The sequence below is a fragment of the Nomascus leucogenys genome, chromosome X (genome assembly GCF_006542625.1).
Source record: "Nomascus leucogenys isolate Asia chromosome X, Asia_NLE_v1, whole genome shotgun sequence".
NCBI lineage: Eukaryota > Metazoa > Chordata > Mammalia > Primates > Hylobatidae > Nomascus > Nomascus leucogenys.
In genome coordinates, this window is record NC_044406.1 from 15944400 (window position 1) to 16088578 (window position 144179).

General features: G+C 43.2%; 1 long non-coding RNA gene across 1 annotated transcript; it reads left to right on the plus strand.

The window, feature by feature from the left end:
• The first annotated feature begins 38360 nt into the window (after window positions 1–38360).
• Window positions 38361–97679, plus strand: LOC105738510. The gene is made up of 2 exons (XR_001114323.2): window positions 38361–38684; window positions 96450–97679. It is a non-coding gene; the product is annotated as an uncharacterized LOC105738510 (long non-coding RNA).
• The last annotated feature ends 46500 nt before the right edge of the window (window positions 97680–144179 follow it).

A 144179-nucleotide genomic window follows, 5' to 3' on the forward strand; every position in this document is an offset into this window, starting at 1 on the left:
GATGGAGTTGTTTTTTTTCTTGTAAATTTGTTTAAGTTCTTTGTAGATTCTGGATATTAGCCCTTTGTCAGATCGATAGATTACCAAAATGTTCTCCCATTCTGTATGTTGCCTGTTCACTCTGATGATAGTTTCTTTTGCTGTGCAGAAGCTCTTTAGTTTAATTCGATTCCATTTGTCAATTTTGGCTTTTGTTGCCATTGGTTTTGATGTTTTAGTCATGAAGTCTTTGCCCATGCCTATGTCCTGAATGGTATTGCCTAGGTTTTCTTCTAGGGTTTTTATGGTTTTAGGGCTTATGTTTAAGTCTTTAATCCATCTTGAGTTAATTTTTGTATAAGGTGTAAGAAAGGGGTTCAGTTTCAGTTTTCTGCATATGGCTAGCCAGTTTTCCCAACACCAATTGCTAAATAGAGAATCCTTTCCCCATTGCTGGTTTTTGTCAGGTTTGTCAAAGATCAGATAGTTGTAAATGTGTGGCATTATTTCTGAGGCCTCTGTTCTGTTCCATTGGTCTATATATCTGTTTTGGTACCAGTAGCACGCTGTTTTGATTACCGTAGCCTTGTAGTATAGTTTGAAGTCAGGTAGCATGATGCCTCCAGCTTTGTTCTTTTTCTTAGGATTGTCTTGACTATACGGGCTCTTTTTTGGTTGCATATGAAATTTAAAGTCGTTTTTTCTAATTCTGTGAAGAAAGTCAATGGTAGCTTCATGGGGATAGCATTGAATCCATAAATTACTTTGGGCAGTATGGCCATTTTCATGGTATTTATTCTTCCTGTCCATGAGCATGGAATGTTTTTCCATTTGTTTGTGTCCTCTCTTATTTCCTTGAGCAGTGGTTTGTAGTTCTCCTTGAAGAGGTCCTTCGCATCCCTTGTAAGTTGGATTCCTAGGTATTTTATTCTCTTTGTAGCAATGGTGAATGGGAGTTCACTCATGATTTGGCTCTCAGTTTGTCTGTTATTGGTGTATAGGAATGCTTGTGATTTTTGCACATTGATTTTGTATCCTGAGACCTTGCTGAAGTTGCTTATCTACTTAAGGAGATTTTGGGTTAAGACGATGGGATTTTCTAAATGTACAATCATATCATCTGCAAACAGAGACAATTTCACTTCCTCTCTTCCTATTTGAATATCCTTTATTGCTTCTCGTGCCTGATTGCCCTGGCCAGAACTTCCAATACTATGTTGAATAGGAGTGGTGAGAGAGGGCATCCTTGTCTTGGGCTGGTTTTCAAAGGGAATGCTTCCAGCTTTTGCCTATTCAGTATGATGTTGGCTGTGGGTTTGTCATAAATAGCTTTTATTATTTTGAGATACGTTCCATCAACATTATTGAGAGTTTTTAGCATGAAGGGGTGTTGAATTTTGTTGAAGGCCTTGTCTGCATCTATTGAGATAATCATGTGGTTTTTGTCATTGGTTCTGTTTTTGTGATGGATTACGTTTATTGATTTGGGTATGTTGAACCAGCCTTGCATCCCAGGGATGAAGCTAACTTGATCATGGTGGATAAGCTTTTTGATGTGCTGCTGGATTCGGTTCGCCAGTATTTTATTGAGGATTTTCGCATCGATGTTCATCAGGGATATCGGCCTGAAATTCTCCTTTTTTGTTGTGTCTCTGCCAGGTTTTGGTATCAGGATGATGCTGGCCTCATAAAATGAGTTAGGGAGGAGTCCCTATTTTTCTGTTGTTTGGAATAGTTTCAGAAGGAATGGTACCAGCTCCTCTTTGTACCTCTAGTAGAATTTGGCTGTGAATCCATCTGGTCCTGGGCTTTTTTTTTTGGTTGGTAGGCTATTAATTACTGCCTCAATTTCAGAACTTGTTATTGGTCTATTCAGGGATTCGACTTCTTCCTGGTTTAGTCTTGGGAGGGTGTATGTGTCCAGGAATTTATCCATTTCTTCTAGATTTTCTAGTTTGTTTGCATAGAAGTGTTTATAGTATTCTCTGATGGTCATTTGTATTTTTGTGGGATCAGTGGTGATATCCCCTTTATCATTTTTTATTGTGTCTATTTGATTCTTCTCTCTTTTCTTCTTTATTAGTTTGGCTTACAGTCTATCTATTTTGTTGATCTTTTTTAAAAAAACAGCTCTTGGATTCACTGATTTTTTTGAAAGGTTTTTCATGCCTCTATCTCCTTCAGTTCTGCTCTGATCTTCATTATTTCTTGCCTTCTGCTAGCTTTTGAATGTGTTTGCTCTTGCTTCTCTAGTTCCTTTAATTGTGATGTTAGGATGTCGATTTTAGATCTTTCCTCCTTTCTCCTGTGTACATTTAGTGCTATAAATTTCCCTCTAAACACTGCTTTAGCTGTGTCCTACAGATTCTGGTACATTGTGTCTTTGTTCTCATTAGTTTCAAAGAACATCTTTATTTCTGCCTTAATTTCGTTATTTACCCATTAGTCATTCAGGAGCAGGTTGTTCTGTTTCTATGTAGTTGTGCAGTTTTGAGTGACTTTCTTAATCCTGAGTTCTAATTTGATTGCACTGTGGTCTGAGAGACTCTTTGTTATGATTTCCATTCTTTTGCATTTGCTGAGGAGTGTTTTACTTCCAATTATGTGGTCAATTTTAGAATAAGTGAAATGTGGTGCTGAGAAGAATGTATATTCTGTTGATTTGGGGTGGAGAGTTCTGTAGATGTCTATGAGGTCTGCTTGGTCCAGAGCTGAGCTCAAGTCCTGAATATCCTTGTTAATTTTCTGTCTCGTTGATCTGTCTAATATTGACGGTGGGGTGTTAAAGTCTCCCACTATTATTGTGTGGGAGTCTAAGTCTCTTTGTAGGTCTTCCTATTGGTGATGGAGTAACAGGTTCTGTTCATACTATTGTGGTTTGTTGCCTATGATCATAACTAAAAGGAATGCTACATTTCAGTTAGAGATGACTAAAAATAAAATTTTAAATTTCTCTCCAAGTTTCTGGACCCCTTAAATTCTAGCTTAAGGTCCCCTGATATAGGATGAAGCTACATGGTGACTTGTAAGTTCTTGGAGGGCAGATATTATGTTCCAACCACTTACATACTTGAATTCTGTTTTTTATTGTGGAAAATGTCAAATATATAATAAATGGAACAATATGATGAACCTTTCCTAGGTACCTATGAACCAGCTTCAACTATTACGAACTCACAGCCAATATTGTTTCACCTATACGTTTACCCACTTCCCTTCCTATATTGTTTTGAATTCAGTCCTAGACACTGGATCGTTTCATCCCATACTTCGACTTATACATAGCAGGTGGGCCATTACGTATTTGTGGATTGCTGATGGCTTGATTTAGAAATGCCATTAGAGGTGCTTGCTTCCAGTGATCATGGGTCAGTGTCCCTGAAGTGTGGACTGGGGTCAGAGAAACCCCTCCCTGTCCTCAGTCATGGTCTATTCCATGCTTCCCAGCACATACCTGATGCTGCGTTATTTATTTATTCATTTCCACATCTATTTTCAGTCTTTTTCCACTGCAGTGTAAACTTCACGAAGGAAAAGGCTTTGTCTGCTTGTCCACTGCATCGCCAGTCCCCCAGCACAGTGCCTGGCATATAGTAGGTGCTTAGTAAACTCAGTACATTTCGAATGAGTGGATGGCTAGGCCCCCTGAATTGAAAGTGAATGAGGAAAGGGAAGTTATGGAGATGTATGCTATTTCTACTCAAAAGTAGGGTCCCTGTACCACAGCATCAGTATCTTCTGGAAGCTTGTTAGAAATGCAGAATCTCAGGCCCCACGCCCGATCTACTGAGTCAGAATCTGCATTTAAACAAGATTTTTAGGTGATTCTGTGGTTACGTAACAGTTTCAGGAGCGCTGCTTTGCCACCTTAACCTGCAAAGGAGAGAATGACAACCAGGAAGAACTTTCCATTGATTTCCAAGATGTTACCAACCAGGAGGGCAGGGCAGGGCAAAGGAATGCACTCATTGGTGAGTTAGGGATCCTAGTTTTGAAGTTTGGTTCTCTGGGCCTCTGTTTCCTCATCTGAAAGGTGGGTGAATAAGACATTGCTCCAAGGGTTATGGGAAGATTAAATGAGGCAATGGCTCTGGTGTGAAGTACAGAGCAGGTCCTGGATGACTTTTTTTTTTTTTTTAACAGAATTTCACTCTATCACCCAGGCTGGAGTGCAGTGGTGCAATCTCAGCTCACTGCAGCCTCTGCCTCTTGGGTTCAAGCGATTCTCCAGCCTCAGTCTCCCCAGTAGTTGGGATTACAGGTGCACACCACCACACTCAGCTAATGTTTGTATTTTTGGTAGAGACGGTATTTTACCATGTTGGCCAGGCTAGTTTCAAATTCCTGAGATCAAGTGATCCATCTGCCTTGGCCTCCCAAAGTGCTGGGATTACAGGAATGAGCCACCGTGCCCGGCCCTGGATGACTCTTGAACTAATTCCACATGGCTGTCTTTCCAAAATATGAAGGAATGACATTTGTTCATTTTTCAAATGCCATTTGATGTTTTTGACTTCTGACTCCAAACTTGTCTGGGAATCTACCCCCTTCTGTTTAATCATAACTGTGGAGAGTACTTGGAAAAAGTGTGAAGTACGAGGCTCACCTTTGGTGCTCCCAGCCATTAACTTCTGCACCCTTTCTCCTTTTCTGGGATATCCTTCTCCTTATGGGGCATCACAGATCCTCTTCCATAAGATCCTGCTCCCAGGCAAAACAGCCAAGATCACAGTCACATAGCATTTCATTCCCTGAGAACTGGGGGCCCTTGATGGTAGAATAAAATTGTTTTCCTTGATGTAGGTATCAGAGGGCTAGTGGGGGAATTTTTAAAAAACCCAAAATGTTTTGCATGTGCATGCCATTGAGGAAGGGACTTCCCAGCCATTGAAATATTATAACATCCCATGGATAAGTGCCTGCTTTGGCCTTGGGTGTTAAGAGTTCTGATGGTCACAATCACTTCTTTGTGTTGGAGCCATGGACCAACAAGGTTGGGTCAGTTCAGCTCAAGAACAGTTGGACAGATTGAGGCACTTCTTACTTCTAAACTCACATTTGGCTGTTCTAATCTGGAGGTATTCAAAACAACTGGCTGAGGCAGGGAAGCGGAACTGAAGCTTTTTAATGCTTACAGGGAATATTGATAGCCCAGGTGAATGCTCCTCACCCCTTGCCTCCAAACACTCCCCAGCCTTGCCTCACACATCCATTACATGATACTCTGTGTTTACCCGGGGCTTGTCCCAACAGAACTTAGTAATCCTACTTCTATCTTGGCCTGGCTGTGTATTTACATGGTAAACATTTCTACAAAAGACAGGGAAATATTCACTTCAAAATACCCTATAAAAATTGCCCTTTAGAGATGAGTGGATAGGAAAAAGCAAACATTTTATATTTATAAAATGAATCATTTTTATAAAAATGTTACTTTTAGACCAAAAACTTAATAATAATAATATTGTTGGTAGCACAGTAATACTTGTATAGATCTGTTTCGCATTGTAGAGATATATAGATGTATTCTTTCATATACATAATTTCATCTAAGCTTCTCAGAATCCAGTAAGGTAGACACCATTATCTCTAGTTTTAAAAATGAGAAAACAGGGGCTTAGGAAGGTTGTATGAATGTCCAGTATCATGCTCCTAGGCAGCCTGAAGGTAAGGATATGAGGCTAGGTCTTCTCAGTCAAAACTAAATGCCTATTGGCATATTTCAGCCAAGAGTACCTTAGAAGCCAGTTGTAAACCCATTGGCACACAGCTGTCTCAAAGTATCTGTACCACTGAGTGTTTAACCAGGAAAATGAAACTACTGCAGATATTTCACACAGAGGGAATTTAATATAAGGAATTGGCTCCACTGATGATGGAAGAGCTGAGAAGTCACACGGAGAATGGTGAGGTAACCTGGAGTTTAGCAATGGTAGTAACCTGCTACCTCTCTCAAGCTGGAGGGACACAGGGAAGGGGCCAAGCTACCAGAACCTAAGGGCTGGTGGCACTCAGGCAAGGCTGGAACAATGGTAAGCCAGCCTGGAGGGAGTGGAAACCCCAGAGGATACATGGCCATGGTCTCTAAGAGTGAAGGGAGGAAACACCCTACCTTTTCCCTTCCTCCTGCCCTCCAACCTCCTCTGGGTGCCTCCTGTTGGCTGAGCCCAGCTAGAAGCCAGTAGACCTGGGATATGCAGCCCGCAGGGGTAAGCAAAGCAGTAGAAGGTGAGGAATGTATCTAGGGGAACAGGCCCAGGGCAGCACAGAATCTTTTATTCCTAGGTATGGGTGCACTCCTGGAACTAGGTTTGTGCCATTGAATTTTCCTCCTCCAAGGACCCCTGATTTAGCCTGTTTCTTTGGTGACACCCATCTCCTAGTTGCCCCCCCACCCACCTCAAACAGGCTTGACAGCAATCCGTTTTTGACCACTTTCCAGGATAAAAAAGGAAAAGCTCAGAAGTTTGTAAAGGTGAGAGAAAGTGGTTTAGATTTGTCCAGTTATGCGTTTGAGACCCAGATAGAAACTCCTGTTGATTTTGGGACACAAAGACCAAAGCTCCAGTCATTCAACAAAGGACTGTGTCAGTGAATATCTTGGCAAGCAGATGTCAAAAAGAGCACTGCCAAATGTCCTGCCAGGAGAACTGGTTTGGCAACAAGCTGATAGACCCAAAGGACTAGAATACACCACCCGTTCTTCTTCTAGATACTACGTAATCAGCTCTGATTAAAATAATAATTTCAACCTTTGTTATTTTGCAAAACCCTCTCCCAATTTGCTGGATTTTGCAGGACTGTTGTCTTCCTCTATCCACTGCCCTCCCTCCACTCCCAGGATCCTGCTTTCCATAGATATTTCTCTGTTAAAAGTAAGTTTGTTTGCAGGACTTTTTTTTGCTGTCGTTCATTCCACAACCCTCTATGTAGATAATTGGAGACATCTGATGCCCTTAAACTAAAATGGGAAAACCCTGGCAGAAGAAAAATTGTGTCTGTGGTTCATAGCAGTTTTGCAAACTTTTACCAATGAAAAAAGAAACTCATGGTTATTTGGGTTCATGACTGGGATGAGATAAAAGGGAAACCCTACACCTCATTCAGGGTTGGGTGCACAATAGGTTCTCATAAAAGAAATGCTCGCTGAATGGATGGGAACATGCAAAATGTACAGTACCCTGTTCATTCCCTTTGACAGGTGCCTTTTTGTTTTAAATACACACGGCAGCATTTGATAGCATGCAACTAATGCCTTGGAGTTTTTCTGGGGACTTAATAAAGCCCAAATAGTAAAAGGTCTTCAAGGTTGTGTTTGGTTTCTTTTAAGGAGTTGCTACCTCTGTCCTCTGTACTGTTGAGTTTATGATGAATTTGAGGTTTATGTATATGTTGAGTCACTTTATCTGCTTGATCACTTTTATATTCTGTAGCTTTAAATATTTATTATGCAAGCTTTCAGAGAATGACATAACAGTCATGTATCAACCATTCAGTTCTACCAAAGCTAACATTTCTCCCATGCCTGCTTTGTGTTTAAAGAAATAAAATGTTAGTTAGAATTGAAAGCCCCTGCTTTCCCATCCTAATCTAATTCTGTCCTTTCCCCAGTGTTAACTTTTATTCTGACTTTTGTATTTCTTCACCTCGATATGTTTTAATATTATTACTATGTATGTATATATTCAATAATAGTATTAACATGTTTTTAAATTTTGCAGAGCTCATATAATGTATGTGTCATTCTGTAACTTGCTTTATGATTTAAACATATCGATACACATGGTGTACTGTATTCACCTTTAACTGCCCTGAGGAATGCTATTAAATGAATACAGTACAATTTATTTATGCATGCTCCTATTGATGGGTATTTAGGTTACTTCCAATTTCTTGCTCCTGCAAACAGTGCTGCCATAAATAATTATGTCAAATGTCCTTATGGCACATGGGGGAAAAGGTCTCTAGGGCAGTGGATCTCAATCTTTTGTACACATAAGAATTGCCTAGGGATCTTTGAAAAGTTCCACTGCCAGGTTGCACCCGGACCAATTAAATCCGAATCACTAAGGTGAAGCCCAGGCACCTGTATGTTTTTAAAGCTCCCCAGATGATTCCAATGTGCTACCAGCATTGACAGCCATTGCTTTAGGTCATATAACTAGAAATGAAGTTTCTGGGCCAAAAAGTTTGTTCCTCTTCAGCTTTCTCGATATTATCAAATTATTCTCCAATGTGGTCTTTCCAATGGAAATGCCACCAGCAGGCTATGAGATCTCCTGTGCCTGTGGCATTATCTCACCTAAACTTGATGGATCTTGTCCCTGCGGGGATCTCAAAGGGATCTGTCGAGAGATATCCCTTTGATGGCCTCCCACACCTGCCTCTATCTGATTCATCCCCTGGTAAAAATTTTGCCTCGCTCAAAAGTCATGGAGTAGGAACCGTTCTCACAAAGTGAGATGCCATTGAGGCATCCAGCACCACATGATTTTGCAATTCAGGGTGTTGCAGTCAAGAGGTTGTTGCCATTCATTCTTGTTTGTATAGTCTAACATTCATTTCACGGCATGATGTGGTGCTTATATGTGATGTCTAGGTTTGGGGGTAGAAAATGATACAAGCCTTGTTGCTATGATGTTGCTATACCTTCCATTTAGCCACAGGTCCAATATGATAGTGCCCTGAGCATCTGGAAAAACAAGATGCTCAACCCAAACTCATACTTCCATGATGGTTAGATCAGAGTTATTGTGGAGAAACATCAAAGAGATCCTAGCCTTGACCTTAATCAAGCTATAGCTGTGTAGAAATAAATATCTTCTAGCCATGATATCCTCTCTCTTTGGACATTCTGGACACTTGAGTGAGGTTTTTTAAGCTGCTCACATGCTGAAAACTTATGTTAAACCCTCTCCCTGTATTGGTGCAGATTTAGAAAATTTCATGGATAAAAATTGATGGGGTTATAATTGTTATCCAACTTTGAATTTAACAACCTTAAACATAATACAGTAAACTTCCCTCATAGTGTGCAAGTAAAATGCCATGCCATGAGGTCAATGAAAAATTGGGCAAGTCTTCATAGCTACCTGGCCAGGAGTTCCTGAAGTCTGACTATGTGATCAAAATCTGTTCTAGCACTGGCTGCAGTTTCTGGTGGCAGTGGACCTCTCTGGCTTAAATATTCATGGGGATGATTCTGGGTCCTATGGTTGGCTAGGATACTCCAGGAATCTCCTGGGGGAGTTGGCACTCTTTCATTGGCCTATTTGGGGAGATTGGGTCAGAAGAATACTGGGGATTCAGGGACTTACTGTCTTCCTCCCTGCATCACTTGCTGACACAGGGTTGCCTGCCATTTCCCAGTCCAGCCTCACCTTCCCCTACACAATTCTTCTATCCACTTTCCCCTAAATAGAACTTTATTTTGGCCCTTTTTGAAAGCACAACACACCACTAACTGCATTAAATCCAGAATCTTGCTATCATGGGGTGCCTTATTGCAGGGTTTTACTCTTGAACTTATCTTTGCTTCCAACTCTGTGTCTTGGATTGGGTTCCCTAGAGACAGAACCCGACACAGGGATTCTAGTGCATGTGATTTATTGGGAGAGAGTTCTCGGGGGAAACCTGTAGGAGTATGAAGGAAGCTGAATGGGGCACAGGACACTGCTGAGCTGGAATGTGGTCTCAGATGGAGCCTAGCTTTGCTTTTATCTGCAGGGAGAGAGCTTTTGTCATGGGAAAGGAGTGACTTACCTTCCAGGCAAGGTGGCTCTCATCAGCCAAGGAGAACTCTCCTGAGAAGTGAGTAGTTGTGAGACACTAGCAGCCACCACTCACAGTATCTGGAGAATAGCTACACAGGCCTGGTAAAGGGGATCTGGATGGGGCACCCTGTCCTGGGTGCAGGGCTCTGAAAGGAGATGGGCTTCATGTGGATAGTCAAATAACAAACATGACATCCATGGGTATGGAGTGCTATAAAATGACTATGTTTAATAATGCATCTTTCTTCTGGCTACAGGTCTGAGTATATTTTGCTGTTTTAATCTTAATCCTGGAATTGAGTCTGGGACTTCCTCCGTGCCTGTAAACCACTTTGATTTTATGTTGAGAAGCATTCTGAGGCACATGTGTGAACTGATAACCAGGATAAGTGGCATGATGAAATTAATCCCCTAGTAGATGGGAAAGGAAGGCCAGTACCTTTCCCAGTCTGGGCTTCTAGAGATGATTCACAAGCTGGGGCTTTAAGGCATGGAGAGCAAACAGCAGACACAGGAGTGTTGGATGCAATTGCTTCCTTAAGCCATAAAGCTGGAGAACCCAGATGATTGAAGTGAATGTTTGTTAGGCTGAGGTCAGGTTTGATTTTGCTGGGAGTCTTCCTTGATTCTGATTGTGTCTTATCATTTGTTCGTCTTCTGAAGGTTGTCGAGGAGGAGGGAAGGATTCATAGAGATGCCCTGGCTGTGATCCCATTGTTGCCGGTTGTAATGTCTGGCCACGTTTCCTCCTGGGGTGTCTGATTAGAACTTCCACTCTGATCAAGCAGCAGGAGCAATCAATAGCTAGGTCTGTGCATCCTTTTCTATGTGAAGCTAGGGAAAGGACTTTATGAGCTTCAAGCGGTGCCTTGATGGAAGACTTTACGCCTCTGCACATACTGTCAGATGCTCCCTCAGAAGAGAATGACAAGGGTTCAAGGTAGCATGGAATAGGGACAAGTGTGTGGGGCTTTTGCGTTAGGCAGACTGGGGTTTGAATCTTGATTCCAGTGCTTATCAGCTGTGCGAGCTTTCTTAGTTGAGTCCCTTACCTGCTCCCAGACTCAATTGTTTCACCTGAAATTGGGGATAATAGTACCTGTTTTAAAGGGTTATTTGAGAGATTAAGTGAAATAGTGTTGTATAAATTGCCTGTCATGTTGTAAATACTCAATAAGTGACATCTATTATTAGAGCTTTCTTTAAAAGTTGTGCTGCATTTCTGATTTATGGGGAGGTCAGAATAGACAGAGCTAATAGCCCTTCTTGAGGAGATCAAGAAAGGGATCAGGCCAGGCAGGGTGGCTCACAGCTGTAATCCCAGCACTTTAGGAGATTGAGGAGGGAGGATTTCCTGAGCCCAGGAGTTTGAGACCAGCCTGGACAACATGGCAAAACCCTGTCTCTAGAAAAAAAATCAGCCAGGTGTGGTGGTGCCTGCCTGTGGGCTCAGGCTGAGATGGGAGGATCACTTGAGCATGGGAGGTTGAGGCTGCAGTGAGCTGTCATTGTACCACTGCACTCTAGCCTGGGTGACAGAGCAAGACCCTATCCCAAGAAGAAAAAAAAAGTGGGGGGATTAGGATATTTAGAAGGACTTACCTCCTTGAGACCATAGCCAAGGTGGAAATAAGAGAAGGTCAAGATGTGTGGGTGGGGCCCGCACAGTGGCTCACACCTGTAGTCTCAACACTTTGGGAGGCAGAGGCAGGAGGATTGCTTGAGCCCAGGAGTTTGAGACCAGCCTGAGCAACATGGGGGAAACCCCATCTTTATAAAAATTAGCCAGGCATAGTGGTGGGCGCCTATATTCTCAACTATTCAGGAGGCTGAAATGGGAGGAACGCTTGAGTCTGGGAGGTCAAGGCTTCAGTGAGCCATGATTACACCCATTGCACTCCAGCCTGGGCAACAGAGCAAGACCCTGTCTCAAAAACAAACAAACAAACAAAAAGATGTGTGGGCTGGGTAACAACAAGTCTTGAATGTTCCAGGACAGTGATGATTTCAGATATTCCCTTTCAGTGAGAAACCAAGTATATAGATTTGGGGTTCATAGAAAACATGATCACTATCCTTGTGAGAAAATGGAGCTCTAGGCCAACTTACTTGGGAATATTAAGAGTCTTTGGCACATCTTCAAAGAAAAGTTTCCCCATGGGGTTACTTCTGACGTTTATGCTTCCAGTTTCAATTGTTTGTTGGAGAGTCCATTGAACTCAGTTAATTCTTTTTATTTACCTCAATGTTCGATATGACAAGCCAACATTTTAAGCACTATTCTAAATTGCAGCTTGTGTACACTCGGGAAAAAAGGGCCTATTCGTCTCCTCGGGTCTCCTCCATTTTTTTTCTTCCTGCATTGGTTAATGCTCCCTTCTCCTTGTTGGATATTTGGAAGTTTCCTTCCAAAGCTTGGGAGGGGCTAGTTTCACAGGAAGGTCACGTGAACACGATCTCTTGGGCAGTTCATTGACTCTGCCCAGCTTTAATCTCTGCAGTTGGAGCAGGATAGTGAAGGGCAGTGGACAGACACTGCCCTCTCCCTCTCCATTTATTCTCCTCCTTCCATGCCCCTTTTCTGCCTGGAACCTTCTCCATGCTCTAGTTAACAAATGTGCATTTCAGCATTCAGGCTGAAACTCAACTGCCAGCAAAAGGCAACTAATGCCATTTGACTTAAGAACAATCTGCATTTAAGAAGTCAGGGTTAGGCCGGGCGCGGTGGCTCACGCCTGTAATCCCAGCACTTTGGGAGGCCGAGGTGGGCGGATCACGAGGTTAGGAGATCGAAACCATCCATCCTGGCTAACACGGTGAAACCCCGTCTCTACTAAAAATACAAAAAATTAGCCGGGCGAGGTGGCGGGCGCCTGTAGTCCCAGCTACTCGGGAGGCTGAGGCAGGAGAATGGCGTGAACCCCGGGGGGCGGAGCCTGCAGTTAGCCGAGATGGCGCCACTGTACTCCAGCCTGGGTGAAAGAGCGAGACTCCTTCTCAAAAAAAAAAAAAAAAAAAAAGAAGTCAGGGTTTTCTAGTCTGCCCGATGCTTCTGCTTTAGAACAAATTAAAGAGGGGGACCTGAGCCCATCTTTATATCCCAGCTTTATCCATTTACCTGTCAGAAACACACCCTGTTTTCCTTTGAGTTTCTATACATCCCACTTTTAACTCTTCCCTCTCTTGTGCCTCCAGTATCCTGAGTCTGCAGTTCCCACCTCCATAGCCCCCAATGCACACTGTGAACATCCTCTTTAAAAATGACCTAATCTTTCTAGAACCTTAAGGCTGGCGAAGAAAAAAATATCCGTGCATCCCTTGCCTTCCTGGCCCTTATAAATTTTAAAATGACACAACATGTGTTTCTAGAAGGGAAAGTGTTATTTGAATTCTTGGGTTTTGCCCTGGCAATGATGGGCCTGTTAACCTCCCATTAACACTGGCTTTTTGATGATGGCCAAACCATTATCCTTTTCATTTCACTTTTTTTAAATTACTGCTTGATTACAGTGAAAGTGTTGTATAAAAATGGTAATGTTGGAGTGACGATACCCCACTTTAGGACCTCAAGATCCCAGTGACTTTATTTTGCTTAAAGAAACATTTATATGGTACTTACTATGTGTCAGGTCGTGTCCTGTGTGCTTTACAGCTACAAACCCACTTAATCCGTATCGCAATCCTATGTGATATAGACTACTGCTATCTTCATTTTACAGATGAGGAAATAGAGGCCCAGAGAGGTCAGGTAACTTACTCAAGGTCCTGTAAAATGCTGGGGTTTGAACCTACTCATTCTGGCTCCAGAGTCCCAGCTCAGAACCACTAGCACTGTTTTCTCTCTGTTGAGGATTATCTGGGACACCATTTCTTTATTTGTACAATGAAGGAGTTGAAATGTATAACTTCTGAATTCATTCCAGGACTAATATCATGGGGGACAGCGATAATTTCAGGGTGTTTTGTAGGCCATAACACCTGGCTTTTATCATTTTTGTCCTGATCCATGTGTTGAAATAATTATTTTGGGTACAATATTCTGTGCATAACTCTTAAGTCCAATGCCCAGCCATTCTGTGATCTCAACATTGAGGAGGAGAAACAACCCTTGAATGAATTGACTTCCCAAAGCACATTCCAGGACCCACCAATGCAGTGCCACGTTTGAAAGAAAGGGTTCCCCAGACAGGAAGTCTGGGAAACACTGCATATCACATCTCACCCTTTTGAGGAATCATAGTACACTGAACATGTTGGAAGAACCTAGTTGTTCTGCAATTGGGAAACCAATTCAACTTTGATTATTCAAGTGTTTACCGTCCTTGTCTTACAAGGAAATCTACTCTTTGAGCAGCATTTTGTTAGCATCCCCTACAACCAGGCTTCTGAAAGACACTAGGGGCACACTGGCTGACACATTTTTATAAGTGGTTTCTACAGCTTTGAATCTGCAGAGATGTGAAAGTTTTACTCTTTTGTGCTGGTACCCATCTGTGTATATATAGCTGTATAAATATTAGGAACAACAGGAGTCTTCTGTAAAAAGATTACATATCTACCACCTCTTGAGATTCTCAGCTAACAAGATATGTATACTTCTCCCGCAGCCATCCTTATGGTGAAAATATTCACTTAAATACAAACTGTACATGTAAAGATGTGAAATTGACCCTCAAGCTGTCTCTCCCTTCACAGTTCCATGCCAGCTAGAGAATGTGGTCAAACGTTGACTTTCTCTCACCCTCTTCTTACATCATCTTTTCTTCCCATATATTCTTGGGCTTTTTCTGTATTTATTTCCTTTGGCTTTCCATTTCTATTTTCCCCTTCTTCCTCTACCTTTCATAATTCCCAAAGACAAGGATGTTCAGGAGAGAGAGGACTGGCAGCTAACAGAGCAATGTCCCTAAACACTGGGGCTGGGTCACCACATGTGGCAATGCAGTGTTTCCATTTGCTGATTTATTATTTTTACAATGCCCACTTGCAAAAAGGGTTTCTTTACTCCACTTGCTAGTTTTCTTTCATGGTGTGTAATTTTGAATTAAAAAATTAAAATACATGTACACTGTTAAAAATAAAACCTAACTCTAAAGAAAGGAATAAAATAAAATGAAATGTGAAAGTCTTCCTCTCCCCTGAGTTCTAGTCTTCTCTCCAAAGATAAACACTGCTAACAGGTTCATGTGTATCATTTCAGAAAGGTTTTATTCAACTACCTATGTGTGTGTGTGAATATATATGTATATATATAATGTAAATCAATCTATCTCATACTACACACAATGTTCATTATCTTGTTTTTTAGTTGCCTTAATAACAAACCTTAGACATCTTTCTAGTTCTAAATTAGCTACTCATTTTTTTCATCAGATGCAGAATATTTAAAACTTTATAATATATTGAACCAGTACCCAATGACAGATGTAGGTTTTTCCATTTTCTGTTATCAACATTGCTGCATTGTGTATTCTTTTACATATAATTTGGCTTACTTTTGCAGCTATGTCCGGGAGTAAATTCCATACAGTGGAATTGCCAGTTCAAAGGGTGATATGTTTTCTAACTGGAGAAAAGTTTGCCAAATTGCCCTCCAATTAGGTTGCACCATTTGTGTTTTTTACCCTGTGTGTATGAGAACCTTCTTCCTTCCAACCTGCAACAACCTTAGGTATTACCAAGCTTTTAACTTTTGCTCATCCGAAATAGCTGATACAAGTTATATTTACTGATTTAAAATGACGACTGTCATTTTTATTGTGATTTACTTTATAGAATACAGATTACACCTTCTTATTTAATCTGCATAATGAATAGTGACATCGGGATCAGTGTTGTTTTTTTTTTCCATATGAGGAAGCAGAGGCTCAAAGAGGGAAAGTGACTTGCCTGAGCCAAGCAGTGAGAGAACAGATAATCAAAACCAGGTTTCCTGACTCAAGATTGATTGATTGACTGATTTTTCTAAATTGCACTGTCTCCAGCAGGGGTGAGGGTGAAAATATTGTGTGGATATGTGTGTGTGCATGTGCCTGTATATGCATGTGTGTGCATCTGTAATGGGGAGCCGGGGCCTGAGGAGGGAAGATGACTGAATGTAGGATCTTTTCCCTTCTTCTCCCCACTAGTCCCCCTTAATACCCTGAAAAAGAATCACATTTGAGCATCAGGTGCTTTCTTCAACATGATCAGATTTAATTCTCACACCCAGCATCATTCTTCCTCATCTGACTCTCGGCCAAATCCTCACTTTGTGGATCCCACAGAAATAGAACCGAGGAATATGGAAATAAGAGGCCATGTGTGAAATTTAAGTTAGAGCCAAGTCAGAACTTTGTCACCTCACATTTCTAAAGCACTCAGTCCTAGAATCAGCACCCACAGGCTGCCTTTCTTTTCTCGTATTCACACACACCCCACTTAAAGTCAGGTGCACTTGGCTGGGTGCAGTGGCTTACGTCTGTAATCCCAGCACTTTGGGATACCAAGGTGGGCAAATCACCTGAGGTCAGAAGTTTAAGACCAGCCTGACCAACATGGCAAAATCTCATCTCTACTAAAAAATACGAAAATTAGCCAGGTGTGGTGGTGGGCTCCTGTAATCCCAGCTACTCGGGAGGCTGAGGCAGGGAGAATTGCTTGAACCTGGGAGGTGGAGGTTGCAGTGAGCTGAGGTGACACCACTGCACTCCAGCCTGGGCGATAGAGTGAGACTCTGTAATAAATAAATAAATAAATAAAATAAATAAATTAATTAATTCAGGTGCACTTGTCCTGATGGTACTGAGAGACTTCAGGGACTTAGAATCTTTGCCTTTCTCCTTGTGACTGCTGGTAATTCCTTGAGAGAGAGGGTAACTACAGAAATGTCCGCCTTTTAAATTCTCAACAAGATAGTGGATTGGCCTCTAGCATCTATTCTCACATCCTTCCAGCATATCTTCCTGTAATGTGCTAGAGAGGCTGGAAAGCTTGAAATGATGTTTTGCAGACTCCCTTGCAGCTAGGTTCCAGTTGGGAAGTAGATTTTGTTAAGTAGATGTAGCTTAATCCACTGGGGGATTTTTCAGGTTCACTGGCTTCTAGGGCATAAATCTGTGACATATCTTCCCCCTGCCACATTTAAGGCTGGGGAAAAAAACACCAGTCAGATTAGATGACTAATCTTGCTAAAATGGAGTATAGTTTGAAGTGTCTACTTTTCAGATTCCTTACTACCTTTTGTAGTTGACAGATTTTTTCCAGTCTGCATCTGGGTTGTATTACAATCCCAATGGCCAGTCTTATTAGGCTTCTTGCTAAAGCAAACAATCTCTAAGTAGCCAACAAACAAAAACAGGACAAAGGTTTCTACTCTTCCTTTGTAAAAGGTGACATCTTCAGATGCCATATATTATGGGCTTCATAAATGTGTACATAGTTCATGGATCATTAACAATAATGAAATGAGTGGAGAGATAATGTTATTGATGTTTTGACATCTGGGGTATTTCTGTGGTGAGATATTTTCTGTTGTAACTTGGGTGCTCCTGTGAACTTGTCTGTCACACCTTTCCCGCCCTTCACTTGTGCTGGAGTTTTGCTTTGAGATGGAAAAACACAAATACCTAAAAAAACATACCTCACCCCACTGTAATGAAGATCAAAGTGAAAAAATGAAGAATGGCAAGACATCCCAGGTGTGTTTTTAAATTCCCAGAAAATTTTGCCTCTGGGGATTCTCCGTGCTTCTTGCCAGAAAAGGTTTTCCTTTTTAGAACGTAAGGCACTGTTGCTTATTTTTCAGTTACAAATGGGGATTTTTAATAAAGACCTGGCCTCCTCTCACCATTGTTTACCCGAGGTGTCTGATCACTTTCTTTATTGGCATATTGCCCAAGACATAAACAAAGCTGCTAAAGAGTTTTGGATGCATTAGGTGAGCAAAAGGTGTGTGTTCCTCTGTCTCTAGAGCACAAATTCGATTAGCCCTTTTTATTAGGAGTCAAGAATGACATTCAGTCTTAACCTAGCTCATCTCTCACACTGTGGCTTTGGTGTTTCATCTTCTTTCTCTGAAAGATGGGGGCAAGCATGATAAAGGACAGCATTTCTTGGGTGTTTACTCTGCCAGGCATAGTGCTAAGTGTTTTGCATATGCTATCTCATTTAATCCTCATAGTAAGCCTGAGGTTGTTATTGTTATTATTATTATTTTGGAATTGTATATTTTTTCATTGAGGCAAAATTTGCATAACAAAATTAACCATTCTGGAAGTGAACAATTCAGTGGCATCTAGTACATTCACAATGGTACAACCATTGTGATGAACTGTGGTACAACCATCACCTCTAGTTCTAAAACATTGTCATCACCCCAAAAGGAAATCCCATATCTGATAAACAGTCACCCCACCATTCCCATTTCCCCCCAGCCCCTTCCCACCACCAATCTACTTTCTGTCTCTATGGATTTGCCTATTCCAGACATTTCATATAACTGGAATCATACAATATTCATTCTTTTGTGACCAGCTTCTTTCAGTTAGCATAATGTTTTCTAGGTTCATTCACATTACAGCAGGTATTAGTATTTCATTCCTTTTTATGGCAGAATAACATTCCAGTGTATGGATATACCACCTTTTGTTTATCTTTTTCGTTGTTGTTTGTTTGTTTGTTTTTGAGATTGGGTCTCACTGTCACCGAAACTGGAGTGCAGTGGTACAATCTCGGCTCACTGCAACCTCCACCTCCCAGGCTGAAGCGATTCTCCTGCCTCAGCCTCCCGAGTAGCTGGGATTACAGGCATGCGCCACTACTGCCCGGCTAATTTTTGTGTTTTTATTAGACGGGATTTTACCACGTTGGCCAGGCTAGACTTGAACTCCTGACCTCAAATTATCCACCTGCCTCGGCCTCCCAAAGTGCTGGGATTACAGGAGTGAGCCACCGTGCCTGGCTCACCTTTTGTTTATCTATTCATCTGTTTATGTACTTTTGGGCTCCTTCTACCTTTTGGCTATTGTGAATAGTGCCATGTGAACATTTGTGTGTGTATTTGCTTGAGTACTAGTTTTCATTTCTTTTGGGCATATACAAGGAAAGTCAGCATGTGGAAGTGTGGGTACAGAGAAGGTAAGTATGCTAGTAAGGGTTGGAGATAGGATTCAAACCCAGAGCCTTCATGTAACCACCATGTGGTGCTGCTTCCTATAATACAGCACTGTCCCTGGAATCCCTCTTAGGGAACTAGCTTATAACAAAGTCTCTTTAGCATTTGGTAATGAAAGTCCCGCAGGCATGATGGGGTTCAGGTAGAATCCCTTTAAAGTATTCACTGCTCTCCAGCAAATGGTGTTGTTGGGAGGCATTCTTCTTTATTCTTGAACTTCAGGTAATAGTTAGAAGTTGTATGTATGTATGTATGTATGTATTTATGAGACAGAGTCTTACTCTGTTGCCCAGGCTGGAGTGCAGTGGTGCGCTCTTGGCCCACTGCAACCTCCGCCTCCCAGGTTCAAGTGATTCTCGTGTCTCAGCCTCCAGAGTAGCTGGGACTACAGGCACCCGCCATTATGCCCGGCTATTTTTTGTATTTTTAGTAAAGACGAGGTTTCTCCATGTTGGCCAGGCTGGTCTCAAACTCCTTACCTCAGGTGATCCACCTGCCTTGGCCCCCCAAAGTGCTGGGATTACAGGCGTGAGCCACCACACCTGGCCCAGTAGTTAGAAGTAATTTTAATCTCTATGGCATGTTACTCTTAAAAAATATTTTTACATAGGGTTTTCATTTGGCCATTATAACAACCATCTGAGGTAGCCAGCTTTATAACTTGCATCTCCATTTTACAAATGAAGAAACTGGGACTCAGAGAGGTCAAGGAACTTGCTCAAGGTCACACAGCTTAAAGGTAGACAATCCAGGGCCTATACTGGGTCTTCTATGGCCTTGGTGCCTCTCCACTTAGCAATCAGAAATGGTTAGAAAACAGGCACATGCAAACTGCCTTCTTTACATCAAAAGCTAGTTGTAATAAAGGGGTGAAGTTTTACAGCTATCATGCCATAATAATGGTAACAACAGCAGCCACAATAGTAGCAGCAGACAATTCCAGCGTCTCTACATTGTGCTTATGCAGCAAATATAATCCAGCACACAGTGACTTTCTACTAACATTTTCTAATCAGTGCACGTTAGTATGTGGAATAAGCATCATAAAAGCTCTCAATCCTGAAATGTGTACCCTTGTCTCCTAGGGTCTACCTTGAGGTTTATCCCCGACAGTTGTTCATCCTTGGTGACCTTATCATTGACTACAACTAGAAACTGTTATTTTATTTCTCTTTTTCAGTATCTCCTTCTATTTCCCACTATCTCGGATAGTATGAACCATCTCCTGTTTTGTAGTTAAGCACCCTGGAAGTGAAACATCAAGTGAGCAGAAAGAGCTAGGCACAGAATTCTGGGTGCCTTTCTAGAACTTTCCAAATTGCCTTGCTTTCCCTCGGAGGGCTGAGCCCACCACACTTCTCCCTGAGTATTGGTCATGGGCCTTTACACAGGCTCCCAGTCTAGGTCTCATTCCACCTCATGAATTTACTGGTCTGCAGATGCCTACCTCCTGCTTTCTTGTTGGAATATTTGTTCCTAAGATGTCATGTGAAGATTATTTCAATGTGAACCACTACTAGTGAACAATGGGGAAAGCATTGCTTCCCAGGATGGCCAATACATACCCATGCCCAAGGTTAGCACTGTTCCTATAGCAGCAGCTGAGCTGGTACTTAAGTGGTGAGGTTATAAATCGAGTGGTGAGGCTGTTTAGATTTTCCCGAAGTAGCCTGGGTGGCTGGTTTCTCCATTTCCCTTTATCCATGAGGGATGGTTCTGTCTTTCTGATTCAGACATTGTTACATGTAAAAATAAACTCCAGCCTTATTACTCTGACATTTTATATCTGGACATTTTTTGATGTGGGCATAAGGCTTCAGTGGCCTATTTAACTGAAGACATAGACTTATTTACTCATCAATTCTAAAGCAATATTCTCCATCATTCAGTTTCATAGATGAGGGCTTTATTCATTTGACCAGCCTCAGAAATGAGCCATATTTGGGGTTAAGGAAAAATAAGGAATTGAGGCTGATGCACAAGAGATTGTCCCTGGTTGTAGATGGACTGGCTGGCTGCAGAATTCCAGTTCTGTGTTCAGCCATGGGTGGTGAGGTGGGATTGCCTTGGCCTTAAGCTCTAGGAGATTAAATGTGCAGCAATTTCCTGAAGCCGAGTTATCTCTAGGAAGAGAGAAGCTATTCTGGGGCCTTAAGTCACCTTACTTGTGGGTGGGCAGGATGTGACCTTGGCTGGGAGGCCCTCATGTCTGCCCCCTCGAGCTCTCTATAAGCCACTTACTGCCGTTGAAGATTAAGGGAAGAGACAAATGACCATAGCCTGCCTGCCACCTCCTTGTTTTCTGATAGTGGGTGCAGTTGGGGGCTAGAGGGTCTGAGCACCACTGTAGGTCTCTCCATAGTGATTTCTGGGCACTCTTCTGCCCTGTCACATAGTATAGGAACTTCTCCTGAGGCCAGTCAGAATCTGGCAGAACTAGTGTATTATTTGTTTGGCATTGTTTCCCAGGCTTGCCAGATAAGACAGTCACCTTTGGAGGCTGGCAGTGGGATGGGGAGAGGTTTGTTCATGATAAAAAAGCTTCTTAGGCCCTTCCTCTAGATAATTTGATTCAATAGATGTAGGGTAGGTCCCAGGAATCTGTATTTTAACAAACCTTGTGTTATTCCTAGTGCCGGGCAAGCTTGGAAAACACTGGCTTACAGGAAGAGGTTTTGAAATGTGCAATCCCATCTCTTGTCTTCTTTTCTTCTGCAGTATTTTTCCCTTTTCTGCCTTGGTGGCAGATGCTCATGAGAAGATGACTCACATCCCTTGGATCTTACCACTTCAGTGTGTTCCAGTGGGATTTCCATCTATTTACATCTCATTGCCTTCCTGGGGACTCAGGAAGGAGGGATCCATGAGGGATGGTTCTGTCCTTCTTATTCAGACATTCAGGCTGGAATTACCCCCAGGAGCAGCCCTCAACCAGGACCCAAGAGGAGTTGGTGTATAAATACCCCAGCTCCATCGCCTCTCAGCTGGGATAAATCTGAGCCATGTCCTGCACCATTTCCCAGAATTTCCCAGTGGGATTAAACTCTAGTCATGCACAGTAATAATATGCTTGACAATGCACTCTTTATAGGCTGCCTTTCCTTCCTGTCTCACTTACTTGCTTCTATATTTCCTTATGAGCATTTCCTTGCCTCTCAAATAAACTACAGTCAGTTCTGCTATAACATGACAAATGAGTTTCTAGAAAATCACCATGCTATGCAAAATTATGCAATAAAAACCACAGGGCTTGTGGGATAAATGAGATTGGGGGCACAACACTTAAAAACGTAGTGATATATAAAAAATAAGATAGGAACCTAATAAAAATTGTAGTTTTACACATATTGTATGTTTTAAAAATGCATAAGTACAAAAATAGATATGGCACTTTACCTAGAAAAATCCCTGAAGGTGGCTTGTGGAAGTGGTCACTGGAAGAGTTGCAGCTTGTGACTTACCATGCAAGAGTGGAAGGAAGGTGGTCAGAAACCCAAAGGAAAATTTTAACACCAGATATGGATGGTTGTGGCTTCTAAGGTGAACTGAGGTAGCTGGTCGATGTTCAAGGTGTGTGTATGTGTGTGCATTTTGTAAATGCAGCTCAATTCAGCTGGGTGCACTTTTCTGTGTTCACCTACTATTTCTTTCAGACAAAATGGCACATAAGCAAATGTGAAATTTGCATGATGCCCAAGTCATTTCCTAATGTATCAGTCACATTGGAACAAATTTTTGTTTTTAAGACAAATGTTTAGAGCAGAATTTTCCATACTTGTACTAGTGTTCCTGTTGCAGGGCTTGCTTCTAAACCTAAGCTAAAATTACCTATCAATGACAGCTTGATGGTGGTTTTATTTTTTAAGTGGCCCTTTCTCCTGTTGAACAAGGCTGATAAGCAAAACACAAGCCCCTTCACACCCAAGTGAATTCAGTAGAGACTGTGGCTGGATGTAAGAAGTGACAACTTAAGCCAGAATGTCCCTGTTGGAGGCTCTGCACTCCAAGTTACCTGGTCTCACCTGCTCATTTTCTTGTAACTCACCTGGGGACTGCAACCCTGTTTTACAGGTCTTGAGAATCTTGGCTGCCTATTTACAGTTTCTTGGAACGGGCTTAAACCTAAAATCAAATGTCAGATTATTACGAGCTGAAGCAGAATTCTGTAAATGCTCGGTTTCTTCATTAGGGGAAAAAATTAACGTGGAACCTTGGTAGATATATTACTCACCTGCATTCAGTACTTCCCAGGAGGTAAAATTACAGTATGAGCTCAGTGCATTCTTAATTTCCCATGGCAGGTTACAAATGGGCTCTTTTCTATTCTACAACTTCTTTAATCTCAATACCTTATTTCTCCCACGTGTAGCTCTACACAATCAAGCAACTTATACACCACATGGCTCATTTGTCTAACTGGTTCTGCTTTGGTTTCAAGTTCATGCTTTCTATAACCTTGATTTTGACCTGGGTGTGCATGCAGGCTGCAAGTTCAATGTTTTTCAGAATGTGGACTTCAGATCAACCACATCAGAATCTCCCCCAGAGAGCTTGTTGCAAGCACAGCTTCTTGGGCTCCACCCTAGACCTCCTGAATCAAACTATTTTGAGAGTGGGGCTCAGGGATCTACATTGTTTTCTACAAGCTATTGGGTGATGCTTATGTGCGCTCAAGGTTGAGACTCACTGGTTTCGACCAGTGGGTCTCAGCTGGGGCCAATTGTGCTCCACAAGGGGACATTTGACAATGTCTGGAAATGTATTTGGTTGTCACATCTGGAGGGAGGTGCTACTGCCTAAGTAAGTAGAGGCCAGGTGTGATGGTTAATATTGAGTGTCAACTTGATTGAAGGATGCAAAATATTGTTCCTGGATGTGTGTATTAGTCTGTTTTCTGCTGCTGATAAAGACATACCCAAGACTGGGCAATTTACAAAAGAAAGAGGTTTAATGGATTTATAGTTCCACGTGGCTGGGGAGGCCTCACAATCATGGCAGAGGGCAAGGAGGAGCAAGTCATGTCTTATATCAGTGGTGACAGGCAAAGAGAGAGCTTGTGCAGGGAGCCTCCCCTTTATAAAACCATCAGATCTCATGAGACTTTTTCACTATCACGAGAACACCATGGGCAAGACCTGCCTTCATCATTCAATTACCTCCCACCAGGTCCCTCTTCCAACACATGGGAATTCAAGATAAGATTTAAGTGGAGACAAAGCCAAACCAAATCAGCATGTCTGTGAGGGTGTTACCAAAGGAGATGAACATTTGAGTAAGTAGACTGGGAGAGGCAGACCTATCCTTAATCCGGGGGGCACCATCTAATCAGCTGCCAGCGTGGCTAGAATAAAGCAGGCAGAAGAATGTGGAAGGACTTGACTTGCTGAGTCTTCTGGCCTTCATCTTTCTCCTGTGCTGGATGCGTCCTGCCCTCAAACATCATACTCCAAGCTCTTCAGCTTTTGGACTCTTTGACTTACACCAGTGGTTTGCCAGGGGCTCTCGGGCCTTTGGCCATAGACTGAAGGCTGTACTGTTGACTTTCCTACTTTTGAGGTTTTGGGATTGGACTGGCTTCCTTGCTCTTCAGCCTGCAGAAGGCCTATTGTAGGACTTCACCTTGTGATCATGTGAGTCAATTCTAATAAACTCCCCTTCATCTATACATATATCCTGTTCTGTCCCTTTAGAGAACCTTGACTAATAACACCAGGGATGCTGCTAAACTTCCTATAAGTGCACAGGACAGCCCCCAGGACATGTAAATGGTGCCACGGTTGAGACACCCTGGTTTCAACCCTGAGAGATTTCTCCAAGGTCTGCTGCACTTATAGGGCTCTTTCCTTTGTCATTATTTTCTTTGGTTTCTTTACAACCGGATGGCTTAGAAGCAACAAAGTTCTCTGGATAAGCAGAAATGTGTGTGGGGGCAGACTGGCAGCTTTATGTGGGTAGAACCAGGGTTGGCATGAGTGATCACTGACTCCTTGAAAGATGCCTTCCCCAGAATCCAAGAGTTGAACTATAAATCAGGTCAGCTTAGGTCATCCTAGAGATGAGGGGCCCTTGCAGAGTTGGAGCAAACCACAAATTTGGAGAAGCAGAATGGGCTTTTCTTTCAGTGTGTGTGGATTCTTTGTCAAACATACTCAGTTGTTATTACCTGACATGTACATGATACAGTGAAACCTGGCCCTATTCATCACCTAGGACAGTGCCTGTATGACCCTTACATGCTTCATGTGTTACTGACCTGTGCCTACTAAAAACTCTGCAAATATCTTCTAAATCATCAAAGAGGGGTTAGTGTGTTTAATACCATTTCAACATTGGGAGTATTCCATTGCGCCATGAATCTTTGAAAACTGGTAATTTATGTATATGATAAATGGTGATTCAACTGCCAGCTCTGAAATTCTGAGTCTGTATTATATACCAAGGAATATTTATCTGTTTTATAAGTCTATTATTCAGTGATAAGACTTGTCCACATTATGTACAAAGAAGGATGTTTCGACTGCTAACTAGTGAGATTTTACAAGTTCTTGTATATTATTGAAATGTTTTTGTATATGCTGTAGCTTGAATGTAGAACCTCTTTCATCTATAGCCAGTTGAAGTCTGGAAAACCTTTTAGGATCCTTTAAAATGACTAAAATGTTAGCAGGGTTTGGATAATTATAATGCTTAACATCTATTGAGCACTCACACCTGCCAGATGCTCTTCTAAGCACTGGACATTTATTTTGCTCATTCAATTCTCACAACAACCCTATGGGATAGAGGTATGATTATTACCATTTTACAGATGAGGTTAAATATGAAGGACACGCAGCTAGTAGGTGGCCAAACTACAATTGGAACTCAGTCAGTCTGGGTTCTTAACAAGAGTATTATTCTGCCTCAATTACTTCAAATGTAGTCAATAATTTGTCACATCTGACTTGAATCAAGTGAAATAATCATTAAGATGATTTTCCTGGTCCAGCATAGAAATGGGATGCAAGTCACATATAATTTTAAGTTTTCTAGGAGACAAACTGTTAAAAGATGTAAAAAAAAGAAAAAGTGAACTTAATAGTATATTTTATTAACCAACATATCTGAAGTACTATAATTTGAACATGTGATCACTATAAAACATTATTAGCATTTTACGTTTTTCTTTTGTAGTATGCCTTTGAAGTTCTGTATATATTTTACACTTACAGCACATCTCAATTCAGACCAGCCAAGTTTCAAATATCCCAAAGCCATATGTGACAACTGGCCACCATATTGGACAGTGCATCCTTAGCTGATACTTGGTGAGAAGCATTAGGCTTGGAGAACTGAGTTTGAATGATTTTTGAAAGGCAGGAAGATTGTTTTCCAATTCTGCTTATTTAGCTCAAGTCAGAGAGAGGCCTTACATGTTTTTCCATATTTTGACAGACTTCGGTGGCTACTTCTTTCCAGGGGCTGGCTTCTGCAAATGGACCCAAGCATTTATACCCTCATGTGCACACATGCCCCTCCTCTGCCAATAAATATCCTTGAAAGGGGATTTAACTTACAACACACACACACACACACACACACACACACACAGGAAGAAAACACTGACCATCTTTGTTACCAATGTGTTATTTTCATTGGATTGAGGAGTGTACAGGAGGGGAGAGATGTTTCATTTGTGCCTGTGTGATATCTTCCTATGTCTGCTTGACCTTTCAACCTCCACATACTGCCAACCTGGCCCCAGTGTAATTCAAATGGAACACACACACACGCGTGCACATACACATTTTAACCCAGGAATGGGAATATATGGATCTACAGCCTTAAAAGCAAAAGCTTGTTGCATGGCTAGCCCAGAACTCAAACGAAGCTCCCACACTTGTGTCATAATGGCATCAAGTTTGATGAAAGACATCAGCTCAACTCAGAAGCATATAGGGCTGCTTTAGAGCCTAGAAGAGCAAGTGCCTTTTGTGTATCTGTCTAGTGGAAGACATCTATCTCTGATTGCTGGATAAAATGCACAGAGGCGCCCCTTGAACACTCAGACCAACAGGAACATTAGCCATTGGTATTGTCATCTTTCTTTTAATTAAATTCATGGGAGCAAGTGGTTCTTCTAGAAAAACACAGTCATTGAGAAGCAACATACTGCAGTGAGAAGATCATGGATGAAAGGTTTTAGTCTTGGCTTTTGCCATTAACTAGCCATGTGACCTTCATCCCTCTAAGCCTTTGAGATAATAAAGGGACTTGGGATTAGATTTCAATCCAGGATGCACATTAGAGTCACTGAGGAGTTTGTTGTTAAATGTTGATGCCCAAATCCAATTCTAGACCAATTAAATCAGAACCTCTGGGGTTGTAGCCAGGTTGAGAATCACTGGATTAAATGATCTGTAATTTTCCTCTAAGTCTTCAATGCTATAGTGGATCACCTGTTACAGATAGTATAGCGTATTACCTACTTCCAAGCCTTTGGAAGGAAAGTGTCATTTGCATTGTGTGCCTCCTATTCCTTTTGAATCAGTCAGGGCCCTGGTTTCAGGGTGGGAAGTCAAGTTAGGCTGCCATCTGCCTCAAAATCTTCATTCCTAAGGAACTACTAGAATTGGGGAGAATGTTAGAGGGCTGAATGTGTTGTAAATGGGCCCTCACTCTTTTGGTGGAAAATTAGGGGACCAGAGAGAAAGAAGAGGAGGATTTAGGTGTCTAATTTCAAATGCTATTTGTTTGTAAGAGAGAGAAAATGCGTTTATTTTAATTCAATTTCAATTAGGCCCTTTCCAGTCTCAGAAATGATTTAAGGTATCAGGGGAGGAGAACTAACATTAGGTGTCTCCATTCCTCCCTCCTGAGAAGAGTTCCATAGAGAAGGAAATGCTCTGGTGTGTCTCATCCGTATTCCCTAGAGTATAGATGAAATCAGAGTATTTGAAGGGTGGGTGATTGTATCAGTCAGGACCAGCCCAGTAACAAATGACTCCCAAATCTCACCGGTTTACCACAGCAGATGTTTATTTCTTGCTCATGAAAAACATCTGATACAGGTCAGCTACAGCTCTCTCCTCTCTCTTTCACTCCAGGACTGGGGCTGATGGGATTGGTCTCTGCCTAGAACACTGCTGGCCCAAGTGGCAAATAAAAGAAGAGAAAATGGTGAATCACACACTTGATCTTAATGCTTATGCTCAGAAGTGACACAACCCTTCTGCTCACACTTAATTGGCCAAAGCAAGTCATGTGGCCAAGCCAACTCTGAGTTCAACAGAGCAAAGATGGGGATGTGTCAACCTTCTGCAAGGATAAGGATGAAAACAGTAATACAATCTACTACGGTAGCAAAAGATGCTGTAGTAAAGAGAGTCACAAACTCTCATCTACACAAAGAGTGACCGCATGGCCACAACCCAAGTTAGCTCATAGCTGTCGTGGCCTGCCTCTCCCCGCCCCTCCAGTTGATCTACCAGAGTTCACTTTTGCCCTGAACACACCAAGCAAGAGCCCTTGGGACATACTGTAACAGCAATTCCTGTCATACTGGCCTCTGCTGATCTTTGACCTTTCCAAAATCCTTCCATCTGCTGAAAGATGCTTGTTTGCTCTCCATGCAGATTTACTGATGACTTGAACAAAGATCTAGGATGGCCCCAGCATTTCCACCTGGCGGCAAGGAAGCATGGTGGCTGGGAACAATGGTTCTCAAATTTGGCTGCACACCAGAGTCACCTGGGGAGCTTGAAAAAATACTGATGACTAGGTCCTACTCTCTGAGATTCTGATTTAGTTGATCTTGAGTGCAGCTTGGGCTTGGATGATTCTAACGCAAATTCTGAGAACCTCTGGTTAAAAGCACCAGCTTCCCAGCCAGCTGAGACCTGGGTTCACAACTTGACTTTCCCATTTCTCAGCTGTGTTGCTTTTGTCCAAGTTACTGTATTTCTCTGTTGCTTGGTTTTCTCATCTGTCTCTATGTCATAGGCTTTTGTTGTGATAATTAGAGGAGGGTGAATAAAGCACTAAGTGTTGTGCTTAGGTCCTAGTAAGTGTTCAATATGTATAATAATTGTCATTACTGTCATCATGCTGCAGCTTCCTGTGCTGCACCAATGCCTCCTGGAAAAACCAGCTGTTCTACTAGATTGGCCGTTGAAGAAATGGTTGTAAAAGCCATACTGTGCTATTAAACATGATTACATTTAGCAATGGTCTAAGCAATGGGAATGAATGCAGCTTGTGGCTTTCCTTGACTTCTCAAGACCTCACAGCAGAAAAAATCCTCTGGACTTTCTGGAACCCTCAGCACTCATTCTTTCATCTCCAGCATGGAAGGCTTATTTTGGGGGAAGTGTTTATGATAAAACCAAAAAGTAAAAAAGAACGAAATGTAACGATTTTGAAATGTGTCCTTCCATTGTTTTGCAGCCCATTTTAGTTTCCAATATGAATGAGCAAGCTGTTGAGAAGTAAGGGGGACAGCCTGTTGCTGTCTTCCCAGGGCCTTACACAACAAGGAGGCTTGGGCCAGCTGGACTGAGACCCAGGAGCACTTGCACACGCACACCATTCCCCCGGATGTTCCGGAGTGTGTTTGGGTTTCACTTTGAAATAAAACACGAAACATGGGAAGTGCCAGGAAGGGGCAGGGTGGCTATCAGATTAAAAGAGCTCTAATACCACTTGCTTCTAGCTATAGTCGTATTTCTTTGTGGTTTAGGATAACCCACCAGGACCACCATCCTGAGGGACTTAGGGGAAGGAAGAGAGATGATCACTGGTGTACCTCCCATCATCATCATCATCATCATCATCATCATCATCATCATCATCCTCATTTCATTTAAAATAAGCATGTAGGGCTCTTCAGTCTTTTAATTCTGATTTAGCAAGTTATTTGCCTCTTAATCTTTCAATTCCCAACATAAGGCATTTCCCACTCCCCACCCCCAGCCCCATTTGTGCTTATGGAGTTTTTAATGATTTAATGAGCAAATGTCAAGACTTACATTTCTGTTTCCAGGAACTAGTTCTTGATCATTCCTAATTCTTTGCATATGACACACACATCAGAGTTAGTTCCATTTGACATTTGTGAATTTATGAGAAACCTGATCTTTGTGGACATTTAAAACTTGGCTGCACCCATTGAATCCACCCTAGGGAATAATTTTGCAAGGTTCCCTAAAGGATTAGGCGAGATAACCAATAACATGCTATTTCTGTAAATTCCAATTCTTGGGGGGCTTTGATGAGAAAGGCACTTTTTCATTTTTGTTTTCTTTCTCCTGCAAACATGGAAAATAGGAATGTCTCTGAATGATTAAGATCTAAGAGTGGATAATGAAAGCACAGACAATGATAGTCTTGCTGACTGCCAAGAAAGCAAGCTCTGTAGGGATTTGGGGCTGGCTCAGAGGATAGCATGGATTGCTCACATTCTATTTGGACAGAAAGTAGAATTGCTGGATCTGAAACATTTTACCCCTTTTAGGAATTGCTTCTCCAGTTGTGGACATCCAGCTGGGTTAACATGCTGTCTGAAGGGCATCATGCTTATTGTCATGTTAAGAGGGGTTGTAAGGGAAGAGAGGGAGAGACTGGAGAGAAGAAAATTAGCAATTTTTAAATGGAATTTCCCTAAGCATGATTGGAAAGCAGAAACACATTTCCATCCATTCTAAATATTGCCGTCATTATTTGGGTGAAATTGTGCAAGCATGAACCCTCTTTCTTAATTGCAAGTGTGATTTCAAGATGGAGAAGAGGCTGAAAGTAGAGGGTGTTTTCATTTATTTGAACCGGGATGCATACCCTGCCACCACGCTCTTTATTTACAGGTGTATTTTAGAGCCTGCTTTCTCAAAGTGGGATCCATGGAGCCAGCAGCATCGCATCGTCAGGGAGCTCATTAGAAACAAAGACCCTCAACCCCACCCCAGACCCACTGAGTCAGAATCTGCATTTCAGCCAGGGCCCAGGATGGCTGGCTCGCATGCACAGTACAGTCTAAGAAGCATTGCTCTTGAGAATTTTAAAGAGTTATAGATTCTTTCCTTGCTGCATTGACTCTCTGCAACCCAGTTACGTGAAGGAGCCCAATTTGGCCCTCTCTAAGGAGCACAAAGCTAGGGGCCTCACTGTGTGCTCAGAAATGTTATATCCATGGTGGGAATAGAAATGTTCTGTTCCAGAAAGTCTAGTTGGAGGGATGGCAGGGGCGGGATGGCAGGGGCAGGGTGGCAGATCTGTTTGAGATGCCTCTTCTTGTAATGTGTGACCGATGAGACCTTGCAGAGTTAAGCTGGGCCTCCTATTTCTCTATGCTTTTGCTACTGAGGAAAATCTCCAGTGAGGTCTACCTTTTTTCTCCTGCTCACTATTCCTTCCCTCTTTTTTTTTTTTTTTTTTTTTTTTTTTTTTTGAGACAGGGTCTCACTCTGTCAACCAGGCTGGAGTGCAGTGGCATGATCTTGGGTCACTGCAGCCTCGACCTCCCTGGGCTCAAGCGATCCTCTTACCTCAGCCTCCAGTATACCTGGGACCACAGGTGCACGCCACAATATGTGGCTAATTTTTTTGTCTTTAGTAGAGACAGGGTCTTACTGTCTTACCCAGGCTGGTCTCAAGTTCCTGGGATCAAGTGATCCTTCCACCTCAGCCTCCCAAACTGCTGGGATTACTGGCGTGAGCCACCATGCCTGGCCTATCCCACCCGCTATTGTCCTACAAATATCTATTACATCTAATGCATTATATGTTTCCAAAAGTGCTTCTTTGGGAGAGATGTCTGCTCAGTTTTTGCTAGCTTAATTTTCTTCTTTTAATCATTCATTCATTTTGCAAAGCCAAATGTATTTTTATTTGCTAGTGCTTCATTTTCATTATTAAGCTAGCTAAGGCCTGGTCACCAGAGCTGAAGCAAAGTGGAAAACTAAGAAACGGTCTTCATTTAGCCGAATGATGTTGGAAAATCAGGGTTTGGTTCCAATTCTCTGGATAATTCCCTGGTTGCTTCGTTTTGGTTTGGCAGAGGAAGCAGCCAGCATGCTCAGCCCTTAACTGGGTTTTGTCAAAGTCAAGATACCTTGCTCTCTGCTCCCCTGGGGGTTGTGGCATGAGGCCCAGGCTTGGAAGACAGAGACAGGTAGGTCCTGGGCCACAGCCATGTCCAGCTACAAGGGCCACTTGAGAGATGGTGTCCTCTGTTCTTTGTGGCATTTTAAGGTCGTGCTTTCTGATTCTCTGCTTTGTGCTGCCTCCGAGTCACCTGGAGCAAGCTCTTAGTGTGTGGAATCTGGCCTCGGAGGAATGCAGTGGCTCCTCCAGAGCAGCCCCACTGACATGTAGGATAAGGGGGCGGGAGGGAGAGCTGGAGAATATTTCAACCTTGGCTTTTTCCAGATGGTTTGGCCTGGTTGGTGCCGTAGCCTCTGAAGAACCTGTGTTGGGAGTGGGGCTCTGTGTCAGGCCCACAATTTCCCCCTGGGGGCAGCTCTGACACATTTGCTCAAATAGTAGCCAGAAGCCGCCCCCACTGCCCCATCTCCCCCATCCGGAAGCAGCCCAGGGCCTTCTGTGGTCCAGGTTTCAGGAGCTGCAGCCGCCTGGGTGTGGCTGCTCTTCTGAAGTTCCCGGTGCTGCCATCTGGAAAACCCGGACTGGATTTCAGTTCAGGCCTGGCTCAGAGCAAATGTGGGCTTGCCTGTAGCAGGGAAGCTTTCTTTGTGAGGTGTTGATTTAGAGACCCCGAATGTTAATTTGTGAAGTTGGTGATTGGCCTGTTAGGAGCCATCTTGTGACACTGCCCCTAAATCTTTCCTTGTTTTTCTTAAGATAATTCCTCTCCAAGTTACTATGTGAGCACCCAACAAGGCCACCTTCAGTAACTGCAGTTGGGAAACTGATGTGGCTCCGTCATGCAGTTCTAATTCATCTTCTTCCTGGTACCTGCTCTAGTTACATCAAGAAGTTAGGTTTGCACTGGTGTATGGTTCTATGTTGGAGGTCAGAGGTCGTCTCTGAGGTTACATTGTCCATCACTTGTTAGGAAAAAAAAATGGATAAGGAAGACTCTGAAGAAAAAACTTCTCGCATTGGTGACTGCCTTTTGAGGAGTTGTCCATGGTCAGCAAGGCAGTTCTGTGGCTAAGTATCATGAGTCTAGCATGTGTGCTCATGGAGTTGGAATATGGTGAGTAGGGATGCTAGTGGGGAAGTACAGAGTGCCTGATGGCTCTGCAGGGAGAGAACTAGGGCACCATCAGGCTGAGTCTTAGAGTCTGGCAGGACTCAGGCCTGACAGAATGCAGGAGTGCTGGAATGGAAACTGAGGTAGCAACACAGTCACATGATTGGGTGGACACAGCAGCAATTAGGAAACTCAGCAGCAGGTGCCACTTGAGAGGCAGAGACCCAGCCTTCCTGCCAGGGATGTCTTTCCAGGGCCCACCCCCCAGGCCTTGATCTCTGCTGCTGCCAAAAATGGCAGGGCTGACACAGCAGGATTGCTTATCTCTACTGAGCAGATGAGGAAACTGAGGCATAGAGCAGCCATGAGACTCATCCCAAGGTTCCTGACAGTCCAGAGGCAGAGCCAGTAGTGGGGGCAGTCTCCCCAGGTGAGCTGACCTCAATGGATCTCTACACAGAAGAGGGAAAACAGATAGGGCGGCATCCGATAAATACCCCAAAAGTTCATCTTAGAACCTGTGAGTCCCTGCTTGTGTTTCTTGGCTTCCCAGGTCCCCTCACACCTCAATAAAAGCCCAGTCTTGTCTTTCTCTCCCAACAGTGCCGGCAAAAGAAATAAGACCTCCAACCACCACGGTGAAAAACCTGCAGGAAGAAAATGTTCACAAAGAGTTGAACCATGGCCCGAAGTGGTTTTGGTTTTCTTTCAAGGCCTGCAGCATCCTGGAGTGCCGGGGGCCTGTGGTCACAAAAGCTTCATCTCAAAAGAAGCTAAGAGGGGGTCCATTCTGGGGAATACTCTGGACAGTGCTATGAAGGGTAGCTGGGAAGAGAGCTGGCTCTCTGCTGCATATTGACTACTCTGGGGTCCAATTTTGTCTTGCCCTTGCCCTTATCCACCGATAGCAAGCTCCACAATTGGTGATGTTTGCTTGTTTGTTTCACTTTTTATTTTGAAATAATTAAAACTTACAGGACAGGTGCAAGAATAGTGTAAAGAACTCCTGTATACCTTTATCTAGATTCACTAATTGTTCATATTTTGTTGCATTTATCCCTTCTCTTCCCCACACTAATTCAAGTTCATATATATGTAAATTTTTTTGCTGAACCATTTAGGAGTAGGCAGCTGTCATCAAACTCCCTTTACCCCTTGCATTTCCCAAGAATGAGAATATTCTCTTGTATATGTACAGCTATCAAATTTAGAAAATATAATATTTATTTCATACTTTTATGTAACCTGTGTCCCAATGATGCCCTTTATCACTATTTTCTTAAGGTTCACAATCTAGTCCTGGATCCCACATTGCATTTAGTTGTCCTGTCTCTTTTGTCTCCGTTAATCAAGAACAATTCATAAATCTTCCTTTGTCTTTAGTGGCCTTGACATTTTTGAAGAGTACCAGTCAGTTATTTTATAGAATGTTCCTTGATTTTGGTTTCTCTGATGTTTCTTCACATTTACATTTGGATTTAGGCATTTTTCAGTTGGAATGCTATATAGGCGATGTAAGTGATTTGTTCTCTGGAGACCATATCAGAAGGCACAGATGTCCATTTGGCCCTTGTTGGTGAGGTCACATTTGATTAGTTAAGCTGGTGTCTGTGTAGCTGTTCTTTTTCCTTTTGTAATGAATAAATATAATTTGTTGGAAGATATTTTGACATTATGTAAATATCCCATTCCTCATCGAACTCTCTCCACCTAGCTTTAGCATTCATTGAGGATTCTTGCCTGAATAATGATTTACTCTAATGGTTTCATCCATCATCCCTTCTATATTTGTTAGTCCAAAATAGTCTTTGATTGGATGGGAAGGCATACCGAGCCTGCCGATCTTAGTAGCTGAGCTCACAGGGAGGAAGGGCCTTGATTTCCTCCTTGGACCCTGACTGACAGCTCTTTTGAAGCAGTCCTGTTCTGTTGGGTGTGTGTTTTGACACATGTAGTAACTCATTTTGGAAATACTTATTGTTTACTAGATAACTTTCAAGTAAGTTTTTAAATACTTTACAAAAAAATGGTAGGATGTTGGTTGCATATGTTATCATTTATTTTTGTGGCATCTGCTGGAAAATTGCACCTGGTTCTTTTACACAGTGTTGATCAACAGAAACCTGATCATGATGATAGCAATAATAATATCTTCTCACCATCTGAACCCTGCTCCAGAGAAAGGGATGAAATTAGAGAGATTGTTTGAATTCTGAGAAGGATGGTTGGACTAAAAAGGAAAACCAGCTATTGGAAGCAGATGAATTAAGTAAAACATGAATTTCCAGGAATGTTTCAAAATACTTGTGTGGGAGTTCTTTTTGGAATGTTAAAGCAGTGAATGGCATTGCTTGGAATTTTGTTTTTTTCTTTATTGATTTTGGTTCAAAACGAATCCTTAATCAGTTTCTAGCCAGTTCATTTTTGTCTATTTTTTGCAGCAATTTACTGTTTTGTTTTCTTTTTTCTTTTTTTTTTTTTTTTTACAGTGGAAGGGGTTTTTATGGGAGAAACCTTTGATTATTGTTTTAGTGGGCCTAGAATATTAAGTTCTTGGTTTTGATTTTTGTCTTTTTAAATAGTTCCTTATAGCCCATAGTAAGAACAAAGGACTAATCGGGAATGTTTGGGAGGCTTCTCAGCTCTTATATGTTATATGTTGTTATAACACTGGTTGTTATAGTTGCCATTAAGGTTAATGTTTTCAGAACAGCAGCAAAAGCTATAAGTGGACATGAAGGAAAAGCAGCTGTTTTTCATAAAACTTACAGATGAACCAATGCTAGTTACTCCTGTGATGAGTGATCTAGAGCAGCCTTTCCCTAGTGTGTGTGTTCCTCGGAATGTGCGTGTGTATACACACAGAAGAGAGAAAAGGGAGAGTAAGTTCATGGTCAAATAAGTTTCAAAAACATTGCATATCGTAACTCCATATTGGAGAATCACAAGGTTAAAAGAGTATAGTTAATGCTTTGGATGTTATACCTTTGCTATAAAACAAACTACCCCAAAATGTAGTGGCGTTGAACAACAAACATATATCTTAGTCTGTGGCTGAGCTCAGTGGTTGTTCCAGTCTGGGCTAGGCCAGGCCAGGTGGTTGTAGCTGGGCTAGCGCATGTGTCCACAATCAGTGATAGGTCAGCTGAGGCCTAGCTGATCTAGATTGGCCTCATCTGGGATGTTCCCCCTGGCAGTGTCCTCTTATCGTCTAGCAGGCCAGCCTGGGCTTGTTCATATGGTGATCACGGAATTCTGAGCATGTGAGCAGAAGTGTGCAAGGCCTTTCGAGATCCAGGCTTGGAACTCAGACAGTGCCACTTCTGAATTGCATTGGCCAAAGCAAGTCACAGAACCAAACCCAGATTCAAGGGTTTGAGAAATAGACTCCACCTCTCGATGGGAGGGCTTACAAGGTCTCATTGCAAATGGATGGAGAGATACCGAAAGGGGAATGATTGCAGCCATTTTGACAATCTAGCACAGAGATCAACTAATACGTGACTGGCTATTATTTCTATGCACATTTCTGGGTTTGGGAGAATTTGTAGGGGAGGAGGAAAAGAGATACAGATCATTTATAATTGCAGAAAGTAAAAATAAGACTTCAGTTGGGATTTAATGAGCTAATCTATTTCAAGTGCTTTGAACCCGCATGTAGTAAGAGCTCTATAAATGTGGCTGTTATTATTATCATGAATGCATATGTCACTTGAGGTCCTCAACCTCACTTCGAAGTGAAGCAGGAAGATTCATTTGACAACAAAATGAACAAAACTTCAGATACTTGTGCAAAACGTATAATCAAGTGAAGGAATTTAAATAAAATACCCCCAGCAAAAACAGTCTGGAGCACAGAACAGACATTTTCCTCTGGGGGTTGAGGGTGGGAAGATGTGTCCAGTTTTGCCTTCTGTGACCAGTTCACCCTGTTAGGCTTGTTTCCGAGGTAAGGTCAGAGCTTGCCGGGTTCTTGCTGAACTGGAGTCTGTAATAAAGAGGGTACCCAGGTGTGAAGAGTTTTATGTTCTCAGGACTTGTTCTTTGTTTCTTTAGTTAGCCTTTATTACGTGCACTGGAGCCTTGGAGGGCTCTGCACTGGCTTTTGTTGCATGATAAAGGCGGCGCGTAGCTTTTCTTTGGCTGACTTGGGCTCCCAAGTGAAAAAGGCAGAGGGGGCCCTGCCAGCTTCCCTGGCTCTGCCCCTTCAGGGCATTTCGGGGAGCAGTCCAGTGACTGACGCCAAATGCCCTTGAGCACTGTGCCAGCCCCCTTGACTGGAAGCTGGGGAAGGAAACTTTCTCAGGCCCTCTCTCTCTTTGCTTCTATTTCCCCTTTCATTTTGTGGTCTGAGCAGCCCCCGCCCCTCCTTGCGTAAACCCCTCTGCAGTTAGCATCAACAAATCCCAAGTTGTTTGTATGTGTGTCTAAAAGAAAAATTCTCTGAGGATTAAAAGCAGACACAATAGAGGGAGTGCTCCCTTTTGCTTTAATCACTTCAGGCTCCTACGTGTTGACAGGAAGTTTTGTTAGTATCCAAGTTTAAGGAAAGGAGCATTCGGGGGTGGCATTTTTTTTTTTTTCCTGCGTTGAATTCTTAAAGTAAGTTTGATAAGGTATCTGGTAAACCACAAGCCGCTCCCTTTTTAAATAGGCTTCACTGCCCCCTTGGCCTGCCTATAAAATCACTGCTCCCTTCAAAGGGACCCATAATCATGCTGAGTCTGTGGGTTGCACGACTATACCCACTGGTCTTATCTGCAAGTTGAGTTTGATCATCCTGGCTGAAATCTGTGAGATGTTCCTTTATGTCTCCACATTCTTTTCTTCCCTTTCTGCTCCCAACCCCACCCCCAAATTAATTGGTGTCTGGTGACTTTCTCTGGCGCTTCCTCTTGTTTTCTGTGGCTTTTGTCTAGGGCAGTGGGGGATGGTGAGTCTTCCCTCACCCCCAGGGGACATGTGGCAATGTCTGGAGACATTTTTGGTTGCCACAACTGGAGAAAAGGGGCTTCTGGTGAGGAGAAGCTAGGGAATGCTGCCAAACCTCCTACAATGCACAGTGCAGCCCCCACAGCAGAGAATGATCCAGCCTCAAATGTCACCAGTGCCACCACAAGGAGCCCCTGATCTAGCAGGTTGCTTTCTGGTAGGGTGCTCCTGCTTCTGATATGGCTCCTCCCTCTCTCTTCTTCCTCAAGAGGACTGTTCTTGTGTCTAGTATTGGTTACATCACCCCTGCCCTTAAATAACTAAGCTCACAGAAGGAGAAAATTTTTCCTTAAGGATGCTACTGACTCTGGAATCCTTGAGTTACATGTGAATAACTGGGTCGTGCATGTCAGCATTAAGAAATAATCACAGAACTCCTGATTCTGGGTTGCTCTGGGTGGCAGCTGTGCTGGGTTTACCACTGGAGGAACTTCATGGCTGCTCATCTTTGACTCTTTTTCTGAGGAACCAGATCTCTCTGGGAGTTTTGACTAACTCACCCCTTCTTCAAACACGCTGTGTGGCTTCAGGATATGGCTGCTGGCTTTAAAAAAGAAGGAAAAATAAATTAAGACACCCACACTTCAAGACAACCCCTGTGAGTATATGTTATACTGGGAATGCCCCATTTCTCAAATATTTATAAATATATGGTCTCTTGGAATGTTCCAGGTCTGTCATTTGGGAAGGTTAGACAGCCCTGGGCCACCATCCTTTTTCATAAGCACAGGACACTTTCACAAATACCAGATTGACAGCTGGGTGATGCCAAGGGAATGGTGATGTGTTGCCCTGTGTATATCTGGGATGTGTCAGACATCCCTCCCTTCCTTCCTTTTCTTTGTTTTCCCTCCCTCCCTCCCTCCCTCCCTCCCTTCCTTCCTCCTTCCCTCCCTTCCTTCCTCCCTCCCTCCTTCCCTTCCTTCTTTCCTTTCTTTTTTCTTCCTCCCTCCTTCCCTTCCTCCCTCCTTCCCTTCTTCCCCTCCTTTCTTTCCAAGCACATCAGTGAGAATGTAGCACAGCTTGATTTTCTGAAGTCCGTCAACTACTGTGTACTGCTTGTCAAGAAGGGTGCTATATAAGCTGAAATGCTGCTCTAAATTTCACATTATCCCTTCCTGCTGCTCATTGAGTTATTTAATTAGAAGCTGCCATATTTTCTAGGGAAAACACTTTGAACAGAAGGCCTGATTTCACTGAGAATGGATGCCTTTATTATGTGTCAACGAGCTAAAAATTGCTAGTAAGATGTTAGTGTGTATATGTATATGAAATACAGAAAAGTGCACGTACATATATGAAGAGCAATCAAAAGAGAAATGCGAAGGGTTTGGAAAACGAAGAGGCGTCAGATCCAGTCGATGATTTGGTTCCTGCTCAGGAGTGTGTAAGCTTCAGTTGGCTCCAGTTTGGCTAACACTGCAATGCCTTTAGTGTCACTGAAGCCGACAAAGAAAGCTGACGCGTTGTTTTTCTAGGGGAAAAAGAAATGCTCTCCTTCCACATTCCCAGTGCAGACAATAGCAGAAAACAGAAATGAGACCGAACTGCCCAGAGTCCACACAGACTCCAGCTCAAAGTCTTTGAATTATGTATTCAATTCTTGCCACTTTGCACATTTTCCCTTAAAGAAAAGAAAAAAAAAATCAGTTCATAGTAGCTCTTAAAAAGCATGGAGGGGGCATTTAGGATTCAATTTATCCCAAGAGGCAGATTTTAAGTTTCATTCTTAGGAGGAGATTTCTTTCTTTTTTTTTTTTTGAGACAGAGTCTCGCTCTGTCGCCCAGGCTGGAGTGCAGTGGCGCAATCTCGGCTCATTGCAAGCTCCGCCTCCCGGGTTCACGCCATTCTCCTGCCTCAGCCTCTCCGAGTAGCTGGGACTACAGGCGCCCGCCATCACGCCCGGCTAATTTTTTGTATTTTTAGTAGAGACGGGGTTTCACCGTGGTCTCGATCTCCTGACCTCGTGATCCGCCCGCCTCGGCCTCCCAAAGTGCTGGGATTACAAGCGTGAGCCACTGCGCCCGGCCTCTTAGGAGGAGATTTCATGCTTAGGGTATGACAGTGTGGAGTTCATAGGAAGGGATGTCAGCTAAAACCAACTGCATCCTGTCTTTTGAGTTTGTTTTCCCTTTGGTGTCCCCTGTTGACATGTGCCTTTCACTTCGCTTGGAGACTCTCTAGATGTGCAGGCTGCTTCATGTCCTTTAGGCTCTTCTGTGGCAGCCAAGGGGATTTCCTTTTTTCTTCCCTCTATTTCTGGGCCACAGAGAGGAAAGAACAAAGATGCTTTCCCTGCACTGACTCCAAGTTGAAGCTAATCAAACTCCCCTCTGAAAGGGCTTAATCATTTTAAAATAGCTCGAGAATAACTTGAAAGTGACTTTCAGTGAACACGTCCAGCGATCTCTGGATTTAAATCCCCTCCTCTCCTCTCCCTCTCTAGCCAGGTCACTGGATGGGAATGGCTTATTTCTATCTGCTCGCTAGGTTTTTCAGCCCTGCCGAGAGAGACGCCAGTGCTGGGCTTTAATGTGGAGGAAATTCAGTTAAGGAGCATGACATTTCTCAGGTTTCTGGAGAGATGGATGTTTTGGCTTATGTTGAGTGCTACCGACCCCATTTGTCACCAGCAAGCAGGTGGATAGTCCCTTAACCTCTCAGAATGGGGTGAAGGGATGATTTGGACCCTTGCTACTCAAAGTGTGGTCCTTGGACTAGCAGTATCGTCTCCCCTGGGAGCTGGTTAGAGATGCAGAATCAGGGCTCCACTGCTGACCAACTGAATCTGAATTTGCTGTTTAACATGATCCCCAGGTGATTCAGACGCATATTAATGTTTCAGAAGCGCTGGTCCAGGGCAGTGGTTATCAAATTTGAGCATACATTGGAATTTGTTTCAACAATCCCATTAAAACACAGATTGCTCAGCCCTCCTTTCAGAGTTTTGAATCCATCAGGTTTGGATCAGGGCCAGAAAATCTGCATTTCTTCCTTTCTTTTTTCTTTTTTTTTTTTTTCAGACAAGGTCTCACACTGCCGCACAGGTTGGGGTACCGTGGCACAATCATAGTTCACTGCAGCCTCAAATTCCTAGGCTGGTCTTGAACTGCTGGCCTCAAGTGATTCTCCTGCCTCAACCTCCCAATTTCCGCCTGGAATTTCAGGCGGGAGCCACCCTGCCAGCCAAATCTGCATTTCAAACAGGTTCCCTGGTGATGCCCATGCTTCTGGTGAGGTGGAGGAGCACACATTGGGAATAGCTGCTCTCAAGGAACCCTGGCTCTTCTGGCAGCCTTTATTTCTCTCTCCATGGAAACCCTCACACCAGCCAGGCTACGCTTGCCCCCTGCCTCATGCTTTTAATTCCCTTCCCCTTCATCCCTTTGGAGGCCAGTACTTCCCCCTTATGAACCTCCCCCATTTCCTAGCTGTGAATCCAAACCCACACTTTCCTTTCCTGGCCACTCTGAGCTTTCCCATCCCCCTTCAGTGGCCCCCCAGTTCTTCCCCTGGTGCCCCAGCCTTCCCAGTTAGATTGCAAGCTCGAAGTGGGCCTCCCCCTCCCTCACTATCCCCCTAATCCATCACCAGGATCATTCATTTCACTGCCCAGTGTCTCTCAGATCCCTCTTCTGCCCTCTACCCTAACTACCACCCCTGTGGTCTAAGCCCCATCTTCTCCTGCAGCTGTCTTTGGAGGTCTCCTTGTAGCCTCTCTTGCATTTGTCCAGTCTCTTTTCTACTATCAAGTCCAAGTGACCTATTCAAAGTCTCCTGCACCATTACTCCCTCCCCCTCCTCTGCCACTGCTTCAGCTCTTTCTGTGACATCATTGGTCATAGCCTACAATCCTGAGCATGGCCCTGAAGGCCCCTAGGGTGGGCCCTGGCTATGCTTCTGTCTTTCTCTCTGCTGCCCTCCCCTGGCTTTGTGCTACAGCCATACTGGCGTATTTTCAGGCCCCCACAGGGCCTTTTGCACAAGCTGAGGTGCTTTCTCCAGCCCTACCTCACCTGCTTAGTGCCTCAGCATCCTGCCAATGGCCCCTCAAGCTTCCCCAGGGAGGCTTCCTCTGACCTTCCCCAGCAGTGAGATTCCTTTCTTGTTGACCCTCCTTCTTATCCTCATAGTGCTTTTTGCCCTATGCAGTTATATATCCAAAGTGTGACAATTGGATTAATGCATTAATGCATGTCTCTCCTGCTAGACTATAAGTTCCATGGAGTGAGGACCCATTCGTTTGTGTTGATTCTTGTCTCCCCAGGAGCTGGTATCTAGAATGCACCCAACAAATATTTGTTGGTGAGGCCAGTGGGATCCTTTGCAACTCCATGCAGTGGTTCACACCCCACATAGACTGTCCACTCCATATAGGGGGTATGTAGGAGCATGGGTCTCCTAAAATATGATACTGGAAAATGAAAACTTTTAAAAATTGTTTTAAATATATAAGAATTCAGCTCTGAATGTCTAGATAATTGGTAGCATGAATTGGCCCTCGAGGTCAGGAAGACTTTTTTGCTCTGGTTTTAATTAGTGCAAAGCGGAAGCCATTTCTATGTAAATGAATCAATCCATCGAGGCACACTTCTTCAGCCCTGATTATATGCCAGGCACTGGATCGGAGCCCCAGGAAACAAAGATGAATGATATAGTCCCTGCCCTTGAAGGGAGGAAAAGCAGATGGCTGATCCCTGGAGACCTTCCTAGCAGTAAAGAATTCAGTAACAGTATGGACGATGGCAGCAGAAGTGTGCCTGGAGTTTAGCATCAACCTCAGTGCTCCCCTCACTGTGCATTTGAAGGCTTCCTCCTTTACAAAGACAAGAGCAAATTCAGAGAGCCTGAGACGTCACCATGAGATATGGTCTATAGAATGTCTCCCAGGAAGGGATGAGATCTTGGTCCTTCAGTGAAAATGCCAACATTATTGGAAGAAAGCCTAGACCAAGGAAGGGGCTAGGGCTGGGGTTCTGGAGCAAACTAACTGCTAACCTGGGTTCAAACCCTGACCCAGCCACTTACTGCTGGGCAACTTGGGCCCTTTTCTTAACTTATCTGAGCCTTAGTTTCTCATCTATGAAACGGGTATAATAGCTTCTACCAGTGGAGCCATGGGGAGGAATAAATAAAATCCCGAGTGTGAGGCATTCAGCACAATGCCTGTAGTATAGACATGCTGAATCTATTGTTATGATGAGTATTAGCTCTGCAGAGCAGGGCCTACCAAAGACCTACATGGATTTTTCTATAATGAACAACAACCATCACCAGAAAAGGCCAGTAAGTTGCTGGCAAGTGTCTGCCCTGCCCACCACACAGGAGTGTGGGGGCAGCAAAGACATGGGAGAGGGCCAAAGCTCTTAGAGAAGTGAAAATCATTGGCATGGCTCTATATGGAATTGTCTCCAGTGTGTGAGTCTACGTGCTTAAGTCCTTTACAGATTTTTCGGCAACCTTTTTTTGTAAGGCTGCTCGTTGATTTTTATTTTTTTGAGTGAGACAGGGTTTTGCTCTGTCACCCAGGCTGGAGTGCAATGACACGATCATGGCTCACTGTAGCCTCGGCCTCCCAGGCTCAAGTGATCCTCTTGCCTCAGCCTCCCGAGTAGCTGGGACTACAGGCATGCACCACCACACCTGGCTAATTTTTGTATTTTTTATAGATACAGGGTCTCTGTATGTTACCCAGACTGGTCTTGAACTCCGGAGCTCAGGCAGTCCACCTGCCTCGGCTTCCCAAAGTGCTGGGATTACAGGTGTGAGCCACTGCACCTGGCCTTGTTGACTTTTAAAATTATGACTTTTAAAGCAATCAGGGAATAATCATTTTCAAGTACTGAGCACAAAGTGCTGACTCCTGCTAGGAAGATGGACGGGGCTGGGGTAATAGGCATGGCCTTGGGTCTTGGAGAATTGAGTTTGCTTCCTGACACAGCCCTTTGGGTCCCACGACCTTGGGCAGCCCCCACAGCTTCTCTAAGTCTTGCTTTCATGGCCTGCACTATGAGGTTAATAGTAATGCCTATTCTGAGGGCTGTTTTGAAGATTACAGGACATAAATACAGAAATGTCTAACACTATGTCCAATAAATTGTTGTTTCTCTTCTCTTGCCATTAATATGCACTTTTCTTGAGCAAAAGTCTTGTCAGCACTTAACAGAATTAATTACAAAACCTAATTAAGGGAGTCTATAAGTGTGATATTTTACTGTTTTCTCCCTTTTGTTGATGAGTTCTGTCACCTACTGAGAGGAAGAAAGGCTTCTTCAGACTGTTGCCTGAAAGGTCATTGTGTGTGTGTGTTGTGTGTGTGTGTGTGTGTGTACGCGCACATGCGTGTGCATGTGTGCATGCACACGTGTGTCTACTCTCACATTAACACACTTTGCCCAGGATGCATTCATGATGCCCTGGCAGCCAGTGGGTCTTTGGAAGGAATTCATAGGATTGAGACTATGAGTTGATTTCACAAGCAGAAAATTGTATATTTTGACGGGAGAACATTAGAGAATGCCTCCTGAAGAAGGTCACAAGGAGGCCAGTGTGGTTAGCGATGCCTGGAACATTGACTTTTGGGAAGTAATGCCGTGTTTTTCTTCCCCGAGGCCCATAGTTACCTTTGCTTAGGCAGCACACGCCCTCATGTTGGAGACCTCGGTGGCTCTTGGTGGATTTTTGTGTTGCTGTAGCTTTCCTGTTTTGAAAGTTAGGGACAAGAGCTCAGAAAGCAGCAACGTCTTCAAAGAGAGACATTAAAAGTATAGTTATGACTCTGATGACTCTAGTGGCCCCATAAATGGCAACTCCCCAGGGTCTATGGCTTCATGAGAGACCCTTGGCCAAATCCACTGTGGGGTTCCAAAATTTAATTGTATGGACTCTTCCAAACATAAAGGCAAGTTTATAAAAAATCATTTCCAACAATTTCCACAGGCCCTGGTTGTTTGATTCAGGAACTGAATAAGTGCCCAGATTCATGTTCAATGTTTGTCCTTGCTTTTCTAGCAGATGCTATTGGTGCCCACCTACAAGTGCTTGGCATCTGGTGTCCCAGTGCACACCTGGAGAGTGTCCTACTCCAAGTGTCTGCAGTTCTCTGCCTGAGGGCTTTGTGTCAGCCTTCGAGCAAGGCAGGCCCAGAGTGCCTGGGGATTAATGTTCCTGAACAGCCTTCAGTCAATGAAAGATGAGAGCTGGAGAATCAATACCCTAGCTTCCTCACTTCTCAGGTGGGCCAGCTCTGAGCTGTGTACTACAGTGACTCCCAGAGTCTCCAAACAAGATTGAACCTCAGTTGCCTGTGGCAGAAACCTGTTTCATAACCTACCTTTACAGCTTCCTTCCCTTCCCCGTCTCACTTACCCCCTCTCCCACTATGTTTCCTGAAAGCATCTCCCAAATATATCCCACCGTTTCCTCTGACCTTGGGCATTTCTTGAGATTTTGTCCCTCCTCTATAAAATGATGGTCACATGTTGCTTCCGCTGGGGTGTGATAGGTGGATCAGGTGGAACAATGATTTGTTGCATGGGATGAACTGAGCATTCCAGGTCATCTAGAATCTCTGTGCCTACTAGAAGCAGTAAGGGAGGCCCTCTCCTAGCCACAACCAAAAGCACCCCCGACACTGCCATATACCTGTAGGGGGCAGCACCGTCCCTAGTCAACCACTGCTAACAGATATTTCTCATCTGCTCTAGTTTTGACATTCTAAGGTGAGTTGATTGATCAAGAACCTCAGACTGGGATAGCGCCCACCATGGTATATTTCAGTCTGGGGAGTGGTGAGGAATGGCTGAATGGTAACTTTTTCTTTTAGAGACAGGGTCTTGCTCTGTCACCCAAGCTGAAATGCAGCAGTGTGATCACAGCTCACTGCAGCCTTGGACTCCTGGGCTCAAACAATCGTTTTGCCTCAGCCCCTCAAGTAGCTGGGACCACAGGCGCCCACCACCACGCCCAGCTATTTTTTAAAAAGCTTTTTGTAGATACGGGATCTTGCTACATTGCCCAGGCTGTTCTTGAACTCCTGGATTCAAGTGATCCTCCCATCTTGGCTTCCCAAAGTGCTGGGATTAACAGGTGTGCGCCACTGCACCCAGCTGGTAACTCTTGAATAGATTCTGTATTGTCAGAAATAACCATTGACTTGCCTCCTTCCTGAAATGTTGAAGAAGGAAACATTTAACTCATTCCCTCTGCTTCCCTAAACTCCTTGGCCAAGTTCCCCCTTCATTCACTTGACAGGTCTTCCCTGTGTCTGTAGCTGGTGATGAACTTTAAAAACTTGCAATCGGGCCGGGCGCGGTGGCTCACGCCTGTAATCCCAGCACTTTGGGAGGCCGAGGTGGGCAGATCACGAGGTCAGGAGATCGAGACCATCCTGGCTAACACAGTGAAACCCCATCTTTGCTAAAAATGCAAAAAATTAGCCGGGCGTGGTGGCAGGTGCCTGTAGTCCCAGCTACTTGGGAGGCTGAGGCAGGAGAATGGCGTGAACCCGGGAGGTGGAGCTTGCAGTGAGCCGAGATCGCGCCACTGCACTCCAGCCTGGGCAACAGAGCGAGACCCCGTCTCAAAAACAAAATAAAACAAAAAACAAACAAAAACAAAACAAAAACTTGCATTCGGACCTATGTGTGCTCCAAAAGCACTGGCTCTTTCTTAGAGCCAGCTCATCCCTGGGCAATAACATCTCCAGCTGTCTGTACCTAGTCAGAAATCCATGTGTAGATTATAGAGGGAAGGAGAAAGTACTGGAAGGTTTGCTCCATCTGAGTCAGAGTCAGATTTGTGATTTATTGATTTATTCCTGAACCATTTGTTGTTCTGCTAGTGGGGTGGTTTGGGATCGTCACCATTTTCCTTTCTGTTTCTTACAGAAAAGTTAGAGGAACCCAAAAAATTGCTTCTTTTTCTTTAAGAAAATCTTAAAGTATATTCCTGTGTGGGCAAGATAGGTCTGACTTATGCCACACACCTAGCCACTGTCTGACACGTAGGAAACCTTCCATAAATGTGTACTGTGTTGACTGATCAACAAGTTGTTCTTGTTCATTGCATGAAAGCTTTGGGAATGTTTCTTTGCAAAGCCTCTTTTTTCCATTCTAAGAAGGTATTTGAAGACCATGCTACCAGGATTTTATGGTGTATGGTGAGTTGAATTTTTCCAGGAAGGAAACTTTTGGGGAATTCTAATCTTGATTTTCCATAAAGTGATTGAACCGTGGAGATAAATTGAAATATGAGTCATGAAATGTGTTGAAATAGCAGCAAAGACTTGCCAGATGGAAAGCAAAGCAAAGACTCTTGTCATGTCCAAGCAAGACAAAGACCAACTTACAAAAAAAGGGTAAGTGGGGCATCTTCCTTCCATCTCTCCCATCTCAGGCACATATATGGCATCAAACTTGAAGTGAAGTTTCTGGTAGATGTTTTGCCTGTTCTGTTAGGTTTTGGAATCAGCAAAACTGACCAGCTAAGTTCGATCAAAGCACCATTAGGAGATGAGAGCTTTATCTTTAAATGTGATCCAAGCATAATGAACAATGAAATTCCTGTGATTCAAGGTTTAAACTGGGGCAAATCTACACCTAGAAGAAGACAGAATCTCTTTGGATGAGGAGGAGAAAGCAAAATTAATTGGAAGTAAATCATGTAGCTGAAAAATTTCCGGTAATATGCTTCCTGGCCTGCCCCAGGCAGAGATAAGGACAGTGTCCTGCCTGGTGCTACCCTGAGCTAACTTCTCAAAAATCAGACACTTTGGAGGTGAATTTCTGTAAAAGGACAAAGTTGAACTTCAAAATAGAAAAGTATCAGGTCCCCCCAAAATGGAGGTGGCCTGTTGGCTCAGCAGAGTGGCTAAGTCAAGTAGGAAATGTGGCGTCTGGCCTAGCAGTGACAGGAGACTATGTTGCTTTAGGGGTTAGACAAAGGTCAGCAAAGCCAAAGGGTTTAAAAGAGGCGGGCGTGGGGACTGTCCTGCTCAGCTTCCTGACCCGCCAGGCTGATGTCAGAGGGTTTATTCAGATTTGAGGGCTTTTGTTTGGGGGGATTGGAGTGATTCCTAAGAGACAATGCCCGACTGGAGGCTGGGGGCACGCGACGCCTGAATTGAATTTGGGCAGTTGCTGAGCAGATGGGGATCAGAGGGGAAAACAAAAGGGAAGCTGTTCCCAGCACATCCACAGGAAGGGAGAATTGCAGAGCCAGCCGCGGGCAGGAGGGCTTCCTGCTCAGCCTGGCTGTGGAGGCCTCCAGTGCCCCCATCTTGCGGAAGGCCAAGCATTCCCAGGGCTAGTGGGACTTTGGCCCTTTCGCAGAGAGGAGAGAGGGTGGAAGTGGAGGCAGGTCAGGAGCATGAACTTCTTGAGTTCAGATTTCAGGTTTGTGCATTTCCTCATCTGCAGGCTGGCAAGGTTCCTGGACTCATATGGTCTCACACCCTCATTTTCAGGTGCAGGAGCTGAGACCTGTAAAAGTGAACTTCCTTTCCTGGACTCTGTCAGTGTCTTAGGTTGGCTTTCTCTAAAAGCAGACATGACATGAGGAATGGAGCAAATGCTCTTTGCTTAGGGGAGTCCTGGAAGCAGTGGTTAGGGCCTGGAGAGGTAACACAGGGACGAGAAGGAAGCTGACATAGGTGCATTAAAAAGTAGGCTCCCGGCATGGGCAACTGGGGCTCTGTCCTGCTGGGGACCTCTGGGAAACTAAGCAGAACACACTTCAGAGTTTCCTGCCTGGGGGGTGAGGAAGCTGGGGTGTTCTTCATAATTCCTGCCGTTTGCTGATTGCTCCCAGAGATGTTGAGTCCCTGGCACTTCTGTGCTCCAGTGACCAGAGAAAGCCCTCAGGGAGAGGGTCATAGGTGTATGGAGCAGGAAGCCATGAACACGTGCAAAGTGGGAAGGGGCTTCACCAGATAGATTTCTGGTCATGCTCTTATCAATTTCCTTAGCTTGTGGGGAAGCCAACCTTTCTGAGGCCAGGAAAGCATTTCTCTGGGTGCTCAATATTGCACAGACGGATCAAAAATGCTTTTCTTTGCTCTTAAGTGGGGCATGCACTTCTCTTCTTCCTGGGAGCACGTTAGATGTCCAGGTTGGATGTACAGTGACTCTCCCTCTCTCCTGCTTCCCTGTCTAGCCACTGCCTTTGTCTTTCTGCCTCCCTTTCAGCCAGGCTTTTTGGCTTTCCATTTTATTTCCAGTAAAAGCCAGAGTCCCAAGCACCTACAGGAGTCTACAGGATGGGCACATGCCCTCTACCCACATGCCTCTCTGATGACACCTCTACAATTTTTCCTCTTTCTCACTGCATCCCCACCGCACTGCCCCCTTGTTGCTTCTCAAGCCTACCATATACGCAGGGTCTTCCTTCAAGGCCTTTGCCCTTGCTGTTCCCTCTGCCTGGAATGCTTTCCCCTGAAAGCATGGCTCTGGCTCTTTCCTCTTTAGGAGAGAGTCGTATCTTGCCTTATTGGTTAGTGAGGCCCTTCCCAACCACCCCATTTAAAACATCACACAACCACTCCCTTTCTCTGTCCTCCTTCCCTGCTTGATGGTTCTCCACAGTCCTTAATGCTCTGCAACATAGCATATAATTGGTTTATTTAACTTTACACCATGTATCGGCTTCTCTGCTTGACCTCTCTTGAATATAAGCTTCATGGGGTCAGAGACCTGTGTCTGGTTCACTGCTGTATCTCCAGTGCCTAGAATTGTGCCTGGCACATAGTAGATGCTAAACAAAATTATTGAATGAATGATCAGTGGCAATTAGACAATGTTTTCTCTTTTTCCTCCTTTCTCTAGCTCTCAGCACATGTCTGGGACCTTTCTGCCCTAAAATTGAAGCATTCCCAGGGAAGTTTCTCCTTGTGCAGTAGACAGAACAGAGGCTTTGGACCCTAGCAGACCTTGGTTGGAACCCCTAGGTTCAAAACCCAGCTCCTCCAAAATTCTAAACGTTACCAGCTCACCAATATCCAGCTCTCCCCTCCTTTGGGCACGTGGAATCTTATACTCCTCAGTGCTCTTTAATGGGGCGGGGTCACATGACTAGTTCTGGCCAGTGGGCTTTCAGTATAGAAGAGCAGGTGTGAGGTTTCTGTTTGCTCTTGTCACCTGCCTCAGCAAACCCTAAAGCCACATGTGGAGATGGTGGAGCCTTTGTCAGCCTGGATCCCTGAGTAATCATGTGGAACAGAGGCTTCTACTATCCTGCTTTGGACATGTGATGTGAACAAAAAGCAAACCTTTAATTTTGGAGTTATTTGTTACTACAGCATAACCTAGCCTATTCTAACCAATAGAATTAAGTACTAGTGGTGTTGCTGTGGGAAAGTCATTTCACTCTGAGCCCACACTTTCTCATTCAGTAATAATCTTTGTACCATAGGGCAGATGTTCAACGTGGTATGTTGAACACACTCATACTTTAACTTATGACTTCCACAGTAACCCCAGGGAGTTGTTGCTGAGGACTCCATCTCTCTTACAGATGCAATATCTCAGCCAGGTAGACATAGCATGATGCCTTTACAGTCAGAAAAGGAAGCAAATTCTGTGACATGGGACTATCGGGGGGTTTCTTGGTGCATTTGGGCCTTGACCTGGGTTCTTTAGAATGGCAAATTTTGCCACCAGGAAAAGGCAGAAGAGATTGTGAGTGATAAAAGCTAAAGGAGTCTGGGCCAGAAGAGCTACATATGAGTTCTGTGTCTATACAGCATGTGACTTTGTTATTTAAGAAAGTAGAATGTCAGGTTGAGGGAGAGAAAAACAGATCAGGCCAAAACTACTAGGCATCTGATTTGGGTGATGGAGAGACGGTGGGCAGAAGAGAACAGAAATGATGAAATCTGGGTCCTAGTTCTTGATAAACTGTCAACCCTCTGAAGAACTTTGGAAAATTAATTTCACTTATCTGAACTCTGGTTAGGGCAAAACACAAGTCATTTCCCAAGAGTCTTTAAATAATGAGCATCATCACAATTGTAAGGGCTCACACTTACTGAATGTTTATTGTGTGGGCTGGGCACGGTGGCTCATGCCTGTAATCCCTGCACTTTGGGAGGCCAAGATGGGTGGATCACTTGAGCCTAGGAGTTCAAGACCAGCCTGGGCAACATGGCGAGACCCCATCGCTACAAAAAATTAGCTGGGCATGATGGTGTGTGCCTGTAGTCTCAGCTACTTGGGAGGCTGAGGCGGGAGGATTGCTTGAATCTGACAGGCAGAGGTTTTGGTGAGCCAAGATTGCACCAGTATACTCCAACCTGGGTGATGGAGTCAGACCCTGTCTAAAAAAATAAATTAAAAAAAAAATGTTTATTATGTACTCCTTGCCTTGCCTTTAGTGGATTACTTGAATCAACTCATGTGACTTTCTCCACAATGCTATGTGATAGACACTGCCATTGTCCTCATTTCACAGATGAGGAAATCAAGGCACAAAGAGGTTAAGAGACTTGCCTGGAGTTAAGTAGTAGAGTTGAGATTCAAACTCAGGTGGTCTGACTTCAGAGCCAGGTTTGAATGTGACTGGTTCCTGCACAAGGCTTTTCTATGAGATGCGTAAAATGCTTTAGTGGACAGATCTTTCCATTTTTCCCTCTGGAGGGGGTTTAATTGGTATTTGTCTTCCCTCTTCCTCACAGGGTGATTGCAAAGGTGAACAACTTAGTAACATACTGGGAGTGGCAGTAGTGATACAGCCCACTCTGCAATGCAGGGTGTGTGATTAAACCTGTAAATTAAATGTTGATAATGATTTTTACTTTACAGATAATATTTATCATGTATTAATAAAATATGGAGTAAGATGCACGTAAGTAAAGAATGTAGTTACTCTGTCCAGACCCTCTGGAATTTTTTAAGGGTCTTTCCCCTACTTCAGCTTTGATGGGCTTTCAGCGGCCAGCCCTGCAGCTCCTCTTCCCAGAATTGTCTTTGGACTATTGGACCTGCATTGACCCCAAGATGAAAGAGCCCAGTGCATCTGAGTTTGCAAACACACACACACACACACACATACACACACTTTAGCCAAAGACTGATGGGTACAAGAGCCCAGCTGCCTTACCTCAAATTGAGACAACTTTGAGGGTGTAACTCACACTCTAGAGTTCCCTGTGCGACCTCAGTACAACTTTGCCGGAGACCTTTGCCTTGCTTAGCTCTTGCCCTTCTCTCTTGGGAGCATCTCTTATCCAATAGCTTGTAATCCTAATTTCCTTGGGAAAAAATGAGAAGAGAAAACATTGAAAAACAAACCAGTAGGGACATCTAAAGCTTCAAAAGAGGCGTGGCAAGGAGGGCTTGATCTTCTTGGTTTGACAAGTCATTGTTTGCTGATTGCTTGACATCCATTACAGAGCCAGGCCTGCCACCAGCCATCTCTGCCCCACCTCCCTGCCAACATCGTCCTGCAAGACGGCCAGGGCCTTTTGAAGCAGCCTGTGGAGAGCCTGCCAGGGTTCTGTGTACTTGCATGCCTGCTCCCCAGTTGCAGAGGAGCAGTTTTTACATTTCTGCCACTTGCCTGACCTGCTGCGGCAAAGCAGCCCACTGGGGAAACTTGGCATCACTGCCTGGCACTGGTGCTCATTCCTTCCTGGCATTGGCCCATGCCAGCAGGAACAAGGACAGTGCCAAGCATGCCACCATGGTTGTGCCAACCAGTTCCACTGCAGCAGTGGCCTGCGGATGCTTGAGCCTGCCTGGCTGTCATTACAACTAATGCCAAAGACACTGAAGGGGGTTGGCCATTTCCTTGCAATTTTCTTTCTCCAAGCAATTGTGGCTTGCTGGGTCAGCTTCAGAAGCATTTATTGTTCACATGCCTGAATCCAGAGAAGGTAAAGCTTCTACAAAGTGACACAAAGGGAACTTTTCCTTGTGGAAGTCCTGAATCCAGAGAGAGAGAGAGAGAAATGGGGGAGAAACAGACCACAGAGACAGAGAAAGTTGAGATGCGTAGTACTCAGACCTGGGTTCAAGCTCAAGATCCATGACTTCTAGGCTGGATAACCTTGGGCAAGTTATATGATCATTCTAAGCCCCAATTGTCTTGTCTACAAAATTGGTAGAATAATTATATCCAGCTTGTAGGATTTTTATGAGGAGTAAAGGAGATATAAGTAATAACACAGTATATAACACATAGTATTTATTCAATTAATGTTAGCTGTCACGATTACTTGTATATTATTAATAATGTCCTCATACGTGTTTTATCCTCTGGGGGAGGTGGTATAAACCAGTGCTTCTCAAACTTTAGTACCTAATAATCATCAGGAGAGTTGGTCAAAATGCAGATTTCTGAGCCCTGCCCCCAGAGATTCTGATTCTACAGGTCTGTATTTCTAACAAATTCCCGGGTGATACTGGTGATGTTGGTCCACGGGTCACACTTTGAGCGGCAGCATTGGTATAAGCCACAGGGCAGCATTATCCTTATCTGCAACAGATATTCTGATGCATTTGAGGGATGGATGCAATGCATTTCGTCTTAGTTCTTGCTTTACCTGCCTGCAACTCCTATTCCATTTGGCTGCAGAATGAGTGCTTAACATTGTCCTAAGCATTGATAAGATGAGAAGGTAGAAGCTAATGCCTAGAAAAACTAGCATAACTAGGAAATGCTTAGCTTGAAGGTTGATCCCATTGCTGAACCTGACGCTACTTAGAAGTCAGAACATATTCCAGTCACAGATAAGTGTGGGTTCCTCTTCCCAGGGAAGGCAGATGGAGCTGATGGAAGGAAAACATGCTCATTGTCTGCTTCTCTTGTACAGAGCTCATGCAGGGGGGAAAATAAGGGTGCTTCAGAAATACTCTGTAGGCAGTTCTTGTTTTTTTTTTTTTTTTTGTAGTTATGAGACATGAAATCAAAGACTGTTACTATCAAAATAAGAGGCTAGATGGCTCTCCATGTCCTGTCAGTTTCCCCTAACATCTTCCTGTGTCAGTGCTTTTCCATGCCCCCTCCTCTTTTTCCTTTTGATACCAGGAGCTACTTCACTCAAAAGTGCCTGGATTCTAGGAGTACCTTGGTTTGGGGCCCTTCAAGGCCAAAATGAAGATAAAGAGATGGAGCTGTGGGGCATATATAAATCGTGGTTTCTTTCTTATAATTTCTTTCCAAATTTTTCTAATTGCCCACAATTAGGAAGTGTCACTTTTATAGTCAGAAAACCTAGATACTATTTTCTTTCAATCAAGATTGATAAGTCTGTCCATAGCCTATAACAATAGCTAATACCTCTTAAGTGCTTTGTCTCAGCCATGCAGACACTATGCTAAGTATTCTCATGTATAATATCATTTAATTCTTGCTACAAATTAAATGAGATTAGAATCGTTGTCCCCATTTTATAGATAAACAAATGGAGACACAAAGAAATGAAGTGACTTGTTCAATGTTGTAGGGCTGGAAAGCGACAGAGATAGGATTTGAATCTGACACTTTGGACTCAATTTTTAACCATGATGCTTTGTGTATAATCACAACCATGTAAAAAATATAAGCCAGGCAAAAATTCAAGAAGGAAATGTATCAACATTTGACATTGATTTGTCTGGATGGTGCAATGGTACGACTATGGACTTTTTTCCTTCTGCTGATTTTCGGATTATTTTCTCAATGACCATATACTATTTTTCCAATAAGAATACTTTATTTATTTATTTATTTATTTATTTATTTATTTTTATTTGAGACAGAGTCTCTGTCTGTTGCCCAGGCGGGAGTGCAGTGGTGCGATCTCGGCTCCCTGCAACCTCAGCCTCCCGGGTTCAAGCGAATCTCCCTGCCTCAGCCTCCTGAGTAGCTGGGATTACAGGCACCCGCCACCATGCCTAGCTAATTTTTGTATTTTTAGTAGAGATGGAGTTTTGCCATGTTGGCCCGGCTGGTCTTGAACTCCTGACCTCAGGTGATCCACCTGCCTCAGCCTCCCAAAGTGCTGGGATTATAGGCATGAGCCACCACACCCAGACAATACTTTATTTATTAATTGGAAAAAATCACTTAGCTCAGTCTCTTTCCTCCAAGTTCAATGTCTAAAGTCATCCCGGGCAGATGATCTTTTGTTATTCTGTGAAGAGTCCCAGCGACACTAACTCCGCAGGAGCTAGTCAGTTTGGTTAATCATTCCATAGATTTACCTATGTGAGGCCCCAAAACTGGCTGACTCCATTTTCAGGATGGAAGGACTCCTTGTAATCATGTACTCTCCCTGCTGGGCAGGGACCTGCTGTCAGGAGGCTGTGCCCTTTGAGCTGTTCCTCCAGGTGTTGAAATGAGCTTGTGCTGATCATCCAAATTCCTGCTTAGCCACCTTCATACCCCAAAGCCTGCATTGAAGAGTGTGATGGCCAGGGCTAGAGATCAAACTTATGCCCTTGGCCTCTTTATTGATCTGGGGAGGCTAATTGCTGGAACAAGCAATTCCCAAATCTCAGCAGCTTAATACAATAGACATTTATTGTTTGCTCGGCTAATAGTCCCATTTCAACGTTTTCTGTTTCAACGTTTGGCAGGAGGTCCTCCACCTGGTCATTCGGAAACCAGGCTCTTCCACTCTAGAGTTTTCCGTTGGATCGTCTATACCTGGCCAGTCCACAGAGGAGTCTCACCAGTAGGAGATGTCTGTGGGCCAGATTTGGAGGTGGTATACATCACATTGGCCAGGACTCATTCACATGGGCACCCCTGACTGTAAGAGCAACTGGGAAATGTAGTCCAGCTCCTGCCTGGGGAGCACATAGCTGTCTCTGCCATGGGCCCATTCATTTGTTCCATAAATGTTTTTGGAGTGTCTGCTGTCCAGATACTCCATACATTGGTCAGTGTCCAGGCCCATGGACATTGTTTGTGTCCTGTTTGCTGTAGGAGTGAGGCATTTTGTCTCTTCTCTAGGTCAGAGCCAGATTTGGAAGGGTCCTATTCAAGTCCAAGCAGAGGTCACTGTGCCTGACTTCTAATCTTTTGGGGGAGTGCACAAGGTGCTGTTGCCCCTAAAAACACCATAGTTCCCATATCAGTTGGGATTCAGCCCAGGGAAGAGCAACATGCCAATTATTATAACAGAGAATTTAGCAGAAGGCATTGGTTAAACAGATCTAAGAGGATGGAAGAGGCAGAAAGTGTAGCAGAGATGGGAACTGCAGAAAGCAGTGAACACCCTTAAGACTGGGCTGACAAAGGGAAGGGATTAAGGTTATGAAAACTTTGGAGTTAATACCCTGCAGAGCTGAGACCCAGACACCTGAGGAGGAAGTGCTGCCTGGCTAGTGCTGGCGTCTCAGAGGGGGTACAGTGAGACTGGCTCAGGGACTGCCAAAAAAGGGGACTAGATTCTGGGGCCAATTGCCACTGCCTGAATGAAGGGCTATTATTAGGGAATGCTCATGGAAACAGGAGGAAAGGGAGGCACAAGCCCGTTCTTCTTCCTCCATCCTGCCAGTCTCTGTCTCATTCCCCTCCTGGCAGGGCCAAACAGGGTACAGCTGGCAAAACAGAAATGAGGTGTTCAGAGTCCCAGCCCTGGTATCACAGAGCAGAGTATAGAAAAAGTGGGTTTGAAACTGAGAGACAATAACTTAATAAATGGTGCAGGGGCTTTGTTTCAAGCTCACACAATTTATGTTTTGGCTGCATGGTGCAACCACAGTGGAGCTTCAAGGGGTCACTCACCCAGAGAAACCTCTGAGTGTGATCTATTCATTCATTCATTGGTTCACTGAGCACATAACTGAATGCCAGGCATGTGCTTGGTACTGGAGATAGAGCTATAAATAAGGCAGTTCTTGCCCACAAGGAGCTCACAGCACACCTGTACACACATGGCGCACACATGCACGTGCACACATATATGCACATGACGTAAATGAAACAAGGAATGGAGAAGCACTGAAAGATCTGGGATTAAAGACACAGGGCTTTTTTATTCTTGGCTGCTGCCACTGAAAGATTGTGTAGAAATGAGTTTAGCTTTTCTCATTGAAGAAAAATGAGGGGAGGAGAAGGTGGCATTTAACACGTCCTTGGCATGGCATGGAGATCATTGATTGTTCTGCTGCCTGGACTTGTTCTGCTGATCAGGGGTCAGATCAAGTGGAGGTTGACCTTGACTCAACAGAATGAGAAAAGTATGAAATAAATGACGGCGGTCAATGTACGCTGGCCTCTTGGAGGCCTCTGCTTTCCTCCCTGGGGTCCAGGAGGAGTCTGCTCCTTTTCTTTGCACCCTATAGGCATTTGCTGCAGGGTGCCCAGAGCGAAACTTTTTCTCACATTGGGAAGGCGGTACATTTTCCATGATTCTGTGTGAGTGGAGAAGAAGGGCCCTGCAGGTATGATTTTTTCCTTTAGTGTAACAAGTTTTCCACGTGGGTGTCCTCATTTGACATTAATTGAGCACCTGCTGTGTGCCAGTCACACCAGACAGGCTCTGTGGATTCAAAGCAGTGAGCAGTGTACACTGCTGAGCACATCCCCACCCCTCTGATCCAGGCAAGTCATGAGTCATCTGGATACCCCCTTTTTTCGTGTATTGAGCATCATGTTGCAGGGGAGTCCTGCCGTTAGTTATACGACTGAGGGAAGCCACATACTTTCCTTGAGCCTCTGTTTTCTCATCTGTAAAATCGGAAGTGAGATTAGGTGAGCTCAGGAGTCCAGCCAGTATTCATTGAGAGCCCACTCTGTGTCATACTCTGCGTGTCTCTAGGCTGTCATTACGGTGACCCATTTAACTTAGCATCTCCCATACAGTCCTGATTTTATATAGTTTGATTCCTTTCAATAAAGGGAAGTTCTAAATATATAACCAAATATGATTTAATGTTTTCTGTTTTCTTTAGACATTTTATCTGAGTTGGGAAAAATGAGGCTAAGTGTTAGAGATGGTGGCTGTGGGGAAGTAATGCAGGTGTTTCTGTTATCTCTTGCTGTAACTTAGTGACTTACAGCCACATACACTTATTCTTTCTCATGATCCTGTGGGTCAGCTGGGCAGACTGCCAGGTCTGAGCTGACTCAGCAGGGCTGGAAGGTCTAGGATGGCCTCACCTCCATGGCTGGTGTCTCAGCTGCGGCAGCTGCATTGTTGGGTCCTCTCTCCACGTGGTCTTGTGCCTTCCAGGAGGCTAGCCCGGGCTTGTTCACATGGTGGTGGAAGGGCCCCCAGAAGCAAGCAGGAGAGGACAAGCCTGGAGGCACAGGTGTTTCTTCATGTCTCTGCTTGAGTCAGACTTGCTATTTTCTCATGGACCAAAGCAAGTTGCAAGACCAAGCCAGAATCAGCATAGGTGGGGAGGACCCAAGGGCCATTCTGCACACAGTTTTTGCTGGATGTAAGAGATACCAGATACATTTTGGAGGCTTGTTTCCACATGGGGGCTGGGCTGGCTAGAGGGAGGCCAACTGTGAAGGTGTCAAGGACATGGAGCTTGATAAGAAAAATGGTGAGGCCATTAAGAGCCAGGAAACCAGAAGGAAGAATAGATTTGACGAATGAGTTTTTTTTTTTTCCCCACGCAGATTGGGGTGCAGATGGGTCTCACACCAGTGCTATCTAACAGACTGCTTGAAGTCATTCAGCACATTTTTCCTGGGCTCCATCTATGTGCCAGTTTTGTGGATCCCCAGGGAACAGAGGCTGGGGTGGGGGTAGTAACACAGTAGAATCATATGAGTTCTTGACATGGAGATGATGGGAGAAAAGATGAATTTACAGGAGAGATTCAAGACTGCTAGAAACTAGGGCCATGCATGTATGCACATGTAGCACACCCACCACCACACACACACACACACATATCCCTGCATGCACATACACATATAGACATGCATGTGCCCCTACACGTGTATGCTCTCTCACACACTTGAACACACATCCTCATGTGTACATGCTTGTACATGCCACACGTGTATATGTACCACATACATGCATGATCTTCCAAACAGCCTCAGAGGACTCACAGAAGCCCATCCTAGGGGATCTATGAATTGCAGAATAAAAGCCAGGCTGCAGAGAGAGGAAAGGGAAGAGGGCTGACAACAGGCCCCTGGGGGATGCCTGCCCCTCCTTGCTTTTAAGGTGAACGTTGAATCAAGACACCACCATGCTCTGCTCTGCATAATGCTTCCTGAAGTACAATTTTGTAACGTCATACTTGTCCCATTTTTTTTAAGAACGGGGTTGACACATGTCTGTTTAAATTAATTTTCCCGTCTCTATGGATGCATTTGGGGGAAACAAGTTTTCCTGCTTAAAAACAAAGAGGGTAGGGGTGGAGAGACTGGAAGAAAGGGAGGGGGAAACCTATTTAAAAAGGTTTCAAGATGAGTAGGCCCCTCATTAAAAAAAAGAAAAGAAAAGCTAGGCTGCACATTAGCATCAGAAAAACAGCCCTCTTTAGTGTTTGCCAGGGCCAGGGCCAGGTCCTTTAGTGGCTGTGAATAACAGGCCCTTCTGGAAACTGTGGAAGGCAACAAGCACTGTCCTTGCCTTGCTGCCTGAAGGGCTGAGTTTTTCCTTTAAGTACTACTTTGGTGCTAACTGCCCCCGTTGTTCCTGGATCTCTTCGTCCCAAACACTCAGCAAAAATGTGGCCTCATCCCACCCTCCACCCTCCCCACTACCATGAAAAAGAAAGACAAGCTGTCGGATGCCCCTCCCTGCAAGCCCAGGGCTTTCCTCCTGTTTCTGTTTAGAGGTTTTCAGCTGACAAGAGTGTCAGCTTCCATCCCAGCACTCAATGGCATTACAGCCAGCTTTTCACAGCAGCGGTGGGTGTGAGGATGCGCTGACCACAGAAAAGCTCGTTTCTGTTTAGCAGAAGCCTGAGGGCGCAGGGTGGCAGCTGCTGCTACAGTCTCTTACAGAAATGGGCACCATTTATTCTCCAAGAGGAAGCTCAGGATGATCTTCTCAGAGGTAGAAGGGCAGCTGATATCAGGACCAGAGAAAACAGCTGGGGGATGAGGGACGGGAGGGAGCAGGAAGAGGGATGGGGAGAAAAAGAATTGAGGAAGCCTTTAGCCCTGGAAAAGGAACAAATGTGTTTGAGTTGGGCCACATCTTTGGTCTGAATGGGGGGACTTGAACAGGCCCCTTGGGTCAAGAAGGGATGTCTTTTAGAGACCACGAGGGATTTGGAAGGAAGATTGAATTCATTATTACTAATGGGGAGCTCAAGTTCAAATGCAGGGCATTTAAACTGCTTGCTATAGGGTCATGATTTTTCTTAAGATGGTAAAAATAAATGTAAATAAACAGCTAAGGTGTTGATTTCTTGACACCCAAAGCCTTCAAAGACACAACTCTCACCATCTTGCTTATACATACAAGATGCACACACATGCGCACATGCACACACACAGCTGGCTGGCTTTGTGAGGCAGAAGGGAATTCATGTCACAGGGCAGTCTGAGCTTGTTCCTGACCACACACTTAGCTTTTCCTTTTTGAACATCTCAAACCTTCCTTGGACTTGGCATTGCCTCTCAAGACACATCCTGGGGAGACGAATGTTTTATTGTTTGGGTGCTTTCAAGATTCTAACTCACTAAAGATAAGGCTGGTGGATGCCTGGGTCAGCCTCTAGTGGCACTGTGGTGTTGCAGCAATGAGCAGTCAAAGGCAGGATATAGCCAAGGGTGCCTGGATTTTGCTATTGCTTAGCCATGGGGTGGCCATTGGACACCAATGTCAGGGGCTGGCCTGCTGGCCTGGGGCTGAGCCACACAGGTCTGGCTTGGAGTCACAGAAGTGGTCTAGTTGGATACCCATGGGGCTCCTCTCTTTGCTCCAGCCCCGCTAGGTACCCTGAATGTCTGGAGTTTAGGAGGGAGAGGACACCAAAGCCACTGTTGCCTGTCACCTGGATTACTGAGGCAGCCTCCTAATGGTCTTCCCACTTCCCCCTCTGCCCACCTCGAATCCATTTTGCATACAACTGCTAGGATAGTCGTTTTAAAAGAGGTCATGTCACGTCTCTCCACTGCTCAAAACCATTCAAAGGTTGCCAACTCACTCAGGGTACAAGCCAAAGTCCTGGCTTTGGAGTGGCCCACAAGACCCTATGTGATCTGGCCCAGTGTATCTGCTACCATTCACCCCGTCTGCACAGCTCTATGCAGCTGCACTGGCTTCCTGCTGGCCCTAGAACACACCAAGCCCATCCAACCCAGGGTTTTCTTTCTTGCTGTTCCTCTGCCTGGAACAGTCTTTCTCCAGATATCTATGTGGCTCCCTCCCTTATGTCCTTCAGAATTCACCTTTCCTGACTGCCCTGTTAAAAATTGTCACCTGCTAGGCTCTCTGAACCCCCCTACCTCACTTAATTTTTCTCCATAGCATGTATCGCCTTAACTATGTATTTTGTGTATGTGTTTTGTTTAGTATCCACCTCCCCCACTAGAGTGTAGGTTGCATGGGGGCAAAGGTTTTTGCCTTATTTAACACTGTACCTGTGGGTCCTAGAACGGTAGGAGCTCAATAAATGTTCCTACAAAGAATGAATGGATCTGGATCAGAGAATGTCTTTCTGGATGACACCCAAATCATCACTCAAGTCCTGGCACTTCAACTGAGGTGCGGAAGCCAAATTCTTTTTCAGCCTTGAAGACTAGAGTAAGCGGGATGGATTGTCTCTGGAACCTGCCCCCTTCCCCAGCAGTCTTGATGTTGATGGCTGCACCTAGGCTGGCCAAAGCTGCCCTGTCAGATCTTCCTCCCGTAAACACAGCACTTGAAATAAAAAGAATGGCTTGTTTCCATGGCATCTGTTAGAGCTCCTTGGTCTGGTAATACTTGTACTTAAAGCTTCATGGTGGGGTGCAGGGGGGCCCCTTGATGAAGCTGCCGGTCCCATAAATGGTAGCATGCAGCAGGTGCACAAGTGCAGAGAATCAAATGAAGGAGGGTGGCCTCTCCGTGTGCTTCCCTGATGTGCCCCTCTCCTCCCTGTGCCTGTTCGTTGCCCTGCCTGCACCCTTTCACAGATGTTCCCTGCAGTAGACTGGGCCTGCCACACTGCAGCTGTGGGAGGAGGAGACCCTTGTAATCACTGCAGCCGTTCAATGCAGGGTGCTCCAAACAGCCGCCAGTACAGATCATATGGGTTTTCTGTTATAGTATTTAGATGCTATTTATAGAGTATCTGCCCTGTGCCAGGTGTTTTACACATATCTTTAGTCTTTACAAGAATCCTCCCAAAGAGGCATTATCATTCCTCTTTAAAGGGAGGAAACCGAGGCTCAGAGAGGTTACTAACTGGTCCAGGACCAATTAGGAAAGTAAGTAATGGAACTGAGTTTTACCAAGGTCTGGCTTTAAAGACCACACTACCTCCATGGCTACCTTGCATCTTAATGCAGGTTTTGCACTACACAAGTCCAAAGGCATTCTGAATGGTGTCTCCTGGAGTGTGCAGTTTGCATAGCTGTACACAGCCAACCCTAACCATCTGCTGGGAATAGTATTTGGCTGAGGGATCAGTTATATCAGTTTGAAATGCATTCCACTGTAAGGAATAGAAAACCTGAACTCTTGGGGCAGGAGGGCATTAAACAAAAGGGGGTTTTAGTTTTCTCACAGAGCACAAGGTCTAGAGATAGGAGGCTGTAGGGATTGGTTCAGCAGCTGAACAGTGCTGGGTTTGGTGTCTCAGAAATTCTCTTGGCCTTTCCTCATGATTGCAAGATGGCTGCTATAGCTCCAAGCATCATGTGTGTGTTCTAGGGAGAAAGAAGATGAGGAGGGTGGCATTAGTCACATCTGTTCCCTTTTTATCAAGAAAGTTAAACTTTCCTAGACTTCCATCTGGGATCTTTGAAAATTCGAATTTCAAGGCTTTAAGAGAGAGGGGCGGGGGGGGAAGAACTCTAGGCTAGTGCCTGCCACTCCAGTATTTGTGACTTCCTAGCCAGATGCATTTTAGCAGACCCTGTGGTCAGTAGTGTTCTGTTCTTTTTATGGCCACATCAAACCAACAGAATTTATTTGTCCTGGGATGAGGCATAGAAGAAGAATCGGAAGGCAGAGCGATGCTCAGATATGGGTTGTGGCCTCCCTGAAATAGAGAAGAATTCTAGATCCTTCATGCTCAAAGCATCAGCATCATCCAGGAGCTGTGAGAAATGCAGAATCTCAGGCCCCAGCCCGGACCTACTGGATTCGAGTCTGCATTTTGGCACAGTCCCCAGATGATCCACGTGCACATTAGTGCTTGAGAAGCACTGTTTCCAGAAATTGACTGATAACACAGGACTTCTTCTTTACTTTCACCAAAGTTCTCACAGCTTTCAGCTCTTGGGCGACCAACTCATCCTGGTTTGCCCAGGACTGTCCCAGAGTTAGTGCTGACAGTCCCACATCCTGGGAGACTCTCCAGTCCTGGGCAGACCACCCTATCACTCTTATCTGTGGGGGTCCTACCCTCCTCCTCCCACCAAACTAAGGCAGAGCCTATAACCAAGAGGCAGAAAGCCTAGAAAACTTCCTTTGAGGAGTCAGGAAAGATAGATAGATGGTCTTTCCTTTGGGGTATGGAATTGAACAAGTCCTGAGCCAGGACTCACAAGAATAAGAACATGGCAAGGCCCTCCCCTCCCAGTGGGAGGTGTGGAGAGCTGGCAATGAGATGGTTAAGAGCCCTGAGGGCGTTTGATCCAGGTGGGTCTGAGGTATCATTACTGGACTTAATAATACATTAACAGCCAGCATGAATGGGTTTTGGATTAAGAACTTGGTAACAAAGCAGATTAACTCTTTCCTCACTTCTTTCTTTCATCCCTTCATGTTTCTTTCTTCCTTCTGCCAAGAAAATAGAAAAGAAATGCCCAAATCCCACACAGGAAGCATTTGTCATGAGTAGCACTGGTGACTCAAACTTATTTTTTAGCCCTGCCAGCCAAGAGCAACAGGAATGAACTTGAGTGATCTGATTTATTAGTGAAAAAAAACCAACTACAAACTTATCCTGACCTCATACCTCCTCCCAGACCTTCCCGTTCTGCCTCCCAGCCTCCTTCTTTCCTTATTCATGCCCTGGGCAGCCCGTGTGGCTACCTGGAAACTCCTGTTTCCGGGGGCGGGGTAGGGGGGCGGTGCTCAGGCCTCAAGCTCCATTAACAAATATTTGCAATGGGCCTGCTGGAGTTGGAAAGAGAAGACAGAGCCTGGCTATGGATGCCTGGGTGTCTGGGAGCCACTTGACAAGTAACACAGCGCAACACAACAGAACTTCTCTGTGCTACCTACAGAATGGGGGCAAGACATTCTAGAACACTGGGGACAACTTCCTTAAGAACTACAATTTGCTCCTTCATTTTGGCCATTCTGGTGGCTCAGCAGAGTTTTGGGAAAACTCTCCCACACAGCTAAGGAGAAGAATGCCTTCCCCCAGGGCCTTTAGTCAGCTCTCTGCAGCCCAGCATGTCCATATTTGTCTCCCTCTTAACTACTGTGCAATTGTCTAAGAGATGTTTTGGATTCAAGGAAACTGTTGACCCAGGAGCCTTGCTGTAGACTTGCTTAGCTGCTCCAGACCCTTCTGCCGTCCATAAGGACAGCTGTGAAGTGTCAGGGTGGAGTTCCTCATTCCAAGCTTCTGTGACTAAGTTTTGTCAGTGCCTTTCCTCAGAACACTGTGCAGAGACCTTTTAAACATTCCATATTCTCATACACAGGCCAGAGCTGGAGAGGGACATGGGTCATGAGGATGATCAGGGATGACAAGGGGATGATGACAAGGTCATCAAGGAAGATGTTCCCGTTAGGCACCATTTGCCGAAAACAGGCAAATAAGGGCAGCCCCTGCCTGGTCTCAGCTCTGGACTGTCAAAGCCTTCTGGGCCAGCCAGGTTTAAGTCAGCTCCTTCAACGGCTGGAGGTCTGTGAGTTTAAACAAAAGCATGTTATGCAGAACAAGGAACTGTGTCGTGGTTGGCCCAACAGGACCATTCTAGTAGGAGCCGTTGTTCACTGACCCGTATATGTTGAGACGCGTGTCTGTCTGTTGTCCCAACCAAATGATTCTTTATTGTACTGTATTTGTCTCCAAGAGTGTGAAGCCCAACTGGAAGACTCATGTTTATTTTGTAGTACTGTCAGGAATGGCTGTTTTCTTTTTTAAAATTATACTTTAAGTTCTGGGATACATGTGCAGAATGTGCAGGTTTGTTACATAGCTATACATGTGCCATGGTGGTTTGCTGCACCCATCAACCCGTCATCTACATTAAGATATTTCTCCTAACACTATCCCTCCCCTTGCCCCCCACTCCCCAACAGGCCCTGGTGTGTGATGTTCCCCTCCCTGTGTCCATGTTTTCTCATTGAGAAACAGCTGTTTTCTAAGGGACAGTGGCCATGTTTACAACTACAGTGACCGTTAATCTTTGAGTTAGAAGAATCTTCCTTTCAGGGAGTTCATTGTGTTGATGCTGCGGGGGACTGTGTGAGGGCTGTTCAGGAAGTGGGGTGGCGCTGGCAGCGGGTTATTTTTTTTTTCAAACCTTGGTTTGGATTTGTTTCCCATTCAGTAGTTTATCTGTCCCCTCACTAGACTGTAGGGATGATTTGAGCTCCAAGGCCATGAATCTCTGTTGCATGTGGCTGACTACCTAAAGCAGGGCTTCTCACAGTGGAGAATGCATAGCATCATCTGGAAAGCTTGACAGTGCCCAGATGCTGTGCTCTACTCTCAGGGATTCAGATTCCATAGGTCTGGAGTGGGGCCCAAGAATTGGCATTTCTCACAAGCTCCTAGATGGGGCTGATGCTGCTGGTCTGGGGACACACTCTGAGTAGCAGTGGGTCAAAAGAGGTGCCAAGTGCTGTTCCTCTCTCTAGCTCCTGCTTAGCACAGATTGCATATGTTAGGATAAGAGGAAATCAATGTGATCTCTACCTTTCCTTTTGAGCCTAGCTCTTAATTTCCACTCTTCCAATCCTCACTGAGGGGGGAAGTTAAGATACCATCTTGGAGTGTGAAGCAGGAATCCTAGGTCCTAAGGGATTTGCCTGGATTCCCCCCATACTCCCTCCTCCACCCACCCCCAGGAGGTTTTGGGGGCCTAGGAATTCCGGCTGGCACTGCAGTAGCAGGCGGCTTGCATCTGGAGTTACACCCTTCAAAGGTCTCTGGAGGAACAGGAACAAACCGGAGGAGAAAATTACATTTGAAATAATTTATTTTCACATGCAGGGGAGAAATCACATTTGGTCTAGATTCATGTAAAGAAAACAGAGATTAGATTTTTTAAAATGTGTTGCTGGCAAGAGAGAAGAGCAGACGGGTTTGGATAAAATACACATTCTGTTGAAACTGGCCTTCAATCCCAGACTACATTTAAAGGGGTGTTGAGTTAGCCTATGGAGGGGAATCAAGTCTGGATTTTATTTTCAATTGTTTCTTTCTTTTGAAATACTTCCTAGGTTGGGACTGGGAGTGACAGAAACATCTGGACTGCAGGAAAGATTGTTCCTAGAATTCCGAGGTTTTTCTATCTGAGCAGGCTGATTTAGAAGTCTTATCCAAGATGAGAGAAGATTTTCTCTTGGAATTTCTGTCCAAAGCCAGAAGAAACAGGAGTCTGGGGAAGGCAAGGAGGGCAAGCTGGAGCAAGAAGCGAAGGCTGCACAGACCATGCAAATGGCCACGCCCGGAGGGCTCCTCTATAGAGCCTTAGTGTGGAAAAGGGTCAATGTCAGGTTTAAGTCCGTCACAAAGATGATTAAAGAAACAACCACAGCAACACCTGATGCTTATTGGGTACTCACCGTGTACCTGGCTGTATGTTCATCATCATATGAAATCCTTACTTAGCTCTATAAAGTAGTTACTAGCATCATCTCCACTTTATAGATGAAGAAAATGGAGAGAAGTTAAATAATTTTCCCAAAGCTGTACTGGTAGGAAGTGGCAGCGTTGGGTTCTACAGCCAGGGCTGTCTGACTCAGATGCCCATTCCAAGAATCAGTTTAGATAATGATATAATAATTACCATCAGTAGCATTATCATTGTCAGTAAAGGGCCATTGTTTGTGTGTATGAAAATTGGTTAGGTTGGGCCAGGCGCGGTGGCTCACGCTTGTAATCCCAGCACTTTGGGAGGCCGAGGCGGGTGGATCACGAGGTCAGGAGATCGAGACCATGGTGAAACCCCGTCTCTATTAAAAATACAAAAAATTAGCTGGGTGTGGTGGCGGGCGCCTGTAGTCCCAGCTACTCGGAGAGGCTGAGGCAGGAGAATAGCGTGAACCCGGGAGGCGGAGCTTGCAGTGAGCCGAGATTGCGCCACTGCACTCCAGCCTGGGTGACACAGCGAGACTCTGTCTCAAAAAAAAAAAAAAAAAAAAAAAAAAAAAAAAAAAAAAAAAAGTTGGTTAGGTTGGATCATATGAAAGAGCTATTTTTGTAGGCAAAAAATGGCTGAACATTGGTAATTTCATATGACTTAACAAAATATCATACCTTATGATTGGTGGGAGGAGGGATAAATTGTGTTGTAACTAAAAAATGGACTACTACACAGGAATGAAAGATGACTGGCTTAAAACATGGAGATATAGATATATTATATATAGTTAGATAGATAGATAAAACATACTGTTGAGGAAAATATCTCATTGCAGAAAGATACATGAAATATAATACCATTTATATATAGATAGGTAAATATATACAAAGCTATTTGTTGTTAAGGGAGATTTTGTGTGTGTGTGTGTATTCAGGCTTTCTCTAAAGACAGAGAAGACCCCTCTGATGGTTCCCTTGGCAGTCCAGATGTGTGAGAGAGTTCAAATACCCTCCAAGAGCCATCCACTTAATGATGAGAGTCAGGGTGTAAATATCCCAGCTCCTTTGCCTCTGGGAGAATATTTAGTGACAGAGATTCTGTGATATATATATATCTTGCTGCATTTCAATTTCAGTCTGGTTCCAGAGAGCATCTGGAGAGGAAGGAGGAGAAAGTGATGAAGGTAGAATACAAGGAAGGGGCTTTAAGTATCTTTGTAATTTGTTTCTTTCTAAGGCTGCATGGTACATGGGCCGTACACAAGTATTCACCAGGTTATTCTTTATACCTTTTTGCATTAGTTGTCTATCACTGCATAACCAATCACCCCAGAGCTTATCGGCTTAAAACAACACACATTTACGATCTCACAGTCTCTGTGGGCCAGGAGTTTGGGCACAGTCTAACTGGGTCCTCTGCTCCGGCTCTCACCGGCAGCATTAAGGTGTCAGGTGGAACTGCAGCATCTCAAGGCTCAACTGGGGGTGGATTTGCTTGAAGCCTTGCTCATATAGCTGTTGGCAGGCCTCAGAAGGTCCACTTCCAAGTTTACCCACATGGTTGTTGGCAGGATTTTGATTCTCATGGGCCACTGGACCAAGGCCTCAGTTCTTCACTGGCTGTTGCCCAAAGGCCTCCCTTAGTTCATTGCAGTGTGTCCCACCTCACAGGGCAACTCACAACCTGGCAGCCAGATTTATCAGGGTGAGGGTTTTGAGAGAGAGAGAGTAGTCACAATATTTTATAACCTACTTACAAAAGTGACATCCCATCACTTTTGCTGTATTTTGTTCATTAGTAGTCAGTCACTAGGTACAGCCGACACTCAAGTGGAGGGATTTACACAACAACATGAATACTAGGAAGCAGGGATCATTGGGGGAGCCCTTAGAGGCTTGCCTAGTACAATATGTCTGAAATATCTTACAATAAATTTTTAAGAGAAAAAACATATTTAAAGGTGAATTAGAACTGATTTCCTGGCGTTACAAACTCCTTAATCCTCAGTGGCAGCAGCCACATTTCTGGCTGCTACTAAATCTTGCCTGTGCCTCCTGCCCCCATCTCATTCTCCACAATGTGCATCATAATCGATGACAAAATTAATTAAGGATATTTTCTCATTACTAGATTTAGAGAGATGTCAGTATCATATCAAAAGTGCTTTTATTTCTTCAACTATACCTTTGTGGAGTCAATGGTAACAGTACCTTTCAGAAATCTGTTTTCCAAGAGTGCCCGTTGGCTAGAGTTGTAAGGAAGGCGTTGTGGAACAGTAAGATGTACATGGGCTTCGTAGCCAGAGAGCTAAGTTCTGACCCCCGCTCCACCTGTTACCGGCTGTGTGATTTGCTGACAGATACTTACACTCTTAAAAAGCTAGTCTTCTCATCTGTGAAATGAGAGGAATGGTACCTATCTCAAAGCTTCCTGGAGGATTAAATATACAAGAAAACGTGTGCTAGTCCTAGGGCAGTGATCAGCACGAAGTAGGCACCTGAAAAGGTGAGGAAAGTTTCTTCCAGATCTCTTACCTTCCAAAATGCTATGTACCCCTTCATGAGCAGGCTGTGCAAATTGTTTTGAAGGGTGACAGTGTTGGGATGCCATGAAAAAAATGGATCTTCATAATTTCTCATTTGACCCCAAGATTAATTTCCTATTATAAACTTAAAGTTTCATGCATTCATTGATTCATTTTTTCATTCATATACACACTCATTCATTCAACAAATAGAATTTCTTAAAGAAAGTAAAGACCAATCTTCTTCAAAACTCTAATGCCTTTTTATCTCCCAGGGGTGGATAGGATAATCCAAGTTACATGTAAGCAGTTTCTCATGTCCAGGGTAGCAAAAGCATCGGAGGTGGTGCAAATCTACCTGTTTTCCATGTGGCTCCCTGAGAGGGCTGTTCCATCAAGAGAAGATGCTCCGATGTATGCTAGCCTTTGAGATTTTGGCTTAGTAGAGGAGAGGAGCTAGTGCCCAGAAGGAAATACAACACCATGGGATAGAGGTCCATGTAAACATGTTCTTTGTGGAGCCCTGCCTGCCACTAGGATACCCACCATCCCCACTGGTTGACTTACTGCTACATACTGGCCTTTGCATCCAAGAAAGATTGTAGTACTTGACTTCAGAGACCTTTAAACAGAGGCTTGATTTAAGCCTCCTGAGTCAGCTGAGGTGAGGCAGGGTGCTCTTAGCTGGAACCTGGGCTAAGGCATTGCACCCCCATTGAAGAAAAAAAGTAGAGCAAAAGTCCATATTGTTTATTTATGAATTATATGCATGTGTTGCTGTATTAATAAGTTACTTACTATAACAGTCTCTAGGCCCCTGCGCATATCCCTAACCTTTCTCATTTAGAGGAAGCCTTCTTTTGATAGCCAACTGCCAGATTCTTCATCTCTTTGCCTGCAGTCTTTCTCTAAAGATGGAGAAGACCCCTCTGATGGCTCCCTGGGCAGTCCAGACATGCAAGGGAATTCAGACACCTCCCAAGAGCCCTCATCCACTTAATAATGGGAACCAAGGTGTAAATATCCCAGCTCCCTTGCCCTTGGGAGAATACTTAGTAGCGGACATTCTGTGCTTCTTTTGCAGCTTCTCCCTGTGAGACTAAGCTCTAGTTACTCGCTAACTCTCTCTTTATTGGCTTCCTTCTCTTCCCTGTTTTACTTCCCCATCGCCCTATCAGGGTTCCCTGCACCTCTGAAGTAAACTCTTTACCCTGGAATCCTTGTATCTGAGTCTGCTAGAAAAACCCAATTTATATTTTTAAAAACCCATAAAAACAGACCATTTAACAGTACATAAATATACATACATGTACACATAGTCTAATGTTTTTCCTTACCCCTAGAGTGCACACTCTGCATTTTGAAGGCCGCTGGTTTAAGGAACTTAGAGGCTCCCATTTCAGTCTTGTAATCTGATATCTCAAGGTTGATATCAGAGTCAGCCCTCTCTCCCTTGGGCTGCCTGCTTCCAAGCCCTGTTTAACTTACTCAGGGTGGCTTGGCATACTTTCACGTTGATTCATGGTAGTGATTTCTGGGTCACAGGCTAGCCAACTGGAAGGAGATCTTCAGGACTGGATTTGCTGCACTCCTGTATTTGAAAGAATAATTTCTGTATCTTGGACTTCCAATGAGGAAACAAAAACAAAAACCTCCAAGTTCAGAGTTGGACAAAAGTTTCTCCACAGGCACTTTACCCCACTTTGGGACCTCGTAGTTTCTCTCAGTTCAGCTCTCTGTGTAAGGGAGACCAGGCAACAGGTACATCATTGCCACCTTGAATCATCCTGCTATTACATGATGGGCAGCCCCATGAGATCGGGATGGTATGAATATTCTGACTTGTCATCTTTAACCCCAGCACATGGTTCAGCACTATGTAGACATATAAACACACTTCAAACAGCCTTTTGCTAGAAAACAGACTCTACTGGCCCCAGCATAAAGATTTGCAAGAACCGAATGCTCCCTTATTTTCTCTCTGCCTGGAACAAAGCCTCCTATTGTTTTTCAGGTGATCACATTCTTTAGACATTCAAGTTTAAGTTGTTCCTCAACAGCTGAATTCAAAGCTAGAGGCTTACTCTGCTGGCTGTGCCTGCACAAGCAAACAGTCCCACCCAAAGGCCCTTTTCTCCAGGGCCTCCCAGTGGCCTTTAAATGATTTTGGTCTTCAACATCACAGTCTCCCAGAATGCTTATCAGAGGATAATGTCACCCGCTTTCATGCCTGCCCACCATTTCTACTCAAAAGCCACTCCTGTTTCCCTACAGATAGCTCATTCTCTCAGAAATGAACCTAAAGCAAATAAATGTCCAGTGAGGCCTGGCTTGTAGGGAAAGTCTTGTGTATCCCTATGCTCTTCCAGGTTGGCCATCCAGGACATAAGGTCCATGAGCTTAATCTTGTTCTAAGTTCCCTCGAATTTTCCATTGACTCTATTTTCCTTGGCTGAATAGATGTTGTTGCTCTGTAATAGTGAGAAACAGTATCTGTGGTGATGGAACAGGCAGAAATAAAAATATTTCCCTAGCTCTTTCCTCAGTCCTAATGCCTACAAGTCTTGCCCCTTACCTTTGCCAGATCATCCACTTGGGAGGATTCAGAGGTGCTGTCTCCATTCCATCGTCTGGGAAGGAGAAGAGGATTCACACAAGTTTCAATTTTGTATTAAAAAGTCCCCTCTTGTGGGGTTTTGAAGGGAGGAGGAAGAGCCAAGAGGAGTCTACGTCTATACTCCTCAAGCCACTGGATAGAGTTACTTTGAGTTCTTCACACATGCAAGTGCACACACACACACACACACACATCATGCCTTCCCAAGGCACTGGCGTGGCTTGGCAGGAATGCTGGATTTGTGCTTGGAGAGCTGTCCACTGCTTGGTGCCCACTTTTAGAAAATAAAGAAGTGACCCAGGTTCATGGGTGAAGTTTTAATGAGAAATAAGTCACTGAAGCAGTCAGGGAATAAACCCCAAGAACAGAAATCATGATGCTAATCTCCCAAAATAGGGCAATAAAATGTTGAAAGGTCTTAAGGGGTTGTGAGAGGAAAGATCAGGGAACTGGGGCACGTTTGTCTAATCTTGAAGGATGATATGAGGGATCTGAATTCATATATTGGTCAGGAATAGACTCCTACTCCACATGAACCAAGGTTTGGTGTTTCTGGCTTTCATTTTCCCTAATATTTGTTCTCACCCTTTTCCTTAGTATGTGTGTATGTGTGTGTACTGTAGAAAAACCCTATGCTACTGTCCTGAAATTGTAGATTCTATAAATGGATTGGGAATGACCATCTTAGGTTGGGTTCGTCAGAAGCAAACCCTAAAACAAGGCGTCAAGTGTAAGTAGTTTATTTGAGAGGTGGTGGAAAAACTGATAGGAAGAGAGGAAAAGGGGGTTAGGAAAGGGAATGAAGCCAAGGAAGGGTTATTAAGTGAATTGCTACTGTGAGTAACTGGAGCTGAATCCCAAGGGAGACTCTGGGATGCTATGCATAGAACTCAGAGTTATCCCACCTGAGGGGTGAGGCAGCTGGGATATTTATACTCCCAACTACTAAGAATCGTTTGTTGAGAGATACTCCTGGAAGTTGCTAATTCCCCAGAATTTCAGGCCAAACCTATGGGTATAGTGGCCTTCATCAGTTATGGGAAAAAGCCAGGCACAGAGACACAGGTAGGGGTCTTTGGAAGTCAGGTGCAGTGAACTGAGGTGAGAGGTATAAGGGAGATGGGGAGGGCACTGATGGTGGCTGCTATAATCACAAAGGGGTGGGTATGTAGATTGTTGGGGAGGAAGACTTTCTCATAGTTATGGTCTTGATAAATATTCCTATCCTTTAATAAAATATAATGGAAGTTTTGGAATAATAAACAAAGAATCTTTAAAGAAAGAGAGTTTTACAAAAACCAGAGGATAGTGGTGTGGGATCCGAAAATTAATTATACTATACATTTGAAATCTGTGTATTTCACTGAAAACAAATTATACCTAAATTTTAAAAGAAGCAGGTATGAGATTCCAGATTGTAACATCTTTCAATAGAATCCTAAGCTCCTGCGTATTTGAGATATACTTGCCTGAATCCCTAAAATTCTGCCTGGGCTGTGGACCAATAGTTGAAGCATTTTCTCTAGAACTTCAGTCAGAAAATGTTGAAATGTGCTCTGGGTAGTGACTCCCCAACAAGAAAGCAGGCTCCTTCAGCTGCTTCTGTGCCATGGTTTGTGCCCACGCTGCCTTTTCTAGGTTTTCCTTGTGACCATGGCTTGCATTTTCTAAGAGAAACGACTAGGGATTTCACGTCTGGGGCCACAGGACAAACATCTGCAATGCAGAAGAAACTGACAGAGAGAGCCTGTTCTTACAAACTTAACCTGTTTGGTCAAACTAGCTGAGTCCACCTGCCATGCCTAAATAGGGAAATGATGATGAGATGATGTCCTAGGACGGGCACTAGGTCAGGACTGACCTCAGTGCCTGGCACATAGCGGGTATTCAGTTAATGTTTAATGGGCTGAGCAGATTTGCTCCAGCTCACTGACATCACCTATGACTAGCCTCACCTGAGAACAGAACAGGGTGGAGGTGGGAGAAGCACCAATAATGGGGAGGCCATCGGCCCTCCTGTTCTTTCTTGAAGGACCCAGATATGGAGCTGGTGAGGTGGGCCTTCACAGCAGAGGAGCTTTCTAATGACTTTTCAATTAATTGACTTGAAGCTGGTGGGGAGAGTGCCAGAGTCTGAAAAAGATGAAAGGTATTGAAGAGGAAAAGCTTTGATGTCACTGCAATCCCATTCAGATTTGGAAAGGTTTTTTCAGGAACTTTATATTTTAACCACAAAAGCCTCATAGGGTCGATCAGTCACGCAAGAAGATTTTTGTCATTCTCTGGGATTGGTGGGTGATGATAGGTTGAATGGAAAGCCAGAAAGGAAGGGCTGTGTGTGGTTTCTGTGGGTGGCAAATGTATGTGATGGAGTGGGTGGACGGGTGGGGGAGGTGGAGAGGAAAGGTACACAAGGAGGGAATGGGGGTATGTAGGTATGAATTACATTTTCAGGGCAGTGCTATGCCTATTCTACAAGGTTTGGCATGGATATGTTTTTTCAACAGGTTTCGTTCGTTTAGACTCAGTGACTTCTTACTGTGTTTGTTCCTAAAGCTGGTCTAATCTAGGTATAGTAACCAATATAACCTGACCATTTAGATACATGCCCACTCCCATACAGCATATTTATGCAAAATTTAAATAGTCAGAAAACTTACAGAAGTACAATTACCTCGCAGATCAATAATGAATAGAATTTTAGAAGTAGACAGACCCGAAACAGCAATTGTGCTGTTTTCTGCTAATGGTAAGACCATGGAGGTCTGGATGTGAAACTGATCTCTCATCCACCTAGACCAGGTCTTGGCCTTGGTACTCATGACATTTAGGGCCAGGTAATTCTTTGTTATTGGGACTGTCCTGTGCATTGTAGAATGTTTAACAGCATCCCTGGCCTCTACCCACTAGATGCCAGTTGTACTGTTCCCTAGTTGTGTCAACCAGAACTGTTTCCAAACGTTGCCAAGTAGCTCCTGGGGGACACGATCATTGCTGATTGAGAACCACTGGCCTAGATAGAAGCCTGGTGGGTCCTAGAATCCAGCACTTATTGTACTGTCCTATGCAATTTGGGGGTTTCAAACGATGATGCTTATATGGCTTCAGAATCACGTACAAACATTGAAATGGAATGATTCTGTGTGTGGTGTGCATGCTACAATTGGCAACGTTCAAATGCCAACCAGGCTATTTGTCTTACCAGGACACTCCATTCTCTAACAGCTCTAAATGAGGTGTTTCTTTTTCAGAATGTGTTAGGTTAGAGCATGTCAAATTGCCATTTTTTTGTGTATGGCCCTAACGGTCAAATACCAGCAATTTCATAGATTTGATGGGAACACACCAACTTTAGGAGATATGTCCTGAGCACCTTCTGAAACTCCCCGAAACTGTGAATGTGGAAATGTTTGTTTAGGCTCATGACTCTGTCCTGTCACATTTCAAAGACGAGTTCAATGTTTCCACGCAGAGCCTTGCACCACAAGCTAACCGCATTGCAGAATTCCCCTCAAGATTTCTTTCTCATCCTGTGGCAAATTGGGTATAGCCACATTTTTTTTTTTTTTTTTTTTTTTTTGCAGCAACTCCCATTAAGAGGTGGAGCCTATTTCTCCACCTCCATTGAATCTGGGCTGACTTTGTGACTTGCTTCGAGCAACAGAATGTGGCGGAAGTGGTATTGTTCAAGTTTCAGAACCCAGATCTTTAAGAGGCCTTGTAGTGTCCGCTTTGTAGTGTCCCTCTTGGCCACTGTCCTGAGACTGCCCTGCCAGGAAGCTGGTGTAGCTCACTGGAGGATGAGTTGCCATGTGGAGGACTGCCAAGGCACCCTGCTAACAGCCAGCACCACTAACCAGACGTGTAAGCAGGGCCATCTCAGACCTTCCAGTCTGCTGACCCTCCAGCCAAATCCAGTCAAATGAGTGAGTCCAGATAAGACCAGCAGAAACACCACCGAGTGTATGCACATAATCATGAGAAATCATAAATCATTGTTGTTTTAAGTCACTAGATTTTGGAATGGCTTGTTATGCAGCAGTGGATAACTCATAAACATCCAATGGCAGCTTTACAGCTTTTAACAATTTCTTAGAGTTTGACTTCAAATAGAGAGCAGTGGACCCATGCTCCCCTGGGCTGCTGGATGGTGGCTAGCATCTCACTAGCTGAATGCCTCATTCACACCAGCCTTGCAGTGGGCACCATTCAATCACATTTTTCAGGAAAACTGCTGATTTCTATATTTGGAAGCTAGGAGAGAGGGCCAAAAAGTTATAAGTAAAAGCTACACTAGGCCAAGTGGCTGCTTTACGTAATGATCACCTGCACAGCATTCATATGTAGTAGATGCCTCATATGTTCTGCCCATGAATATACACCACATACAAATGTCACACATATACATATATACCCATTGCCTACTGAGTTTAACCATGATCCGTATCTTAGGCATGGTTATGTGACTGAAAATATCTTAAGCCTACATTTCCTATTATAGTTTGGAAGGGGATATTTCAAACCAAGAATTTCTTCACAAATGGTGAGCCGTAATTGACTTTCTGTCTTTTTTTTTTTTTCTTTTACAGGGTCTTGCTCTGTTGCCCAGGCTGGAGTGCAGTGGTGTGATCATGGCTCACTGCAGCCTTGACCACTCTGGGCTGAAGCAATTCTCCTACCTCAGTCTCCTGAATAGCTGGGACTACAGGTGCATGCCACCACACCCAGCTAATTTTTAATTTTTTTTTGTAGAGACGGGATTTCACCATATTGCCCAGGCTGTTCTCTAACTCCTGGGCTCAAGCGATCCTCCTGTCTTGGCCTCCCAAAGAGCTGGGATTATGGGCATGAGCCACTGTACCCTGCCTGACTTTCCATGTTAATCACTGAACATCTCTTTTGATCTTCAGCAGATGCCTTAGGAAGCCCTTTCTCTATTATGTAAGGAAAACCGTACTTAGCATTCTCACTGTAGTTAGAAGTCACAATTCTTTGTGATTTCTTTAATGTTGCACACACCAGCTCCCACTGGACTTTACCTACGTGAGAAGAGAAATTCTGTCTGTCTCTTTGCTCACGGCATCCCCAGCTCATAGCGCAGGGTTTGGTCCCTGTTTGTTCCTCAATAAATTTGTGGACCAATGAACAAATGAGTAAATGAATGAATTATGGAAGCTGAGAGCCAAGAGAGACCTTAGAATTCATTGTCTTCCATCTCCTGCTCTGCTTTGTAAGAGAAGACACTGAGATTCAGAGAGGATTAGCATTTTTTTTTAATTCCAGGATTTTTTTCCTTTCAAAAGCCACTTGATACACCTGCTTATCTGATCCGTTACAGCTTGTGATTATGGAAGAGGAAACACTGAGAATTCCTTCTTGGACTCAATGGGATGTACCGTGAACATCCCTGACATTGGGCTAGCCTCATGCCATTCAGGGCAGGCTTCTGTCCACCCCATTTAACCCTGTGACTCATTGAGGGGTAGCCAGACCCACCCGGGCACTGAGCAGGCACCAGATATACCTCTCAGAGTTACATTATAATCACTATTCATCTGCCTGTCAAGCTGAGCCCTTTTCTGTGCTCCGGAATGTGAAAGCAAAATGGCCTTTTCCGTTTTGAAGCTAATAATAGTTCTCATCTTGATTCTACTTAACACTGAACTGAAGATTTGGCCTCTAGGGTGAAGCTCATAGTTAATTCATTTATTTTAAAAATAATTACAGAAACCGTAAAAGATACATCCCAATTGGGCCCATGAGTGGTCTGATTCTCAGTGTTCCTCAGTAACCAGTTGTGTGCTGGGTGCTTGAAGAAATGCGAATGTGGCAACTGCGTTTGAAGCCTTAGGCAGAAGGTGAAGCCGGAATGGAATTCCTCTGCAGTCACTCTGGTTAGGAGCAGCGATGCCCAGCCTCCTGCCACCCACTCACTTCATTCTCTGTGATGACCTAAATGAGAAAGACAGTTGGCTTCCTTCCCCCTCAGCTCCGTCCCCCATGCAGACAAACAGGCTGCATCCCTGGCAGACTGCACCGGGGTTATGTGCTGTCTCATCCATTCGAGAATGATCTATAGCTTCAAAGGAAAAAATTAACAAACAAGCAAAGTCGACCCCTGTCTAGGAGGAAATGGATGGGTTTTGGGGCTTCCACCTCCCCTCCACATATTGCCTATGCCCCTGAGCCCCAGGGAAAGAACAGCTAGTGAAGAAAAGAAGCTGTTTCTAGTTGTTTGTGGGGCAGGGAGAAGAGAGAGGGGGAGGAAGAGAGAGAAAAGGAGAGCAGGGAGAAGGAGAGAAGGAGGGAGAAGGAGAAGAAGAGAGAGAAAGAAGGAGAGAGGGAAACAGGCAAGAAAGAGGAAGAGAAAAAATATCCAGACAGAGGGGAGGAAGGAAGAAGAAGGGAGAAAGGGAAAAAGAAAGAGGGAGAGAAAAGATAGGGACTAGCTTAAAAGAGGGCAGAGCAGTGATTCAAGTAGTGATTTCAAAATGTGAATAAAGCTATTTAAAGTATCTTTTCCCTCCCTAATTTCACTGTGTCCTTCCAGATATACTTGTAAGTAGCCCCTCCCCCACCACCCCGTCCTCTTGTCTAATTCTGAAATATATTGGAGACTTGGCAGCACAGGCCTCAGGCAATTCATCCTCAGAAGCAGTAAATAAATTCAACCTTTCCATGGTATCTGGCTACAAACGTCAAAGAGAACAGTTCCCACCCTCCTGGCCTCTTGGTTAGCTAGCATGAAAGCCATGGACTTGTTGCTGAGCACATCAGAAACAGCTGTCCATGTCTCAGCCTTTCCAATTCCAGAGTGCCATCCAGGTGAGCTGTCTCACATAGAAGGCAGCCTCAGAGAGGGCCTTCCCCTCCATGTGTGCTGGATGTGATGTTCATGCTAGTGCAATGGAGAACCCATATGGTTTGCCATATGTATTATCACTATTCAGTGTAAAAACTAAGTGAGATAATCTATATCAAGCATATGGCACATAGTAAATGATCAGGAAATAGTAGTTACTATAATCCGATGGCATAATAATAGCCAACAATTTTTTTTCTCTTTAGCACTATGTGCTGGGAACTATTCTAAGTAAATCTTTTTTTTTTTTGTCTTAATGAAACGAAAGTTTATTTCTTGCTCATATAAAAGTCTATTTCAGTCCAGACAACTCAGCGGGGAAATTGTCCTTCATGTAATAGATCAGTATTCCAGGTTACTTAGTTATTATTATTATTATTATTATGCTTTAAGTTCTGGGTTACATGTGCAGAACATGCAGTTTTGTTACATAGGTATACACGTGCCATGGTGGTTTGCTGCACCTATCAACCCATCACCTACATTAGGTATTTCTCCTGATGTTATCCCTCCCCTAGCCCCCCACCCCACAGAGGCCCTGGTGTGTGATGTTCCCCTCCCTGTGTCCATGTGTTCTCATAGTTCAACTCCCACTTATGAGTGAGAACATGTGGTGTTTGGTTTTCTGCTCCTGTGTTAGTTTGCTGAGAATGATGGTTTCCAGCTTCTTCCATGTCCCTTCAAAGGAAAGGAATTCATCTTTTTCATGGCTGCATAGTATTCCATGGTGTATATGTGCCACATTTTCTTAATCCAGTCTATCATTGATGGAAATTTGGGTTGGTTCCAAGTCTTTGCTATTGTGAATAGTGCTGCAATAAACATACGTGTACATGTGTCTTTATAGTAGAATGATTTATAATCCTTTGGGTACATGCCCAGTAATGGGATTGCTGGGTCAAATGGTATTTCTAGTTTTAGATCCTTGAGGAATCACCACACTGTCTTTCACAATGGTTGAACTAATTTACACTCCCACCAACAGTGTAAAAGTGTTCCTATTTTTCCAAAACCTCTCCAGCATCTGTTGTTTCCTGACTTTTTAACGATCACCATTCTAACTGGCATGAAATGGTATCTCATTGTGGTTTTGATTTGTATTTCTCTAATGACCAGTGATGATGAGCATTTTTTCATGTCTGTTGCCTGCGTAAATGTCTTCTTTTGAGAAGTGTCTGTTCATATCCTTTGCCCATTTTTTGATGGGGTTGTTTGCTTTTTTCTTGTAAATTTGTTTAAGTTCTTTGTAGATTCTGGATATTAGCCCTTTGTCAGATGAATACATTGCAAAAACGTTCTCCCACTCTGTAGGTTGCCTGTTCACTCAGACGATAGTTTCTTTTGCTGTGCAGAAGCTCTTTAGTTTAATTCGATCCCATTTGTCATTTTTGGCTTTTGTTGCCATTGCTTTTGGTGTTTTAGACATGAAGTCTTTGCCCATGCCTATGTCCTGAATGGTATTGCCCAGGTTTTCTTCTAGGATTAAAATGGTACTAGGTCTTACATTTAAGTCTTTGATCCATCTTGAGTTGATTTTTGTATAAGGTGTAAGGAAGGGGTCTAGTTTCAGTTTTCTGCATATGACTAGCCAGTTTTCCCAACACCTTTTATTAAATAGGGAATCGTTTCCCCATTGCTTGTGTGTGTCAGGTTTGTCAAAGATCAGATAGTGGTACATGTATGGTGTTATTTCTGAGGCCTCTGTTCTGTTCCATTGGTCTATATATTTGTTTTGGTACCAGTAGCATGCTGTTTTGGTTGCTGTGGCCTTGTAGTATACTTTGAAGTCAGGTAGCGTGATGCCTCCAGCTTTGTTCTTCTTGCCCAGGATTGTCTTGGCTATGCGGGCTCTTTTTTGGTTCCATATGAACTTTAAAGTAGTTTTTTCCAATTCTGTGAAGAAAGTCAGTGGTAGCTTGATGGGGATAGCATTGAATCTATAAATTACTTTGGGCAGTAAGGCCATTTTCACGATATTGATTCTTCCTATCCATGAGCATGAAATGTTTTTCCATTGTTTGTGTCCTTTTATTTCCTTGAGCAGTGGTTTGTAGTTCTCATTGAAGATGTCCTTCACGTTCCTTGTAAGTTGTGTTCCTAGGTATTCTCTTTGTAGCAATTGTGAATGGGAAGTCACTCATGATTTGGCTCTCTGTTTGTCTGTTATTGGTGTATAGGAATGCTTGTGATTTTTGCACATTGATTTTGTATTCTGAGACTTTGCTGAAGTTGCTTATCAGCTTCAGGGGATTTTGGGCTGAGATGATGGGGTTTTCTAAATATACAATCATGTCATCTGCAAAAAGAGACAATTTGACTTCCTCTCTTCCTATCTGAATACGCTTTATTGCTTTCTCTTGCCTGATTGCCCTGGCCAGAACTTAAGACTATGTTGAATAGGAGCAGTGAGAGAGGGCATCCTTGTCTTGTGCTGGTTTTCAAAGGGAATGCTTCCAGTTTTTGCCCATTCAGTATGATATTGGCTGTGGGTCTGTCATAAGTAGCTCTTATTATGTTGAGATACATTCCACTGATACCTAGTTTACTGAGAGTTTTTACCATGAAAGGCTGTTGAATTTTGTCGAAGGACTTTTCTGCATCTATTGAGATAATCATGTGGTTTTTGTCATTGGTTCTGTTTATGTGATAGATTGCATTTATTGATTTGCATATGTTGAACCAGCCTTGCATCCCAGGCATGAAGCCAACTTGATTGTGGTGGATAAGCTTTTTGATGTGCTGCTGGATTTGGTTTGCCAGTATTTTATTGAGGATTTTCCCATTGATGTTCATCAGGGATATTGGCCTAAAATTCTCTTTTTTTGTTGTGTCTCCATCAGGCTTTGGTATCAGGATGATGCTGGCCTCATAAAATGAGTTAGGGAGGATTCCCTCTTTTTCTATTGTTTGGAATAGTTTCAGAAGGAATAGTACCAGCTCCTCTTTGTACCTCTGGTAGAATTCGGCTGTGAATCCATCTGGTCCTGTACTTGTTTTGATTGGTAGGCTAGTAATTATTGCCTCAATTTCAGAACCTGTTATTGGTCTATTCAGAGATTCAACTTCTTCCTGGTTTAGTCTTGGAAGGGTGTATGTGTCCAGGAATTTATCCATTTCTTCCAGATTTTCTAGTTTATTTGTGTAGAGGTGTTTATAGTATTCTCTGATGGTAGTTTGTATTTCTGTGGGATTGGTGATGGCATCCCCTTTATCATTTTTTATTGCGTCTATTTGATTCTTCTCTCTTTTCTTTATTAGTCTTGCTAGAGGTCTATCTGTTTTGTTGATCTTTTCAAAAAACCAGCTCCTGGATTCATTGATTTTTTGAAGGGTTTTTTGTGTCTCTATCTCCTTCAGTTCTGCTCTGATCTTAGTTATTTCTTGTCTTCTGCTAGCTTTTGAATGTGTTTGCTCTTGCTTCTCTAGTTCTTTTAATTGTGATGTTAGGGTGTCTATTTTAGATCTTTCCTGCTTTCTCTTGTGGGCATTTAGTGCTATAAATTTTCCTCTACACACTGCTTAAATGTGTCCCAGAGATTCTGGTACGTTGTGTCTTTGTTCTCATTCGTTTCAAAGAACGTCTTTATTTCTGCCTAGATTTCGTTATGTACCCAGTAGTCATTCAGGAGCAAGTTGTTCAGTTTCCATGTAATTGTGTAGTTCTGAGTGAGTTTCTTAATCCTGAGTTCTAACTTGATTGCACTGTGGTCTGAGAGACAGTTTGTTGTGATTTCTGTTCTTTTACATTTGCTGAGGAGTGTTTTACTTCCAATTATGTGGTCAATTTTGGAATAAGTGTGATGTGTTGCTGAGAAGAATGTATATTCTGTTGATTTGGGGTGGAGAGTTCTGTAGATGTCTGTTAGGTCTGTTTAGTGCAGAGCTGAGTTCAAGTCCTGGATATCCTTGTTAACCTCCTGTCTCGTTGATCTGTCTAATATTGACAGTGGGGTGTTAAAGTCTCCCATTATTATTGTGTGGGAGTCTAAGTCTCTTTGTAGGTCTCTAAGGACTTGCTTTATGAATCTGGGTGCTCCTGTATTGGGTGCATATATATTTAGGATAGTTAGCTCTTCTTGTTGAATTGATCCCTTTACCATTATATAATGGCCTTCTTTGTCTGTTTTGATCTTTATTTTAAAGTCTGTTTTATCAGAGACCAGGACTGCAACCCCTGCTTTTGTTTTGTTTTGTTTTGTTTTGTTTGCTTTCCATTTGCTTGGTAGGTCTTCCTCCATCCCTTTATTTTGAGCGTATGTGTGTCTTTGCATGTGAGATGGGTCTCCTGAATACAGCACACCAATGGGTCTTGGCTCTTTATTCGATTTGCCAGTCTGTGTCTTTTAATTGGGGGCATTTAGCCCATTTACATTTAAGGTTAGTATTGTTATGTGTGAATTTGATCCTGTCACTATGATGCTAGCTGGTTATTTTGCCCATTAGTTGATGCAGTTTCTTCATAGCCTCAATGGTCTTTGCAACTTGACGTGTTTTTGCAGTGGCTGGTACCGGTTGCTCCTTTCCATGTTTAGTGCTTCCTTCAGGAGCTCTTGTAAGGAAGGCCTGGTAGTGACAAAATCTCTCAGCATTTGCTTGTCTGTAAAGGATTTTATTTCTCCTTCACTTATGAAGCTTAGTTTGGCTGGATATTAAATTCTGGGTTGAAAATTATTTTCTTTAGGAATGTTGCATATCAGCCCCCACTCTCTTCTGGCTTGTAGCGTTTCTGCAGAGAGATCTGCCGTTAGTCTGATGGGCTTCCCTTTGTGGGTAACCTGACCTTTCTCTGGCTGCCCTTAACATTTTTTCCTTCATTTCAACCTTGGTGAATCTGACAATTATGTGTCTTGGGGTTCCTCTTCTCGAAGAGTGTCTTTGTGGTGTTCTCTGTTATTTACTGAATTTGAATGTTGGCTTGCCTTGCTAGGTTGGGGAAGTTCTCCTGGGTAATATCCTGAAGAGTGTTTTCTAACTTGGTTCCATTCTCCCCATCACTTTCAGGTGCACCAATCAAATGTAGATTTGGTGTTTTTACATAGTCCAATATTTCTTGTAAGCTTTGTTCATTTCTTTTCACTCTTTTTTCTCTAATCTCGTGTTCTCACTTTATTTCATTAATTTGATCTTCAATCACTGATATCCTTTCTTCTGCTTGATCGAGTCAGCTATTGAAGCTTGTGTATGCTTCATGAAGTTCTCGTAATGTGGTTTTTAGCTCCATCAGATCATTTAAGCTCTTCTCTACACTGTTTATTCTAGTTAGCCATTCATCTAACCTTTTTTCAAGGTTTTTAGCTTCCTTGCAATGGGTTAGAACATGCTCCTTCAGCTCGGAGAAGTTTGTTATTACCGACCTTCTGAAGCCTACTTCTGTCAACTCGTCAAACTCATTCTCCATCCAGTTTTGTTCCCTTGCTGGCAAGGAGTTGTGTTCCTTTGAAGGAGAAGAAGCTTTCTGGTTTTTGGAATTTTCAGCCTTTCTGCTCTGGTTTCTCCCCATCTTTATGGTTTTATCTAACTTTGGTCTTTGATGTTGGTGACCTGTGGATGGGGTTTTGGTGTGGATGTCCTTTGTGTTGATGTTGATGCTATTCCTTTCTGTTTGTTAGTTTTTCTTCTAACAGACAGGCCCCTCAGCTGCAGGTCTGTTGGAGGTTGCTGGAGGTCCACTCCAGACCCTGTTTGCCTGGGTATCACCAGCAGAAGCTGCAGAACAGTAAATATTGCTGCCTGATCCTTCCTCTGGAAGCTTCATCCCCGAGGGGCACCTGCCTATATGAGGTGTCTGTTGGCCTCTACTGGGAGGTGTCTCCCAGTCAGGCTACACAGGGGTCAGGGACCCACTTGAGGAGGCAATCTGTCCATCATTAGAGCTCGAACACTGTGCTAGGAGAACCACTGCTCTCTTCAGAGCTGTCAGGCAGGGACATTTTAAGTCTGGAGAAGCTGTCTGCTGCCTTTTGTTCAGATATGCCCTGCCCCCAGAGGTGGAATCTAGAGAGGCAGTAGGCCTTGCTGAGCTGCGGTGGGCTCTGCCCAGTTCGAGCTTCCCTGCCACTTTGTTCACACTGTGAGCATAGAACCATCTACTCAAGCCTCAGCCATGGTGGACGCTCCTCCCCCCACCAAGCTCCAGTGTCTCAGGTCTATCTCAGAATGCTGCACTAGCAGTGAGCAAGGCTCCATGGGCATGGGACCCACCGAGCCAGACAGGAAGGAGTCTCCTGGTCTGCTGGTTGCAAAGACAATGAGAAAAGCACAGCATTTGGGCAGAAGTGTACCGCTCCTCCAGTTACGGTCACTCATGGCTTCCCTTGGCTAGGAGAGGGAAATCCCCTGACCCCTTGTTCTTCCCAGGTGAGGCGACACCCCACCCTGCTTCAGCTCACCCTCCATGGGCTGCACCCACTGTCCAACCAGTCCCAATGAGATGAACCAGGTACCTCAGTTGGAAATGCAGAAATCACCCGTCTTCTGCATCGATCTCACTGGGAGCTGTAGACTGGAGCTGTTCCCATTCGGCCATCTTGGAACCAACCCCCCTATTCAAAGTAAATCTTAAATCAATCCTATGATGTAGGTGCTGTTACCATTATAGATGGGGAAACTGAGGCACAGAATGGCTCCAGTTCCTAGGACCTAGACATGAGAGTCTGTTTTAACATGATGATATTGATCCTTCATGAGCAGAGACAGTGACAATGAAGGGAGAAGAGTATTCAATAATATCCGTTGCCTCCTCTCCATCTCTGGAACCACTGCCTAAAACCACTGCATACTCTTACCTGGACCATAGCAGCTGCCTTCTTCCTGGCCTCCCTACATCCACTAGTGTTTGCTGCAGTCCATTCTGCACACAACCATCAAAGTGATCCTTTAACTCATGGGCCACACGCTGGCGTGCCCCTTTATAAACTCTTCCTTTCCTTCCCACTGCACTTAGGATGAAATCCAAGCTCCCGGCCATGGCCTGCAAGGCCCTGCATGACCTGGCAAGCTGTTCCCACCTGTCCAGCTTCATGCTGGGCCGTACTCCCTCTGGCCCAGCACCCCCTTGGCACACTGGCCCATCACCAGTTTTTAAAATACATACAAGCTCTTTCCTGCCTCAGAGCATTCATACCTGCTGTTTCCTCTGCTATTTTTCCCAACACTTCATCCTCCAGAACTCTGCTTAATGTTACCTCCTCATAATTGAGTATCCCTCCCCCTCCTCCATTTTTTCTGTATCTCAACACACTCATTATATCCTTCATCAGTCTTCTCACAATTTATTAATAGAAGTCTTTTCATTTATTTGAGTAGGTCCTTGATTTCCCCCACTAAACTGTAAGCTCCATAAAAGCAATAACCATGTCTATATTGTTTGCTGTTGTACCTCCAGCACTCAGCACAATGCTCCTCTCATGGTAGGTGTGCAATCAATATTTATTGACACACAAATGGCTGGTGTATCTGGCATGTTTAGGATGTCTATTTGGAAGCATGAAGGGTTATGGCTGGGGCTCAGCTCCTCTGACTTCTCTGACTACCCCAAATCTTCTTTATACCCCCTTGCCTGCCATTGTGTGCCCCAGACACGAGCAAAGGCCTGTCTCATTCCAGAGAGTGGTACCCTCCTTGGAATTTCAACACAAAGAGGCCACAGATCTGTTGCACAGCAAGAAAACATAGTGTCTGTTGCAGTTGGTTCTCTTGGCCTTGTGGCAGGATGCAGAGCGAAAAGTAGAGGGATATTAGAAGTTCAATAGTTCTCTCAATGTCTAGAGTATCCAGGAAATGTTATTCCCTGAATAGCACTTATAGAATATCTAATATGTTATTCTCTCACTATCCTCAGCCACCCAAAATAGTTGAATCTCTGACTCACAGATAATCAATCATGTATATATTCACCCTCCAATAATTTAATATTACAGAAAGTAAACCAGAATTCAGCTTTGCAACTTTGGAAGTTAATTTCTTCTTTGTATGATTACTAGAGACATTCTCTGATAAGGGTAACGAGATGTATAGATTTGGTCTCTTCCCACCTTCCTGACATTCCTTGAATTTTTCTCAGAAAGACTGATCCAAGGCAAATCAAATTTTTTCTCATCACCCCACCTTTGTCCCGGCCAAAGGGTGAACTATGGGAAGATCTCATGGGTGGTGTTCTAAACAACTTTCCCTTGATTAAATAACCCTTCTCCCAAGGGCTATTTGTGTGGTTTAAATTACTTAAAAATAAAACAAACAATCCAGAGTAAGAGAATTAGTTTGAAAAACAGAGGGTTACCAACAGCCTTGCCCTATACAGCTGGAAAAGATGTGAAAAGCACAGGCTCTAAGCACCCAGGAGGATAAATAAACGTGTCGCAAGTGCCATTAAGAAAACACATCTGCACACTGTCAATGGTGAGGATAAACACACGATTGTTTTCCCTTTCACAAGAAGCAGTGATGGGGAAAGGCGACTTATGGACCCTATCCAGTTCTGTTCAATTTACAGCATCTCAAGGTTGAGGGATGGGCACTTATCCAGACTTGATGCATTCCCAAAATTCATCAGAAGCAAATCTTCAAAGAAAACAAATAGTATGTTCATTCTCCTCCCAGTGCACAGACAGGAGAACAAACAAGGAAGAAAATGCCCTAAAGGTTATCTGGTGGACCTCAGTTGCCCGAGATTGTGTTTTTAGACCCGACATCCTTCTCTGGTTTTCCTCCTTCTCCTAATCCCCCTGCCAGTAGGAAGATCAAATGGAACTGACATAAATATCCTTCCCAGCTGTTAAGTGTAGCCATTGTTTCTTCTTTTAACACTACACTACACTCTAAACTTCCAGGGTCCATCAACTTCCCTAGTGTCTTAATGAAATAGATTATACGTTTTTATGAACCATAATCAGAATTCATGAAAGATAACTGGAAGCCTAGGGAATTATGATGGATCCATTGAAATCCTCATGGACTTAATTTGAGAAAAAGTTCAAATGCACAAGAAAATAAAGGTGACCTTTTGGAGATGCCAGGCACCTGGAACCTCTGTGCTTTGTACTTCTAGGGTTACTGATAGTTTGCTATAGAAGTCGTAAGTTGAATCTTCTTCATTTTTATTAGATCAAATGCCTCTTATATTATGTGCCTAAATCAGAAAATGGAATATGATGAATGTCTTACACCAGGCTTAGAGTCAAACATCTATATGCCCTTAGCCACCTGAATTTTAACATTTGATCTCAAGTGGATTAAATATCCACTTTAAATTGAAATACCCACTTTAAATTGAAAACCTCAATTTTTCATACTAATAGAAGGTGGCCAAAAAAACCCGCCAACACCTCAGAAATCATTCACATTTGACTTTGGAAAGTGTTCCTGGTTTATTGGCTGACATGCTGAAAGTTGGCTCTAAAGATAATAATGAAGAAATATGGGAACTGACTCAGAGTTAGAAACCTGTCTACATCTACCTCATTCTGTCTTGTCTCCCTTCCTCTACTTTCTGTACTTCATCAAACTCTTTCCATTTTCTCATCTTTAAAAAGGGATAGGAGTGTTTTGGCAGGGTGGTTAAATGAGAATGTTTCTAAGGACTCCTCCAGTACTACAGTTCTGCGATTTAATAGAACATATATGCCCTGATATAACTTCCAGCCATTCATTCATTCATTCATTCATTCAACAAACTTGTTTGTGTGAGTGGCTGTTAGGTGTTACTGTGCTAGCCATGAAACTAGCACCATTCTTGTCCTAGAAATAATATAAACTATGTTTGTTAAATATGTAGTAAGCATTTCATAAATGCTCTTGAAGGGTGTACACAATAGAGGCTATAACAGCTTCTCTGAACAATCCTGTGGTTAATGATGTTCTTTAATTTTGCCAACATCCAATACCTCATGTTAAAGACTTTTAGCATTTTCCAGATGTTGGAAGTGATCAGAAAATTATATATTCTCAGTAACTATGAAGAATAATCTGAGTTCTTAGTTGAGGATACTGAGGCCCGGGAGGTATATCCTTCATCAAGGTTACATGTGGGTAGAGGTAGATGCCTCCTGCATCCCAGTGTTGGGGTAGTTAGCTAAGAAAGTAGGCTCGAGGCCCAACTGCCGGGGTTCCAATTCTGTGTCTGCCATCTATAGGTTAAGTGATCTTGAGCAAGTCATTTAACTTCTCTGTGTTTTAGTTTCTTCCTCTGTAAAGTGGGGCTGAAATAGTAACTGGCTGCATAGGGTGTATGGATTCAGTGAGTTCCTATATATGGAAATACTCAAGAGTCTAAACAGTATAGTTTCATGTGTAATAACAGCCATTAGCAACAAGAAGTAAGGCTGGACTGTTTTCTCACATATGGCAGAAATTCAATTGGTGTTATAAAATAATCAAAACTGGTAAATAGCCAGTTCTTAGATCTATCTGTCCAAGATATTTCATGAGCAGATTGTATTTCCACAAAGAAAGAAAAACCTGTTTACAACTGTACCTGGCATATAGTAAGTGCTCAATAAGTGTTAGCTATTATCATGTTGCACTGCTCTCATCTCCTGCAGTGTTGGAGAGGGTATTTGAAGCGCTTTATTGGAGCCAAAGGATAATGCTCCCACTCCCTGACTCTGTGCGCATGTGTGTGAGTGTGTGTGTATGTGTGTGTGTACCAGTATACAAAAAGGTGTGTTTTAGTGGAAAATCAAGTAACTCACTCAGTAAATTATCTCAGCCAAAAGTTCAGTTGCAGGAAATCAAATTCAGATTTGTAAGCCTGGTGAAATTCAAATTCCTTTTAAACATTTATTGCCATTTCTAGGCAAGAAACATTTCCCCTGATCATATCGTTCTGGCTGGGAAGCCTTGCATTTTAAAGCAAGTAAAAAGTGAAAAAAATAATTCTCAGTACATGACACAATTTACAGTTAGCTCCTCAGGAATATGTGTCATGTTTTAAACTTGAGTAGGTTGATGCTCTCCAAACATCCCAGTGCTTCATATTTATAGAGTGCTTTATTTTAGTGTGTTAACAATGAATGAGAAAAAGCGGAACTTTCTGTAGGCATTTTTTCCTGATGCTATTTTGATTTGAATGCAGCCTTGCTTGCTTCTCCTGTCTTTTTCAAGCACTATAGGATTCCATTCTCTCTCTCTCTCTCTCTCTCTCTCTCTCCTTTTTATCCCCAAAGGAAACACTTCAATTGCCTTTATTGATGAGGAGAGGAAAAATCTAAACATCAGGCAACCAGGCTAATGAGGGACAGGTGGACATGCCAACTAACAACAAAACCAATTACCCCCTCTTCGCGCAGGCATAGCGGATCCAGACAGAAACAGTGAAGAACTGTAGCAGATACTATGAGTGCCCTACCCCTATCCCCTTGGTCCAGTTGGTGGTCACCTGTAGCTCAGTGGAAATCGGCTACACACCTAGTTTCTCACCTCAAGAATTGCAGTCTCTCTGTCTGAAGGCTTTCTCTGGGCTTCAGGAATGTATTGAACACCCACTCCACCCTGCTGCAGAGTAACTGGCAACCAAAGTTGGGTGAGGGGGATGATTTGGTGGGAGAATACCCTAGATTCCTCCCTGCCTTGGTGAGATGTGTTCTCTACTCTCCCTCAGAGGCTCCCCAGCAGGATGGAGTCCCAATTGCCCACAGTGGCTTGTACTGGCATCCTTCCCTTCCCTGTCTCACATCCCCCCCTCTCTTTCTGGCCTTCCTAGAATTACCCAAATCGTGCACCTGAATCATCCTTTCAAGGTCTGCTCTTTTGGGGAGCTCAAAATAAGACAAAGACCTAAAAATATTTCACCAATGATAGTCATTATCCTGCCCCTTTCCCCACTCTCTCCAAATGCCAGAAAAAAAAAAGAAGGGAAAAGATGGACTGTAGAGCTATCATATAACCCTTCATTTGAGCATTTTTTAATGCCATACACTAGTTTGGGATGTACAATTCTCTTTAGGTACTTAAAGCTAAGGTTTCTTCAGCTGCTAATTTTCATTAAGCTATTCAACAAGTATTAATTGAGCACCTACTATGTACCACACACTATCCTGGGTACTGGGATGATATTAGTGAACAAAGCAGAGAAAGTCCCTTCCCCCTTTCTCTAGTGGGAGGGGGCAGACAAGAAACAATAAATGTAATGAATAGATAAAGTAGATAGTATGTTAGAAATTGATAACTGCTACGAAATAAAGCAGTCTAGCCGAACACTGAGCACAGGAGCTCAGCATTGGGAGGCGTGGGGAACTGGTTGCAGTGTTAACTAGGGTTAGCAGTAGCTTTTCTGTCTCCTGCGGAGGACAGAGTGTGGAGCTGGATGCTGTGATGTGTTGCTCCTGCCAGATAGCCACTCCCCCTTCTCATTTCCCAAGTCAGTCTCCAAGGAGAAGCTAATGCTATTAATAGTCACTAAGGACAGGAAACAAATGTCTGTCTTCTCTCCAGATGGAATTCTTTGCTCACATTGACTTCTTTACTCATGACTAGAGCTTGGCTAGCAGTATACATCAAGAAGTAAATGTTCAATGAATGAAGCATGTGTGTCGGGAACTCTCTCTGTTTGAAGTCCAGTTGAACTTTAATGGGCAACCTTGCTGCAGCCAGGACCACTGGGGCGGGGAGGGCAGTGAGGAAATTGGAGAGCGTGCCTCATTCAAATTCCCCTATAATTAAAAGTGAAGCTTAATCATTAGTTTCAAAGGCATGGGGTGGCTCTCGAACATAGTAGGGAAATCTGAGTTTCACCTTCTCTTGCCTCCTGGGACCATGCAGACGTGATCTCAAGGCTGTGACTCTGGATGAGGTTACCAGGGAGACAGGAAGCAAGTGGCAATTCCAATATCCCTCTTCACAGGGTGACATCAGAATGTGAGAGGACAGGGCTCAGGTTAATTCTGGCAACATCTATTCCTCGTATTGTTCCTGGAGAGGAGTGAAAGTGTGGAGAGAGAACTGGGCCAAGTCTATGACTGGGAAAGAAGGTGGAGAACTGGTATTGAGGAAACACTGGAGGCTTGCACCCAAGAGTTGATGGTAGAGGGTCCCCCAGAAATGGGAAGAGAGACTGGAGGTGGGGGAGCCAAGCCAAAGAATCCAGCTGAGAAGACACAGGGGCCACTGCAGAGGGTGTTTTGGGCATTGGGACCACCAGCCATGAAGTGAACTGAAGGAAGGGAGAGAAGTCAAAGACACACAGGAGAAGTGTGTTGGAATTGGCTAATAATTCCAACAGAGTAAAATAAGGCCGCTGCAGCTGGTTTCTTCTCCACTCTGTGCTTTCTGTGGAATCGCTTGGAGGAAAGGCAGGCTGGCCTTTGGAATTAACAGGTTAATTAGGAAATTGGGATTTCCTGCTTTCTAGGGTTGCCTTTCACCTTCCCCTTCGTGGTGACTTGAAACTGATGAAGGCAAGATCTCCTGTGAACGTTTGGAATGAAACACTTTGTCAGGAAAACAAGCAAGGAAATTTGACAGCTGCTTGATGTAGGACAGTCATTAAATTTTCAAGAATGTAGGTCTTCTATTATTTAGTGACGTTAATCTCTCTTCCAAAAAAGAAACAAAAAAGATTCCAGAATTGCAGAGTGAGGAAGTTGTGCCATTGGCTCTGCTGAAAGTCGCCAAAGGCCCTGCCTCCACACTCCCTTTCTTGATGGGGCTACTGAGCTGGTCCCGTCTGGCCATTGAATTAAAATCAGATAATTCAGTTGGGTTTTCGGGAGCTGTTATGAAGGCCTCAAATTTATTCAGTTTCCTCACTTACTTTCTCTTTTCTCTTCCGTTACCTGCTTTTTAGCTATTTCCCTACTTTTAAAACCCAGCATAGGAGAAATGGGGCGAAGAAATAAAACTTCAGTCAACCATTTGTTCTGTTGCCTGAGGGTGTTTCCGGGAGGAAGATTTGGTACAAAGGGAAGTTGAAATGCTGGCCAAAAGGAGATTTTACAAAATTCTGTAGCTTTCCTTGTTTCCTGTCACTGAAGAGGGATAACTGAGAATTGATATATTTATTTTCCAAGAAAGGCTGAAACATCATAGGGGGTAAAAGCAAGGTTGTGTAGCAGGGTTTTCTTCAACTCCATCTATACCTAGAAGTGAGAGGGGTTGTCCAGTTGGGAGGTGGATGAGGGAATGATAGGAACTGCTCCTCTGGTGGCTTTGAGAAGAGAGAGTCCTTGGCCTTTTCTTGGATGTGCTAGAGCTCTTCAGACATGGAGGACAGTGCGCTCCCTGGGCGTGCTAGGATACAACCTGACTCTGCACAGAGAAGCCTTTTAGATGCATGGTGTGTTTCCCCACATTCTAGGTGGGTGCAATGGGGGCTAAGTGCTCAGGGGTGAATCCTGCCTCTGCAACCTTCCTGCAGCACGACCTAGGTCAAGTCACTTAGTCTTCGTGTGCCTCAGTTTCCTGTTCTTTAAAATAAAGATAATAAAACTCAGGTTGTATAAGTGTGTGCTCACAGGCAGACATTCATACCCATACACATATGCACACAGGTGTGTCAAATGGATGCCAAGTTAGGAGGGGCCATAGCCAGCTGTGAGTCTGAGCTAACTGGGTCAGGATGGTATGGGCATTGAGGCCCTGTCTTGGCTCCCACTGGGACCATATGCCAACCTACTGATTGAGTCATTGGTTTGGTCTTTCTGTCATAAGTTGGAGTTTAACTGCTCTGGGAAGAATCTGGATGTTTTATAACTTTCGGGGTAGAACATTCCACCAGGCTCTTTCTGCATGTCATTTGGAGTGCCACTTTCCAATGATCTTGCATAGCTAATCAACAAATATTTCTTGGCCACTGTGTACATAATTCTAGGTGCAGGAGATACAGGGGTTTGCCAGTCAGATAAGGTCCTTGAGCTCAGAGAGCTTATATCCTAGGGAAGAGAGGGAGATAATGAACTATGTCAGGTGGCGGTAAGTGCTATGGGAAAGATACCACAAATCCATCCCATAACAAGTAATGCCTCCAAATCCATTCATTCATTTGGTATTGATGGATCGTCTGAGGATGATGTAACGAGCCTCCCAACTTCCAGGTGTTTACACAAATCAATCCTCTCTCCTTCCTCCCTAAACAAGGTATCTTGGGTTCAAGGGAATGATCTGGAGTAGTTAATCTTGAGCAAAACTAATTCAGCCTTGAAAATGCCCACCAGACGTGGCCCCCCAAACAAATTATTTCCGCCAAAGGAATGACAAGGTGAATTCGGAAGACCTAGATTTGGACTGGCTGTTGTGAGGAGGAATTCCCCCAGCAGATAAGCAACTCCTGAAGGAAACGAAGGAAAGTCAGTCTTCATGCCATCCCACCTTTCCTCACCCTGCCCCACTTCACGTTTAAGCCAGAGATGTCCACAAATTATTGTAGGATTTCCCTGTATACTTTCCTTTGTTAGGTTTGACTGGGGATAATATCATAGCTCTAGTGAAAGTTTTCTGCTATTTGGTGGGTTGTAAATTGAATCTTAATGAGGTTTTAGAACAATGTTCATGTAAAAATATATTTAGGCCATTTCCAAAATGGAGCTTATTAATCCAATTATGCAAATGGATGTGGCAACCAGCAGATGTCCCTGATTCTTCTTCCTCTCTCTCTGTCTCTCTCTTTTTCCTGCTCTGTTTTCTGAGAGGGTTGGGAGTTGGCATAGAGGAAGCCCTGATCGAAGTGGATAATTTGTTTGCTGAGACAGGCAGTCCTGTGTCTCTGTAAGAAGACAAGAAGCTTTCCTTATGGGGGTATGATGGGCAGTGAGGAGAGTTTGAGCTGCCGAGTTTTCTAGATTCTCTGATTTGAAAATTAGAGACTCTCAAAAGAAGTCTGTCCTTCCTGGGTAATTGCATCCTGACACTGTTGAATTTCCTCTGGGTTTCGACTTTCACACCCCTCAGAGGCTCTGAGGAGGGAGGACAAAGGAGAGGCCACCCCTTCCCTGGGGAGGGAGGGCAGGGTGGGGCACACACCCCAGCTACTCGGGTGGCTACTGCTCCTGCTTTCTGGGCAGAGAAGCTGGGTGTCTTGTTTCTCCTTTTCCTCTTGCCTGCTGCGTTGGTGGGCCTCCTATTTGTGTTTGTTCACCATCAGTGTCTCGTGGCAGCTGCCACTCAAAGTTCTGTTTTTGCAAAAGGCGGTGGCATCAAAGATAAACATTGGATTTGGCAGTAATTCACGAATTTTATTCAGCTACTCTGTTCTTGTGATATGAACAAACCTTGGTAGACCAGAGCCACTAGTGTGGAATTTGGGATGTTGATTCACCAAGGACTAGAAAATGAGTAATGCTGGGAAAGCTGGGAGAATATTTAAAATGCCTCAGAAGATGAAGCATTTTAAGCATCCCCAGTCACTTGAGGTCCCCTATTTTCAATACCTCTTCACAAACAGTCTCCCTAGAAAACCTTACTGGGTGGTACTTGGTTGGCCTGGCTTCAACACTTAAAGACGAGAGCTATACTTTCTTTTAAAATAGTGTCATCAATATAGGAACTTAGCTTTTTTTTCATGTCGTCTGAATTAGGCTGACTTTATAGCTTGCAACATCCTTTTTAATTGCAGAAGTAATGCAGTTGCTTGCAGCTAAAAAAATGATAAACAGAATGCATACAATTTTTATTTATTTTTGTGAGGATAGAGACAGGGTCTAGTTATGTTGCTCAGGCTGGTCTTGAACCCCTGGCCTCAAATGATCCTCCTGCCTGGGCCTCCCAAAGTGCAGGGATTATAGGCATGAGCCACCGTGCCTGGACTACAATTTTTTAAAAGTGGAAAGTAGCCCCTCTCCAAACTGTTCCTTAAAGTTAATCATTATTTATTATTGCTCTAGCTGTGTGTCCTTGGACTGGTTACCTAACTTCTCTGTGCCTGTTTCCTCATCTGTAAAAGTGAGACAATATTAGCACTTACTTCATAGGGTGGTTGTGAGGATTTAGTGCAATATCTGACATTTTCTGGGCTAAACTACTATTAGCTATTGTTGTGAGTAGTATGTGCTTTTTCTGTATATCAGTGCTGAGTGCATGTTTCTTAGATTCACACCTTTAGGGGTATGGCAAACATCAATGAGCAGTGTTTTGCCAGCAGCATTTTCACCCAGGATGGGGCGATGTGAGTGAAGAAGCAGGGCCCTCTATTTGGTTTTCTAAAGATCCAATGGAATCCAGTGCGGTTAGATTTTCTTCATGGTTGCTCTCTTCAGTAAGAGAGGAGAATACCTGGAATGGGCCTTTTGCTCTGAGGAGGGGTCCGCCAGGTAAGGCTATTCCTTCCCTTGGACGCACCTGCAGCCTTCCTACAGATGCCACCATCCAGAGGAGGCCCCACATCCCAGGGATATCATGGGGGATTTATGGCCAAAAATAATAATAATAATAATAATAATAACTCAGACTGACTTAGAACCAAAATCACATTCTAGATGAGCTGATGGAAGATCGATTGAGGTTTTAGGGGTTTTTTTATGAAGTGAAAAAAAGAACTGTTTATTTTGCCAATTTCACTGTAAAAAATAATAAGAGTGTGTCTCTGGGGTTGTTTGTACATAGAAAGCAGAAGAAATGAGAAGAACCTTGAAGTCATCTGGCAAAAGGCGGGACCAGACTGGAGATGCTTTTTTTTCTCTTTTCAAAACCAAGAGTGTATTTGTTATCACACAATTTAATTCAAAAAGTCCAGTGGTAGAGTCAGAGCACCCATCTCCTTGTCTTGGTTCTGCCACCAACCAGCTCTGGGGCCTGGGACAAGTTACTTAACCTCTCTGTGCCCCCTCTTATCTATTTAAGAATATGGGTCTGGAACTTCTTGTCTTGAAGAACGTGTTGGTGGTCTGAGAGCAGTGACGATGAGGTGCTGTGGGTTGGGTGAGTGTGGGCATGTCTGTCCTTTGTATACTGCAGACTCTCTTCTCTGGATGTGCCAACTGAGAATGGCTACAAGAATATCAGAAAACAAGCCACCGCCCTAAAGGTACTTAGATCCAAAGAAAACCCAAAGCACACATGTAAAAGCTGCTCAAACACGTACAAAGGAAAGCATACAATTATAGTCGCCACAAGAGCATTTAATAATAATCAGATGCCTGAGAGAAAATGTAGCTGGGAACCCACATGGGATTGACAGAAGGACAGGACACTATGTCACTTGCTTTTTTAATAAAGAGATCAGATTCTCCTTTTTAACCACATGCTCCTTGGCCACCTTCTGTGAGCAAACACAGAATTTGTCAAAGATCTGAGAATGCTGCTAATGTTGCTTGACCCCTGGTAGGACTAGAATCCATGACTTCCTTAGCCCAGCCCTCTAATCAACCCTGCCCATCCACCAGGTCTTGGGAAGCTGGGTGGAGATGCCATAAGCAAAGGACTGCTGGCTGAAGCACCATGGGAAGCATGGATGCTCCTGCTCTGTGGCCAAAATGGCACAGCAGCCCTGAAAAAACTTTCTCGGCTGTGCTGTAGGCTTTACACAGGCTTGTTATTATTTTTTGAACCCTCTGAGATTGACAGGGCAGGAAATGGTATCACGATTTTCTCTTAACTTCTAAAGTGACTTGCTATAGTCACCTAGGTTTTTCATGAATTATAGAAGAGAAGGGGCCTAAAAACTGAATTTCCCAATACCTGGGACAATGCTGATTTAGTAAGTTGGGGTTTCTAGGAGAAGATAGAAATGCATTGACATATATTAATCCATTGATTAATTAGTTTATGAGGCGACTGCCATCTACATTAAAGAATACACATTTTTTTCACTTAATAAAAATGAGATCTCTCTCATACACTTCTTAAGCTTCTTCCAAAAACAAACTACCAAACTGGTAACTGTCCAATTAGTTGGAATAAATTGAACAGGCGCCCTCAGTTAATTGTCAAACTGAGTAGTCTAAAAACCACGTAACACCACCAAGCACAGAGTGTTCCTTCCCTTCCTCACCAGGTCTGCTGCTCTGGGAACAGGGTTGAGAACCCCTTCCAGTTTCAGTCCACTGAAGATACGTTCTTTGGCTATGAACTAGAAGCCAGTCCTCCATGCAGTGCCTTTCGGGCTGGAGCCAGTTGTCCACTAAATCTGCTTGGGAACCGATTTGTTAATTATTCTTTTCCTTTTGTGACATTTTTCAAGATAAACTTACTTGGGCCAGCCTCCTAGAAAACCTTTTAAAATGCTAATTACACAATTGTGCGAATAATGTAAAAATGAGTCCTGTGGTGCACTCAGCACTTGACTAATTAACAAGCAGTAAATGAATCCTAGCCTAGCAAATTCTGTACCGGGCCGTGTGAATGGCAGAGAGCTTCCTGGAGCCACAGCTGGAAGAGTGGTTTTAAGCAAATAGGTTCTTAGAGAAATTGACCAGTGAAAATCAAGAATTATTTGGTCATAGCATAATCTTTTACCAAAATTGAATATCATTGGTGGATTTGATTCAGCAAATGTTTGTTGAAGCCTTGTAAGGCTCTATAATAGACCTAGGGAACAAGGATACAAAGATGAATTAGATATGAAGGATGTCCTGAAAGCTAATGATCTTGTGAAAGACAGAGGCGAGTAATCAGAGACTACAGCAGGATGGCTTTTAGCTGCAAGGACAGAATACCATAGTAATGGTGTCTCCAATAATAAAGATTGTCTTACAAAATATAATGCCTGAATGTAGATGGTTCTAGGGTTGTCTCTTCCCATTCTTTTGCTTTGTCATTCTCAGCATGCTGGCTTTGTGTTCTTAGGCTTGTCTCGTTCGTGATTGCAACATGGTTGCCTTGTTCCAAGCATCATATTCCAAAATAACAGAGTTCAAAAGCAGTAAGCAAGTCAGCGGCTGGGGAGGGGTGCAGTATGGTAGGAGATCTATGCTCTCACATTGCATTCACAAAAATAAGTCACATGGCCACTCCTAGATGCCAGGGTTGGGGAGAGGGTGCCTGGAAATCCAGTCTGGCTCTGCAGCTACTTTCCATCAGCAGCTCAAGACTACGGAAGGGATTAAAAAATTTTGTTGGCCAGTTGGACATCTCTGCTACATAATACAGTAAGTGCTGTAGTACAGATGCATACAGAAGACAGAGACAGTTAATTCTGCCTTAAAAAATAATGGGAGGTTTTGTAGAGGACCTGACAGCTTAGCTGAATCATCAGGTGGATGACAGAGAGAAATGTGCAAAGCATAGAGGCGTGAAAGAGCTTATCAAGTTATTGTGCTCCTTGTGGGGGAATTATTTTGCCCTCTTTCCCCATTTTTTGGTCAAACCTCACTATCTAGCAAGTCATTTAACTCGTCAGGGTTTCAGGATCTTCATCTGTGAAAGTGAGGCAGTTGGACTCTGTAAACATAAAATGGTCTCCATTGTTCTTTCCTCCCTTTTTTGTTTAAACCTTCAGAGTAGAAGTTACATGGATATTAACAGTCTCAACATTTCTTGTACAGATATAGCAGGGTTCTTTAATCTTATCTCCTCTATAAAAATACATTTCAAAAATTTCTCAGGGAGGCAATGTGGTGTCGTAGGCAGAGCATGAGATTGGGAATCACGGATCTACATTTGAAGCCAAACTTTGTCATTTCCTTGCTGTGTGACCTTTAGAAGACACAACATCTTTAAGTCTCAGTTTCCTCACCTGCAAAATTGAGATGATAGTACCTGTATTCCAGGTTTCTTGGAAGATTTAGTGATAACTGTTTTTCCACACATAGCACAGTGTTAGATACTTACTAGGTTCTCAATAATTCACAAAAGAAGAAATACAAATACATGAAGTTTTATTTTTATTTTTTAATTTTTTATTTCCATAGGTTTTTGGGGAACAGGTGGTATTTGGTCACACAAGTAAGTTCTTTAGTGGTGATTTGTGAGATTTTGGTACACCCATCACCTGAGCAGTATATACTGAACCCAATTTGAAGTCCTTTATCCCTTCCCACCTTCCCACCCTTTACTCCTGAGTCCCCAAAGTCCATTGTGTCATTCTTATGCCTTTGCATCCTCATAGCTTAGCTCCCACTTATAAGTAAAAACATACGATGTTTGGTTTTCCACTCCTGAGTTACATCACTTAGAATAATAGTCTCCAATCTCATCCAGGTAGCTGCAAATGCCATCGTTTTGTTCCTTTTTATGGCTGAGTAGTATTCCATGGTATGTATGTGTGTATGTGTGTAACATTTTCTTTATCCACTCGTTGACTGATGGTCATTTGGGTTGGTTCCATATTTTTGCAATTGCGAATTGTGCTGCTATAAATATGCGTGAGTGAGTATCTTTCTCGTATGACTTATTTTCTTCTGGGTACATACCCAGTAGTGGGATTGCTGTATCAAATGGTAGATCTACTTTTAGTTCTTTAAGGAATCTCCACACTGTTTTCCATAGTGGTTGTACTAGTTTACATTCCCACCAGCAGTGTAGAAGTGTTCTGTTTTCACTGCATCCATGCCAATGTCTATTATTTTTTGTATTTTTTTGATTATGGCCATTCTTGCAGGAGTAAGATGGTATTGGATTGTGGTTTTGATTTGCATTTCCCTGATCATCAGTGATGTTGAGCATTTTTTTTCATATGTTTGTTGGTCATTTGTATATCTTCTTTTGAGAATTGCCTATTCATGTCCTTGTTTGAGAGCAATACATGAAGTTTTAAATGTTCAATGAGAAATAACTCTGTGTGTGTGCAAGTGTGTATGTATCAAATGGGCAAACATTTTTTAAATTGGTGATCCCCAGCATGGGTGAGGGTGTGATGAGACAGAGATTCTCATATATTCCTAATGGGAATATGAAATGATACATTTCTGGGGGACTGTGTGGCAGTTGGAATCTGTCTTTTGAAAATGTTCAAACCCTTTGACCTGGTAATTCAAAATCTGAAAGCTTATGCTAGGTGGACCATCTATGATGATATGATAGGATACGATTAGTATAAAGTTGTTCATCTTGGTGCTATTTGGAATAAATAATATTGGAATCATCACAGATGATCAACAACAGACAATTTATTAAATGAATTAAGCTCCATTCATGGTTTTTAGTATTACCCAGATATTAAAAATCATGTTTTGGGAAGATAGTTAATGATATGGAGGAAATGGTTGTTATATAAAATTATTTTAAAAAGGCAGTCTATAAAACAGTATATATAGTATAGTCCCAGTATATAAAATTATTTAAAAAGGGCAGTCTATAAAACAGTATATATAGTATAGTCCCAGTTTGATGAAAACAAACACCATAAATGGAAAAATGACTGGCAGTAAAATGCCAAAATGTGAAAATGATTATCTCTGGGTACTGAAAAAACAAGGGTTTTTTATTTTCTTCTGTGCCTCTGAATTCTCCAAGCTGTCTTGCATTGTGCATGTAATGATGTGGAAAACACTTATAAAATTAAGAGAAAATATCATATCAGGTTAGAATAATTACCAAAAATGTCAGAATACAAATGGACTCCAACCATGTAAGAATACACACACATCCCCCCCAAACACACACACACAAAGAAAAACCAAGAAGATGAAAGGAACTACGTCCAAATCTTAGAATTTTCTCTGAGATGGTGGAATGATGGATTATCATCATTTTCTTCTTTATACTAGTTTGTATTTTTCCACTTGAATAGAAAAAGAAAATCGCCACCAAATAAAACCTATAAAGAGAAGTTTTCTTGAGTACTGTGTTCCATGTAGTCACTGGCTCTGGTAGCCATAAGCAACACATAAATCTGAAGGTCAGGACTTCTTTTACCCCACAGCTGGGGAATCATTTGTCCTATGTGGAACCTGGTACCCATATTAATCCTCTGCCTCCTGAATACATCAAGTCCCACATTGTAAAAGGCAAAAGGACAAGGCCAGAGTTACTGTTGATGGAGAAAATGAGTGGGTTTTGCTGGTGTAAGAGATAGCAATAGAATCTGCGCTCTAGCTCGCAGGGAGGGCACCCTGCATTTTGCAAACTTGTGCTTGCTGATCCAATAGGCACCCCTGGTTGGATGCAGGGAGCTCTCTGGTGGCCAAAGGGTGTCAACGCAGCAATTTTTGCACTTTCACAACCAAACCCAAGATCTACTAGCCGAGATCAGAAGCCTATGCATACTTGCAGATTACATTTTAAGCCCCCATAATGGGTAGGAAAACATCTGTCTCTATTCTTTCCATGGTATTTGGTATGAAGACAGAATCCTCCACCCTGCCCTTAAAATTTCACATAGAATAGGTATGCTTTCTGCCTTCGTGCCCAGGTCAAACTCACTCGACACTGCTTAGTTTTAAACTGTGTAATAAATTGCCCGAGGTGCACCAACTAATGTGTGACCCCGGATCACACTGCTTGCCCCACAAATCCATACTGTGTGAAATTGACCTTGTTGGTTGTTTTTCAAGTGGGTCTTTATAGCATCATAGAATGGAAGGAGCCTTAGAAACAAAAAGACTGAGACAGAGCTTGCTGAAAGAAATGACTCATTACTGGCTGAACCGGGAATGGAATATATTTCCCATCTTGAGAATTTTGTCCAGCAGGCTCCCTCATTTCCCTCCGGCTGCCTTTATCTGAGGTGGCCAACTTGAAACCAAAACTAAAGCTTCTGACTCTCATGGTTCCTGGATAGTCTTGTGTTTCTGTGTATTTGCATCATACTGCGACTGTGCATCTGAGATGGCGTGGTCCACTGGTGTGTGTGTGTGTGTGTGTGTGTACATGTGCATGCAAATACACATGTATAATAGTGTGCAGTCACTGTAATAGTCACTGTATACCTGTCTATCTCTGTCATTTTATTTAGGCATAGTCCATACACTCAACCATATTATACATTCCTTGGAGATGATCTTCTATGTCTTTTGTACTTCAGTATAATACTATCCAGAGGTGTTGGAGCCATTAGCACAATTCAGGCTACTTTCTTTGTAAGCCATGATTGAAAACAATGTCTGACTCATTTGGGTCCTTAGACTCAGGACTTTGTTTATAGAATATTGTTCTATATTTAGCTTTTGTGCCAGCCCTAGGTTTTAAAGAGGCCTGAAGATTAGTGGAAACTTACCCCCTGGGTATTCTAGAATGTTCCATTGGGAGGTAATTAAGGGGAAGAAAAGGAACAACTTGTACTCCCCAATTGGCAAGCCAGCGACTTGGTTATATGTTTCTTTTTGCTGGAGCAAAAGAGCTTTGAATTCTATCCCATTTTAACATCGTCTCAACAATCACCAAGGTAGTTTAATAATGGCATCTTAGAACTTTGTCTGGCAAATGGAAATCTGAGGATAAGCCCTGAAATGTTCTCTGTAGTCCATTTGAATATTCTATCAAATTTATTCATTTTGACAATGACTTTTTAAAAAAAGAGAAATGTGCCAGGAAATGGCAATTTTAAGTGAACCTTAAGAATGTTATAATAAAGCCCAGTGCTAAGACAAAGCAAGGACCAGCTTGGTGGAGGGTTTTGGAGGCAGACCAATGGGGTTTGATTTTTGACACTGCCAAGCTGGGAAGGAAGAAGTGCAGGGGATATAGACAGGGCGGATGGGACCTAGATGGTTGTTACATGTGTGTGATGGGTATGTGGAATTTCATGGTAAAGTTCTGTCTACTTTGGGGTATGTTAAAAATTCATCATTCACCATAATGAAAACCTAAACATTTTTCCAAAAAAAAAAATTTAAAAGAAGAAGGAAACAAGCTTGGCCAAGGGCATTCAACAAGTAAGTGGCAGAGAAAAGCAGCAGCATGTAATATAAGAGCATACTTATTGAAACATCATGGCACAAAATTAACGTGAGCACAGGCTTTGAAGTAGGATATGAGTTCAAGTCATGACTCTTACTCCATTTGTAAACCTTAAGTCATTTAACCTCTCTGACCTCAACAGTCCCCTCTGCTATAAAATGAGGATACAACACTCACCTCCCAGAGTTGCTGTGACCATGAGAAATTAACATATATGTCAAGCACCTAGAACTCTATTTGGCCTTGATAAGCATTCCTGCTTTTATTATTAATATAGTAAGCGGATTAAGAATCCCAGTGGATTCCAGTGGGCCCACTGGGAAGGAACATATTTCGGAGTCACCATTCCTTTGGTCTTCAGGAAAACAGGAGCTCTTCGGGCACATGGGGAAGACCAGCCAAGAAGTCTCAATTTCTTAGAACTTGGTAGTTCGGGAGTCTCTTTCAGGCTGCAGCAACTTAATGGGGATGATTTCCCATCAAATCCCAAGGGATACCTAGTTGTTTTGATAGGAGAATGAAAGAATCCTTCACACAGGAAGGACTTCAAGAATAAATGACTTATCAGTGTGGAACCAAGCCCCTGATCTCCTGTTTCCACCTCCATCCAGGTACCCCTGGATTCCCAAAGGAAGAGGTATGCAGCTATTGTCAGCAATGAGCTGTAAACTTCTTACATGTCTATGTCTATGTCTATTTTACTTCTGTATCCACAATACATGGCTCACAAGGGATACTAAGGTTTTGAGGGTTTTTATGATGAATGGATGAGTAGATGGACAGATGGATGGGAGAGTAGGTGGATGGATGGATGGAGGAAACTGACCTGAAGCGGGATGCCTGTGTGTCTGTGTGTGCTAAGAGTAGAATTTTCTTTTTCAGTTTCTTTTTCATACCTGTTTGTCCTTTTTTGAAGTCTCCACTAAGGAGAAGCACCTACTTTATACCAGATAGTCTACCAGTGAGTACCTATTGTGTACCAGGTAGGATAACAATGAACGTCTAGTTTTTATATTATTTAATCTTCCCAACAACTCTGTGAGATAGGTCTTATTAACACCACTTTACAGATGAAGAAATCTATGTTTAGAAAAGTTGAATAACTGGCCCATGTTTACCCACTTTATATAATAAGTCCATGCTCTTTCTGGTACACCATGCAATGTAAGCATTCCTATAGCAAAAGCAAAACAAAACGAAAACAAAAAACAAAAACAAAAAACATGCCAGTGTAGAAGTGAGGAAGGGGGTCACTAACTCAAAGGCAGAAGAAAGTCCAGTGGAAGAAAGGGAGTCTTTGCTTGGATATCTGTGAGAGGGTGGGTGGCAGGTGAGGGAGGGCATGGATCAGTAAAGGGAAGATAGAGGTACCTGGCAGTCTTACATGCTGAGGCTTCTCCTCCAAGTGGAATTCGGTCATTGGTTGGAAGGAGTAAGGTGAGTTACTCTGTCTCCGTTCTGCCTGGGGTACCCCTGGGATCGGGCTATTCCACCTGTCCATGCAATCTCTGTCAACAAATTCTAAGGCAACTCGGAGGCAGTGGGGGAGACTGAAGGTCTTGCCTGTCCTATTGTCTTTGTTTAGGTTCAGAAAAAGAAGCAAACAGAACAGGAGAAGACACTGAGACATTGATTCTTGTGCACGCGCTTCACTGAGAGCGTGCTCTCAGAAGGGGCATAAGGGAAGCAGGCTGTGACTGGGGAAAAGTTCTAAGCAAGTTTGTGGCCTTAGCTAAAGACTAGCTACAGTGCAATCTCACTGCAGCTGGAATTGCACCACAGAGTTGATCCCACCTTGAAGTAGGGCACTGGCCTTTTGTACCATGCTATCAGCCAGTCATTAGCTATGGGCTTCCTCTGGGAGAGGAGGAATCACCTTCTGAGCTAGATGATTCCCATTGGCCAAGGGCAATTCTCCAGAGAAGTGAGTTGCTTTTAGCAGCCAACACTCATAGCTGGTGGGGAGGAGGATTCCACCAGAGTTAAGGGGATCTGGGTGGATATCAACAGCAGCCACTACACCCACCAAGCTGCTATATATGTTCCTGCTGACATGGAATATATGTGGAAGTTCTGTAGGGATTTTGGCTCTTCTCATTCAGATGCAGGCTGCCTTGTTGGGTGCAGATAGCTCACCTGCAAGCTCATTCTTTGATCCTGAAGAAGAGTGGGTACCAAGCAAGGATCCTTTCCATGAGACTGATGGTATAGACACTTTCCCTACCCATTCTTTGGAGCCATCTGCTGCTGAAGTCCTTCTCTGTCTCAGTTGAAATTTAATGTGGCGACATCTGCCCTAGGGTTTTGACTTTAATGGCATTTATCATGCACACTTCCCTTTGATGTAGGACAGCCAACCTCATGACATCTTCTGTCTTCTATCTCCAGGTTTTATTTCTCCTCTTAGTTTAGATGTCCCTCATATTCTCTCTAAACTCCTGTCCAACCCTTCCCTCTCAAATCTTGTTAATGCTTAACCTGGGGTCAAGGTTTCTTTGGGTGCAGAACAATGAAAAGGCAATTAGCTAGCTGGCTTTGAGTGCTAAGGGAGTGAAAACTGGTTATGACTCTAACTTGAGACATTCCTAAGAGTAGACCTTTCCTGTATGGTCAAGTCTGAAAGAAATAAACGGATGTGGGCTTTTTTCTTGCCTTTAGACTTTATGGATTAGTCATAGGATCTTGTTGAAATTATTCAGTCCAGAAATAAGTGATTAACATTTAACTTCTTTAATGGGCAATTACTCAACAGCTATGCCAGTGGGTAAATATTTACTTATCATTTATTCCAAGGAGTGAATGTTAACTTGAGTCAAACAGTTACTTGTATTGGTTCTTTAATAGCGGAAAAGTGAATTTATGTGGCTCTAAGAGTTCCAATTTCCCACCAACTAAGAACTTACTGAAGGATGTTCAGAGCCCTGGGCTGGAGTTAAATTACAGATAATTTGCTTACCTACTCCCTCCCTCCAAAAAAAAAAGATGAAGATTTTTTTGTACTCACCACTATTTATTGAAATCTGGTAGCTTCAAATCTCACAAAGCCAAACAAATTCACTCAGTTTTTCAGTCTGTAGGTCTGTGACAGCCTCTGTTTACCACAAAACTGCCTGTATCTTGTCACTATGGATGCAAGTCAAAGCAGAGGCAAAGTCTGGATGATGAATGGCTTGTTCTTAGTAATGTGCTTATAATTGTTCTTCCTTAGAATGGGAAGGATGGCTTGGGAGGACCTGTCTATCATAGAGGGAGTTGGCAGCTTCCAATCTCTTTGCTTGCTTGTCTACAATGCAGCCAATGGGACTAATTCAAATATCCCAGACATGCCCAGATGGATACACAGAGCATATGGCTTGAAGACTCAGTTATGGGAATAACAGGCACCATTTCTGAGACTTTCAATTCACTTCCAACAAATACGTTTTAATCAACAGGCAGGAAACCAAATTAAAAGTTGAAACATGAACCAAGGTCAAAGGTTAAGGGCCAGGATGTGGGATTTTGGTGTTCATGCTCCAGGTTTGGCCTACCATGCAGAGAGGTCAAAGATGACTGCACAGGGAACCGCTGGGAGACAGGAATGTGGTGTTCCAGTTTGTAGAAAGTTTGAGAGTCTGGAACTTGGTATATTAGTCAGTACCAGCCACTCCAAGTCTCAGGGGCTTCACACAAAGTTTATTTCTTGTTCATGTCACATTCCAGGCATGGGAGTGGGGAGGTGAGGGATGAGGACGTATGTTCCACGCAGGCATTCAGACTCCCAAGCTCCTTCCATTTTATGACTTCCGTGTGCCCTAAGGCCTTCAAGTCCACCTCAGCTACTGCATCCAGACTGCAGATGAGGCAAAGAGAAAGTGTGGAGGATAGCGTGGAGGTTTTATGGGCCCACCTATATTCTGGCCAGAACTGTCACGTGGCCCCACTAACATGCAAGGGAGGCTGGGAAATAGAGTCACCTGTGTGCCCAAGGTGTAAAGGGAAATGTTTTGGTGTAAAACTAGCCAGTGTGTCATACATGGCTTCAGGAACTTAAGACTATTCTTTTTTTTTTTTTGAGATGGAGTCTTGCTCTGTCGCCCAGGCTGGAGTGCAATGGCGCGATCTCAGTTCAGTGCAAGCTCCACCTCCCTGGTTCACACCATTCTCCTGCCTCAGCCTCCCGAGGAACTGGGACTACAGGCGCCTGCTACCATGCCCAGCTAATTTTTTTTTTTTTTGTATTTTTAGTAGAGACGGGGTTTCACTTGTTAGCCAGGATGGTCTCGATCTCCTGACCTCGTGATCTGCCCGCCTCGGCCTCCCAAAGTGCTGGGATTACAAGCGTGAGCCACCGTGCCCGGCTATTCTTTTTTTTTTTTTTTTTTAAGAAAAAACAAAAAACTGGCAGAGGTAGGGACAAAGGGTACATTCTTCCTCAGTGAGCATTTGGAAGAGAGCTGGAGAAAAAGCAAAAGAAGAGAGCAGGCTAGAAATGACTTAAAAATTACTGGGATATTCCTGGAGAGTTGCCAAGCTAGAGGAGATTCACTTCCACTCATAATGGGAGATAAAAATTGTTCTCATTTGGGTTTATTTTTTTTCCAGGCACAGGCTTTAGAGGGTGAGTTAAACTTCCTAAAGCAAAGGATTAGATAAGAGAGAACTCAGCTTTGATTGAAGAGCCAGCTGTGTCAGAAAGTAACAGGGAGAGGAAGAGTGGGTCGAGCCACACCGCGGGTACCTGATTGTGGTGGACTGTGGAGGTTGCCTGTAAAAGGAGACACTCCTCAGGCTCCTCATTCACTAGGGATGTTCAGTGAAGAACAAACTCAAGCGAGAGAGGGTGCCCAGAATGATCGCAGGCTCATTTCTGGGAGGGTGGGACACTCCTGCTTGATTCTCTCTCTTCTCTTTCTTTTCTTTTCCTGTCTATGAATGCAGCCCTGTCTTAGTCAGCTCTTTTTGGAGGAGACCTGTGATGGAAGGGAAGGTTCTGACTGGGAGCGAGAGGAAAGACCAGGGTTCAGGGCCTGCCCTACCCAGCAGGTAGATTCAGGGGGCTGTGGCCTGGCATGGGTCCTGACTGGATGGCACTCTCCCTCCCCAGCAATTCCAACAGGCCTTCTTGGGCGGACTCTTTTGTGGCAGTTCCTGGCAGTCCCAGATGTGGCTCGTTGTCAAGCCTCTGGACCAATGCCCGGAGCCTGTTGGGAGTCCAGACTCCAAGTCAAGAAGAACAGAATTAACTGGCCAGGCGCCAAGATAATATTTTTCCCTCATAAGCAGGAATGCTGCCTAGGAAATAAGTTTAACTCCTTTCTTATTTCCTTAACTCTTCTTTAGTCTCCTTTAAAGTAGTTAGTGATCATCAAAAGACATTTTTAAGTGTGCCCCCACAAAGAAAACTTTTATTTAACAAACACTTATATGATGCCTACTCTGTGCCTTACACTAGTGTTGTACAAGTATTAATTTATTAGATTGTCACAACAACCCACAACAAAGGTACTATCATTATCCTCACTTCACAGATAAGGGCATACAGGTGAAAAAGGCTTCATGGCTTCCCTAGGGTCATGCAGCTTATAGGTGGTAAACCTGGGATTTGAACCAAGGCAATCTAGTTTAGAATCTATATTCACTATGTTGACCCTTTCTATGTTCTTTCCCCAAAGAAAACGTGGATTGCTTTCATAAAATGGTATAACATACATATAGAAAAATGCACAAATCCTAAGTGTACCCTTCCCTGAATTTTCACAGACTGAACACACCTAAGTACCTACTCTCCTCACAAAAAAACCCCGAAGATCACTGGCCCCAGAAGAGCCCCTTCATTTCACTCCCCACCCCAAGGATAATCTGTATACTGATTTTTCCTTCATTGATTAGTTTGAACTGTTTTTTGAACTTATATAAGTGGAATAATACAGCCTACTTTCTCTTGTGTCTGATTTCTTTCCCTCTGCATCACCCTGGTTGTTGAGTATAGTTCAAATTTCTTTCTTTTTGTTGCTGTGTAGTATTTCATTTTCTGAACATATCACAAGTGATTTATGAATTCCATTATTGATGGGCATTTTGCTAATATCCAGTTTGGGACTTTACAGAGAATGCTGCTATATACACATCTTTTGGTGAACACACGGATATAGTTCCATTGGGCATATACCCAGAAGCGCAAAGCCATAGGGTAAACAAATATTCTGCTTTCACAGGCACTGCCAAGCAGTTTTCCAGAGTGGGGGCACCAATTCACAATCCCACCAGCAGTGTGCAAGAGTTCCAGTTTTGCTAACATTTGGAATTTTCTGTCTTTTAACTTATAACCATTCTGGTGGGTGGCAGAATTTTTTTCTTTGTTTTCTTCTGTTTTAAGAAAAATAGACTTTATTTTTTACAACAGATTTAGATTTACAGAAAAATTGAGATGATAGTAAAGACAGCTCCCATATACCTCCCACCCTGTTAACATCTTACATTAGTATGGTACACTTCTTAACAACTCGTGAACCAATACTAATATATACTAATATATTATATACTAATATATTAATATACAATACATTATCATTCACATAATTATTTTTAAATTGCAAATGCACCCAGAAAATGAATAACAATGTTAATGTCTTTTATGTAAAATGAGGACCATTAGATAACAGTTTGCCAGTTACATTATTTAAATAACGGGATGGGTTGATGACTCTAGTACCGTTCATTGCTGGATAAAGTCAAAACCACCAGTTGATGCAGGGAAGTTGTTACCTAGCATAAACCTTTATGATGATCATTCTGTATCAGTGGGACTCCTTTTTAAATGTCCATTCTTGGGCCCCTCCCCACACTAAGAATCAAAACCTCTGGAGATGCAGACCAAGAATGTGCCTTTTGATCAAGAAACTTCAGGTGGTTCTAATACATCCTAAAGCCTGATAACCTATGTTTTAGACATAGGAAAGCAAGCCCAATAAATAATGCCTGTAATATTTGAAGTCTAGGGGGCATATCATTTTCTGGGCTGGGCAGCTAGTACTAAGACACTAATTTAGTTCTGATTTTAATAATGTAAAGGTATATGGACAAAAAGGCAGCCTGTCAATACCAGAGTTCTAAGGAGGATGACTCTTGAGTTAGGTTTTGCAAGACCTTGAATAAAAAAGTTGCACTGGAAAAGTTAAATGATGCTGCCATCCCCAGGGGGCAAGGCAGCTGAGACAGAGACAGAGAGAGAGAGAGAGAGAGAGAGAGAGAGAGAGTGAGTTGGGGATTGTGGCCCTTTGGCATCTCAAAAGGAACTTGAATGTCAGACAGGGTGTGGAGGACAGCAAGAAGAGATCAGTGTGTAAAATATTCCAATGGCAAATTCCAGAAAAGCCTCAGCCACAGCTAAATGGGGCAAGAAACAATATACGTTAATTTAAGACGACGCCGTCAATTTAGTGGCATGTTTATTGAAATAGCCCTTTGCATTCTAAAAACAGCACTAGGGGTATGGACCTCTGAATCCCTGCAGGAAACTGTACAAATTCCTAGGAGGGAACAGCAGCCCCAAGTCTGACTTTAATAACAAAAGGCAATTATTTTTAGTATTTTCCAGTAGATCTCAGCTGTCTGGTATTGTCAGGCTCTATTCATGGAGAGGTGGAATTTGGAGAGAGTTAATTCAGTGAATGGTGAGTGGGGGAGGGAGGAAGGGAAGGAGGAAAATAAGGTAGGGAAAAAACACAGAAAGGTTGGTGGGGGGGAGCAAGAAGGAAGGAGAGAAGGAGAGAGAAAGGAGAGAATGAGAATATGAATGGGAGCTTGTGAGCTTTTCCACTCTGGTACTATTATCTGGCATGATGGCCCTCAAGGCAAGGTGCCAGTCATATAATAATAAATGCCAAGATCAAACCTCTAGGAACAAATACAAAGGGACTCTAAAACAAGCAATTTGTCAGACTGGTTTCAGGGTACAGAGAAGCATAAAGAACTTGGGAGAAAGTAAGTCACCGATAAATTCTCATGGAAACAACAGGAAAGCCATTATAGGTGCTAGCATTGTAACTAATTAAGAAGTGGTAAAACCATAGAGGGGGTGGCATTGGAGGGGATGGTGGCAATGGGTTATGAAGGAGAGGAAGGGTATGGAATTAATTTTTTAAAAGCTGCTTGGAAAACCCAAACTTGTAGATTCAGCAGGTTTGATAGATGAATACCTGGGTGAGGAAGAGAAATGGACATTGTGTTTCCTGCCAATTATGTTTGAGAAATCATGGAGAAGCAGAAAGGTTGTCAAGTGGAGAGATGACTCTGTAGAGCATTTGTCATTCATAGGAGGTAAAGCACAATCTTGTCAATTACAGGTCAGAAAAAGAACATCATTTTGTTCTCAAAGTAAGGAATAAACACGGAGGAAAATACTAAAAGATTCTAGGTGTGGTGGAACTATTTATGATGGGCAGCTTCCACATCTTAAATCAAGACAAATGGATTTGATGATGGAAAGGAGCCATCATCCTTAAAAACTTGTGTAACTATTGGACAAGAAAGAAGAACGTTATGTCTAGAGCTTTAAAAGATGTTTCTATGGTGTCCTAGGGAATCTTGTGTGGAAATTCATCCAGATTGGCTTGGATACTAACAGTCTCATGTAGATTTTTCAAGTGGCTTAAGGAGCACAGTCCCCAAACGATAATTCATAGAAACATTTCAGCCTGGGAGGAATATAACGACTTAGTTTTTAAAGGTTTGCTGTTCACTGGTGCTTCATTCGATCCCACCCTCGATACTCTGGGAAACACTGTGAGAGATACTAGCCTCTTTTACATAAAAGGACATATAAACTCAGAGGCAGTAAGTCACTGTCTAAAGTCACAAAGCTTATTTAGAAGCTCGGATCAAGTTCTCAACTATTGTTATTTAACCTTGAGAGTCACTTTTCAACACATTCTCTTACAAACTTGGCTTTAACATATAAATGTGAGGTGTCAGTACATGCCAGGAAGATAAGAGGATTGCAACCAAAGTCCTCCTGTGGAACTTAGAGCTGTTGACTAAAACAGCAAACAATTCCTCCTTCTAAATAATGCAAGCTAGGATTCCTAAGGAATAGCATTGGTGAGATCAGGCGTAAGAACTGATCACACACACAACAACAATAACAACAAACAAACAAACAAACAAAAAAAACAGAGAACCAAACCTATGTGGCTCTCAAGGCATTCCTTGGCGAACTAGGTGATAATCTGAGAAATCATTTTAGAATCTTCCCAGGAAAGCATCCTGAGTGCTTAGAACTGGTAAGGCAGGGAAGAGATGAAGAATCACCCCTTCCATCCACATGGGCCTCTGGTCTTTGGTAATAACTGACAATGTTTCCTACTGTGCCTCAGAAATTGGGTGGGGCAGGCCTTCAAGGATGAAAAGGGGAGATTGCTCAACTGGAGAGGGCCCACTATACTCTAAGAAAGGAGTGAGTCTCTGGAAGGTGCCAATGAGACACTGCTAGAGAAAGGTAGTGTATTTGCTGCAAATGGAGAGGAGATAAATATCCTAGTGAGATACCTATGACCTTGCATGAAAAACAGTATGGAGTAGCCTAGCATGGATGCTGCAAGTGGCTTACTGCTTTACTAAGCAAGTTAACTTTGACTTTTTTTTTTCTCTGAGAACTGTATTTAGGGAAAGAGAAAGGTTCAAAGACAGAAGACAATGTTTATAGTTCTTTTTTTTTACATTTTTAAACTTTTAATAGACAAATAATAATTGTGGATATTTATGGGGCACAACTACAATTTTTTTTTTTTTTTAAAGACAGGGTCTTGCTCTGTCACCCAGGCTGCAATGCAGTGGTGTGGTCATAGCTCACTGCAGCTTCTAACTCCTGGGATCAGGTGATCCTCCTGCCTCAGCCTCCTGAATAGCTGGGGTTACAGGCGTGTACCACCACGCCCAGCTAATTTGTAAAATTTTTCTTTTGTAGAGACAAGGTCTTGCTATGTTGACCCGGCTAGTTTCCGACTCCCAGTCTCAAGTGGTCCTCCCACTTTCACCTTCCAAAGTGTTGGGATTACAGGTGTGAGCTGCTGCAACCAGCCTATAATTCTTTAAGTGGGGTTTCTTCTGTGTGTGTTTGTGTGTGTAGGGAGGGCCCTTAGAACATGAGGCTACTTGGCAACAACCCAGCTGCTGTTAACATGAGAAATTTGTTAAACTTTAATTTCCATTTTTATGTGCATTTGTGCACACATTTGTATTTCTTTTCTTTGGAATTTAGCAACAGTGATTTTAGGCTTGGGGGTTTAAATCAAGATAAGCTACTTTCCTTCTTTCTGAAGAGTGAATTCAAGAAATATGGTGGCCAAGAGCCAGAATAGTCTCAGACGAAACATACTGGCTTCATTTGGAGATACTGAATTGATTCTTGTAACCATTTCACATCTCTCTCCAAGACATTTCAGAGCTCAGAAAATAGAACAAAAGGAATTTACTTTTTTTTTCTCTTTCCAGAATCTACAGCTTCTCACCAATGCCTGCCAAACCTACTATATAGTTAGACATTTCTTCATTTACTCACATTCTCATTATTAATGGTTCAAACAAAGAACATAATAAAATACAGTTAAAAGTGCCAAAAGGTGTTTCTATGACTTCACACCGTGGCTCAACACCACCTTAACATTACTGCTTTCATAGCCAAGTCAGTAAGCCTCTTAAGCCTTAAGTCTGATTTACACCCAAAGCTAGAGTGGCAGTAAGAGGGGGCACATATTTTAATAAGCTACAGAAACTTCTTTTGCCCATAGCATTGGCCCAGGTGCTATTAGCTTGATTTCAATGACCTCTCATAGTCATTGAAAGGAAGACTACAGATTCCCGAAGGGCTATGAGTTTGCCTCTTTGATGACCTCTTATCTTTACCCCATATCATACTACTCTGGGACCTTGTGAATATCACTTAAACAATATCTGTGTCCTCATAATAAAATATTATTAATATACTTTTAAACAATAGTGTTAAAATATATCAGTTAATAATAGTGTACAAATACAAGGTATTTTATGTAGCACAAATATATATTAATAAATTACATCTCCAGATAAGAGTTGTTTATATCAAGTTAATGGTACATTGCTTTAATAGTGTCTCCCAAACTACATGGTTTCCTCAGGATATTAATAGATCACACACACACACACACACACACACACACACACACACACACATATTAATATGGTCCAAAAAGTTTGAGAAAACTGGATGATTTAAAAATAAAATGGGTTTCTTTATTGCAGAACCTATCAAAGCCTTTAATATCCTGAAGTACATTATAACTCTCTCAAAGAGGATCAAACATGAAGGGTTTTCTAAACTCGTTGGAAGATGTAGCTGTGTTACCACATTTGGGATTGAGTTCTATAAAACACATTTTCAGAGATGCTGTTTTAGAATGTAACTTCCTGCAACAGTGATCCTTTATAGGGCAGGCAGGCCATGCCTCTAGGAATGAGGAATTTCTGGGACTATTCAAGAGGAAGAAGGGGAGAAGGAGTTGTTGACCAAGGGTAACCAGGTATCTGAATAATTAAGGTCTTGAGGCCAGGAACTCCTTGAGGACTCTTTGAGGTCACCATCATCAGCATGTAGCATAGGTATTTGTTATTTGATTGTTGGGTGAATGAATGCATGCATGCATGAATGAATGCTTCCTCTAAACCTGAGTAAGCCAAGCACCAGCTGGTCCTGATTATCTTTGGACCCAGGGTCAGATGAGAATGTAAAATGCATCCTGGTGATTTGAGGTCGCTCACATTAGATAAATGACCAAATCAGATGAAGAAATGTCAAAGCTGGCTCACCCTCGGGTGTCTCACAACTGTAGCCCAACCACAATAAAACATTCAAGGGCAATTCAGGTTGGGGCAGGAGGTGCCTGATGCCTCCCAGTTTGACTTGAGAAAGATGAAGGCATGTCTGTTTACATTCTGAGGTGGGTTTTAAAGACAACATCGTGGATATTCTCCTCTGCTCTTACACTGACATAAAGGGGCATCTATTCTCAGATGCAGGTCCTGACAAATCAGTGTGTCAGTTGTAAGCTATGCCTCAAGTACTTTGTTATTAATGCCAGACATTTGGGAATGTCTTACTTTTAAATATGAATTAGAACAGATTTAAGGCTATAGCTAACTTCACTCTCACTCCCAGCTTGATATGCTTTCTTGAGTGAGAGAGAAAACAGCTTGTTTGCCAGGAATTGTATTCGCTTGCACCATCAGATAGATGTATCTTATTGGAACAAAAATGATGAGAGTGCTGTAATAGAGGTTGGAGAAATGCATCTTCCACACAGATGCTAAGCGAGAAACTAGGTAAAGCGCTGGTCCAAAGACCCTTAACTACAAGCCAGTGGGTAGCTTGGTTAACTCAGATTTTCTTCTCTTTCTTTGGGGCTCATAATGTTTTCCCTGGTGGTGCAAATCTTGATGCTCTCTCACCATGGGTCAGCCACCTCAGCCCCTTTAGTATAGGGGCCCTAAAGGTCTCTTGCCCATTGTCTTTCCTTCATACAATTAGCCCTATCCCCCATCCTAAGCACTCATTGCCAAGGAGTGCCATTCCTCTTCGTTTTCTGCTGGCCGTTCTTTGTCCTCAGCCCTAGGTGGAGGTCCAACTTCTTTGTATCTTCTCCTGTCCCTGCATACAATGAGAAGGGGCTAGCCGGCCTCCAACTCTGGAAGAGTTTGTCACTGTGGGGAAAGGGTTAATGTAACCTTTCCCCTTCTCTGTGGAAATCTGTCCCTGTTTTAACTTTCCAGCTCTGTTGCCCTGGAAACGTGGTGAAGGTGGAATGTCAGCTGTGTTACCAGGCAGTATTGCTTATAGTAGAAATGACCCAATTGTTAAATTGCTTTTATGCCACAGGATCGTAAATGAATTTGAATACCTGGTGAAAAACCATAGCTTTGGGCTTCCCTGAGTGTCAAACTCTTGGTACTAGCATGTCCCATATGGGGCCCCTGGAAACTCTAGTTGTTTACAAGACATATGAGCTCCTGTGGGGTATGGGGCTTCTAAGCCAAGATGGACCCTATACTCTCTGAAGTGCTTCTTGTCTGTTTGCACCTGAGCTGCCACTTGGGGTTCCAGAGAGGAGGCCCTGGACAGCACGTGGGCTGCTGTAAAGACTCCCACAGAGGAGGGATGCCTGAAGCTGTCCTCCTGGCCATGGTGGTTCCTCGCAGTTTGTTTATGAGTAGACTCCCAGAAGCAGTGGCCTACAGTGGTCTTGTGAATCAGTGTTTTGCTGAACTGAAGGAGGCCCCTGGTAGACATGAGAGTCACGAGAGGGTAGGCTTGCTCTCCATACTTGCTGGGGCTGACGTGACATGTTGTCTTCCCACCAAGTTTCCTCACACATGCTGGTCTGGCTCTTCAAACGTAAGTTTGCAGGGAGTTGTTTCTCTGTCACTGGAAGATATTCAGAGCCCACTTCCATAAAAAATGACCCTGTTGATTTATTGTCTTTGATCAAAAATGACCAGTTGGAGGGGCCAAAAAGGATTTCTATTCCCAGTTTTTCTAGAAGTTTTCTATTTTCTACAGATGGGGTGGTTTGTACTGCTTTTAAATCTCATAAATGCCTTGCACTCCCAGAAGCCTCCTTAACATATAAGTTCCAGAAGGCTGGAGCATGTTTTCAGTGTTTCATTTTACTGAGCATATTCAGCTCTGCCACTATTTGTGGGCTCATTGGCACAATTCATACTGAGACTCCTCATTTAGCGGGCTGAGCTTGGTAGGAGGAGTTCAATAGCCAACACTTATCGAGCACTTATAACGAACCCAGGAACCGTTCCAAGTGCTTTACGTGTGTTAACGCATAAACAACACCACTATGAGGTAGGAAATATTATTTATGATCTTCGTTTTAAACATGAGGCACATGGGGCACAGAGTACATTAAATGACTTGTCCAAGGCCACATAGCTTGTAAGTGACAGAGACAGCGCTCACACTCAGGGAGTCTGGCTCCAGGACTCAAGTTGCCCCTCTGAGTCTCATGATAAAAGCAAGATCTTGTCCAGCCTCAGGGAGTTGAGGGTTGAGGCAGTTTGAGGGTGTCCTTGGTGGTCCCTGGTGTACTTGGTGGATCCAGACAGCAGTTTCCCACTGGTCAAGCAAGGAAGTGGAGGATGTTTTTGGTCCCTGCCTTGTAGAAGAAAGCAGAGATAACCTACCCCATCGGATTACTCATCCAACAGCATTTACCAAGCATCTCCTCTTCAGCGCTGTAGTGACTGCCAAGGATACAACAGTGAACCAAAAGGCTCCAACTCCCAGCCCTTGGGGAGGTTCTACTCTAGTGTATGTCCTGGTCACATTCTCCCATCCACAAAAATGAGGAAGGGGAGAATCAGGAATAGGAAAATAAGTACAAAAGTAAGGAAAGAGGAGGAAGGAGAAATGGTTCAGGCTTTTCTGTTCCTCCCCCTAGTAAGGCATTATCTGTTTCCCGGTATGACTCCTTTCCCCCTCCTGCCTCACCCCATCACAAAACAAAATGGAATCACTGATAATACTGCCTCATAGAACTTTCTATGATGATGGAAATGTTCTAAATTTGTGCTGCCTATTAGTGTAGCCACTAGCCACACTGAATCAAGTGCTATTGAGCATTTGAAATGTGGCTAGTGTGACTGAGGAACCAAATTTTTTATTTTCTTAATTTTAACTAATTAGAATATAAATATAAATATATGTGAGTACTGGCTTCTCTAGTCTACAGTGCAGCCCTAGAACTTTCCCATCCTGAATATGGCATCAAGACCCCTCTTCCGAGCCTGATCCAGATTTCGTTTCTTTTCTTTTTTTTTTTTTTTTTTTTTGAGACAGGGTCTGGCTCTGTCACCCATGCTGGCGTTCAGTGGCACGATCATAGCTCACTGCAGCTTCCATCTCCTGGGCTCAAGCAATCCTCCTGCTTGTCTCCAGAGTAGCTGGGACTACAGGCACGCTACCATGCCCAGCTAATTTTTTTGTTTTTAGTAGAGATGGAGTCTCACTATGTTGCCCAAGCTGGTCTTGAACTCCTGCGCTTGAGTGATCCCCCTGCCTCCGCCTCCCAAAGTGTTTGGATTACAGGCGTGAGCCACCATGCCTGGCCAGGTCCAGGTTATTCCAGTAAATTCCCAAATTGCACTGGGAAAAGTTTAAAGAGGTGGCCAGAGCTGTAGCTTTCAAATGCGCATTGATGGATTAAAATTTAAATCCACAAACATGGGCCGCAAAACTCCAAATCCAGTCTTTCTCTTCAGAGTTGAGTTTCCACCCACTGCTGTTTCCTTTGAACACATTTCCAGGTAGCTAAGTAAAACAAGAGATGCTCAAAAATCGTTTTTGTTCAAAAAGACAAGTAGGAGGCAAGAGAAAGGGCAGGAGGGGAGTGAAAGAAAGGCTGATATTGTAGCATCCTACCAATCTTTGTTTCTAAATCTCGGCAGCCTTGAAAGAGAACATTAAGATATCTTTTACTCTCAGGCCTGGCTTCCCAGGAAGAAGGAGCCATAAATGAAAGCCTGCTTTGTGTGGCTATACTATGACTGCAGAAACAATGAAAAGACTTTTTTTTTTTTTTTTTTTTGGATATAAGTTTGTGTGTGTGTTGAAGCCCTTGTCGCTACAAAGCAATCTCACAATTAGCTACTGTTCACCTTCTTGGCTCCAGTTTTTCTAAAAATAATTATGATAGTAACTTTTTAAAAACCTGCTATCTATACTCAAGGCAATTTCTTGGATCCTAAAGGATTTAACAAATAGTACTCAAAGCCTCAGGCCCTAGCTGAGCTAATCAGCTTGAAACTTGAGCAGTTTTTAAAGACTGAATCAGATATAAAATACCCTTCACTGAAATCCTGGCTGTTGGGATTTAGGCCAAGGTTGAGCTTTGGTTGGGACACACCAGCCCAGCCAGGAATCCATTGGATTGGTCAGTGCTCAGACCATACAGTTGTGAAATATTTTGAATATCACCCCTGGATATTGTGGCTGTGCCAAGCCTCCAGGAAGTGAAATGGTTGCAGTGGGAAGGCACTGAGCCACCCCATCATTGATTTATTTAATGCCAAATTGAGTCAGACAGCCAGGGAGACAGGTGTGCAAATAAATAATTACCTTATGGAAAAACTTGAGCCAAGGCTAAAGTGGAAGTGTTTATAAAAAGCTGTGGGAGGCCAGAGGAGGAAGACATCGTTTTGACCTGGGGTATCAGAGAAGTTTGAAGGAGAAGGTGATATTTGATCTGGATCTTGAAGGATGAGTAGGAGCTCACCAGGACACAGGGCATTCTAGGCAGAGGGAACAATGTTTGAAACACCAAAGAGAGGAATTACAAGTTCCATGTGTTTGAGCATAGCATTTGGGTGGTGGTGGTGGTTAGGGTAGGAAGTCCAACAGGAGATAAAGTGGAGGATCTTTGTCGGTGTCATATTCTGAAGGGCTTCCAATACCATGGCAGAAATTGACTTAATCCTGTAAATAATAGGGAGCCAAGACAGTTTATGTTAGCATGTTGAGAGATGATGGGGTTTGATTTGGAGGAAGACATTTACAGTCATGTGACAACATCACCAGAGGAGACAAATGGACTAGTGTGTTGGGGAAATTAGCAAGGAAGCAACAGTTCTCATGAGAGTTAAGGGAACCATTGATCTATGGCAGTAGCTGAGGTGATGGGAAGTAAGGAGTGGCTGGAGTTGAGTGCTACTGAGACATAGGATTAGCAGCTATTGGTTACTGGATTTGGAAGACAGGAAGGAGGTGAAGATGGTTCTGAGGACTCTAGCTTGGTGGGCCTAGTGGAGATGGACATTTTAAACTAAGATGTGGCAGCCTTGGGTAGAAATGGGATGTTCAACTTTAGACAGGAGACTTTTGAGATGCTTGGTCCAGGAGATAATTGGAAGTCCATCAGCATGTTATACTAGCCCTACAGTTGAGCATGAAGGCTTTTCTCTTTCAGTTCTTTCTGAGTTGTTAATGATCTGTTATATTCAACTGGCTTTCCTTATTTGTTACACAATCGAATAGTCAAGGTTCCCTTGTGACTGCAGAGTTTCTACAGAAGTACTTAAAGATGATCGCCTGGCTGGAAGGAGACTTCTCTTGAAGTCTCCATTGCATAGGAAACACATTGCTTTTAACTGAATTGTGTATTATGGGTCTATAAAAATAGGACAAGGAAAAAGAACTAATATCAAATAAATCACTTTAGGAATATTACCAAAACATAATTCTTTACCTCTCACATGAGTGGTATAATCAGTTGCCCTGGGACTGATCAACACAAAATAAAACAAAACAAATATAATTAATGAAAATGTGTTACTGCATACTTTGCTCTCATTATAAGGGATACTTAAATGGTTTTATAGAGGCAGAATAATTATTTGTTCCTTTGGGGTAGATTTTGGTGGGAATCTGATGGGTATTTGGAGGGGCTAATAGCCCTCCAAGTCATCCTTTAGTGCTGCCATTATGAAGACTTAATTCCAATACATCAAGCTGAAAATTTCTTTTCTAATGTCCAGATCTATCACCTTGTGGCCACATTGCTTCTTGAAGATCCTGTTTCAACTACAGAGATTTAGCTACTGGAGTTTTGCTTGTTTCTATTGGATTGAATTCTACATCTATTGAACTGTTTCTCTCATGAATCATTCACAGGATATAGCCAAAGTAATGTAACTTTGTCCCCCTTTATTAAGGCTTTTATTCCCCCTTGTCTGGGCGGTGATAACACTTGCCTCTCCAAAGACTGTGAGAAGTCATTGTATGCAGTGAATTTAGATACCTTCCTGGGTCTGTGATCTGCAAACTTCACTCCGTGTAATCACATAGATCTGTAACCACTACTCATGTATGATCCTTGGTGAAGTCTGCTAAAGATTACAGCAGATATGCCCATTTAGAAACTTTTACTGGCTACTGTTTTGTTTCAGGATGGCTGGCAGGACCACAAATTGAGCTTAAGATGAATCTTGAAACCCTTTAGCCATGCCCCACATTTGATTAGAATCAGTCAACCCCTTTGAAAGTTATCATGAAACAAATAGGCAGATAAAAGCAAAATGCTGAGTGCCCGAGGTGAAACAGACCCCTTGTTTTGGTTGGTTATTTGATCTCAACCCATATCCTGTCATTAGGCACATTGTCAGATTTAAGAACTAATTCTAGACTTCCATTTATATGAGGAAAGCCAGTGAACACAATAAGAGGGGAGGGGAAAACCCACATGGTTTGTTGCAGCCAGGCCTACCCTCCGCTTTCCTTTTCCTTGTTCCAGAGGCACCTTTCCTGCATTCAGGCTCAAGGCTGTGCCTGCACATATGGACCTAGATCAGTGGACAAAATGTGCTCTTAGCTAGTTGAAGGCTTTTAGCCCTCCCCCTACTGAAACATAACATGTGATTTTCTGGTTTAAAATAAAAAGTTAAGGGGAAGAACTATCAAAGGGAAAGAAACATTTTGAAAAGTTTTTCTTTTCTTTTTTTTTGAATAGAAGAAACTTGTCTGACTGTTTCATAATAAAGTTGGCTTAGCAATGTTAGTTCCATTTAAATTATCATCGACAGGTAGGTTAGGGAAGACTGTAGGGCAAAATTCTCAAACTTTCAGTATTTTCAGCAGACAAACAAGAGCCAAATTATCCACACTCAGGTACTCAGAGAAGAGATAAGGGAGTCTCTTTGGGAGTGAAAGCCAAGGGTCTTCAAATCCATACTATTAAGGAGGGGACCTTGTGAAATTTGTGTTCTCAGGGTGTGTAGATGCAACCAGTTAGAGAACTGCCATGGAAGCAAAGATGTCAGTGTTGGTTGCTGTTCAGATCTTGTGCATTTGAAGAGAACCAGAATTTTTGGTACTTTTGGTAAAGCACAAATGCATGGTTAGTTAATGAGATTCCATAGTAAAATTCATTACTGCACCTCACCCCCCTCCACAGACAACAAGTTTCTTCTAGGATTGCCCCCCACACCCCCAGCATGTTATTATGAAAGGTTTCAAACAGCACAGTTTTCCCCCAAAGTACCAAACATCACCGAACTGGAACAAGTAGTAGGAATTTGAATCAGGTAGATTCAGACACCAAATTGACTTTGCATGTTTCCCCATGACTTTTTTTTCTTTCTTCTTTTTTTTTTGGCAGGGCCAGAGTTACACATTATTGTGAAAATGTGGCCGTTCATCTTGCTGAAATAGACAAACACCGTCTTCTGGCACTTTGAGCACCTCAAGTTTGAAACTGCTAGTCTTCTATTTCCTGCCTCTTTCCCCCAGTTCTGTCAATCATCCTCCCACACTCCCACTTCCAAGACCCCCCAGTCTCAGAGGCATCTTTGGTGCCCCCTGTCCTTTGCTTCTCCAGGTCCAGCTGGGTGACAGGTCTCCCTTGGAAACATCTCTCCCAGCCTTCCTTGTTCCTTTCTGGTTGCTACTGCCCTACTGCCCTCCAAATTTATTGAGCATTTTTTCATGCCACATCCCATGCAAAGCACTTTCTACACATTATCTCATTTAATTCTTATGGCAGTCCTATAAGGAAGGTAATTATTATCCTCATTTTGCAAATGGGAAAATAGATCCACACTACTTTTGCCCTGATTGCTGCCCTGTTCACTGCACTCTGGAAATGCCTTGGATCTTCCGTCTGGTCCGCTGTTTCCCATGTTTCCGTGCCTTCCTCGTCTCTCTATCCATCCAAACTCTGCTTATTTTGCCAGGCCCTGTTCTGGCGTCCACAGCAGGAAGTGATCATTCCTTAAATCAGAGCTCTAACCACCTATACCACTCTCTTGTTCACCCTCAAACAGAGCCTTGGAAGGCATTTCTCTCCCATGTGCATGTCTTATCTTCCAAACTCGATTGCATCCCCTTGGCTGCCTGTGATAGGTATGCTGTATAGATGTACTGATTGCTCATTTTTCAAAAGTAATTGCTGTTTTCATCACTTTTTTTTTTTTTAACATATCTCATAGTCATGATACAGTAATGACATTGAATAAAAAAGTAATGGTGCTAAGGCTGGGCACAGTGGCTCAGGCCTGTAGTCCCAGCACTTTGGGAGACTGAGGCAGGTGGGTCACTTGAGGTTAGGAGTTCGAGACCAGCCTGCCCAACATGGTGAAACCTGGTCTGTACTAAAAATACAAAAATTGGCCAGATATGGTGGCAGGTACCTGTAATCCCAGCTACTTGGGAGGCTGAGGCAGGAGAATTGCTTGAACCCTGGCGGCAGAGGTTGCAGTGAGCTGAGATCGTGCCATTGGTCTTAAAGGCAGTGTCCCAGTGTTTCCAAGTGCCAGGGTTAGGATCCAAATGGCCATTTGTACTACAAGAACAACCCTCCCCCCTAGATTCAGTTTATTTGCAAGGCCTAACTTCATTTCCTTGAGACCTTCTACTTGTTCTGGTCGCCATAATCTTTAGAACAAGAGCTCTTCCCTTCTGACTGACTGTGATGAAAGTAGCATTTTCTGCCCCCCTTCTTAGAGCTTCAGAAACTGAGTTTCTGAAGGCACATCTAATGGCAGCACTGGAGGAAAACCCATCCCTGGCATCTGAATTCAACCCAGGTTCATGTTTAGAGCACAAATCCCACTTCTGTTCTTGTAACTTCTCATAAGAGAATGACCCTTCCCCTCCACAGTGCACGCATTCTATTCAGTTCCTCTTAAGGTGGCCTTTTAAAGAAATATTTTAAATGTACTGTGACAGTGGGATAATACTGAAGAGTGCAGTTAAACACAAGAGACTTGAACTTCAGATAATGGTCAACAAGATCATTCTGACCGGTGGTTCTATTGAGAACGACAAAAAATGATGGAAAAATATAAAGAAGCTACAGATCCATCAGTTCCCCATGAAATTGAATTAATTAATGGGTTTGTGGTTAATCTGCTAGTAGACCCATTTTGCTCAATATGCACGTTCTTCTGGGGGTAGCTATAGGGGCATAGTGTTTGGTTTGTTCTTGTGAGATTAAAAGAGACACCTGGTATCACTTAGTATCAATTGGACTGGGGAGGTGGTGGTAAAGTGCTGAGCGTCCTCCAGAAGAAAGTCTGCACTGTTGAGAATACAGGGAGAGAGAGAGGATGATAGCTATAAGCAGTGGCCCTCGCTTTTCAGAGGCGTGGAGCTGTTGACAGAACAAATAATCACATCTCAAAGACTTTGAAGCTTCTCACATGGTCAGCAGACAAGGGGCCGCAAGGCTCAACCATAAATGCTAGAATTAGTTCTGAGAGCAGAAGGAAGGACTTGCCTTTGCTTGAAGCCAAAACCAATCTGAAACCACAAGAACCTCAGCCTGAGGGCTAGGGCTAGGCAGAAAGCTTGCTTTTGAAACCTGAGCTCTCCTTGCAACAGTGGTGGGGGTGGGGGTGTTGGTGTATGTTCCACTCGTACAAGCAAACCCTCTCATAATTTTGACCCTGAAAAAATTACATAATCCTTTCATCACAGCGGGTTACATTTTCCAAGGGCAGAGCTTTGACTTACAACTGATTATAGGTGTATTGTTAGGACTCCAGCACCCACGCTTGATATGTGTTTGTTTCATTTCCAATGTTACATGTATTGTCAACAATCTACACTCATGCTACCTCACGCTTGAAAATTAACTCAAGAAATCACAAAATGAAGACTTTTTCCCCTCCTTAGCAATTTCCCATCTTCGTTGTGTGATAAAGGTTTTTGCTAACAGCCAAGTACCGCACTAGACATTAGGTGGGTTCATTGGGCCTGTGGTCTGTTATCAGTGTCTTGTGTTAATCCAGGCTTTCTTCCAAAGAGTTTGCAGTGCTTTTTTTCAGACATCATCTCATGTCACATCTCTTCTTCCTCCTGTGTTCCCTAATCTCACTTAATGACAACACCATGAGCTCCTTTCCCTCTTCCCTTACTTCCCTGATAGCTTAATATTCCACTATGTCTTTTGCATCTTCCCTCTCTTTCTCACTTTTTCTTTCCCTGTCCCAGGGCAGGCTCTTGTCGTGTGTGTATATATATATATATATATATATATAGTCTCACTCTGTTGCCCAGGCTGGGGTGCAGTGGCACATTCATGGCTCACTGTAGCATCAATCTTCTGGGCTCAAGTGATCCTCCCACCTCAGCCTTCTGAGTAGCTGGGACTACAGGTGCATGACAACACGCCCGGCTAATTATTATTTTTTTTTTTTGTAGAGATGAGGTTCCTCCATATTGTCCAGGCTGGTCTCCAACTCCTAGGGTCAAGCGTTCCTCCGACGTTTCGGCCTCCCAAAGTGCTGTGATTACAGGCGTGAGCCACTGCACCCAGCCATGCTCTTGCTGTTTCTTGCTTGGAGTATTGCCATGGTCTCCATGAGCCCATCACTCCCCTCCTCCAAAACCACACTAGTCTCAACTGATTCACTTGTCGTTTGGTCCCTTTGGACTTTTCCAACCTCATCTGTCAGGACCTCTCTCCCTTTTCCCCCACACCATTCCCTGAACGCACTATCCACTTACATGCATTCCTTGGCTCAGCTGTTTACATCATCTGCACTGCCCACCCCCCACCCCGACCCCACCCCACTGACAACATCCTGCATGCCTATCACAGTTCATCTTCAGTGTTACTGCATGGAAAGCCCACCCTGATTGATATTCATAGGCGGAATTCATCACTGTTCACCCTTGTGCTCTGGGAGCCCTTTATTGTGAGCTCAATTTCAGCATTTAGTTCCGTCTACCCTTAAAAAAATAGTTAATTACGTGCCTGAAAACAACTAGATTGCAAACCCCTTGGGCCCAGGGACTATGTCTCATTTGTCTCTGTGGCCCACTATGGCACCCAGCAAGTGGCCTGGCCCTAATGACAACTCGGTAAATGAACAGAGTGAGCGATATCCCTGTATCAAAGGTAAAGAAAGATTAGCATTTTCTGCTGTAAGGATGGCTAAAGGGATTCATTTGTCCAAAGTCCTTCAAAGGGCAAGTCAAGTTGAGACACTGTCACTTCTGTCACAATCCCCAGTTGGCTGGGTGGCACCACCTCTTCAGAGATCTTGGCACTGGATTTTTGGTTGCCATTCGTTATTTTATACATTGGGTGGGTCTGTATGTATGTGCATCTGTGACAAGAACTTGGCGGGGCAGGTAGATGACATCTGCTTGTGCAAATCTCTTTTTATTCTTGAATATAGTTGTCCCTTAGAAATATAATGCAAAACACGGATGTCATTTAAAAATATCTAATAATCAAATTACAAAAGTAAAAAGAAGCAGGTGATGTTAGTTTTGATTATGTGTTTTATTTAGCCCCAAATGTCCAAACTATTACCATTTCAAAATGCAATCAATATTTTAAAATTATTAATGCGATGTTTCATATTTTTTGTATTGTCTTCAAAATCCCATATCCATTGCACACGTGCAGTGCATCTTAATTCAAATGCTTAATTTTCATCAGAAATACTTGATATGTATTTAGATTTCATAAGATTTACAGTTGAAAAAGTAGATACACATATCCAAATTCTTCCAAATGTATTTAAAATTTTCCCAATAACTGGATTTAATATCAGCCTCTACATTTACGTTTGAATTAATTAAAATTAAACAAAATTTTTAAATTCCATTCTTTGGACACACTAGCCTTGTTTCAAATGCCCAATAGCCACATGTGACTAGTGGCAATTGTTTCGGGGCATACGGTCCTAGGGCACAAAGATTTCTAAGTATCATTCAGCTTATTCCTCTGTCCTCATAATTTCATTGTAAAAGAAAAAAAAAGTGTGACAGGGATAGTTATTAGAGACCTTGGATTAGCCAGCTGCCTTTCCTCCCCAGCCTTGCCATCAGCTTTGTGAAACTGGGGCCTACTGCTGGCTTCCCGGGACTGTCGTGACAGTAATAGGATTCTGTTGACAAAGCACTTGAAAATCCAGGGATGAAAGGGCCTGTGTAATTCCCGGGTTTGTTGGCCAGGCTAGGCTGTGAATTGGGGTCTGCGTCTATACTGCAGCTGCCCCTACACAACCACACTGATCTGTGCTTCCTTCTGCAGCCAAGGTCTACACCAGCATCTCACAGCACATGAGTCAACTGCATGTTTTATCGTCCACAGCACTGGGATGCCATGTTTTTAGATGCTCATGGCTTTGATTAGATTATAACATATTTGAAGTTTCAGTGCTTAACTGCTTTTGGGTGATCAAATATGTGGAAAACATCTTTCTCAGCCAAATAGCATATTTTCCAAATCCAAAAGAATTGAATATATTTTTTGCCCTCCTTCAAGTTTCCCATTGAATGTCACCCCAGAGACCAATTTAAAGCTTGAAAAGTTTAGACCAAAAATATTCGGGAACAAATGAAAATGAGATGTGTCACCTAAGCCAGTATCCAGTCGGTGTCTCATGCAGAACTGTGAAAGCACTCGGTATTATTTATTTATAATAGGAAACCAGGGTTAGGAATTGATTTCCCCAGAATGCTGCTAGGGCGAGGCATGGGGCCCTGTGGCTGGCTCTGATGTGAGATTTGAGACCTAAGGGGAAACTGAAATGACTCTACACCCTTAAGGGTTTTGAAACAGGTGCAGTCTCTCTTCTTTCCCTCTGGGAAGCATGCTGTCCACAATTGGATGAATGCTTCAGCAGCAGTTCACTGAGCTCTTGGATGAAAATGGCAAATTTCTCCCCAAATGAGCTTATTATCTGCTGCTGTTGGGTGCAAGGCATCCCTCAGCTATGGCGGGAATTACAGCTTCCATCTGTTCCCTAATGTGAAAAATGTGTGCAGGCCTCTGTGCTACCAAGCTACATGAACTTTAGACATTCAGATCTGCTGACACATTTGGGTCGCGGCCTCAGAATGGCTTTTGTCAATTATTTCATTACATATCCAAATAACCATCCTGAGGGTGGTCTGGATTTGTGATCTGTGACAGTGTGGTGCTGACATATTTCTTGCCCTTGGAACTATCTGTTTTTTGGCTTTGTTTAGGGATTGATGATATATAAGTACTCAGTATATTTAATCATTATTACGTTTGAAGTTAGCACAGTACCACCATTATGAAAAATTCTTGAGCCAAATCCACATCATTAATTCTTGGCTTCTTCCCAAACTCTCCAGTCTTTCTCCTTGCTCCATTATTTTGTTCAGACAAATCAAATAATGCTTTGTGCTTAGAGAGCAACTTTCATCAGAAAATTTTAAGAACCTCTGCAAATTTTTATTTCTCTAAGTACAAATAAATATCTTCGGAGAGCCATGCATATTTAAGCATGTTTATTTGTGCTGGGTTTTTTCAATGGGTAAGAAAAATTATGGCTTTCTGTGTGCTCACTTTGGAATAGAGACATGCAATGTACAGACTTAAATTTTACTTGACATATTTAATAAATATCCCTTGTGTAAGTGATTAGGTACAGAGTCATATATGTTCTTGAGAATATGGCCAGGCATTAGTTTCTTCTACTAATTTTATATACTTGAACATTGTCAGAGTTACAGCTGGTGCATTAGGTGGATAATTTGTTTCTATCAATTAATAACTGCTTCTGATTGTCACCTGGAGGAGGAAATGCTTTGACTAAAGTAAGCAGGAGTAACTCATCAATTGAAAATTACAGTCTGTTATTTAAGACTTAACTTGAAGTTTAATTGTTGTTGGGTGGTCTAGTGGTTGGTTAATTGGTTTACTCAATGCTACAGATCTATTTTCACAAACTGATCCATTCTGTATTTTTTTACACTGTTAGGTGTCCTTATGGCACAGAAAATGCTAGACATTTACCCAACTCTATATTCTTTTTGTTCTGGACACACAGAGAGACTACATTTCCCAGCATTCGTTGTAGTTAGTTAGATAGAACCCTGTGATTGAGTTATGACGAATGAGATGTGAGCAGAAGTAATGGAGTCCACTTTCAGCCCTGGCCTTAAATTTTTCCTTTCTAGTCCTCCAAATAGTCTCTCCCTATTGGCCTGTTAGCTAGATTCAGAGAATCTGGTGACGTACACTAGGCCTGTTGGAGAAGGTGGGGCCACAAGATGGAAGGAGCCTGATTCCCTGAATGACTGCATGGAGCAGAGCATCTCAACTGAACTGTGTGTGTGCTCAGCTCCAGTGTGACAGAAGCAGGAAAGTGACCTCTGTTGCCTAAAGCCAGTGAAATATGAGAATTGTTTGTTACACTAGTTAGCCCACCCTAACTAATCTTGTATATGTGGCAGAAAATCAGTACTCTCCTCATACACATTCTACAAGTTTCAGAGGGGCATGTAGAACACACTTCCCTGTAATTTACACTGAACAGGAGGTCGTGAAAATGCATAACCAATGAGCCATGTGGCTCTTTGATCACCATGTCCAATTAAGCCACATGGTTATGTGATTTTCTGGTTTGAGTCAGCTTTTTATCTGGGGCAGATGCAACTGTGGACAGCTTCTTGTAGTAAAAACTGATCATTTCAGTAAGTGGCTTCTCCAGAGGATGGAGAGGGAGGTACAGAAATTCATGTTAATTACCAAACACTTCAGGCTTCAGCTTCAAATTTTTTTTCTCTGAGAAACCTTTCCTAACCCCACTCATGTCTGGGTTGCTTGCCTCCCATGCCTCCCACCCTGTGTTCTTGCCACTGCCCATGCACCTACAGCGACTTCTTACCTCACTGGCTGGTAATGTCTAGCTCTTGATCTTGACTCTCTTTCTTTGTAGACCATATGTCTCAGAGGGTAGGGGCCATTTAAACTTGGCTCAGTGTTGTGTCCCCAGCATTCTGCCCAGTGCCCTACACATACATGTTGTTGGCTGAACGATTAAAGGAAATAAATGAATGACAATGGGATTTTGGTTATTAAGCATGAGCAATAGCCTTAGGATCGTTCATGAGCTGCTCCTCAGACCACTTAAGTAAGGCAGGCTATATTTTTTTTTTCCCGCCTAACAATAGGAAATATAAGAAGGGAAACTGACGTTCATTTTTAATCAACAGTCAAAACACAAATCAGAATTAGAAATAAGGGCAGAATCTATTTTCAGGTTTTGGTTTATTAGCCCCTGTGAGTTTTTAAGAGTTGAAACTCAACTAATTGGTAGCCCAAATTCCTTAACAAAAACGTTTTAGAGCAAAAATACAAGTAGAAGTTAAAGCCAGATCATCTGTTTTTGTGTGTTCATTTGATGAACATTTATTGAGGCTCTTCTGTGGCAGAGTCTGTTTCTAGGTGCTGGGGCACAGTAGTGCACAAGACAGAATGAACCAGCTCTCAAGAAGGCAACAGTTGAGTGGTAGACAGACTGACAATAAACAATCAAGAAAATGTCAGATGGGATAAAGTTCCCTGAAAAAAAAAAAAAAAAGGGAACAGATTGATGTGATGGAAAGTTCCTGGATCCCGAAGATTCCATAGTCAGGAAGGCCTCTGGGGAGGGGGTATTTCCCTGATGCAGAAGTTGAAGCCTGAATGACCAAAAGTAGTCAGCCATATAGAAATCTGGGAGGAGAGTATTCTGGGCAAAGGAACGTATCTGGATTTCTCTGCTCCCGAGATGAGGGAAAGTGGCCTGTCCAGGAATGGGACTATGTCTTGAGTGGTGGGAGCAGAGAGTATACTGGGTGGGGAGGGGAAAAGTGGAGGGTTGGAGGAAGGAGTTGGGGTGAGAGACAGGTAGAGGGTTGTTTGTGGAAAGCCTCGTTTGCTCTGTTTCCAGAGTCCAGATTTAACTCTGAGAGCAATGGGTAGCCATGAGAGAGATTTTAAGCAGAGGAGAAGAATGAGCCACCATGCATTATAGGAAGAACACTCTGCTGTTCTGTAAAGAAATCACCCCAACCTGGGACCCAGATGAAGGCCTGATTATGGGAAAGGTCAGAAGGTATGAAAAGAAGCAGCCAGGTCTGGAACCGCCTGGGAGGCAGAATTTAAGGCCCTTGGAAGTAGACTGGACCTGGGGATTGGGACAGAGGACAGAGTCCTGGGCAATGCCCAGGTTCCTGGCTTGGGTGTTGGACATAGAGATTACAGGTGCCCACCTCTGAGACAGGAAGCTCCGAGGAAGAGTGAGTGTGCAGAGGATGCTGACGAGTTGGTTCTGGCCATGGCCAATCTGAGGTACCCATGACATTGCCTACAGGGACCATACAGGAGACATTTAATATGTGGCTAGGCCAAGATAAAAGAGGTAGGCATTCTGGGTAAACGACCAGGTGCTAATACGGAGGAAGAACACAAGGAAGGCAGGATGAGGTCAGATTCTGAACGTTTAACCACTTGATTTTATATGACATTTATTTTTGCTTCCTTGTCCATCTCCTCAAGATGTTGAATAGTCATTTCTGCCTCTCCAACCTAGTCTGCTGCAATCTGGGCTTTCCCTGGTCTCCCTTCTGCTCCTACCCATTAGCTTTTATCCTCAGAGATCTTCCCCTTCCCAACACATGATCTTGCTATTTCTTTGGTCCTTTCTCTGGGGCTCTAGGAAATGAGCCCCCCAGATAGTGACTCATTCCCTGAACATTAGTGATGAGCAGGCTGCTGCTGGAGCCTGTGTGCAAGCCTGGGTTTATGCCCTAGCTCTGCTGTTCTCTAGAAGTGTGGTTCAGGCCTCCCTTTCCTCATCCGTAAAATGAGGGGATTGGACTGAACAGTACTTTGAGCTTTAACATTTTCTAATTCTAAGTTGTCTCAGTCCTCGGGGTGAAGTGAATGGCCTCTTCTGAATTGGCAGTTGGAGCTAGTGTAATAGCCATCAATACCTGAGAGAGAATAGCTTTTGTTTGTGTGTGCAAGGCCCTGAGGAGGCTGGGTGGGCTGCAGCTGTTCAGCTTCAATTAAAAACATACACAAACCTCCTGCTTTGTTTCGGTTTCAAACCTTGACCATTTGACTGAGTGTGTCTGAATTCCTAAGGCTCCAGTGTAGGTGTGGGGAGGCACTACTCCACAGGCTTCATTCAACCCCCTTGCTTTTCAAATTTCATTTATTGAAGGCAAGAGAGATTTCGAAGTCCCGGAGATACAAGGAAAGAATGTACCTTGGCTTTAAAAGCCGTTGGCAAGCAGCTTCCCGTGCCCATTTATCCATCCCTAGTCAAGGGCATCTTAAATGCAAACATGGGTTTGTGAGCCCTGGTATTTGGGCAGGCATTTCTAAGTGGCTTAAGAGAGAAAATGAGTCTGTCAGTTATGAAGAGTCTGCCAACCGCCTGTGGTGGTCTTGAAGCAACCTCACTTCCTCCTACAAAGGCAGGAGTCCCCATGGCTAAACAAAATCATGTTCTGGAACCTCAGGCAGCTGTCCTGTCACTTCAGGGTGGGCTGTGTGCACAGGCCCTAGGTCCTGAGGCTGCATCTGTACCTGCTTGGGGCAGGAATAAGTTGATAGCCTCCGGGATGTTGGGGTACACCCAGTAAGCAAGCCATGACCAGAAATGAGTTGCAATTCCACTGAGTGTGGTGATGGCCTGGACAGCAGGGCGCAGAGCAGGATCCTGGGCAGATGCAGGACGATGGGTGCTGCAGGCCAGCAGAGCAAGCATTTAGGGCCCTGCAATCAGGCATAATTTGAGAGGTCTAGCAGTCAGGATCATCAGAAGTAGAGGCAAGGTGTATGGGAGGGCTCCATTGGTGGGCCAATGCCCAGACAGAGAGGCAGAGAGGGGTTTCTCAGTGACCTCTTATTTTATTATTTTAAAAAAAAATTTTTTTAGATGGGTTCTTGCTCAGTGACCCAGGCTGGAATGCAGTGGTGTGATCATAGCTCACTGCAGCTTCATCCTCCAGAGCTCAAGTGATCGTCCCACCTCAGTCTCCCAAACAGCTGGGACTATAGTCATCCACCACCATGCCCTGCTAATTTTTTCTTTTATTTTTTGTATAATAGAAACGAGGGGTCTCCCTATGTTGACCAGGCTGGTCTCAAACTCCTGGGCTCAAGCAATCCTCCTGCCTCAGCCTCCCAAAGTGCTGGGATTATAGGCACAAGCCGCTGTGGCCAGCCCTCAATGGCCTCTTTGATGTCCCCTGCAAAGTGTTGTTGGCTTTCCAGGCAGGGAGAGGGGAATTAACATGAGGCAGAGGCAGCTACTGCTTACCAATATGCATGTTCTTCTCTTCTTCCTGGACACACGGCCAGGAAGACTAAATTTCCCAGCCTCCCTTGTGGTGGTGGAGTCGTGCTAGACAGTGAAGCCCAGGCTCTTTCTCTTCCTTTCATTTGCATGTGCCTGTGGGAAGTGGGGATGGGGGTAGGGGGGAGGTGGAACTGTGGCTAGGCTAGGAGATGTAGCTTGTTCCTGATGAAGGTTGGGGTGAAGTGCTCGGTCTTCCGAGAGGCCTTCACAATCTCCCCCAGAGACCTGGGTGAAACACAGGATATAGGTATGAGTCTCAACTGACAGGAACCTACGGTATTGGAAGTGATAGAGATGGCAAAAAGTGATTTCTTGACTGGAAAAATATCCCCAGGGGCCTGCTGGTGAGGTCACATTCATGTCCCTTACATAGTGGTGCCCTCTGTGAATCCTGGCCTCTCGGTCTCTCCTCACTATCTCCCTCAGTGGAAGAAAGGAACACAACGTGACACACCCCCATCCTCCATGCTCTTCTTCCTCATGCCACACCCTTCCTTGCCCTCTGTAGCCACACCCTGGGCCGTCACTGTCAGTGTAGCCTGCAGGGTCTGCATAGCACAATAGCTCGCGTCACATCTCGAATTATCAGTGGAGTTGTAGGTCTCAAGCTCAACTGCCTACACAGCCAGGCAGCCAGCTTCAACGTGTGACAGAGTTGGCATAGCATACTAAGGAGTAGTGGGGACTGAGATGCTGTTTGTGTTGTAAGCAAATAAAGGCATTCAAAGTCAATTTAAATATACGTCATCGTACTGTTTAAGCAGGACAGCTCCCCCCAAGCTGCCTACCTCCAAATGAAATCTTCTACTATTATTTATTTCTCACAAGGACTAATGAAAGGGCAAAACTACAAGCCATGTCTGAAAATTCTGGTTTACCCTTTTCTGTGCCTAGCAGAGCATGGTGTAAAAACAATAATTAGTATTTGATTTCTTTTTTTACCCTTTGAGTGATGTCTAACATACATACAGAAAAGCATCCAAATCATACAATTCAAGGAATTATTACAAAGTGAACACACTCCTGTACCGGCTACTAGGTCAAGACTTAAAACATTATTAGCTTCCCAGGATACCCCATGAGCTGTTCTTCCTCCCCAAAGGAAATCACTCTCTTGATTTCTAACACCATAGATTAGATTTTCCTGATTTTTAACTTTAGAAAAATGGAATCATACAACATGTACTCTTTTGTGTCTAGCTTTTACTCAACATTATATCTGAGATTCACCCATACTGCATGTGACAGTGGCTTGTTCATTCTCATTGCTGTATAGTATTCCATGGTGTGAAACACCAGAATTTCTCTACCCATTCTACTATCAATTAGCATTTGGTTATTTGTGGGTTTTGGACTCTCACTAATAGTCCTGCAGCATGAGAGAAAGCCCTCAGGCAGAACAACTGAGAGAACTGGATGTTTGTGGGGGGAAATGGTCATAGTAGCAACAAGTGGACTTAGAGGTGAGCCAAGGCATGATGGGAAGAGGTGACAACAGCATCTGCTACCAAGCCCCTCTAGAACAGCAATTGTCAAACTTATAGATCAGGACAGTTTTATACTATTAAAAATTATTAAGGGCCCCGAGTGCTTTTGTTTGTATGAGTTATATAAATATTTATCATATGAGAAATTAAAACTGAGAAATAAAAATATTTTCTTAGTAATTTATTTCAAAATCAACAAACAATAATTACATAGACTACATTATATATATTACATGTTTATAAATAAAATATTTTGAGGAAAAAATTCTATATTTTTCAAAACAAAAAATGTCAATGAGAAGAATGGCATTCTTGCACTTTTTTGCAAATCTCTTGACTAGCAAGCAATGTGGCTTAATAGAAGACTGCTGGATTCTCATATCTGCCTCTATGTTCCATCTGGTATGGTATCACATATCACTCATGAAAGAATGAGTGAAAATGGCAAGTAGTGTATTCATATCATTATAAAAATAGTTTTGACTTTGCAGACTCCCTGAAAGGATCTCAGGGACCCCCAGAGGTTCCCTGAACAAAACTTGAGAACCACTACCCTAGAACACCATGGCCAAGTGCCAGCCAGCTTTAGAATAGAAACGTCCAATGAACTGAAACCTCTAAGTTAGCCCACACAATGGGGAGTTGCTACTTACTGCAAATCACCATGAATTAATTTGCTTCTTAGCTGATTAAAAACCCATATTTTCTTCTCAACACTTTATAATCCTTCAGTTTGAAATGTATTGCTTTTGTTCATTTTAAGCCAGCAATGTGCATTAGAAATATGATGTGAGTCATTTACATAATTTAAAAATTTTTAGTAACTATTTAAAAAATGCAAGAGAAATTGGTGAAATTAATTTTAATAATGAATTTTATTTAGCCCACTCTTTTTAAAATATTATCATTTTGGTATACAAAATCAACATAAAGTATAATCATAAAAATCAAATCATATAAAATCAAAATAAATTATTAATGAGATAGCTTACATTCTTTTTTATACTGTCTTCAAATTCCAGTGTATATTTACATTTATAGCACATCTGAATTCAGATGGTAAATTTTCATCAGAAATACTTGATCCGTATTTAGATTTCATATCATTCTATAAAATTTGAAAAAGTAGATTCACAAATCCAGGTTCTTCCAAATGTACTTAAAAGTTTTCCAATAACTGAATGCAGTATCCATATTCAAATTAATTAAAATCAAATGAAATTAAAAATTCAGTGCCTTATTCACACTTGCCACATTTCAAGTGCTCTATAACCACATATGGCTAGGGGCTGCCATATTGGAGAGAGCAGATCTAAATTTTTAATCCTTTGCTTTTCTTATCTATTCTATCCCTTTGTTCTTCAGTGCTTAGAAACTTGATTAGGAAAAACTTACTCATTCTCATTATTTGCCTAGAAAACTGGTGCCATGATGGATTTCTTCATAGGCAAGTTAAGATATTTGACAAAGAGAGAAGTAGGGGTGGGAGAATCACTGTGTAGCCGTAGTTTGCAATGGCAGGTTCCCTTTCAGCTTGGCTTCCAGGACTTTCTCATTTGATATTTTCACGTAACTAGAATAATCTCACTTTGTTTCTGAAACAGCTGTGAAATATGCTGCAGCCCCCAGCCAGCCCTGGAATGGACTTCTTTCTGGTTGGACATGGCAGAAACTTCAGTGGGATGACACTATGGACTTAGACCAGGCTGCTGTGCTTATTTGAACTAAGCACTGGGAAGTTTGCTAAGTTCTTAGTGATGAACTCCACATCAGTGTCAGAAAGATAAGGCAGGTTTTCTTGCCTTTTGTCTCCTTGCCTTCATTCAATGGTATGCTATCCAAAAGGTAAAGGGACCTAATGGAATGAAATTCTAAGTCGAAAATGCAGCTCTGAGGTTAGCATCTTATAACTCAAAGGCAGCAAAAATAATTTAACAAGTTTCAAAGGAGAGAGCCGAAGAAAGTCTGTACAGAGTTAAGGATTTTGTTCTGTTTGTGAACTGCATCACTTCCAAGCCACTTTGAATACAGGAAAATGAAAAGTTACTCCATTTGACACAATGGGGATCTCTTACTTATTACTCTCCAAATGAAAAAGATGAATTCCAAGTCTAAACATTTGATCCCATTGCTGCAAGTTTTGTGGCTGGTCAATTGTTTGTCATTGAATGGGCAAATGAGAAAAATGAGTTTTATCTCCCTCTAATATTTCCCCTTCCTCAAGTTGATTACTTAAGCTTTTAGCCAATCTTACAATTCCATCATATCCATTCTCCTAATGTTGGACTCAACAAGAATTCTGCATCTGGGTGCATGATGTCATTTAAAATAAATCTAAAAGGAACTGGAAAGCTTCTGGAATTTCCTTATCTGAGGTAGCCAAGCTAAATAGACTTGATTGGCATCCATCAGGAGCTCAGTGAGGGCTAGCACCATTCTGGTTGAAATGATTTCATGCTAAATGACATGCCAAGACTGAAGTTTTCCTGGGCTCCTTGTTGAACCAGATACCCTAACTTTTCTGCTTCCAAGCCCACAGTGCAGAGTGTCAGAGGACCAGTGACCACACAATACTACTGGCTAGGCACAAAATGCCTTTCAATTAATACAATCAACTCAGAATCAGGAGTTACATAACTAATACAGCAACTGTGCACCATCTTGAATACATTTGGATTGGGGAAGCCAAGCCTTTTCTTTAGCACTCACACTAAAGGTACCAGAGTCATCAAAAGATGAACAAAAGTTCAATCTGAGTGCTAGAACTATTAGGGACCTCAGTGATCATCTAATGCTATCTCTCTTTTCCTGAATGGTCTTGCTCTTAGGACCATTTTAATGTTCTTTCTCCTTTCTGGGTAAAATACAGTTAATACAGTTTTGTTTTTACTAGGATCCTCATGCAATCTTAGGTGAAGTGTTAGCTAGTTCTAGAACTGTAGAAAACCCCATGGTTTCTCCTCCTCTCCCATGCCCAAATCCTCTTCTACCTGCTGGCTGATGCCTCTAGTTTTACCATTCCAGGTTGGTCCTCTCAGCAATAGGCTTGATTTCCATTAAAATGCAAAAACCCTAGGACAGGCTTAAGCCATTATCAGGTGTTTTTCACTTTGTTGTGAAGGAAGGGTCAAAGTAATATGTTGTGGAATGAAAGTTTTATTTCTGTAAGGCCAGAGGGTTAGAGAAAGGAAGAGGAAGTGCCAGCCTGGAGGGCAAAAGGTTCTAAACTGGGAACTTGGGGGCCCACATGGCAGCTCCACAGACTCTCACTCCTTCTCCCAAAATGTCTTTACTTGTATGTATTTGTCTTCGGACTCCCTGTGGTGATCAGGTACTTGGTAATTGTTCTTGCTAAAACTGGAGCTCTGCCAAGTGGAAGATTCCAAACTGAGAGGCAGCTCAAACCCGGGATGAGGGTCCCCAGCCTTGTCAGAAGGGTGTGTTAGTGCTTTTTTTTTTTATCCCAGTTTGTGGAAGCAGCACTGGGGATCTGTGCAAAGAGGGAAGGGTAGAGTGTTGTTTTCAACTTCATTTGATATGGGAACTCCGGGCTCAAAGGAGAGCATGGGGGTATATGTCGCCACTCATGCATGCATATGCATACTTACACCCATGGACTCACACATATACACACACAACTCTGTCTACACGTGAATGTTCCTCCTGAAACACTCAGCAAAGCAAGTGACAGATGTTTCCTGTGGGTAGCTGGGATTTCAATCCTGCTCTTGCTTATTGTCTGTTTTACTAGGATTGGAATGTGAGTGATGGGAGATGGTAAATCTGTGCTTTCTGAGGCGGGATAATGGGTTCCCTACCATTTATCGTTGGGGTAACCCAGCATAGTGGTCAGGAGCCCAGGCTCTGCCATTTACCACCACCAATGCCTTGGGCAAGTTGTTTAACCTCTCTACACCTCAGTTTCCTGATCTGTAAAATGGAGGTAATACTATTATCTATCTTGTAGAGTTGCTGTAAGACTTAACTGAAATAGCACATACAAAGAACTTAAAACCATGCCTGACACATAGTAGGTGTTCAATACATATTTGCTGAATGAATAAACCATTACGTTTATCATTATTATATTATTACCATGAAGAAACTTCCATTGCATGTTGGCTTTAGATTTAGTGGAAACAGTGAGGAGAGAGTTAAGAGTTGTGACTTCTGTTATTACAGTAGGGCCAGATTGCCCTGCAGGCTCATCTACAGATATTTCTCAGTGTATGAAGGAAAAGGCAAAACAACAACTAAATGCCTGAAAACAAAACAAACAATGAAATCTGGGGTGAGGGGGAGAGGGAGATTGACATCTTGCAATTAAAGAACAGCTTCTGGAGAGACAGTTGAGTCAGGCCTGGATATTTCCTGTTTTCTAGCTCCAGACTTTAGTTGGAAGTATTGTGCTTCCTCCTGAGTTGAAATGAATCACAAAAGCAAAGCATATTCTCTTTTTTGCAGCACTCCGCACTTCTTGCTCCCTTCTCTGTTTCTTGTCCTGGGTCTCTGCCCTGATATAGAAACCAAAATGGTAACATTTCCTTGATGAGAGCAGAGACTGAGTAGCGTGGGGCTCTATAGTGGTATGGAGTACTATGTAAACTCTTCTTGGTTAATCTCCTGATGAAAAGCAACTGATGAACTCAGGAACTGGGTCCTGAGTGCTTTATCACTGAGGCTCCCCATTTCTTGACCATGTGGTGAGGACGGCTTCAACGGACACTGGCATCAGGCCTGGTGGATGGAGGTTGGAGCAGCTGAGGGTCAAGGCAGCTCCAGGCCACAGCCAGGCCTTTAATTTTCCACACATGTTCACATATGTACAGGAATCCAGCAGATGGGCTGCAAGCAAGCTTAGGCAGCAATCCACTGACAAGTAGCAGTAGCTCTGAATAAATCACATTGGCCTGGGCTGCAAATTTAGCTCCAGGGAGTGGGGACTCAGGCAAACAAGAAGAAAAAGGCATTCACCCAATTTTTTCCTGAAATGCCAGAGGAACAAAACAGGTCAGTGGTGAATACAAAATTAGCTTCTGGCTACCCTCCAAAGTGATCTGACCTATTTGGGACTCATCAAGAATAGGGCAAAGGAAGTTCAGTTGCCTGCATCTTGATCTGTCAAGGGAGAAGAGAGAGGGTACAAATCGCCAGGTGGCCAGATTCCCTGAGTTACTGGTTATGGAGCATATGAATGGATATGGCTGGAACTCATGAGAAGGGCTCTGGGACATTGACTTTGGGCCAACTCCTAGCACAACTTAGCATGCAAACGATAACCCTGGTGGATGCACTGGTAATCTAGCGTGCCAGCTTGGTGGCCCTGGCCACTGAAACGAGTGTATCGCATTCTGAAACCCTTCCTGCAGTCTAAGGCCATACCACCCTGAATGCACCCAATCTCATCTGAAACCCTTCCTGCAAGTTAAACTCATATCCAAGACCCTTATGTAAAAGGGGACCTTGGGCCAAGCCAGCAAAGGGACATTAGAGCCCTAGCAGAGTGCAAAGCTGACCACAACTCCTAGCAGGTCGGAGCTGGTAGTGGATGCTGTTAGTGCCCTGCCTACATCTCCTTTACAAGCTAGTGCATTGGTCCTCCAGCTGCTGTGAGTGTTGGCTGCTAAATGCTATAGCTGCCCTCTTCCCCAGAGGGGAAGAGGGGAAGTTGGCCAAATGCAAGCCCCATCAACCATCTCACCTCCAGGTGAGACCAGCTCTGTGGTGCATTTTGTGCCCCAGAGATCTCAGTGGGATCAGGCTGGAGCAAATATCCAGCTGAGACTGTACTCCTGCTCAGTCCCTTCCCCTACCATATCCAGCTTCCTTCATGCCCCTTCTACTAAGAGCACTCCCTCCATACATTACTTGAACAATAGTGTCAATCTTAACTTAGACTTTGCTTCTGGATAACCCAATCTTAGGCAGAGTTGGGAGGAGGGGCATTTATGAATAGTCTCAAACCTGACTGCACCTCAGAATCACCTGCGCAGCTTTAAAAATACAGATTCCCAGGCCCCACCTCCAGCGATTCTGATTTAGTGGGTCTGGAGTGAGGCCTGAGATTCTATAGTTTTCCTGAGTTCAGTGTTTGGTAATTTTAATGCAGCTAGTCCTTTGACCAATGAGAACCACTCATTCTAGCCCATTGTCTTTATTTCTCTTCTTAGATCTTCTGAGAAACATTCATTGATCAAGTTCAGGGACAACTCACACAATCTGTCAAAGACATTAAGAAGCAGAGATTTAAGTCAAAAGATCCACAGTCCTTGGCAAATCTCTTGGAGTCCAGTATACAATGCTGACTCTCAGAACTTTCTCAGCAAATTGCATCTTTAAATTTTTTTCATATGTGTCCTGAAATGTAAAGGTCTATTTTGTTGGGAAAAGGGAGAGACTTTTGAGACATCAAGTTACCATGGAGTTTTCCAAAAAGGGATATTTGACCAAGTTTAGAATATAATTAATGCTTTCCATCCTCCATGCTCAGAAGTGTTAACCTATTAACCCTCCTTTCACTAACAGACCTAAATCTTCATTATTGTTGGTTGTGTGGATGATTTAGTGATGAAATTCAAAGAGAAACATTTTGTTTTGTTATCAGAGACTCTATATTAGGAAGATTTATGAATAGGTTCTCATGAAAGACACAATTCTAGGGATTTTTAAGCAGATGGACAAATAAATAACTGAACGGAGGTGGCTCAGACTAATGCAGAATAGGGGAGTATTCTAGATTTTGTAATGATATTGATGATAATAGTGATAAGAACAGCAACAAAACATGATTGCTAAGATTTGTTTCAGTGCTTAGTATGTATAAGACCAAGCACTAATTATTTGATCTGTATTATCTTATTTAATCCTCCCAGCAACTCTTTGAGGTAAATGTATCTGTTGGGGATCAACAAAGGCTTTAAAAAGATGAAACTTTATTTCTCGCTTGTGTAAAAGAAGTTAAAGGCTTGTATGCAGACTCAGCAATAATGAGGTACCGAGGCTTCTTCCGGCTCCCAGTTCCACTATCCCTAGATTGTGGCCCTCATCTTCACAGTCTAAGATAGCTGCTGGAGTGCCAGTCATCACATTATTGGCCTAAGCATCAGGATGAAAGAAGGAACTTGCCCCTTGTCTTCTGGGGAGTCTTTCTAGAAATCCCGTACCACAGTTGCTTCGACCACATTGACCAGGTAGCAATCCCTAGCTAAAAGGGAGACCTGGATATGTAGAATTTTGGTTGTATGGCAATGGGTACAGTTTTTTAAATGAGATTTTATAAATTTGAAAGAGAAGGAGAATGTGGAAGGTTTACTAAGAAATTGACAACTTATGCCACAGTAGGTAATATTCTTATCCCCATTTTGCAGATAAGGAAAATAAGGCACTAAGAGACTGAATGACTTGGTGAAGTTCACACACTACAGGTGGCAGTCACAGTAGGACGCAATTTTCTATGATCATCCCTCTCCTGACTGCTATTTCATCCTGTCCATTTTTTTTTCCGATTTTGTAAAACAGTTTTTTTTTTTTTTAGAAAAACATTTGTTCATTTCCTGCTTTCGTCTTGGTGTGCCTTTTACCACCTTTGCACAGATCCTAGCCATTCTTCAAAGTTCAGCTCCAATGCCCCAGAAAGCCCTCCCTTGCACCCACAACTGCTTTCTAGTAAATATTTATTGAGCACCTATTATGTGCCAGGCACTCTTCTAGGCACTTGGGCTTCATCAGTGATTAAAAAAAACAAAAACAAAAAAACCCGAAGACCCCGGCTAGCTTAATAGTTCTGTGACCTTGGTCAAGTTCTCTGAGTCTCAGTTCTATGTGTGTAAAATGGAAATAATAAAAATTACTGTGCAGAGTTACTTTATTATTGTTGTTGCTATTATTGTTATACTATTGTACTGTATTATTATATTCCCCTAATGAGAAATGCTATTCCTTATTAGGCTGTAAACTTCTGGGCAGGAATAGTATCCAAAGCCTTCTGGTATCACTCAAATACTTGATCAAAGTCGGGGCTTATTAAATGTTTTCTGAGTGGATAAAAAGAGTTTTGATGTAGAGAGAACTTCCTGCTTACTTATGCTGTAGATTTAGGAAACAGTAATAAACAGCCTGAGACCCATAGGAAGGGTTTTTTTTGTTGGGGGGGGGGTTGCCCAATTTAAACTGTGAGTGTTGGTGAGTGGTGTCCTAAAGCAAAACAAGAATGAGTAATAATCTACTCCTCATACTCTTCCGGAAGGCCTCAGAAAGAAAATATATCCTCTTCCTTTCAGTTTCTTTTTTTCACCTTCACTGATAGATTTCATGTTCCAGCAAGTCCTGCTGATCTCCTTTTGTGTTTTATTTCTGTCTCCTAATTCTCTTCTCCATCTCTGATCTTTGCTACCTATGGGAATAGGGCGGCTGGCCTAGTGTCCACAGAAGAAAACTTCTGGAAATCAGGAGGCATGGTGCATCCAGAGTCCTAGAGCTGTTACATTCTAGTCCTGCGGACAGCACCCCAGCAAGAGCTAACCAGTGCTTGCATCAAAAGTGCACATCAGGTTTGTTGAGCACCAAACTCCCTTTATTTTGCCATCTCAGCCCAGCTTTTCCCTCAGCCCTTCTGCAAAGGTGAAAGGCAAGTTCACAGGATGCAGGGCCTTCTTTCTTCCCTGACATCTGGTTTGATTCTGGGCAGCTAAATAGTGGCTTTGCCATGAACAACAAAAGCTAATTCACTGTGGTGGTTTTTAAACACCAAGTGCAAATATTTTTCCTTTTCAGCTTGGGGTCACTGGAAGGGAAAAAACAGGGCTGAGAGGGAGATTAACCTTTTAAAACCTATTATGACTTCCCAGAAAAAATAAAACAATGGCAGCATTTCCTTTCATTCGTGAGAGTTTTTTCGTGAGTGATTGTTGTTTGAGGCAAGATTGGGGCC